The 144179-nt window shown below is 39.4% G+C and overlaps 6 protein-coding genes across 8 annotated transcripts in view; 4 read left to right on the top strand and 2 right to left on the bottom strand.

The window, feature by feature from the left end:
• The first annotated feature begins 569 nt into the window (after nt 1-569).
• Nucleotides 570-33469, top strand: P2RY8 (P2Y receptor family member 8). The gene is made up of 3 exons (XM_041422129.1): nt 570-600; nt 4066-4151; nt 29903-33469. The coding sequence occupies exon 3, from the start codon at nt 29971-29973 to the stop codon at nt 31042-31044; it is 1074 nt and encodes a 357-aa protein (XP_041278063.1). The 5' UTR covers nt 570-600; nt 4066-4151; nt 29903-29970; the 3' UTR covers nt 31045-33469.
• Nucleotides 33470-45643: 12174 nt separating this feature from the next.
• ASMTL (acetylserotonin O-methyltransferase like) lies at nt 45644-71029 on the top strand. Of its 3 annotated transcripts, none has more exons than XM_041422125.1 (13): nt 45644-45782; nt 46775-46906; nt 48631-48678; nt 49316-49380; nt 50366-50427; nt 52481-52589; nt 56367-56793; nt 59725-59887; nt 61635-61819; nt 63524-63653; nt 64746-64889; nt 65391-65513; nt 70693-71029. In XM_041422125.1, the coding sequence occupies exons 1-13, from the start codon at nt 45690-45692 to the stop codon at nt 70905-70907; spliced, it is 1896 nt and encodes a 631-aa protein (XP_041278059.1). In that variant the 5' UTR covers nt 45644-45689; the 3' UTR covers nt 70908-71029. The 3 variants fall into 3 exon arrangements, with proteins under 3 accessions (XP_041278059.1, XP_041278057.1, XP_041278060.1); XM_041422123.1 differs by lacking the exon at nt 70693-71029 and adding an exon at nt 67467-68119; XM_041422126.1 differs by lacking the exons at nt 59725-59887; nt 61635-61819; nt 70693-71029 and adding an exon at nt 67467-68119.
• Nucleotides 71030-74171: 3142 nt separating this feature from the next.
• SLC25A6 (solute carrier family 25 member 6) lies at nt 74172-77891 on the top strand. The gene is made up of 4 exons (XM_041422128.1): nt 74172-74357; nt 75534-76020; nt 76699-76839; nt 77248-77891. The coding sequence occupies exons 1-4, from the start codon at nt 74247-74249 to the stop codon at nt 77403-77405; spliced, it is 897 nt and encodes a 298-aa protein (XP_041278062.1). The 5' UTR covers nt 74172-74246; the 3' UTR covers nt 77406-77891.
• Nucleotides 77892-78584: 693 nt separating this feature from the next.
• On the bottom strand, nt 78585-96045 carry LOC121345333 (granulocyte-macrophage colony-stimulating factor receptor subunit alpha-like). The gene is made up of 12 exons (XM_041422127.1): nt 95883-96045; nt 91373-91470; nt 91065-91201; nt 89999-90119; nt 88717-88846; nt 88458-88633; nt 87447-87586; nt 85745-85777; nt 84734-84863; nt 84016-84109; nt 83276-83357; nt 78585-80552 (listed from the first exon to the last, which is right to left on the bottom strand). Exons 2-12 carry the CDS (start codon nt 91458-91460, stop codon nt 80490-80492), a joined length of 1194 nt encoding a protein of 397 aa, XP_041278061.1. The 5' UTR covers nt 91461-91470; nt 95883-96045; the 3' UTR covers nt 78585-80489.
• A 3127-nt stretch (nt 96046-99172) lies between these two features.
• Nucleotides 99173-119599, bottom strand: LOC121345341 (interleukin-5 receptor subunit alpha-like). Its single transcript, XM_041422137.1, has 13 exons — nt 119472-119599; nt 119204-119379; nt 118346-118485; nt 117715-117753; nt 116821-116962; nt 107815-107944; nt 107548-107723; nt 106063-106202; nt 103177-103215; nt 102064-102193; nt 100726-100822; nt 100143-100224; nt 99173-99350 (listed from the first exon to the last, which is right to left on the bottom strand). The coding sequence occupies exons 1-13, from the start codon at nt 119597-119599 to the stop codon at nt 99276-99278; spliced, it is 1494 nt and encodes a 497-aa protein (XP_041278071.1). The 3' UTR covers nt 99173-99275.
• An 18137-nt stretch (nt 119600-137736) lies between these two features.
• LOC121345351 (interleukin-5 receptor subunit alpha-like) overlaps nt 137737-144179 on the top strand; it is a 13523-nt gene continuing 7080 nt past the window's right edge. The window contains exons 1-7 of the mRNA XM_041422162.1: nt 137737-137839; nt 138175-138329; nt 138464-138611; nt 139163-139271; nt 139364-139551; nt 142015-142151; nt 143651-143795. Coding sequence (XP_041278096.1) covers nt 137737-137839; nt 138175-138329; nt 138464-138611; nt 139163-139271; nt 139364-139551; nt 142015-142151; nt 143651-143795 — 985 coding nt within the window. The remainder of the gene's footprint in view (nt 137840-138174; nt 138330-138463; nt 138612-139162; nt 139272-139363; nt 139552-142014; nt 142152-143650; nt 143796-144179) is intronic.

Here is a 144179-nt window from a genome sequence, read left to right on the forward strand (position 1 = left end):
TACACACAGAGGACTAACTCCTGATGGTCCGGGATGCCTGACTTTCAGCTGGAGACCCTCTGTGTATGAAGGTATCATACACCATATGTATATGAAATGCTTGTCCAGGCTGCAATGGATGCCGCTCCTTCAAACAACCTTGTTTTTTACCTTGCTCTCTTGGGCACCACAACACTGAATTCATGATGAGAATGTTGGTCCACTGCTCTAAACCTCTTCTGTAAATGAGAGTTGGGAGGTCAAGCCATTACTCTAGGTCATTTCTGCATTACATAAGAATCACTCAACAGAAAATTGTACTTGGTCACAGTTATGCAGAAGACATTGCAGTTTTTCTCTTTCGTAGAGGTGATGAGAGTCTTCTCCTCTGGCCACCTGCATATTCTCAGTATGAAACAGAAATCATGTGTAGGGCAAAGCACTCATTACCAAACAGCAGTGGAACAGTACTTGAAAGACTTTGAAGTAAGGAAGGAGTTAATAGTTGCAAAAGAGTCATTTCCTGAGTCCTTTGGTTGGATGAGTAAAAACTTTCAACTATTTCTATTTCTTCTGTGTCATTTAAGAGGCTTTCAAGGTGCACTGTACCTCTCAGACCAGGTAAGGAGTACAGCTTTTCACTTCTTGATTGTTTATTCATAATAGTTTCTCAGAGGAGTCAGACTCAGTCAAGACTGATTTTTCTCCCTCCTCTTATTTACATCTGAAGCGAGAATGAAGTTCATTGCAATTCAAGAAGTACATGTGTATCTTTGTGCCAGATGACTGTGAGCTGTAGAAGTAAAGGAAGAATTGTATGGCTTAATAATAGAGCAAAGATAATTAAGAAATTATGTTGCACATATTTAGAAGTCAGAATTATTTCAGCAAATACTGCAGTAAAAGAGAAAGAAAACTCATCACCAGTTTTAAGGAGTTCACTCTGCAGGAGCCACTAAGAAAATAAGGAGTTCTCAGGTATACAGTTTGCTTTAGTGAGGACAGTAGTAAAAATCATAGTGTGTCTTCAACTCTGATTTTAAAAAGAGGAAGAATGAGCTTCTAATATTGGGGGACAGAAGAAAAATCAAACCCAGATAATCTTGGATCAGTTTTAGTTGTAAATCTGGATCTGATATCTATCTTTAGCTATTGCAGTCTCATCCTGAGACCGCTCTGGCGGTTTGCAACATGCAACAGCCCAACATGCACACAGAAGTGACTCTGGAACAATATCATAAAATTATACAATTTCTTCAGGGTCTTTTGATGCATAAAAGCTGAACTCAGACAGACAGGCACCAGAAGAAAGTCCCACAACACAGTGCACTTTAGCATACGGCATTTATTGCCCCTTAATAGATAAGGAGACAGATTATTTGTGTGAAAACCGTTTTGTTTAATAGTTCAGAAACAAGCATAAAATAGACATCTGTGGGAAGTTATTGTAATAATGTGCTGTCATTGTGTCACCATGCAGAAAGGGAAACTATGTGCCATGCTGATCCCTGAGTAAAATCATACACTGGTATGGCATTTGTGGGTTTTTTTAAGACTCAGGCTTTTTTTGCATTTGCAGGTTTTTAACTCTTTGCTTGTTATCAGTTTTAATGTTTGGATATTGACTCCTTGAATGTTTGGTTTAAACGCTTTCTGGATTTTATACATAGTAGTCAGGAGAACCTAGTTAGGACTTTTAACAGCATTGGTTTGATTCAGACACAAATTTTCCATCCACGCTGGGACTTCATTCCTAAATCATTTCCACTTGTGAAATTGCTGTTAAGAGTAGTGACTGGACCTCTGAAATGAATTTCACGCTCAACAGACCCAATGATCCAGATGAAGTTTTGTCAGTGCATCTACAGATGGGGACTTAATATGAATCTCAGCTGGTGCCAGACTTGTGCCCTGGTTTTTGCAGCTGCCCCATGCAGGCAATCTGATCAAGAACCCCAGTCTTCCCTTGCAAACAGATGTGTCAGTTTAGAAACAATCAGAGAGCATGTCACTGTTCTGCTAGGGAAGAGGTTGTGGCAGGGGTAGAAGCATTTGCATCAGCCTTAGTCTTAGTTTGAACATCAGTGCTAAGCAATTTGCTGTTCCTTATGTGACTGTATGGCCTTAGTTGGTGAATTCTTGCAGCCTGTGCCATAGTTTGCTGAAGGAAAGGTGGCTGAGGTGTGCCTACAGTTCTGCAGTCACATTTCCCAGTTACTGAATAGGCATGGCTCAAGGGAAAGTGCTCAGCAGCTTTGTGTGGGAAGAGCAAACTGAATCCAGGCATCCCCTGTCACCAACCAGCATCTTAACCACTGCTCGTGTATTCACCTTCTGTCTTGCAGCATGGGTTTGGGTTCAACTCAGATGTGCCTGGCTGTACAGATAATTAGACTTTCACTGATGACTGTTAGTGCAGAAAAGGCCAGCTCAGGTGATATAAAATGTTTGCTTTCAGTGCTCTCTTTCAGCATCAATATCTTTGTTTGATGTGGGAAAAGGGTGCACTCCTCTGTTGGGGGGTGCCGTATGTTATGTGCGGTGGTTAGGTGTAAGAGCACTGAAAACAAACAGCAGAAAGGTCATTCATTGTATGGCAACTTGGGTCTGCCACAGTAACTGCTGCGTTGTGGTCAAGCAGCCAGAGGGGAGAAACCCAGACACAACTCAGCCACAACAAATTATTTTGTGGTAGACTCCCCTGTCCTGCTCAAAACTGAAGGCACAGCAAGACTGTGTCACCACACATCTTAAATAAAAGAACAATGGTGTTGTGCACACGTATTGCCACTTACAAACTTCACATTTGCACAGTTTCCAGATAAAAAGTTGTTTTGAAACAGAAGTTCAGGGGAGTTCACTGCTGACAACTAAGGCTTGCAAAGCTTTCAGTTGGATAGAAGATAGAAGGGAGGTTTTCTTCTCAGGCATATTTATTGACACTGGTTCTGTGCTCTTCACAGCATACAAAAGGAGCTTGAAAATGTAGCCCTCCTCTGAAAAGTGACATTACAGAAAAGACATTGCAGTTTGGACCTTTACTGCCTCCAGAATTCCTGGATGAAATGAGCTCTATTTATAGTTAAATGTCTGGGATTGTTGTTTTGGCTTGATTATTCTTACTGCCAGCTCTCAAATGGGAAAGTCAAGCTGGTGTTCCTCTTGGGCTTACTATTTATATACAGGAAACCTGAGAGGGACTCAGCCTGAGAGTTAAGGTTGTTACTTAAAATAGGTTTTAAATGGGTAATATAATCAAATTTTTGTCTAAATTTAGTTGCTAATCAATCAGAAATATCCCACAGGATTAATTTTCTACATCTTTGAATCATGAAATGTCAGTTTGATCCAGTCTCTTTTCATGTATTTTTGATTGGAAACCATCTGTCCTTACAGAAATTTTCCATTGGTAATCTTATTTTTTAGTGTTGATGAATATTTAACTAAAGCTAAATATCAGAGAGAGAAAAATCTGTGTATGCTTCATGCAACAGCTCAATAATTAAATACTGGATTTTAGCTATCATCGATATCCTAACAGAGAGATTCTGCCTTTTTGCACACAGACTGATGAGGGTCAAAGAGTTGTTCAGGCTGGGGCCTTACAGGGATCTGTAAGTTTGGTCATCAAGAGTTGCACATTTTTATCACATTTTCACACTACTGCATGAAGAATTCAGGCTCAGCAGCTGGTGAATTGAAAATCCTTGCTCTCCCAAATGCTGACTATATCTTGAAATAAGCACAGAAATTACACCTTGCTGTAGTCGTGAAGAAGCAGCTAGGGCTGCTTACTGTGAGATACCCTGCACCTGATTCACATCTGCAAAAATGAGAAGGGAGAATAGCAAACCAACAACAAGCATGTTCTCTTTTATTTCTCTTCATCTTCAGATGTCTGCATTCTGAAACATTAGTAGTCCTGCACAGTTATGTTTTACAGCTAGTGAACCATATATTTAAGGCTGTGAAAGAAAATAGGAAATGTTATCAGTGCTTGTCACTGTCACTGTTTGTACTTATCTTTAGATATGCCTTTTTTTTTTTTTTTCTCTTAAAAGATTTCTTGTTTGTTCCTTTCTGCAGATCTTACTCATAGAGGAAATCTGATCTGCTGCAACACGGAAACATCAGCAGTGAGATGGCGAGACAAATTCCTTAGGGAGCTGCTTGTAAGTCTGGTCAACATTTAAGATGAAAAGTTTTGCATTTTCTTTGGCAGGATGTTACATGCAGAGTTTAGCTGTATGAGGCAATTGCTGAGGCAATAAGGGAATATTCAGGAACACAAGCTTTCAGTAGGTGAGTAAGCACAAAGGCAGAAATAATCTTGTTAGGATTTTTTCTTTCTTCCCTGCCCCCCCACCTCCAACTTCTAAAAACATGATTAGTCTCTAAATCATGCCCCATTGGAATCCTGTTCTCCAGAATCCTGGATACACTGAATAGACCCCACTTTAGGGCTACAATATTCAGTTCAGCAGTCAAAAGCTGTGAGAATAAACCTTTTGTACTTTTGTTGCTTCACCTTGAGACAGTCAAGCAGTGCAGGGATCAAAGGGAAATCTCCCTGGAACACAGGCAGTGGTGAGAGATAGGGTAAGAGACTGTGGATAAATAAGCAGTGAAATGGTGAGGATGAGACCAAAAAAAGGAAAACTGGTAGTACAAACTTGGGGTAGATGAGGACAGAGGGTGGGATCTAGAGAGCAGTTAACAGGAGGAAGAGACACTTTGGGTTGCATACTGAGGATGATGAAAGTGGATTTATAGAGGACTTGTAGAACAAGCTGTGATTCTTTCAGGTCTTTCCCCCAAATACTGTGGAGAAACCCCTGAAATATCCAGGTCTCAGAAACATAGAAGTAAGTCTTGGAGGCAGCACAGGTGTGTCTGCACCCTCTAGTGGGCTGCAGAAAATTCATTTACCCAGCAGAAAATTACATTACACAGAATATGCTTTTACCCAGCAGTAACATTCCACTTCGTTTGCTGGGACCAGTCATATCCTGATCTTTATCATATTTCACACACCTGTAGTAACTGTTTTCATCCTCTATAATATGATGGCTGCATCCAAACGTTTTTTTCTGGGATGGTCTTTTGTCTGTCATAACTCCTGAGCTATACAAGAAGTTGATTGTGGCTCAGAGTTGTTTGAGGGTGTGAGACAAAACCGTGCCAGAACTGTAACAGCCCAGCAGTTAAATTTCATGATCTGAGCACTGTTCTGACAGTGTTAAATTTACTAATATTGACATACTTTACATGTAGTAAAATCTCCCTTGTGCAGGTGGTATACTCCTCAGAGTCCTAAGGGGAAATATTACAGAATAATACTTCAGCACAAAAAAAATCAGTGAACAACCTGTTTAGTGGGAGACCATTTCCTGTCTCATTTGCTCAGCTCTCATATACTTGCTGCTGGAGGACATGTGCTGACTGAGATGTAGAACTACAGGAAAAAGCAAAGCAGCTTTGTGATTTTTGTGACTGAGTAATGTTCTGGGAAATATGATTCTGCCACTGATTCTACCTGGAAGTAGATGCTGATAAAAGCTTTTGTGATGCTGAGAAAAGTTCACCTTTTTAAGAAAGGGATACATGTGAAATGCCTGAAATGGAGCTAGGATGGAACTTCAGAGCTTCAGCTCTGAACAGGGAAAATTCTGATGCAGCCTCTGAGTACTGGCAGATTATACCATAGTAGTTGCTTCTTATAACACAAGATAGTAGTATTTAAGATACTTAGAGACAAAAATAAAGAAGATACCCATTAGTAATAATATGAACAAATGGATTTTGACAGGACTGAGAAAGCTGGTCCGGTGCCACCAAGGAGAATGCTTAAAGAATGCCAGTGAAACTCTTTCTTCTTTACAAATACAAGTATTTGCTTTTCAAAAGGTCAAAGAGTAGAAAATAGTGTAACTCCTCCTCTAGAGCATACTCCTACGAGAGAGAGTGTGCACATTCAACTTTGTTCTTTGGAAAGTATTTAAAGGCTTATCCACCTCCTTCCGAGGTAGTGTGCTAGAACTATGGGCTGGGCTGAATTGCACCCAGCCAGTAGAAGCTGGAACAGCAAGCAAAAGAGGACAAAAAAGGTCAGAAGCCTGAAAAACCATTCAGCTGGAAGGCTAAAGACCTTATCTCTAGTCTTGTCTTCAGAGACAGTTTCACAGTAATCACTAGCTAACTCCAGAGGCCCAACTAAAGAGTAGATTCCAGGCCAGGTGCACTTACTTGATGGCTGCCTTTGTCACTAGACTAGAGAATCTCTTGCCCTACTTCATGATGTTTTCATCTTTTCCTGAGTTGTTGCATTGATAACTTTTTAGTGTGTATCACTGATGAAAGATGGGTAGTAACCAGAAGCTTTGTGGCTAAAGCAATCTCCAGCTCAGATAATCTAACTCCCACGGTCAGACTTGGAGGGCAGCTTAAGGCATCTATTCCCTGAAATTAACCACTGAATTATTGTTCAGACAGGGAAGGGAAGTGTTTTTCTTCTATCAACCTTAAAAAATTGTAGCAAATTATATGTATATATGTAGAAAAAGGCAACAGGAAATTTTAATAAAAAGAACTTTGACAAAGCCGTACAAGGCTCAGGTCTCCCTGTAGTTTCCGTGTGAGAGTAACTTCTGTGAGAATTATTATTTGTTCCTCCAATTTTTCATGTTTTTAAGGTTCATCCTCTGTCTGTACTGAATGATCTATGTGTGTGGTATGTGAAGGGTGCTGACTTCACCCTGTTCCTTATAATTTTTCTGACTGTTTCAGATCCCATTCTGAGATGCCTAAGCCTTCATCCTTCCACCCATGTGATGCTTATCTTACAGAGCTTGAAATTCTGTTTCAAATCTGGTTTAAAGGGGTTAAGCTTTCAGAAACAGGCACCAACTCTGAGTTCTTAATTTTCAAATGCATATTAAAAGATATCTGGATCTAACTTGCAGAGTATTGAGTGCTCACAAATCCAAGTATGGTCAATAGAAATGTGGCTTTGAAAGAGTAGCATTTTATTTAATGCCAAATGCTCTTAAAAATTAGGTCCCAGGTAACTCAGGACCTTCATTCCTCACATTCCTCTTTGTAATATGGGGTTAAATAATCTTTCTATAAGAGGAAGCCTGCAAATAAGAAATTTGTAGGTGCTTCTGAAGCACTTTGATGCTGCAACACTGGATGCCATAAAAATGCCCAAGAATTGTTTATTTAGTATTTAGGGCAAGAGTTTGAACCCTGCAGTTTACATAGGGTATAGCATCATTTATTGAACAATCAGGAGAAAAAAGTCTAAATTTTTCAGATGGGGCCTTTGGAAAATTGCTGGGAAGGCATTGGTTCCAATAGAATTCAAGTGGAAAAAGGCAAGCTTGAACATGTCCATTTTCAAGCCTGGGATCTGTAGAGTTTCTTGGCAACTGACTGAGTTCAGTTAGAATAGAGATAGAGAACCTTGGCTGATTTCCTGTCTTCAGCTTGTTGACTTACACCATTGCATTAGTAGGATCACTCAGCTAAAAAGCAACCAGGGGAACCTGCTGATGAAATTCTGGCTCTCAAGATCTTCAGCTGTTTATTTATTCAGGCTGCTAGAACAGTAACCTTCCTGAGATAAATGGGCATTGTGAGTATTTCAACATGGAAGGAAAAGACACGACATTTTCATAAGGAACACCTTCCATTCCTCTCAGTCACATGTCTCTGCAAAGCTGCAGTCTCTGCAAAATCTCAGTTACACAGGGTTTAAACCCTCAGTGCACCAATCAGAGCTCTTTAGAAAGAGGTTAGTCTTTGGAAAGGTTAGTCAAAAAGTTTGCAACCTATGCATGATTGCAGCTAACAGAAGCTGGCTGCTAGCACATGAATGTGAGACTGAGTTAAATAGAAGCAAGATCAAGACCTTAAGCTGGACTAAACCCTGCCTTGCATGTTGCATACAACGTCTCCTTATCAGCCTGATTTGTGACCAAAGTCTGTGTATCCCTGTCACAGAAAATCAGTGGAACCCAGTGTTTCGCATGAAGATGTGCCTTCTTGGTCACCCATTTTTCCCATGGGGCATAAACATGTCTTTAACACCTCTAAGAGGATGAAGAATGAAGTTTCCTGCTACATGTCTGGCTTTTGCAAGCTCAGCAATTCTCACCAGCGCAGATACATAATCTTAAAATCCGGTGTTGGTGAATAAAATAGCCTCACAAACTCATCACTGAGGTTTTTTATGGTAAAATGCATGTTAAATGTTTGACATTTAAAACCATATATACTGGTAAAAATTTTTTTTTGAGCTTTTTAAATGAAATGTTTCCTACCAACAGCTCTTCTCTGAGAAACAGGACGTGGCACAGTTTTGCATGTTATAGTAAGCTGATAGGTTTGCTCAACTCACATGTCTGTTTCTGCTAATGTTTGTGGGTTGAGTACATAATTACCGCCACATGACAGGGGCAGAGATCATAGCCAATATGGATATCAGTAACAAATATGATTGGTCTACCCTGAGCTTGGAGATGTTTATACTGAGTGGGGAGGATTCTCAGCACTTCCCGGTTTTCACTGCTGCAGTATTGCAAAAACCAACTGCAAACTCTCACAGCAGTGCCTGGGAATCACTTTGTTAAATGTGGAGCACCAGCATGTGGAAAGACTATTGCTGTGTCAGTTAGCAGCAGGAGAGCAGAGAGAGAAAGGAATCAATCATATTACAGAAAAATCAGTTCCTTTGGTTGTGCCTGTTTTTCTGACTGCTTCAACTTGTCTTTGGGACTACTGTAGTCATGAGTGTAGAAGGAAAAAGAAGTGGTCAGAATTATTTAGGTCGGAGAAGACCCTCAAGGCCAAGTCCAACCCTTAACCCAGCACTGCCAAGTCTGCCACTAAACCATGTCCTGAAGTGTCATATCTACACATATTTTAAATACCTCCAGGAATGGTGACTCCACCATTTCCCTGGGGAGCCTGTTCCAATGCTTGGCAACCCTTTCTGTGAAAGAATTTTCCTATAATTCAGTCTAAATCTCCCTGGGGTTTACAGGCCAACTTGAGTCCATTTCCTTTTTTCCTATCAGTTGTTACTTGGAAGAAGACACCAACCCCCACGTGACTCCAGCCTCCTTTCAGGTGGTTGTAGAGAGTGAAAGGTCTCCTCTTTTCTTCAGACTCAATATGCCCAGCACCCCCAGCTCTTCTTGTGCTCCAGACTCCATTGTCCTTCTCTGTCCATTCTCCAGCACCTCAATGCCTTGCAGTAAGGGGTCATAAAACTGAAAATCTTTGCCGTCTTCAAAATCACGTGGTCACCTGGAGATTTGGCTTTCTCAAGTCTGAAATAAAAACCTCAGTGTTGCAGCTTGCCATTGCCAACGATTTTGTTGTTCACACTAATGTGCTGCAGGAGCTGTAAATGCTCCCCTGCCCATATCTGCCGCAGCAAAGTAAAAAAGTTCACATCCTCTATGTATCAGCAGCTTAAACACTTCTAGTAAATCCAAAGAAAATAAGTAGGGGTACATTCACAAAGAACCAGCCAGAAATTCAAAGTGTGCTAGGTGTTAGAAATAAAGCCATGCTTATATATTAAAGATATTTTGGTGTCCAGCTATGGGCCCAAGAGAACTGAACGCTAGATTTCACTTCCTTCAATGGAAGATAAAGATATGGTTCATTCATAAACTAAGTCTGTCACATGTTGAGTCAAGCAGGATTTGGTGTAGGATTTGCAGACTGATATTTGTATCCACAAGGAATACTTTGTCTTCAACTCTGAGCTACATTTTTCTTGTTTTGACCCCAGACAGAAAAAAGGGCTAAGTGAAAGGCATTCAGAGCAGTTAGGGTGAGACGGTGACACTGCCCTGCAAGGGGAGATAACACCAACATGTGTGGATCCAGCGGCTCTGGGAACAGTAGAAAACACTGGTCTGTTTTCTTACTGTGACTGACAGTGGAATAATATATAATGAATATTATCCTTCTTGCCATTGCACACATCTACAAACTTCTCCTGAGTTATTATGGCCATTACACACAGAAAACCATACACAGTTGCACTAATCAGGAAAAGGATCTAAAAAACATTAGGTGGAATTATAAATGCCTGAATTCCAGGCTTTCATCCTGCCTATTCAAATTTTTTGAGAAAGAGAGAGAGGAGAAACATAGACTCATGTATATAGGCCTAAGATCCTTTTCAAACAAACCCGGACAGCAGCTGGGCACAGTGGCTCTCTGGGTTTTATTTACATTCTTGCTTTTATGTTAAGGATAAAGTGAACAAATGTGTGATACCTGTTCTGGCTGACAGCTGCCCAGGACATTTCCTTCTGGATTCTCCTGTATTACATCCTTCCCCTACAGGTGAGGATACATGCTCACCCACAGATTCCATTTGTCTGGTAAGAAAGTGTACTGAAATATCAGAGTCTTTCACTTCTAAGTTTCTGTGAATAGCGTTCACTGACTGACTCAGAGAAAGAATTGCCTGGCCCAGCATCTCAGTGCAGGTTCTCTCTGTTACCTCCAGCATGCTCCACTGAGCCCTAGTCCTCACCTTCCATTTCTGCAGCCCAGTGTCACTGTGCCCCTTTACTGTCTTCTGGGAGGGAGACAATAAATTCGGGCTGAGCCTTCTGCATGGACATTATTGTCTCAGTGCTCTCCTCCTCCTCCTCCAGAGAAATGTAGAGACTTGTGGGGGCTTATTTCCTTTTATCAGATCTGAGCCAAAGCTTAAGTCTCTTGATGTGTAGCCATCAAAGGCATTGAAGATAAATAACTCACAGTAGTGCTGGTAAATAAATATCTTGCAGACTGTTACTCACTGCCTTACAGTTTCATGCACAGTGTTAAATGGGATTATATAGAGGCAGAAAGTTAAGCTTGCAGTAATTAAACTTCTAAATAGTTTTGAACATCAAAACTAAATGTTTTATCTGTTTATTTTATATTTATTTTATTCACATATATTTCACTTAGGAAATTAATTAGTCCTAAACCATCCTTAATCTAAATCCTTTCCACAGCAACTCACATTGGTGAGAAATTATGCCATAGATTTTGGCAAGGCCCTACATATAGACAACTGCAAATGACAGCAATTTTTGAATACATCTGCAACATGTCTTATGCATTAATTTTTTTATATGTTAGGGCTACAAATATTGTATTGCTGCTGAATCACTGCTGTTGATCATGATAAATGACAAGAGTGTTTCCCCAGTGGTGAAACAGCCAAATATGGCACAATTTTTTAAAAGCCAACAGAGCACTCTCAGATCAGAAGTAGAGTATGAAAAAGTTCTTTGCAAATCAGTTTGTATTTATCTTTTTGACACTGACAGTCGCAGTGTCCTTTGTGGCAAACCTCACAAAGGGTTTTAATGTGCTTGTTCTGTTTTATATACTTTTGATCCACTTGTTCTCAAATTAAATAACTAGATAGAAAAAAATTGTGCTACCCTACTGAAAGAGTTTGGAAACCAACCTCTTCTCCTTGTTAGAAATAGTCCCTTCACTTCATGTTTCGGTCTGGTGGGTGAGAAAGTTGTGCTTGTTTTTTTGGCTAAAAGTGTAGTGCTTCCAATTCTGAAGTTCTCGTTGCTGTTTCCACTAGTTATGAACACTCACATCCCCAGGAAGAAAAAAAAAAAAAAAAAAAAAAACAAAAAAAAAAAAAAAAAAAAAACCAAAAAAAAAAAAAACCCCACACAAAACAAAAACACCTAGTTTGGGGCTCTTCTGTGTTGTTTATACAACATTTAAAATGTTAACAAGTATTTCTTAACCTTTTTCTTTGCTTAAAAGCACATTGTTTCAACCACTACTTCCTTATTTCTCCTCCCTTCCTCTTAACTCTTTAATAGAGGATCTCTAGGTGTGCTTTTCTTCTTCATTTCCAGTCTATGAATAAGTTGATCTGTGCATCCTTCCAACCAACTGGGATTATGAAAGCCAAGCAAACTTTAGGGTAGCTTTTCATCAGAACAGCAAGATGGAGTTGAAGAGTTGACAACAGTTTGCTAGGAGTGGGGAGAGAGGTGGTGTCAGACTCTGACCTCTGAAAATCTTGTAGTCTTCCCATTCATCCTTCTGACAGTTTTATTTTGATGGCCTGCATCACAGATAGCATCATACTGTCACCACGCTGAAAATTACTTGATCATCTGCTGCTTTCCTCAAACCTTGTCCTTCACAGTGATGTACCCCCATACCCACTGATAGGAGTTAGTCATGCCAGCCAGTCATGACAGGATGTCACAAAAAGCTAGCTGAGGTCTCATGCTGGCACAAGAAGGTGTGTGTGTTGTTCTCCGTGTATGTCCTGTGAGCCTTGTTCTGTTAAAAAAACATTGGGTTGATCTTTGCTCTGAGGCCAGCCGGAGCCTTGTTGTAGCTCCATGAGCACACCTGTTGTTCTCACTGGAGTCTTTTTCTCTGGCCTGGCTTCCTAGGTATTTCCCTGTGTAATTGCCCCCCTTGGCAGGAAAATGTAGTCAGTGTAAGTATGGGATCTTTCTACTGTTCTCCCATTCCAGCTAGGAAGGTGAAATGTGTAAAGGATCTTAGCAAGACATAGAGCAAGTAAATACCAATACCCCTGTAGGCTGAAGCTCATCATAATGAGATCATCCATCTAAACAAGGCAGGAAATCAGGAATCTTTGTTCAACAAGAAACAGCCCTACTTTACCACCTCCTGTCACAGGAGGAAAAGATACATGAACACTCAGCCAGGTGATTTTCAGTGAATGCATCACATCCACCTACCAAACTCATCCTCACACACTTCCACAAGTACCTTATATCTGCCTGGGGGGCATGGTGCTAAAGTGTGGAGTTGAGCCAGGTAGCTTTTCTATGCTGAATGTCTTTCCTAATCTGCTGGGACAGGATATCTGTTCTCAAAGAATTTAACAAGACATTTTAACTCCATGATCTAGAAGACTGATTGAGTGGCAGTACACATTCTGGAAGACCTGCCAGGGTTCTTGAACTAAAGAAAAGCAATTGGCACTTCAATAAAAGCAGAAAAAGCAAGCATTTTTATTTGACTGCCACTGTTTCTTACAATAGAGGATGAAGACCATCCATCCAGTGTGGCACTATGCTCACCAACGGATGATTTAGCTAGGAGCATAAGATATTCTTCTGCAAAAGGGGCATAATCCCAGGAGGCAGAGCAAAGCAAATGTGTATTTATGACTCACATTATATGCCTAGCATCAGGCCTCTGCCTGTTAATATGCCTGACCTACTTGCTGAGATCCACTCCAAGCCTACACTGAAGGAGAAAACTACCATCACAGGTGGAATTTCCAATTTCTGATCTTTATGCTAGCACTGAAAAAGGCTTTAGGGACCTAAGTGCTCTTTTGTTGTCACTAAGTGCTAAAACTCAAGACTGACGTCTTCAGCTGTTCAGCTTTCGCTAAAGGTGCCATTACAAAAATTATGAACCCCAAGCATTAAGTCCTCAGAAGCCATATATCCAAATACCCAGCTCAGGCTGAAGGCCTGAAATCACAGTTGTTGTGTGGGGGGAAGACTGTTCCTTGTGCTGCATCAGTTTGAGAACCCAGTAAACCATAAATTGCCAGAACACTTATTGGAGTACATCCTCTGTGGATGCAAGATGCAGAAAGAAGCAAGATGTCAATGCCATGTGCCCTTTAGTCCTGTGGATACATAGTCTATAGACTGTGGATATTTACCTGGCCTGATTAGAACCAAGCATTCTTGCAGAACTCCATTAATCATAATGTTATTTATCTACAAGTTGTCTTTGCTCCTGCAGCTGAATTTGTTCCAGGTTGCATGGTACCACTGTGATATAAATTCCTGTGATATAAGTGAGAAAAACAAACTCTAGTGTTTGTTTAGTACTTGAGAGGAGAAGGCATTCAAGATGCAGTTCCTATTTCAATATCATTTATATATTTTCTGTGAAGCAACTAATAGAAAATCCTATTGCTTGATGGGGGGGGGGTGGTGTAAATTTAAATCTCCTCACTCTGAAGAGAGAAATAAATTCATATTTCCCACTTCCCCATTGTGTGATATTTTGTGATATTTAGGAAGTGTGACTAGTACTCTTTTTGCTGGTTTGGATACTTCTGGGTTTTATGAGATAAGATGGAGGCAAACATCTCACTGCAGCAGAAATTTCAGGGGTAATACACGGTTGTATCTAGAGATCTCCTTGAAACCCTCCACAAAGGGTATGGAGGGTTTCACACATTTTCTCTGAAGCTTTCTCAGAGACTAAGATGTTTCTGCCTAGCTCGCTTGCTGCTCAGCGTCCTGGTTTTCTGTATTTCATGGTAAAATGCCTAATTGTGAGCTGATGAGGTGGGGGCATCTCAGACCGGACCATGGAAACTCCTTGGCAGGCAGGTGTAAAAACTGTTTCTACAACCGGAGGCAGAGTAGGTGTGGATGGTGGTGCACTGGGCTCTCTCTGTGGGTTTACATTCTGTTTTAACTCCTCTAGATACTTGCTGCTCTTCTGTGTCTCTTTTCTTTTTTTTTGTAATTGAGCAAATCTAACCACAATCTCTTTTTGCACCCAGTTTCTAAAGAAAGTCTTTTGTCTGGTTTTCAGCTGAACTGTTGCTTCAGTAGTAACAAGAATGAGACATCAGAGATCCAGTATACAAAATAATACACTGATTCTGTAATATGAGATATTCAGTCATTTGAGAACCAGAGAATCTTATAGTACCTTACAGTTTGTAGAGATTTTTCCTCTTAGGATATTATTACATTATTATAATTCATGCAAAAAAAAAAAATCCACTACCTCTAAAGAAATACTTATTTTATTTTGATAATTGATTTAGGAAGTCTCATTATATCACCAGTTAAAGTTCAAGGAAGTGCTCCGTTTCAAAAGCCACTTTAAATGTTCTCCTTATAACTCTTGTAGCATGTACAAAACAAGACACTAGTATTCCTTGAGCCATCAGCAGCAAGGTAACTGAATTGTGCAAAAAATATTAGTAATATTAGTATTATTTAAAGAAAACATTATATGAGATGGAAAGTGACTCTTCAGAAGGCATTGAGCCATTGAGAGAGAGCACTGGAATTGAAGATGTTCTGCTTATCATCCTCAAGAACACACCTACAGTCTTATCAACTCTTGCCAATCCAGTCAGCCCTCAGAAGAGACCTGATTCTTAATCATCTACCTCTTGTAATTCCAAGGAGGCATTTTCACAAAGAGACACAAAGAAGTCATTAACATTTTCATCTCCTTATTGACATGGCTCTCTGCAGGAACAATAATGAGGAAGCTCACTGCGAGTGTTGCCATCAGTCCACTTCATCCCAGCACTTTTCAAGTGCTTTTGGAGTGCCAGATCCTTTTACACAGTTCAGTAATGTGGCTCCTGACTCTAATCTAGAAAGTCATATTGCTTTGGATATCATGGCGTTGTGGGGAGGCCACTGACATACTGGTCAAAGTATTGTTGCTACGTTCTCACTGACAGTTTTGGCAGCAGGAGACAAGTTTGCGTTTGCATTTGCTTTTGCAGAAACCTGCAGGGATACTCATCAGGAATGTCACTGATAAGGACTGGTTCCTAAAATATTTGGATGCCTTCTGAGGACTTAAGGCAAAATTAGCATATTTTCCAAATATTGCTTTGCATCAGATGTGTAAACAAATGGGGCAAAAAAAACCCCAGAAAAAAACTAGTATTAATACAAATGGCAATGGCAAGGAGTTGGCATGTGATGCGACCTAAAAATAGGGGACTAATATAAACATTTGTTCAGACTAAAAAGTACTCTGTCTTGTGATTAGAGTGACCATTTCAAAATATTTCCTGTTGTGATTGTATAACCTTTAAAAAGAAAGGATAAGTTTGAGCTGGTGAATGGCTAGGTCTTCTCTTTCTGCTGGTCTGGGTAAAAAAAGGGATTTCTTTTACATTAAAGAAACAGGTAAACAAAACTAAATTACAAGCCTTGAGGGTTTTGTGTAGCTTATTTTACATCATGCTGTAACAGAATGCTCTAAAAACTATCAACCTATGCAGTACAAACACAAGTAACTTTTATATGTAGTTTATAGTACATCTAAGAAGCATCTGTAGAGATGGTGTGGGAGTGAAGGGAGGGCTGAACTGATGAAACTGCTTTTGAAAGTTGTTTTTTTTGTGTGTGCAAATTTTTTTAAAGAATTTTAGAGAATGGAAAGAGGAACCTACTGAGAAGCTAGGCCCAAGTTGTAAAAAAACTTTCCCCACAGCGTGTGGTGAAACATCTTTTATCACTGCACTCTTATCTTTAGTAGGTTGGCACTATGGTTTGCTCACCTGTATGGACAGATGGATGGATGGGGCTAGAAGGGATTCTGAGAATTTATTTTGTTTTTCCAGGCTCTTTTATGAAGAAGTAATGCACAACCTTTATTAAACCACAATCCTCAAGAAAATGAATTTATTTTAAAGCTTAAAACTCCTTTCCTTTTCTTTCTTTCTCTTTCTCTGTATATTTGTATGATGATAAGGCAATGTAAGAAACAGAAACACACAGAGAAGAAGAAAGGAAACTAAAGTTGTTCTCCTGAAAAGTATTGACTTCAGGTTTTTATAAAAGTCTTTCTGAGGTGTTGAAAATAAAAGGACTCAGGTCTGTTTCTTTCAGTTCCCTGAAAAAGCTTCAAAAGATTGGCATTTTCCCTCATTTGCTTGCCAAACCACATTAAACCCTGCCGCAGGCTGTAGTGCTCAGTGGCTGTCACAAGCACGGGTGACTTCATCTCACATGCCCCACCTGGCCTCTCCACCACCGAGCTGATGCCACCCAGAGGTGCTGCCTGGATGCCATGTGCACTTGTGGAAAATGGGCCAAGGTTCCAGGGCATTTCACATGGCTGGGGACAACATGGAGTCTTGGCAGCTCTGTGGGAAAACCCCATGAAGGCTCTGAGCCCCTGAACTTCTCAAGAGCAAGCACGAGCAACGAGTCCCAAAACAGAGCTGGGAACTGAGCAATAGTAAAAAACAGATAACCTCCACTGATATGAGAAAGAGAAGTGAGAAAGTAGTTGGTGCTGATGGTTCTTCACTGTGAGCTGAGGAGCAGGCTGTGCTTTCAAAAGGCCTATCCTGTCTCCACTCCCAGGCAGCTGAGGGTACCCTTGGGGTTTCAGAAGAGAGGGAGGATGGCTGCTGTGATGGCTGGGATCACACCTCAGCCACTGCCAAAGCATCAGGTGTCTGCCAGCGAAGGAGGTTCCAGCAGCAATTCTCTTTCATGAATCTGTGGCACTACAACAGAGTGAAAAAGAGAACCAAAACTTTTTGATAAGGAAGCCCTCATAAGAGTACAGGTTTCAAGACTGTCATTTATTAAAACTTCTCAGTTAAAGAGTTCAAGTTGTAGAAATTTATCTGCAATAGTCTACAGGCCAAAGCTCTTTGGTGTCTCGATTGGGAAGGGCAGACCCCAGGTGAGTTCTCCTGCTGCTGCGGACATTCAGGATGGCAAAGGCCTGAGCCGAATGCTGTTAATCCTCATCTTGTGAGGACCTCCTCACTGGGTCTTGAACAGTTGATTTCCACAAGTAATCACATTTGATGTGCCTGAAGACACACATTGCCAGAGTGTATTTTCCTAGTTTGGTTAGGGGTACTGGAAAGGTTTTGTTATTTCCTTATTGTTTGCTCTCATAGCCCCCAAGCACATCGCTACCATATTTACCATCCTCATTATGTGATTAATAATGCAGTCCTCCAGTCACAGCTTTCAGCCAGTGGAAATTCTGTCTTGTGTAAGGATCCTGAAGTAGCATGACCTATTTTGGCAGGTCTGTATCAGTGTGTGTATCATATGTGCCTTGGCCATATCATTCCCAACAGTCACTTTCTGTCATCAGACTTCTCAGATGCCTAAATTAGGTCAGATTCCCAGCTGAAAACCAGGGCAATCAGCCTCAGCATTTTTACACTTTTCATTTAACTGGTTTTTTATGTATCTGGGTTTTTTTGTGGCTCACTGTTTTATGTGATGTGCTTCACACACTTCACACGTAGCAACTATTTGTCTGGTTCCTTCCTGGACTTTATTAACACCTTTTCCTGTCATTTTTACTAAGACTACAGGGGATTTAATAACATTCCCACCACTAAATATGTGTCATCCTGAGCTATACACTATTCTGTGCCAGCTGGGTCTCTCTAATTTTTAGTTTAAAGGCTATAGCATTAATTTTCAGTAACAGAAAAATTGCCCTATTTTAGTTTAGGTCAAACCATATTTTCTTGATGGCACCATCTGCACCAAACTTTTCCTTTATTCTTAAGTGCATCTATACCATTTTTCTATGTATTTGTTGTCAAGTTATGCACTGAAAGTGCAGGAATGTGGTGATATTTCAGAGCACATCACTTAGAGATCTCTAGAGCTCTTAACAGCCCAAATTTTGTCTCCAAAGATCTATCTCCTAGTGCTCTACTGTTATATGTATCTTATTGAAGCATAACTGTACCAGTCATCAAAATTGCCTTAGAGCAGAGTCTACCTGGGGTGTTTGATTGTGATACAGAACTGGGAGGAGTTTGATGGTGATCCAGAACTGGGAGGAGTGGCTGACACACCATGGTGCTGTGCTGTCAGCCCCACACAAACAAGCTGCAGAACATTTGACTTCTGCCTGTGATTATTTCATGAGTAGCATTCATTATAATAATGTGTCAGCATATATATAACTATACTTAGGGTACTTTCTCCAAGCAAAAAGAGTATGTTAGACAAGGATAGAATCCAATTCTCCTCTTATTTATACATTTCAGTTAATTAAGTGCAGAGAGGACTGAAGAGAAGACCAAACCCTGAATACCATGGCACTTGCAGTCAGGTTCAGCTGAAAAGCTGAACTTTGACTTCCTGTCTCACCTGTACTTGAGGATATTAAGAGGAGTGAAGCAGGTGTGGTTTCATGGGTGCTGTTCCTGTTGGAGCTATTTGTATTAGTGTGGTCACAAAGATATTGGACTAAAGTGAAGCTTTTCTCAGAAATGTTTTTCCCCTTTTTTCCCATTTTGTAATCTCTGCTTGTTGTATGTTACCAGTCATACCTCTAACCGGTATCAGATTGCCAAGCTGAGGAGAAGTCAAGAAAAAAGTGTTAAGTCACAGAAAAGTATTAATTATGTTGGCTCTTTGCTCCTTCTTTCTTTGCATATATGCTGCTGCTTTTAAAACTAGGTCATAACTGCTCCTGTAGTCTGTTTCTGAGGTTCCTGTTACCTGTGCACTGAGCCTTTGGGCAGACGAGCTCTGCACTGTTCAGGCATTTGTGAGTCCATGTTGTGTTCTGTGCTAGCCACAAGAAGCACAGCTGCAGTTACTGGTGCTCAACATAAGCTGTGAGTTTTTGCAGAGAAGCCAGTTTTCAGTTCTTTCCACAAAGTGAACAAAGTGATCTTGCACAAGCCTAAAAACAATGATCTTGCTTCAGCTCCGAGGTGCTGTGCATACAACGCACAGAGCTGCCTCAGACTTCGCTGCAAGCTGCATGAATACCAGACCCACAGGACTGCTCCTGAGAGAAATGCATCCTGGTCATTCCATTGGGCCTCCATAGATGATATGATCATAATTAAAAGGCAGAATCAGCCAGGGTACCCCATAACTGTAGCTTGAATACTATTGAATGGTGATGGCAATTTGTTAAAAAAATTAAGAAACTTTCTCTAGCAGAGAACCACAACCACTTATATGTGACTATATACATGAGCAACTGAATATCACTCTGGAAAATACAGCTCATACATAACTCAGTAGTACAATTCAGGGTTCACATTTTGAGCTGTGACAATAAGCAGTAAAAGAAACTGGGCAAAGGAAATAGTTGTGACAGTGCAAGCTTTCTAATGGAGATGACCTGAAGTGTGCCCCAACCACCAGTCCCTGCAGGCCAAGCTGGAAAGGAAGCATTGCCCAAAGTCCTAGGGAATGAGCTCATGTTTCCCACTGCCTTGGATTGCCTACATTCCTGCCCCCTAGTCCTTTGTCAGCCCAGGCACACCTTTCCTCCTGAAATATATGCAGTAACCTATTTTCAGTGGGTGTGGACAAGAGGTACAGGAGAATGTCTGAATGCAATATCAGTTCCAGTCATACTGAAGTGCATCCAGCAGCCTGTTTTTGTATCAAAGCCTTCCAGTAAGATGTGCATTTTGACAGGAAGCGAAGCTCATTCTTTCTATATATCTATCTCCTCTATCCTTTTGGGAGCAGAGAATAAGATATGCGAGAAGGCTGCACAGTTCACGTCAGTTTAGCTCCCACAGAGCCCCTGGTCTCTTATTTTTCAGTCAAGACTGTTTTCTTTACCACTGATGGGAGAATTACTCCAAACTGACAAGAAAATCAGGAGAACACCCAGTCTGCAGGAGTTCACTGCCAGAAGGTGCAGAAGGCACCTGGGGGGAGAGCAGTGGTCAGTCCATTCCATGGTCTCCCTGTAAGGGCTGAATGATATATGCTGAGCAAGTACTGCAGCAGAAACAGAAGAAGACAAAATAATTTTTATTAAGAAGACAAAATATTTTTATTTTTTTACATGATCCTTATGATCATGTAAAACTGACTGTAGGCTTTGACACACAGGTGAAAGAAGATGGATACAGGTAAAATAATGCATTTGATCCTATTCTGTGCCAATTCATTTTCACACAAAAGCTGACCTGGTCATTTAAAAGTAGCAGCTGAGTGATCCAAGTGTGAAACGGGTCAATTATGTTTTAGTGAACTAGCTCAGATTCTGACAGATTCCAGGCAATTATGGGCCTCCAGGAAATCAGGATCTGAATGAACAGGATGTTTAAAACAGGCTGGAATCAGCTTTAAACACCTGCATTTACTGTGGAAGTGACTGCATATGCAAATACTGCAGTCACTGGAACTCCGCCCAGTACAGTAAACACTTTCCAACTCACCCTAAAATAGATACTTAGATTTCTATGGATGATAAATCCATAGCTGTAGCAAAGACCAGGCAGGAAAGGCCACCTATACCCAAATCCTGCCACTCAGTACTACTGCTGAGGAAAGAGTTCTGCCTATTCATATAGATCTTAATTAATAGGAGGAACAACAATTCATCCTGTGTTTTTACCAGTCACCAGTTGTTATGGATCCAGCACAGGCTTTTTGGGACACATTTATTTATCCGGGGAATAGAAAGATATTTTGAATCTACTGAGACCAATTAGTGGAAGCAGTGGGAAAAGGCCCATCTGAAGGCAGCTTACATGCTCAAACAAGTTATTTGATACACCCCTATAAATATTACTTCCAATTTCTGGCCCCAATATGTTATATAGCTGTTAGAATTACTCTACATTGTTCGCTCAAAACATTTTCCAAATACCACACCAAATTATCCTTTCAGGTACACTTGCAAAACTTCATGCCTGTCCTGTTTATGGGCTCAGTCATAAGCTAAATCGTTTAACAGCTACAGACTGTCATATCCTTAGTGCAAGTATGAAAAAGAACCCATATTCTGAAGTTCTTTTATTTTTTATTTTTTCTTTTTTTTTTTTAATTTTTATCTCTAAAGATAATCGTCAAGAGCACACAGCAACTCTACCTCAATTCCTTTGTGGACTGATTAGGAGAGGAAACACTTGAAGAGAGCTTCACAGAAAAGAGAGGTGAAAAGATAGAAAGTAGAGATTTCAAACAGAATATATATATATATATATATATATATATATATACATGTGCTTTTATGTGTGTATACTTATATATATTTGTTCGCTGCAAAATGCCAGTTGGAGAACACAGATTCAGTTTAAGACCACCAAGTTTCTGAAGACTGAGGGATTCTTTGTTAGGAATCTGTCATATTGTCTACCTCAAATAACTTGTGCCAATAAACTGTTAAATTCTTTTCCTGGAATTTGAGGTCAGAAGGGAAATGGTTGACTACACTTTTTCCTCTGACTCTCTCAACAGCTATGTGAGGCAATTACTTGTAGAGGGAAGTACTTGATGACCAGAAGCCATTGTCTGTCAATCCTGGATACAGACAATATTTAATACTTAAAGTTATAAAGGAAATCAGTTCATGTGTTATTTAAACTTCAACTAGATCAGGCAATTTCATCAAAGTTCTATAATAACATGTGTCTTCATCTTGCCACAAATCAAGGCCAAGGTACCTGCAGGAGGGCCCTCTGGCAGAGGATAACTCCACACTACTCAGGATGTCTGCCAGGGTTAGAGGGAGGTTTACAAGCTGATTTTTCATGGCCCTGCACCATCTGACAAACACTGTGGTCCATTTAAGTGAAGGTTGCTTGCCAGGAATCAGCAGTTGCAGGAACTGCTTGCATGGTTCTTCCCCCCTGTGCAAGATAGCATGGTTTCACCCAGAGGAAAGTTACCTTGTGCTGTTGGGAAATACGAGTGTGCATATGGGCAGTGATCACAGAGGACTCTAGGATGAACTCTTGAGCTGATATGTTGAACTCTTCTGTTGCCTTAGCTTTGCTAATCTTTTTAAAATATCAGTCTTCAAAAAATTAAGCTTATAAAGTCTGCTTATGTAGGAAAGATCAACATACATATAATATTCTAGCTATTAGCCCCTAAATTGGAACCTCTTCAAATCCAGTTTAGGATACTTATTCTTACTGAAATTTAAACCAGCCTACAAAATGTATCAGTAGAGTTACACTACTTGGGTTTCAACTGACCTAAGGTTTTGTGCCCAGCATTTTTATAAGCTGACTTGCACACTGATAAAGAAAACTGCAAACTGAATTATTTTGTAATCTAAGAAGCACTTGAACTGTAAAGTCATACTTCAGATGCTGAGAGCTTTTTGTCAATACTGGTCCACAGACTTACTATTTCCAAGAACGTGACTACTGCAGAAATAAAATCTTTTAAAGTTGTAAAGACCACATTGATGAGTTTCTCTCTGAACTGGTTCATAAACACAGATGACAGTGTCTGTGTTTATGCAAATCTCACCTAAATTAGGGTGAATGTTTCTAACACTAGCAGAGAATCCTGGCCTTGCTGATTTATACTTCAAAAAGGTGAAGGTTCAAGTGAGCTAAAATTCAACTATCAGCAAAACTGCAGAGTCCAGGACAGACACAAGAAATCTGAAAGTAGATATGTACATTTAATTTTACTACTTAGCTAGTTCTGAAGATTTGGTGCAGTATTTGCTTGTGGAGGTTCTTTGACTCTCATCTGTATTTTTTAAATTTCACAGTAACAAATTTTTGTTCAGTCTTGGAAAGTACCTGCTTTTACTCTGTCAGGCTGGAGAACAGAAGCACTCCTTAGTAGGTAGAAATGACAGCATTATTTTTATTCACTTTTGAAAAAAGCAGTTTTTCTCTAGATTGATACAGCTAACAAGCTCTAACAGGGATGCACCCCTCCACTACATGAAAGCTGGTAATGTTTCTATATTTTCTTGCTGAAAAAACTGAGGGGTTTTTACCTCTCAATGTGAAATCCTTGTGGAGAGAAGACACTCTTGTTTTACCTTGTCCCGATGGTTTGAGGTCAGAGCTATAACCACCATGGGGTTTACTTTGACTATGAATACTAAGATAAAGACTGACATTTGTTTCTGAAAGCATTTTTGGTTAATATAATGAGTATAACATATAATTGTAAAATATATACTAGCTTCTGCAGTGAAGGTATACATATGGTTTACTTATGTCCTTTATCGGAGTGATCTTTGGTGAAAAATAAGAAATAAAGAACAGGGTTGGTTTTTTTTTTTTAAAGCTAAATGGCATGGAAGATCAGGAATATCATAGCTAGTTAGATGCTTTCAGTTTTATTTTCTCTGCTCAGTAATACTTGCACACACAAGTGCACAGAGGGTAGAAGTGTCATTTCCCAAATATACTTCTTCTTAAAAGAAGGCAAGCTAAAGCATCAAATAATGCCTTTGTGATAATATAATTACAGGCTTGGCAACAGTTTCTGACCTTTGTAATAATGATACTTGGAACAAAACAATAGGAAAATAAATCCGCTAAAAGAACAAGGAAGCCCAAAGACAAATAAATTTCTTAGAAGACTTAGGTTCACATCTTCACTGGATGAACCAAGCTCTTGGCTTTTAGAGATGTAGAGAAGTAACACTGCAAGCTAAAATTTGCATGAAAGTTTTTTGCAAGGGTGAGAAAGAACCATCAGTACAAAACCTGCCACCCCTTTTGGTAGGCCCACGTTCTGTTTAGGAAACATTCAGACGGAAATGGACACATTTACATTGCGCAGTTTGGTGAACTTGAACATTTGCAGAAGTGTTTCTCTGAATCACATGCTTTAGGAACTGTACTTGAGATGTGTTACAAAAGGACACTTTTTCTTCTTGTTCTTCATACTAAAGCCCCTTACTTTATTTAAATATCAAAGTGTTTGTCACTTTTCCCACAGCTAAAGATTACCGACTCTTGGTTCTTTACCTTCCTGACTCCTTCTTCTCCTCACACTCAGTCTACAATAGAAATTAAGCATTTGTTTTATGGGCCCTTAACTCATCTCAGTGGTAATTCACACAGTCCAGGAGGGGTTGAAAACCCAGCAGGAACACTCCACACTGAGAACCCCCAAGTTGTCTCTAGTTTTATCTACCATTAAGTAGACATAAACTATCGTAACCCTTTAGCTCTTGTTACTGCTTTGTAATCAAACTGAGTAAGTAGAAAATAATGTAAAAATAAAATATATACTAAAAAGCAGTCTGTTCAGAAAAAACAAAATACATTCTTCAGCTACACTTGCATTGACGAAAAACTATTAATAGGGTTTTTCTAAGTGCTTACAATCAAATCTGTGCTTTTACTTTGCTTCATTCTAAAACTATTTGCAATTGAGTTGAAATTGCGTTTCCATTTGTTTTTCCTGTAATCTGAAACATGCCATCCTACATTCTTCACCTAGAAGGATATCTTTCTAAAAGTGTAACAATATCAAAGAATTTATGAAATAAGAACTTTTTTCTCCTATGCAATAGTGCTTTGACAGGTAGTGAACCAAAAATTATGAAACACAATTAGTTTTGAAAGGCTTTCTGCTGTGAGATATATTTTAAGAGTTATTTTTCCATCTCAAATCACAAAGCAAATCTCAATTTTTTTTATAAATCGGCAATTTTCATTTTGACTTCACTCAAGGGCTTTTCAGTTTTTCACAGGTGTGCTTGACACTGACAACAGGAAGATAATACATGTAAGAGAGAAATAACATCAGCTTAATTTAGCAGCTCTCTAAAAATAGAGACATCTTTACTGTTCCTCTTCCACACCAAAGAAGTAACACTTATCTTGTGATTTTTTACTGTTTGATTTTCAGTACTCCCTTTAATGCTTTATTTATCATCTTTTGTCAATAGAAGGGAAAGAAATCCCTATTCCCACCAGAAAAGCATTAAGCAGCTGTCACCTTAGCTTATGGTTGCAGCTTGGATGAAACCATGATGGCACTGAACTTCCAAGTGAGTTTTCTGTGCAGTTTGCCACGAGCCAGTGAGTACATAGTGTAGCAAAAAAAAAATCCTACTTGGATTTAGTGAGCTTAGTGCTTAATATGAGACTAATATAGATCCATCTACTAAATGTTTCAGAAATCAGGCAAGCAGAAAAGCTCAACATAGCTCATTCTCTGTCACAAGCTTCAGAACTGATGTAAATGTCCGTAAGACTGGATCATGTCACTTGAAGAATCCTTATTTAGTTTTTGTTTCAGTATGTCCATTGGTCTGTCATATTTTAAATATAGGTCTCCCAAAGTTAAAGAAAAAACATGTATTTCTAACAGGGAAATATGTGTAACAGAACTATATTTTGAAAAATTATGCATATGAAACCATAGCTCAGGGTGGATGTTTTAAAATCCATGCAAGCTTCACTGATTTGAATTCTGTTGGAAAGCTGAAGTTGGATAGAAAAAACTCATAAAATGTAAGAGTAGTCTAATTTTAAACCTCTAAAGAGGGATTCTTCTCTCTCTTGATGTATTACATTTACAAATTAAACCACAAGAGACAGACAGAGACTGTGGGTGCAGTGGGGGAGGACATAGTTACCCTGAACCAGATGAAAATGTAAACACAGCATTAACTAAACCCCAACAGAGAGAGCAATGGGAGTGGTACATTGTGGTTCCAGCAGCTTAACCTGCTGTTGTATTTTCAGTCGAGCAAGCAGCCAAGCCCCACAGAGTCACTCACTCACCTCCTCCACTAGGCAGGACTGGGGAGAGATTTGAAAAAGTAAAAGGAAGAAAAATTGTGAGTTGAGACAAAGACAATTTAATAAGGAAAACAAAAGCCATACACACAAGCAAAGCAAAACAAGGAATTAATTTGCTGTTTCCCATGGGCTGATAGGTGTTCAGCCATCTCCAGGAAAGCAGAGCCCATCACATGAAAGGGTTACTTGGGAAGACAATCACCATCACTCCAAATGGTCCCCCCTTCCTCCTTCTTCCCTCTACTTTATATACAAGTAATGATGTTACAGGTATGGAATATCCCTTTTGTCAGTTTGGGCTTCCTGTCTGTATGTGTCTCCTCCCAGCCCCTCATGTAGTCCCAAACTCCTTGCCAGCATGGCACTACAAAAAGCAGTGTGGTGGCTCTGTGTAAGCCCTGCATAGCAATAACAAAAATATCTCTCTATTGTCAACTCTGTGTTCAGCACAAATCCAAAAAATAGTCTCATACCAGCCACTGTGAAGAAAATTGGCTCTATTCCAGCCAAACCCCACACACCTGGGCATTTTAAAAGCAAATCATTACAAGTAAGGGTAAATTAGAGCAGGAATTTCTTCTAGTCCAGGCTTTCCTGACAAGGAATTCAGGATTAGTGTCAGGATCTGGCAAAAGGAAAGACGAAATTGGGAGGAGGATTTTCTGTACTCCACATTTCCTCAAGAGGCTATTTGCCCTCACAAATGACATGCAACATCAGTCTTGTGTGCTTTGCATACCTCCTTCCCTGCAGAAGACTCTAAAGAAGCGACCCATCATTCTTCTTCTGCTCATTGTGATGGACATCTTCATTACTGAAAACAGTGTCAAGGAGACCTACCCTTTTTGGAAAGCTCTTGTAGGCACATAATCAGTAAGTCTGGTGTCTTTCAACTCCAATTCACGAGGTGCCTGCATTTGGAGGGACTTATGTTTTACTGACAGTAGCGTTCCACGAATGCATAAAATTCACCTTCAGTCAGGTTGTGAATGCTGACACTCTTTTGCATTCGGCAGCATCTAGGCATGCATTTTTTATTTCCTTCTTATCAAGATGTTCCCTCAGAAAAAACAAGTACAGAAGAAAATACATTTGAGATTAACACAAACCAAAATGTGAGACATATTAGATAGCTTTATGACCAGTGTGATAGATTTAATGGAAATTTTCACCTATATTCCTATGTACCTGTAATTTCTATAGGAATAGCATCTAGGGGCCTGTGACAGCAAATGTCTTTCACTTGCTCAATATTATTAGAGCTCTGTGGTAACTCTGATGTGGATAACAATTTTCTGTTTGTTTTGAGAAGTATAGAGTTGTTGGGCAAAAAGGGATGCTATTTGAGCAGGATTTTTGAGGCAAGAGACTTCATGAATAAACATTTGCTATGCTAAGTCACAGACAGAGGAGTTAAAATAGAGAGCATCAAGACTTTTTTTCCAAGAGTTATGTGACAGTGAGTCCTTTTTCAAGTTAGCCTGAAAAATGAAGAATTAGTTTCATTCTTGATAGAACACCCCTGACAAGAACTAATTGCAACAGATTTGACTCAAAGGACTTTTTGCAGTTGTGCCATCTAATGATCATTTCACTACCTGAAACATGCTTGCTCTGTGTTATGTGCATGATATACGTACATCTCTGATTTCTTTGCAATTCCTATTTTCCTGTTCCTTTATCTAGGATTCCAACAACTCAGCTGGAAGCAACATTAATCAATACAACTTTCTTGATACTGACTCTCACCACTTCTGAATATTTTTTGCTGACATTTGAAGCACTATGTCAAATATATCAGAAAGAAAGAACCTCAATAAGCCCCCACTGAGCTGCTTACTGCTTAGCTGTACTTTTTTCTGGATCTGCACTCAGGTTTTTCTCAGCTGATTATCTCTTTACTGCACTAGCCTCCAGTAGAAACTTCACAATTGCCAGGCCTCAGGAATGATCAATGGTTCAGAAAACAAGTTTTTTCAGTAAAAGCCTCTCTCACAAAGCACAGTTTTTTGTCAGAATGGTTATTTCCAGCTATAGAGTTTGAGGAACTGACCAGTTACACTGCCCATGGCCTATGACCACACAAACTAAAGCTCTTTTTAAACAAGATTTTAGGTTAAGTGACACCAACTGGCACCTATGTTTTTTGATCTAACCTCCTAAGCAGGACTGTCTTGCAACAATATGCTTGGAATAAACCATGCAGGTGATGAGAGTCCACAAGCAGGAGTGTGCCTGAACCCACTCTCTGCCTGTAATTAAACAGTAGAGATGTACCCACAGTTATCGGCTGATTTGGCCTGGCACCTCTTCAGCCCTTATTGTAACTCTTTGCAAAACCTACTGTAGATCTATCCTCTGCCTTTCTGGGCATTTGTTGCCATTTCTTCACTTTTTCAATTTGTACTTTTGTGAAATTGCCTCCCGGTACTTGCAGTTTAACGAAAGCAAGCACACAAATTGAGCTGTAGGTTCTTTCTTGCAGCTGCTGAATGCTACCATGCTGCTTAAAATAAATACACTAAACCACGAGCTATTGCATCTGCCAAGAAAGATCTGTGAAAAGCAGACAGTGAAAGCACGGGTCTGCTTTGCAGACTGCAAAACTGAAAGTAATTTTGCAGAATTACAGATGATGCAAATAAGACAGCTGCAAACAGAACATTTTTAACTAACTTACATTTTGCAGAAACTGAAGCTCAATAGTTGTTTGGTTTGGTTTTTTTTTTCTTGGTAGAAAAGGGTTTCTCCAGCCTGTAAACCAGTCCAAGCAATTGCAATCTGTCCCTAGTTCTCATGTTTCTTTCCTTATATTCTGTTTATATTATAAACACAGCAAGACTCATTGAACACATGTTCTTTTTTCCCTAAGTTGAAAAAAAAAAGAAGAAAAAAAATGAAAATCCAGCCCTTATTTGAAATGGATCACAGTTTAGTTGGGGGCAGGGTGGGGGGAATGTCAGAAGATACTGTACACTACAGAAATCAAGGTTATGACATCTAGAGTAGATACAATGGATTTAGCTTATGGGCAATCTATGGACTAGTGTTCTCACACAGACATCAATAGAATTTCGACTTGTGATATGTGATTTTCTTTATGTTGCAGTAACACAGGAGGTGTGATAATGAATAGACTACAGAGCAATCTGGATAGGAGGGATTGATGGGCCAAGGTCAATGGTGTGAGGTTCAATAAGGCAAAATGCCAGGTCCTGCACTTGGGCCACAAGAACCCCATGCAGCACTACAGGCTTGGGGCAGAGTGGCTGGGAAGCTGCCCAGTGGAAAAGAACCCAGGGGTGCTGGTTAACAACAATCAGTGCTATGATTTAATTGACATGGTGATGTTTGCTCAAAGGTGCTATGATCTTGGATGTCTTTTTCAAGTTTAATGATTCTATGATTCTAAGTATCAGAAAACCATTCACCAGGACAAAGGTAGCTGCTCCAAGATAGGAAGAAGTCAGACTGGAAAAACATTATGATGATTTGGAGGGAGGCAAGACTTTTCAGAAAGTAATTTTAATGGATTGAGTGCATTCAAGGAAAATCTGTCAAACTAAAGAATTTTTTTAGTTGATTAATATATTATTCATGTCCTAAATTTCTGCTTTGACATATTGTTTTCCTCACTTGACATTTCTCCTCTAGGTTTTCAAGCAGTGTGTTCATGATATGATCAATTTGGCTTACAGGGATCAACAACCCACTTGTGAAAAATGGTTAAAAACGAATCCCACCTGGACGCTTTGACACTGGCAATGCTCCAGAATAAAACAGTCTCCATCACTCTCCCAATTGTGTATACGATGGTGGCTCTGGTCAGCATCCCTGGCAACTTGTTCTCCCTTTGGGTGCTCTGTTGGCACATCAAACCCAAAACACCTTCTGTTATCTTCATGATCAACTTAAGCATCACGGACCTTATGCTGGCCAGCTGCTTCCCCTTCCAGATTTCTTATCACCTCCAAAGCAATCACTGGAAATTTGGCGAGACCCTTTGCAGCCTTGTGACAGTGATGTTCTATTCCAACATGTATTCTTCCATACTGACCATGACCTTTATCAGCATGGAGCGGTACATGGGTGTGGTACACCCCTTGAAGTTGACCAAGTGGAGAAGAAAAAGATATGCCTTGGCTGCCTGCATAGCTATGTGGTTTGCCTTGCTACTAGCCTTCTACCCACTAGAAACTACAGACCTGACCTATGAAGTGAAAGAATTAGGGATTATAACCTGTTTCGATGTACTAAAATGGGATATGCTGCCCACCTTTGCAGCTTGGGTAGCCTTTCTCCTCACTTTATTTGTTGTGCTATTTCTGATCCCTTTTGTTGTAACAGTTGGATGCTACATTGGTATCATCAGGAAGCTAATTCAGACATCAAACAGATATGGTAATAAGCAAAAGACTAGATCCATATACCTGGCAACAATTGTCCTTCTGTCCTTCATCACTTGCTTTGCCCCCAATAACTTTATCCTACTTGCACATATGATCAGCCGCCTATTTTACAGCAGCAGTTTGTACCCTGCCTATAAGCTCACCTTGTGCCTCAGTTGCTTCAACAACTGCTTAGATCCCTTCATTTATTATTTTGCATCAAAAGAATTTTACCAGAAATTCATGCAATTGCTTCGCCCTAAGGTACTGGTCAGCGACAGCTTGGAAAACAGAAGGGAAAGTTTATTCTCTGGCAGGACAATGTCAGCCAGATCAATGTCAAGTGGACCTATGGATGGGTTAGAGGGAGTACGGGTCAATTTGCAAAGGCAGGAAAGTGTTTTTTAGCTTTAGATATGCCCAGAAGAAAGACACCTGTGAAACTTATGAGTAGACACAGAAAACATTTCCTTTTGTAAGACCATGCTCAAAATACCTTGCTCCAGGGACAGCACTCAAGCTTAAATTGCATTGCAGGATTCTCTGGTCATGGAAGTGCTAAAAGAACTGAATTTATTCAAGAAGGCATTGAAGCAAATCAAACAGGGTTAGTCTGGAAATAGCCTTGCTGCATAAGACCAAGGGATAGGTTTAGAACAGTTACTCTCAGGTTCAACTATAGTTAACCAAAGACTTGCAATTATCAGTGAATGTGAAATATTACTGTACATGGATTAGAGCATGCACCAAATCTGGTTTGGGAGTAGAGGAGTTGTTTTTTCTAAAGAATGTGCTAAGCTTTGTTTTTGTTTTTTGATTATATTTCCTTCTCTGTTGTTGTATTTTTATAAAAGAATAAAAGTAGCATGGTATTTTACCATTAATACATAATGCACAGCCACTGTGAAATCACAACACTCACCCAACTGCTTTTCAGAGTCAAACCACACTGACACTTGAAAAAATTAGGTTGACTCATATTATTTATTTCAATCTTATACAGCAAAACATCTCATACAATGAAAGGAAAGCTAACAACGTTTGCAAATACAGCTGCATTTCTTGAAGTTATTCATTTCTCAGGACTATGGGGAGCAGTTTATTTAAGGAAACAGACTTTCCCATAATAACCTATTACAGTACCAATGCTGCTCGTATGTGGATAGTATCAACTGGTCATTTTCACCAATGTGTAGGCTACACATAGAAGAACCATCCTCCTCAGCAGAATTTAGCTTTACATAGTGCCTGGGGGGTGACTTTTTCTTCCTTACAGAGATGTGTAGATTATAAACCAGATTTTCTGATGGATAAATGAAAATTCAACCACAGACTGGAGAGTTATTCTGTGCCAGCAGAAACCAGATGAAAACTTTTCCTGATGGCCAGATGTCAGAAACAGACTTTTTCAGGCAGGCAAGAAAGAAGAAAAGAACGATGAAAATAAGGCTTCAGAATGGGAGCTGTACCAAACATCCTGAAAATAAGTTATGGCAGGTGGGTTGAGCAGTCCTGTGTTTGGAGCCTTCCCCTGAAATATCTTTCTACAGCTTGTTTGCATATTCTGTGCCATGTTTAATCCTTCTCACATCTCAACAACTGCCTGCGTGTCTGGAAAGACAACTTCTACAGAACATGCACTGGGGACAGACAAAAGAGAAGTTTTCCTGTGGTATTTACGGCTTTTTACCTACATTTGACCCTCACTGACAGAGGAGAGACACAAACCACCTGAGAAGACCAGACAAGACCCCCCCACAAGCAAGAAGAAAATACACCATATCCTTTTTCTGTGCTTCAACTCCATCCAGCACTGAGGAGAAAGCTGTCTGAAGTGTTGTAGATAGTTGGTTGAGACATCTTATGCTGCACTGATCCCTGAGCTCCTGTGCCTAAGTAATAGGCAACACCCATTTTTCGTTTGGGTGTCTCATGGTCAAAAACCAATTTTCCACCACTAATTACCATTAATTTCTTCACAGTGGAGGGTGGAAAACAGCATGCACAGTGAGATATTTTAATGTCCTTCAGTTTTTGGAGCAGAATAAATGTGAGTGGACCTAGCACTACTGTTTACAAGCCAATATGAACATTCAATGCTTTGTGGCATTTCACAGTGTTAGTTTCAATTGATCTATACATTTTCTGTGTAAAAGACCAATCTTACTGATATGTAGCTCACCTAAACCTCCCACCAATTTACCCTTCACTATTCACTTTCACATGATTCAAGCTTTCTCACTATCACAATTGTTTCATTGTTTTCTGCATTTTGTTGTGGCAGATTTATTTTTTTTTACGTTTATACTGAAATCTCTCTCCTTTTTATTTATTTTTTTTTAACATGGAAATATTTTTACATTGAAAGCTTTACTTCTCCTACATTTAATGCAGAACTTGACTCTGTTTTATCTTGAACATGGTCCTCAAGTGCATAGTCCCTCCTAAAATACGCTGCAAAGTGCCTGAACTATAACTGACACAAACTACAGCCAAAAAGGGCAGAAACCTTGCACTTTGGACACCAACTGCTATATTTTGAAAAATAGTAAATTGCTTCTTTTTCAAGTGAGAAAATATGCTTACAACGGACTAAAAATGTCTTTCCAAACTCATTAAGCTCTTCATAACCCTTCATCTCTCTTCTGAAAATGTTTAAAAAGGAACAGGAAGGATGCCTCATTTGAGTACGCTTCATGCCATTTCACTAACTAGCTTCTAGTTAACTCCTGTTTGGGTCAGTGGGATTGTTCCTTGAGAAAGGAATATAGAAATGGACCCATTTACAGCAATCCTTTGAGTCTGATGGCATATTCTGTGAAGTCTTGGAGAGTCTTTATTAGAGAGGAAGAGAATAAATTATTATTAAAAGAGGCCCATTATACTGTTCTTTGATCCTGGAACTACATCCTTCTGGAGCAGAAGGAATAAGAATAAGGCTTCTACCCTCCTTGATACAGTGAGTGTAAGTTGGCATCCATATACATATATACATATAAATATAGACATATAAATACACATTGCAATTTGTGAACGTTATTGAGAAGTCCATGTCCATATTATGTTCAATTTGGGGAATACAGGCCCTGAGCAACTTGCTTACTTGTAAGCATTATTATGTGATTAATGTAATTTTACTGAAAAGAATGTAAAGGCTTCTGTTTGTTTTCAGGGTTGGGAGGGGGGTTTGTGTTTGGTCTCGTTTTGTAATGACTGTATAGAAATTTAACCTATGAATGTGCTTGAAGTTTTTTTTTGTAATATAATGATATTAATTAAAAAAAAATAAAAAGCACATGATTTAACATTCATTCCTGGGTTTTTACCTGCCATGTGTGAAAAACTTCCAAGCATAGAAGAGGGCAGGGAACCAAGTTATGAAATAAAATTAATCTATTTCTCATTGTTATTGTGGACTTTTTTCAGTTTTTTCAGATTTTTTTTACAGGATAGATATATATATATTAGAAGTTGGCATTGTCATAGACCCTTCACACAAATTTTAAATGTATCAATGCTTTAATGAGACGTTGGCTAACTTGAATCCTTCTCCTTATGCAATAGATGCACTGATACATATATATTTTTTAATTTCTATGCATTTCTGAAGGAGCCTAGCAGTCAGAGCCTGTCCCACCTCTAGCCTGGAGCAGGGCATTGGAGGAAACTGGGAACGGACAGTCAGGATCAGTAGTCATGGAATCACAGAATTATAGAATATATCAACTTGGGAAGGACCCACAAGGATCATCAAGTCAAGCTCGTGGTCCTGCACAGGACCATCTCCAAGAATCTCACTATGTGCCCAGGAGTATTGTCCAAACACTTCTTGAACTTTGTCAGGCTTGTGCTGCGACCATATCCCTGGGGAGCCTGTTCCAGTGCCCAAACACCCTCAGGGTAAAGAATATTTTCCTGATATCCAACCTAAACCTCACCTGACACAACTTCAGGCCAATCCCTTGGGTCCTATTCCTGGTCATCAGAGAGAAGAGGTGAGTGCCTGCCCCTCTGCCTCCCCTCACAAGGAAGTTCTAACTGCTGTGAGGCTTCCCCCCAGTCCTCTTCTCCAGGCAGAACAGACCAAGCGCCCTCAGCTGCTCCCCATGAAGCTTCCCCTCTACACAGTTTACTATCTTTGGGTGTTCTCTAAGAACTTCATGTCTTTCTTATATTGTGGCACCCAGGATGCAAGGTAAGGCCACACCAGCACAGAGAAAAGCAGAACAATCACCTTCCTCAACCAGGTTGTGATGCTGTGCTTTCACAAATGTTCCCTAGACTGACTATGTTCCATTTTGGGTTCATTGTCTCTTTGGCTACATATAAGCTGATACGTGAGAGGGCCAGAGATTATCCTGAAGTCAACTCATCACTTTTTGTCATTTTTTCCAGTGCAAATTGTTTAAAATAACATGAGGTCTACATTGATACCCACTGGGGTGTTATTTCTCTAAGGTGATAGGGTATGTGCTTACCAAAAGACGGGAGGGATAGCACAAATGTTTATGTGTGAAATTCAGTGTTGGTAAGTGTGAAGTAATGCACACAGGGAAACCCAGTAACAGCTTTGTGTATAAAATGATGTGTGTCAGTGACTACAGTGAATCATAATCCGTACGTCCATTCATCAGCTCAGCATCATAGAAATCCACGGTTCACCCATTCTTAGTTTACTCTCTGCACTTCTGGCATCTGGCAAGAAAGGATCAACAAGGACTAGAAAAAAACAAGGTAAGAAAGAGCATATAGTATGCTCTAACAAATTAATTTAAAATCTTAGAAGTTAAATAGCTTGATTGCTCATCTCAGAAAAGAGACAATATAAGACAGGCAGGAAAAAGGCCTTCAAAATCCTCAATGAAGTTGCAAAGGCTGATTTGGATGACTTACAATGCCTTTGCCCAATAACTGGTGAACAACATATTAAGCTAATGATCTTAAAACCAGATCAAGTTCACATATCTTCTTACAGCACACAGTATAATTAGAAAACACTTTGCCAAGAATGTTGTGTATGCACGCAGTACACTGGTCCAGAGAAACTGGAAAATAACATGGAAAAGAAGTCCATTGTAGGTTATTAAACAGACAAACCACCACAGGCCCAGGAAGACCTCAAGGAATAAAACTGCCAAAGCCTGGAGGAGTACTAAGAGGAAGTCATAGTATATGATTGCCCTGTTCTCCCTTCTCTTGAAATGCCAGTGTTTGAGGCAGGACACCATAAACAAGACAGCTCCTTGGCTCCCCTCTGGTCCATCTCACACTTCCAGTTAAGCCCTGCCAGAATCACCTTGGAGCTTGGCCTTTTCTACCCGGCCTGCTGGGGCACTGCCAGGGGGATTCAGCAGGAAATTCAGCCTGCTACCATCTTGGAAGAGGCTATTCCATATTCAGGGGAGCCAGGGGCACAAGCTTGATCATCTGTCATTTAGCCCCTTTTGACAGGTCACAGAGTCACAGGATGGCTGAGGCTGGAAGAGACCTCTGGAGGTCACCATGTCCAATCCCCGTAACCAAGCGATCCCTCATGATCAGGTCAAGACGAACTTGTGTCTTGCCCTTCAACAAATCTCTCCAGGTGCTTGTAACAGTTCATCCATTTTGCTTCAAAACACATAATTATTAATTCCATTTCTGACATACTGTCTCACCTCTGGTCTCATTTTTTCCATCACCTATCTCTCTCAAAGGCTGCTGCTCTTGGAGCTGACCAGCAGCACACCAGCTTGTGCATTTGGGGCAGGGCAATTCACGGTTGCTGTTTTTTTTTTTAACTTCTCAGCAGCCCAGTCTACTCTTTAAAGGTCACAGCTGTATTAGGGAAGAGCACAGTTCTCTGGCATGAATTGTCACCAATACATTAGCAAATACACTCAAGTGTACCTTTTCTGCAAAAAGAAAAGAAAAAAATAAAGGTAACAGAATATTTTTCAATGACCTGACAAGTCATTGAAAAAGCTAATTTAGGATGCTATGACCTGGCAAAGTCCATTAAAGTAATCAGTTTTAGTGGTAAAATTTTTAGATGTATCTAAAGTCACAGTTTTTTTAAGTGCCCCAAATGAAAATTCTAATATAAAATAACTCTTACAAGAATGATTAGGATTTAAGACTTGGTTATTGTTCTTAGTAATTAAATCCATCCTGGGGAAAAAAAAAAAAAAAACCAAACCTGGAATCTTTTATAGGAATAACTGTACTTTCCTCATTTATGCCACAGTTCATAGCCTCAAAAGGAGTTACTGAGAGCAAAATTTAAGTCATACTATTAATTTTGATATATTTGGATTACTTTCATTCTGGATTAAGTTTTTGCAGGTAATTGTTTTCTTCTTGAAAATATAAAGTGTAATTATGTAGTGCATAATAGAGTACAGCATAACGCTTATTTGAAATATCTTTTTTAAAGCTTTCTTTTTTATTTGACAAAAAACCCACAACCCTGCATAACTGAAGTCTGGACAGCCACAGAACTCCTGGTCTTTCATGACTTAGTTGCAGGTCTTCTAGTATTTTTAAGTCTAAAACCAGCTTGAAGTCTAAACAGCTAGAATATGTTATCAAATTAGCAGACTCTCAAGCATCTTTAATTATAAAACACGAAGTTCAGAGCTGCCAGACAGATTATCTTTCTAGCTTTTAGCATAAATAAATACCTCAACTCCCTTCTTGACTATCTTATCTCAGGATGATGTCTTGCAGTCAGACTTTTTCTTCTGCAGAAATTTTCAGCACAGGGACACTGATGGTTCTCTTTCCCCAGTTTCTGCACCACCACCTACATGACCTGGCTCTGGCATGCCCCAGTCTGCAGAAAGAAAAGTGCCATTGTCTTACTGAGAGCTTCCCAGGCTTATTGTCCTTTGGAGCTTTTCCTAGTATGTCCACAATCTTAACTTATGTTGTTGGGTATGGTGAAGTACCAGGAAAATGGAGAAATGTTTTGTTGAATGGCTTAAATCTGAGGAAATCAAAAGGTTTTTCTCCTCTGCTGTGTACCTGAGCAGCTTTATCAAAGGAGAAAGGATAACAGACTTATATGAAGTATAAACAGATTCAAGCTAGAGATGGAAGAAGGGTTAAAGAAGTAACTTCTGTGGCAGCTGGGCAAATACTTTAAGTGTCTGCAGAGAGACACAGGAAGTTAGTTTCTGCAATAGGCTATCTGCAGCTAGAGAATGTCTGTAAATAGTTTTTTTCATAAACAGCCACTTTCATTTTAGAAACATGGTGCCTTTTCAGTATAAAAGCTGGGAGCAGCAGTAAATCTCCAGATCTCTGCTGTAAGGAAAGGTATGTGATTAACAGACAAATAAACAGTATCAAGATACAGAAAACTCACCGAGTGACTCAAACTTCTGGAAATGTGGGCTTGCCAAGCACAAAAGGTGTAACTTACCTGATCAAGTCTTGCCCTAAGCATCTTATTGCTTGGCAGCACTCGTGATGACTGGTGACTGCCTCCTTCATTTCCTAAACAATACCTGCTTTGGTTTTTTATTGCATTCAGACATCCAGATGTCAGTAGATCTCTCTGCAGACAAACACTGGAAAAGAAATATTGGTATCCCACAGCTGTTACCATCTTCTTCTTGACAGCTGTTTTTGAATTTTACCATCTTCATGCTTGTAACAGCAGGTTACAATAATATTCCTGAGGATCCCAGCAAACACTCCAATAGGGTGTAGGTCTTTCTTATCTCCCCAAACTCACATGGCTTCAGAAAATGAAGGAAAATATATAAGCTAATGTATAAATTAAAGTCTCTTCCCATCATTTACCTCTAAAAAGAGTCTGTCCATCTTCTCAATTAGAAATTCTCTATGAAGTGCAATGGCTTTTTCTCCCTCAAAAAGTTTCAACACCACAACACCTCTGACTTGGTTTCCCCAGTTCCTTATTATTGTCAACATGCTGCCATTTTTTCCTTTCCCTATTTCATCTTGCATTCCATAGTATATGCTGAACACATTGGTATGCCACCCCATTTTGCATTTTGATGAGAAATGCAAATTTCTCTGTACACTTTCACATAAAGTGTCCATATGTTTGAGCTTTTTTAAACTCCTAAACAAGTACAAAAATAAGTTAAAATACAACCTTTAGTTTTTCTTCATTTGATTCTTCTGATAAAATTGAGATGATAGAGGACAGAAGTCTGACAGTGTTTATTGCCATATTCAATAAAGGTATTCATTTCATAAGGTAGAATTATTCCTGTTCTTAGAAACATGAAAATTTGCTGAAGAAGCCCTAAGATCTGTAGCAATCATATCTTGGCACTTAGTGTGCTTATGGTGTCTCTTTTCCCCTCTAATCTCAATGCATCTCTTTAAAGATATTGCTAGACATATTGCCATTCACATCAGCACTGACTGTCCCTAAAGGTACACATCCACACACACACATGTGCATCCATTGCTCAGCCTGGAGAAGAGGATGCTGAGGGGAGACCTCATGGCAGTTCAGAGGTCCTCTCGCCTTCCTCATGAGATCAAGAGGAGGGGCAGGCACTGACCTCTTCTCTACGGTTACCAGCGACAGGACCCGAGGGAATGGCCTGAAGCTGTTCTGTTATGTAATCCTTAAAATTAAAACTAGGATTGTGAGCGTTTGGGGTGTGTGGTCTTTAGTTCTTAGAAGTTACAGCATTTTAGATGTACTTGAAAGTTAGGGCTCCTGATCGAATAGGAAAAAGACGGGATGCACTGCCCTCCGGTGGAGATTCACATAATAAATATAAATATTTAAAGTATGTGTAAATATTTTCTGGAAAAGCTGGGATTACGGTGAGCCTATTAATATTCTCTTCTCTGCACTTTGTTTTAAGTTTCCCTAATTTCATGCCGTTGTCTTTGCAGCTATCATTACACTGTAGAAAAAGATGGAAGACTTACTTTCCAGTCTTAGGCAACTCTATATTTGTATCTTACATCATATTTGTGTACATATATTTTTCTAATAAGCACACACACACATAGATAACATGTGCATGCTGCATATACAATATATATATGTATATGCACATTTCTCCCAAAATATTTAATGTACTTTTTAATGTACTTTTCAATGTACTTTTCAAACTTAAATAACACAGAACCGGTGTTTTTTATAGTCTGATACACAGCTTCTTTTTGTCTAGAAGCTATGTAAGTGCTAATTGAAGTGAGACTAGGGCAATGCTGAGATTAGAGGTGGAACCTGCACATGCAGCAAAAACCAGACATATGACTTCAAGAGAGGCTCATGGCTTCAATACAATCCACTGCCTGTCAAACACACAAACACACAGATATCTAGGGATGTTGTCAGCAAACACTTATCCTCCTGTCCCAGAGACTACAGGGTTATTAGATTCTGCTCAGTCTTCCCTTCTGAGGGAAGCTCAGAAGCACAGACAAACAAAGCTGCAGAGCAGAAGTTGCTCTCAGCAGTGGACACTGGCTGTGGCAACAGCTGGGAAAGTCAGCACTGGCACTGTGTGTAACTGTAATGCTGTTTCTATGTCGTCTAAATTGGGATGTGCTTGCAGCACTCTATACTGGAGGATGATATAGCACTTATTTGATATCAGGTAGAAACTAGCAGGAAGGAAGCATTCTTTTCTTTCTTTTATCTTGTGTTGCTGCTGTGGACCTGGCAGCTCATCGTCTTGGACAGCACAGGCACAAAATCTGCCATTCTGTGCTCCTCTTACTAGGACTTCGTTGTCTTCACACTGAAATTTTTTCAAGGCTCTAGGCTTCTCCAATTTACAATTGAAGAAGCCTAGAGCCTCTGTGGAAGAGCCAAAGCAAAGTTAGTTTGAATTCCTAACATTTTTTCTTCAATTATTCTTGGAATGACACTTTTTACACTATTTAAATGTGCTGGCCAAGGATGACTCTTTGGGGCTTGGATAATGATTTCTGTATTGTTAAAAGCTGCTTTGTGATGCATGGCCATGTCCTCCCACTGGGCATTGCTACATCCATGTTTGATATAGCTGCTTTTCTTGTCCCAGGAGATGGGCATGGAGCTGACAGACAAATGGGCTCGTATTCTTCTGGTACTAGTTATACTGCACTGCCTCAGCAGTTGTACAGTTTCTTCCCAAGGTATGATGTCTTTTGATAACTATGCTGTGAAGACAAAGGTCTTCAAATTAAGTATGTGTAAAAACATTTACAGGGACATTATATTTCCTACAGCCTTTATCCTACAGTGTATTTAAATCTTATTTCATCCTGTGGTCTCCACAAAATGTCTCTATATGATTGTAATACTACTCTGCTTCAAATAGAAAGGAAATTCTGGGATATGGTCACCTAGAGACATTGAGATATTACAAGCCTTCCAATCTGGACAGAAGAGGAGGAAGGAACATTTGTACCTGAGCTGACAAATTGATAGGGATTCTTAAAAATGGCCTATGAGATCACAGAGCTAAGCAAAAAGACTGTGAAAGAAATCTAGGCCATCTGCTCTGAAAGCACTCCCTGAGTCTGGAAAAATCTAGAATACCCCTTCATAAACCAAAGATCTAGTGGAACATGTAAAGCAGTCTTAAAATATCAAGGAGATGGAGTGCTGTATGAAGCAGGTAACTCTGCTCAGAAGGCTGCTAGCTAAACACAAACTGTATATAAAAAGACAAAAATAAAACACAGGATGGAGAACATTAAATAACACCATGATTTTAAACAGTTACTTATCATTAGCTGATGAAATAGAATCCATCAGCAAACAACTAAAGATCTTTCCCCCTACAGTAACAGAAACAAGATGTATTAATTAATTCATAAGTTAGGCAGACACATTATACTATGGTAAGGATTTTGGTGGCAGAAAAAGGTTCCTTGAAAAACATAAGTGTGAGCTGTTTGAATTGATGAGGTTACCCTAGAAAAGTCAAGCTGTGCAGGGTTCACTAATTTCCTCACAATGGAAGTGCATTGTTCCCCAAACCGGATGATCCTGTGCTTGCACAGGTGGCTCAGCTAAATTATACATCTGGGTTGAAATACATACACTCATCACAATACACACAAAAGTAGGCACAAGAACTTAATGATCACAGTGTTCTTTACATGCTTGAAGGTGTTACTGTCATGGCCACCAAGTCAATGCATAGACAGAAAAGCAGAGAAGTCCAGAACAAAATATCGAGGTCTCTGCAGTTCAGAGCTTTAACTGCTGTTTTGCTTCTGCTCAAAATACCTTGGATATTTGAAAAAGTCAATAGTTTCATAACCAACCTTGGACAAGCTAATCTTTGACTAGCACAGTCAGCCACGACACAAACTTTTCTGATAACTGCTGGTGTCATTGATCTCCCCCTCGGTCAGCTCGCTGCAGCCTCACACTTGCTGTGCCTGGCTTGTGAGGCCACCGTGGAGCAGCTAACAGCTCACCGCCAAACCTCTCCCCACCGTGGCAGCTTATGTGGTGTGGTTTAGCTTTTCTCACGGGGTTCTTTAGCTTGACATTTGGACCAGCAGAAATAACATATAAACACGGTAAATGAAAATATGTATTTTAACAGGTTTGTGGTTTTGTCTTTTAAATAAAGAAAGTCATTATTTGCCATGTCAGTTTAACAGAATAACAGATTTAGTAATTACCACTCCTTAAAAATAATCATCCAAGAGCCACATCTCACTTTCTTCAAGTAAAAAACTCTTTTGGTGGTCTCTCGTTTTGGGCACTTTCTTAACTTTCATGGAAAATATATAGAAATTCCACATATTTCCCATTTATTTGTTTAAGTTTCAAAACATCTGTTGTGCAAAGCAGAATTCAGTTAAGGGAAACAAATCAGGCTTGTTTTACTCTTCAGTTAACGGGATGCCATACCTAAGAAAAAGGAGTTATGTTGGGTGCATCTCTAAAGGCTCTACAGGTGTCTAGAGACAGATCTGTCTTTGTTCCTCTCTCTCAAAAGAAGCTGCCAGGACCAGGTGTTCTTTCATCTCAAGTCTTTCCTTTATTCATACACACAGATTGGGATGCAGTCACAGCTTCACTGCTCTGTTGCTATGACAGCCAAACTATATTGGAAGACTGAATAAAATGAGGAAAAAAAAATTTGGCCTGTTGTTTTGATATATAAACTTTTGCATTATCATCTTAGTCCTCTGGAGTGTCTGCTTTTAGTTTACTATGCTTGCTTATATTCAGCACAAAGCAAGGCATAGTATAGAAAGACGACTAGATAAGAAATATGTCCCAGATTCTAGGAACACCCATACAATTGCAATTTCCCTTTCTTTGGTTAGTAATGCAGTCACATTTAATATGTACATATATTAGGATTTACATTTATTTTATACTTGCAGGGTGGTAATATTTTTTCCCAGAGGAATAACTCTTTTCTGGTGTGTGCCAGGAAATACAAGCTTCTGTCACTTGATGAGATCCTTGTCCTTTTATTCCATCAAAAATTATACTGGTATCATAAGAAAGATACCATGGCTTTCATTTCTGCAATATCTTTCAGACCTGTCATTTGCAAGGAGCAGTGTCACACTTTACAGCCCTGAAAAAGGAACAGTGAATTTGTCCTGACAAGCGTACACTATTTCTTTTTCACACAAGCCCTATTTTCCTTGCTGACTCTCCAGATATTCCAAGACTATATTCAGTATTATGGATATGCAGAGCACAGCTGCCTATGTTCACAGTTGTACTTAATCTAAGTTTTTAATTTCTGTTTTCAATTCAGCATAATTTCCTTAGATTCTTTGCATTTTGTAATAACTTGAGAAAAAAATGTCTTCAAATTTTCAATTCTGCTCTCAAGTCACCATCATGACTCAAAAAAAAAAAAAAAAAAAAAAATTAAAAATTGAAGTTGAAACCTTAAATCCTGGTACCCAGGATGATATACAACCTGTCAGGTTATGGTGATACATGGCTGATCCCCATGCACCATGACAGGAGCAGGAGGGCCAAGCCTGAGGGGAGCCCCAGCAGCCACATGAGGCCAACAGAGCCCAGCCCCTCCAGGTGAAACAGGAGCCCTGTCCAAGTTGTTCTATTGGGGGTCCACATATACGATAGGTAGGTGGGGGAATGTGTGTGTATACAAAAAAGTTTTTCATCCTGATCTGCCAGAGGGGAACAAAGAGACTCCTGGTGGTGTTTGTGCCTGTGTGAGTTCTTGGTGTCCCTGTCCGTGTTGCTTCGGGTGGTTTTCCGTGTCTCCAAGTACACGTGCCATACAGTGTGTGCATGCCTGCCTGCTGGCAATGGAACTCACGCTCAGCCCTGCACCTGAGGCATGGGGCTGTGGCAGCCTCACCTCCGCTGGGCTGTCAGATTTGGCAATCCTTAACACAAACCATGGAATCACAGAATGGGAAAGGTTGGAAGGCATCATCTGGTCCAATTTTCTTACTCCAGGGCCATTCCAGAGCATGTGTCCAGGTGGTTCTTGAATATCTCCAATGTGGTAAACACCACAATCGCTCTGGGCAGCCTGTCCCAGTGCATGGTCAACCGCACATTAAACTTCTTCCCCATACTTGGGTGAAAATTCCTGAGCATCAGCTTCTGCTTATTGCCTCTTGTCTATTGCTTGGCACCACCAAGAAGAGCCTGGCTCCACCAATGAGACACATGATCCCTGAGACAGGCGTCAAAAGATCCAAATATGCTATGCAAACTGCTGTTTTAATGACTGGACATATTTTTAATGCTAGAGGCTACATGTCACTTTCTTCCAAGCCAACTGAGAAAGCATGCAGTATCACACTATTTGAAAGTAATCTGAGTTTTTATGTTCTTTTTCTACCACTTTTTCTACTTTTTCACTTAAAAGGCCACATAGGGAATATTTAAAGTTTGACAAAAATGCAGCAGGTGATAATGAAAATAGAGTCACAGCATCATAGAATGGTACAGGCTGGAAGGGACCTCAATGATTCTTCTGAATGCCTAACCTAAATTTCCCTCTTTCAGTTTGTACCCATTATGTCCCATCCTATCACTCCACGCCCTTGTGAAAAGTCCCTCTCTGACTTCCCTGTTTTCACCCTTCAGGTGCTAAAAGGTTGGTGTGAGGTCTCCATGAAATCTTCTCCAACAGCCCCAGCTTTCCCAGCCCTCTTCATAGCAAAGGTGTTCCCACTCTGATCAACTTCATGGCCTCCTATGGACTTGCTCCAACACTGTGCCCTTCTTAGGTTAGGGTTCCTTCTGAGCTAAGAAAAAGTGGTAACACCTCTGTTGCAAACACTTCATGCCAGCATTAGGGGAGCAGAAAGGATGGGATGCTAAACACGATGTGTGTCCTGTACCCAGCACTGGTAAGGCCACCTCTCAAGTACTGTATCCAGTTCTGTGCCACTCCATTCAGGAGGGACATAGAGGTGATCGAGTGCATCCAGATAAGGGCAATGGAGATGGTGAAGGGTCTGGAGCACAAGTCCTGTGAGGAGCGACTGAGGGAGCTGGGGTTATTAAGCCTGGGAAAAAAGGACGCTCAGGGGGAACTTTATCACTCTCTGGAACCACCTGAAAGAAGGTTGTAGCGGAGGGGGGGGGGGTCAGCCTCTTCTCCCAGGCAACCAGCAACAGGACAAGGGGAAACAGGCTCAAGCTGTGCCAGGGAAGGTTTAGGTTGGACAGAGGGAAGAATCTCTTCACAGATGGGGTGAGGGATATTGGAATGGAATGCCCAAGGAGGAGGTGGAGTCACTGTCCCTTGAGGTATTTAAGGAAAAGCTGGACCAGTGCTATGGTCTATTGGTGGTGTTCAGCCATAAGCTGGACTCGATCTCCGAGGTCCTTTCCAATCTGACCGATTCTGTTTCAAGGCTGCCGTCAGCTGGTGCGCAGGGGATGACCGCGACAGCTAAAACCCTTCCCTCACGACAGGACAGCTACCGAACCACTTTCCCCACACACGGCCGCCCCGTGCCCCAGGGATTTGGCCCCGAGCTTCTCCTCCGCCCCGGCCCGGCCCGGCTCCGCCCCGCGGCCCCGCCGCCGCATAAAGCCGCCGCCGCCGCCTACCCGCCCCCGACCGGCGCCGAGCAGTGGCTGAGGGCAGCCGGCCGCCGCCATGGTGTTGAACCCGGTGCTGGGGAAGCTGGTCAGCAAGCGGGTGGTGCTGGCCAGCGCCTCGCCGCGCCGGCGGGAGATCCTCACCAACGTGGTGAGTGCGGCCGGCGGCCGCTGGGCTCGCACGGGCCCGGGGCCGGGCGGCGGCGGCCGCAAGCGCCGGCCGGGCCTGCCGGGCCCGCCGGGCCCGACGCCTCCCGGCCCGCCCGCTCCATGAGACCAGCGGGAGGGGAGCGGGGCAATAAAGGAGAGATGTCCTTTCTGAAATGCACTAGTGCAGAGCAAAGGAGGCCGTAACCTGTCATTCAGACCGTTCAGCCCCTGCGGAGGAACGTGTCGGCCTCGCTGGGCGGGCTGCGGAGGCTTTTGAATAGCAATTGAGTATTACCTATTCAACTTGGTGTTACCATTCTTAATAATTCAACTGATATTTCTTCCACATTAGTTCAAGTTAACTTCAAAATACGAATGTGTGCAGAAGCACCGAGGTTCAGTCATGCACTAAGTTATCAGAAACATAGCATGCCTGCTGGGTGTAGTAAATGCACAAGTGTAAGCTGGAGGCAAAAGGTTGGAAGAATAGTTGGGCATTGTTTGCCGAAACCAATCAGAAACTGAATGGTTTTGTTTTCTATTTATCATGTGTGTAAGGTGCAGTAAAGCTCCTGTACGAATATGCACTGCTGTTGCATGAATAAAGTGCTATGGATGGATTCAATAAAAAAAAATCCAGTAGAATAGTCTTGTGTTTATGAAGTGTGTAAGCTTATACTGTTAGTTATTATATGAAAAGAATAATGAAATTTTTGATGTGATTAGGTTCTAATAAATAAGGGCAAAATCAATTATACACATTAATTTCAAAGTTCTGATTATTTTGTTTTAGATTGCGTGTAAAGGATATTTATGCACTAAACACTGATAGAAGCACTGGGGTTTTTTTTCCGTGTGTTTGGGTGGGGGCGGGGGGGGAGATGTGTTAGCCTGTAAAAAAGCAGATGTCAAATTTACTATTTGCTTAATATGCTTTGAGAGCAATGTTTAATAATGAAGTCAGATTGACTGCATCACTTTCCTGTGTTACAGGGCCTGCGGTTTGAGGTGGTTCCATCCTGGTTTAAGGAGACACTAGAAAAGTCATCTTTTACAGCCCCTTATGAGTATGCTGTGGAAACAGCAAAACAGAAAGCTCTTGAAGTAGCAAACAGAATGCATGTAGTAAGTTACTAGCTATTACAGCATTGAGTTTTTTGTCTTTAGGTGGTGCATGTTACTGTGATTTAATTTGCCTGCACTTCTTAAGTAATCCCTGAGTCTTTTTTTCTCCACTGAAGGCTAATGGATGTTTTCCTGTCATTTGTGAAGATGGTGTCTTGAAATTGCCTAATCAAAAGTCTCCTCCCTGCAGTTCAGGCTTTCCACAAACTGAAGCGGCCTGCATCTTTTGTCAGCATCATACCTACTCTTGTGCAGGATATATATTCCACAGTTTCTTTCAACACTTAGGTGTATGGCTAACTTCATTCCACATATTTGTTGATTGTGGAGACAGACTCCACAGAAAAACACTGATGTGATCCCAGTGCTTTGCTGTAGCTTTCACTGAAGGAGTGACAAGAATAGCTCAGAAATTGTGTGTACTGGAGGAAAGCAGAAAAAAATTACTTTTTCTTTGCCTAGAATGTTTTAAAACAGAATTTGTCTATCTAATTTTAAGAAGGGAGAAGTTGATATTATTTCAGATTCTGTTACACAAGGCATCCATTTTGTATCCTAAATTTTATCAAAACTGGTGATGCAACTTACATTCTCAGTGGTGTTTGACTTATGACCTTGGCTGTGATCACTGCTTGAACACATAAGGCTCTTTGCTACCAGAACCTGTTTAAAAGTTGAGTGGATTAAATCTCACAAAATGAACCATAATATTTTCTTAATAATACAGCTCTGAAACAGGGGTGTTTGCTGATCCTATTCTAGCAGCAGAAAAGGCATGTTGAAAACTTTAAATTAACAGTGTTGCCAGATGTCACCATTCTTCAAAGCAAATATTGCATGATCTCCAGTGTAAATCGTTACCCAGTTTTCTGTCAACTACCTTCCAGACAATGGTACAACATAGGAGAATGGATTTTAAACCCAACCTTGCTAAATTACTTTGGGCTTTCATTGCAAAACACTGTGCTGGTGATAATGCTAGTTCAGTGGATTTCAAAATGCTTCTTCATACAGGAGTTAGTAGAACTAATTCTAGACATCATTAAACAATTTTGAGCACAGCAAGTCTTTGTCTAGAATTGCCTCCCTATAAATGTTTTATTATAATAGTCACCATTACAGACAGGTTTCATGTCATGCTGTGATAAATAACAGTGGTATACCTTAAAATATGCAGGTAAATCAAAACTTAGCTGTAAGGACAGATACTGTTTAAAGTCAAGAAAGGTTTACAAGGAATTTTTATATATCACTACCTCTCATATTTTAAAAAAATAGATTGTGTTCCCTTTTAAGAGAAAAACATGAAGTGTAGCTAAAAAAAAGGGATTTATTTTTCAGTAAAACTTTGCTTGGAGAAATGGTCCTCAAGGGCTGTATTCTCTGGCTTCCCAGTACTAGGGACTTCCTTTAAAGGAATTGTTTGCCACCTTGAAGACCAGATTGACTTTTGAGAATGCACTTTATTTCCTGGATGCATTTATTTATCAGTAATGTATTTGGGCAAATTTGTGGCTTGAGAATGGTGTGTTCAAGCCTCACTTTTATGTTGGTATAAATGTTTACTCTTTTGCGAACAGTGCAAAAGGGGAAATACTGTTTTGTTTTCAGGCCAGTGTAGAGCCCTCCTTCTAAACCAGTAAACTGCTATTTTCTCACCTTAGGTCTTAAAAGATTTTGTTCTGTTTGCATCTTCTGACAAATGCCTTCTTTTGCTTTTGCAGAAGCATATGAGAACACCTGATATTGTCATAGGAGCAGACACTATTGTGGTAAGAAGCCTTTCGTGATTTAGCATTATTTTAATTTAAGACAAGTGTAGAAAATATTTGTAGCTTTAGGTTTAAGTTTGAAAACTGCCTTCACTGTGAGGTTATACCTTCATTATGATACATTTTTTTTTCGGTCTGTTGATGTGGCTTTTAGGGTTTTTTTTTCCCAACAAGGTAATTTTTGAAATCTTGAGAGCTAGAAGCCTCGATACTGGTTTTGGGGACACTTAATACTGCCATTTAATAAATATTGCCTTGGATCTTCTAATATGGAATGGAAATTCTGTTCTCAGGTGATTTGTCTGTTGAGAAGTCCAGATCATGTGAACAGTTCTGTGTTGCGCCTTGTAGGAGGAGGTCACTTTGTACCTGACATCTTCACAGAGACAGTGAACTGTTAAGGACAGAAAAAGTTGAATTATCCTTTTGTTTGAGAGGTGCAGCCATTGGAGGATAGAGTAGCACTCCTGTGCTTGACACTAAATTACCTGTTCTACCAAAGTATCTGTACTTCTTGCTCTACTCAATAGAGTCAGGTCTGAAGCCCTGGCTGAAAGCATGATATCAACATAATTTCTGACCTCAATTTTTGAGAAATGAGAAAAAGCAGCATACTCACTCTGTTTTTCTGTTTTAGTCTGTAGATGAGCAGATCCTGGAGAAACCAGCTGATAAGCAAGATGCCTACAGGATGCTATCAAGGTCTGTAGTTTTAAGTAAGATACAAAATTTGAAGATGCAATTTCTCCATCACTTAGATTCTCAAAAGGGTTCCACAGAAGGCATACATGCAAATTTTTGGGGGTTTTGTTTTGTTTATTATAAGTTTAATCTCTTAATTAGGGATATGAAAAGCACTTAAATATTTAACTTTTTAGAACTCCAGGAAAAAGGGCAGACAAGATGATGCATCTTTGCATATATCCAAGGTGTCAAATGAAAATTTTCATGCACTGTTTCACCTTACAATTTTGTGTGGAATCTTGTCGGGGACAGAGCATGTGAGATGCTGCTGATCTCATTCAGAACTATCCTGGCTAATCTTTATGAGATTATTCCTTAAATAGCCTCTTCAAAGATTCACAATCCCTTGCTATTACACATCTGTTGCTTACACAGCAAATAAAGTCCTCAGAGCTAGTTGGCCACAGCGTGGCACTCTGGAGCCGCTGCAAGAGAGAGCCACGGGTAAGGGAATCTGGGCTCTTCCTCTGCTCTCTGGCTTGCCATGGGATCTCTGGGGGCCAGTCTGGATGAAATGAGAACATATGCTCTAGTTCCCTATTACATGTTTAGTCTGAGTTACATCACCTAGCTATTTGTTGCCAGCTTTCAGTGAAACAGTAAAATGGCCCTAACAGTAGGGTTTAATCCAGCTGGCCTTTTCTAATGCATTTGGAATAGTCACTTTTTTGATGTACAGTGAATGAGCTGATACCATGGACTCTCTTATACAAGTGGTATTTTGGAGACTTGAAATTACTTTTGGTAGTGTTTTTTTATGTGGTTATTTTTTTGTTTGTTTTGCCAACATCTTTTCAGTGATACTGAAATAAAATTTGTTTAGGATGCGTGTCAGATCCATTGAGTGATACATTAATGTAATGATCTGCTTCTCAGGCTGTAGCAATATATTAATGTAGAACATTTCATAATTGTTGCTTAATGGACATTTTTTGCCTGGCAGGTTAAATGGGAAAGAGCACAGTGTTTTCACAGGGGTGGCTATTATACACTGCCGCAGTAAAGGTACGCATCATTTTATTACAACTCAATATTTGTTTTAAAAATTACTGTCATGGTAACTTGTACAAGTAAAGAAACAGGATGAAAATGTTTCATATACAGTCTGAATTGGTTTTCTACTCAAGAACTACCTTATCAAAAAATAAATTGAAGACTCCCCGCAAAAGCCAACCTTCTTCCTGTATTCAGTTTTCACACAGAAAGGAAAGCAACAAGACACAATAGACTTCAGAAATACTGTCTCAGAAAGTTATGAGACTAATTGAAAGGCCAGTGTAAGTTGTGGAATATTCTAAATTAAATTCAAGTAAGGTATTACAGACTGTGAGACTGAGCTGAATGTGATCCATATCAACTTCATTCTGTGTTGTGCTTACACCAGTTGAGGATTAATGCCTCAGACTGTTAAGAAGCTGTAGGGAGCAATACACCAATGTTCTTTATCACATCATTTGTAGAGAAAGTGAGTTGTTTTTATGGAAACTGTACCATTAATAAAATTTGAGGAGTGCTTGAAGGGCATTGTTTGATAATTGTGCCAGTAGTCTTTTAGTAGAGCTTTTGCAGACATTTCAATGGGCATAATCTTTCTGTACACAAATTAAGTTTTTAATCTTTTCTGGAATGATTGCTCTTAACTCTTGTAAAATAGAATTAAATTTAGTGATGCAGTACTGCTAATGTGCTAGTACAGCAGAGGGAGAGCTGCTGCAAAAGAAATAAAACATGTTACCACGGGGTTCCTATGAGCATCCCAGCAATGTAAATAACACCTTTAACTGTTTACTCTAGGAAGAAAATTAAGTGCACCCAACTGTAGTAGTGATACTATAACAGCACATCTCATTTGAAGTGTACAAACTTGAACTGAATCACAGTCAGATGAATAACAATATACCTTTAGTCTGCAGATTCCCCAAGAGATGCAACCAATAGAACAGTTTTGTAGAATTACTATAAACTGTATTTACAGTTTATAGTAATTCTACAAAATTAATACATGGAGAGAATGTTTTGGCAAGACTACAGCTTGCAATAAATTCCTACATATGCTTTTTGCAAGGTGATGTTTACTATGCTAGTTTATAATTACAATGTGTTTTTTAACTTGTTAAAGATGAAGTTTTTTATTTTGAGCTGACTAGAATTTGTTATCAATACTGAAAGACCTGGTAATGTCTTCATATGCACAAATGTTATTTTGTTTGGGCTTCACACTATCACCATTAGAAATTGCTTAGCATTCTTCCTTTGAAATGTACTGTAGCTATTTCTTACTCTTCCTCAAGCATTTCCACTACTGCCAGAAATGTGGTAATAGGAGATGCTTGATGTTTATAGAAAAGATTAGAGAGAGCTAATAATCTGCAATGTGCACACTCTTTTCTGCAAGGCTGTTACCTTTTGAACATGTTTCGGAAAAGCCTCTGTCTGCAGTGACAGCAGGGTCACAGTGTACCACATACAGCAGGGTCCATACCCAGGTCTGCAGTACTTTATTGCACCTTCCCTCATCCACTTCCACTACAGAAGTCTGAAATAATATTGTTATCTCTTCAGAGATGATAGGAAGATGACGGCGATGGTTCTTGATGGGACTGCTGGATACCCAAGTCTGAAGTGCAGGTGCAGCTGCACATACCCACTTTTATGGCAGCTACATGTTGAACTCTGATAGGTTGTTAAGAGTTCTTTGACCACACTCATAAAGTTGGAAGGGTGGCTGTAGCCTGCTTTGTGCTCAGTGCTGGATGTGTGTGCCAGAATCCATAAATAGCTTTGTGTAAGCACTGTTAATTTAAGAGTATATTCCACACAGGAAGAGTAGTCTTTTATTCCTGAGACAGGACTGCAGAAGTTTAAAATGCAAATTCATACTGTTTTGGGAAAGTTGAGTCCACTGTCCCTGAAGAACATTATTAGTCATTTCATACATCTGTGCAATATATTTAATTTTTCTCAAGCAAAATTGTCAAATGATTAAGAAATACAGCCTAGATGTTACGCTCTCTAAACTACAATTCCTGTTTCTAGTAAAACCTTTTTCTTTCTGTAGACAGTCAGCTAGAGATGGAAATTACCGATTTCTATGAAGAGACTAAAGTAAAATTTTCTGAGCTGTCTGAAGAGCTCTTATGGGAGTACATTCACAGTGGGGAGCCAATGTAAGTAAGACCCTGATGCCACCACACAACACTTGAGAATAGGACTTAGGGTACATTATTAAGCCAGTGTAAAACATTGTCTTGTGTTCTGTGAAATTTTGTTCTGTTTATGAGAAATGATAGTATGGGTGATGCAAGGGCACTATTCTTTTGTTCTTGTGTAAAGCTGTCATTTCTCCAGTGAAAGTGAACTACCTTTTTAGAACCCTAACTAATTTGAAAAGTGAAGACTTGAAATACTCTGGATTAGGAAAAGCACTTGTGCAATATACAATTATCTTTCTGTTAGCAGAGGCATTCAGGGATCAGGATGCCCAAGAAAATGCATAATTCATTACAAACAGGTGAAAAGAGTTAGTGTTGGATAATCAGGGCATCATGGAACTGCATTGGGAGAAAGCTAGAACTTGGTGTATTTACTTTATCAAATGCACTGCTGTAATGCAAGGAACACCAGCTTAATGCTTACTTATCCTGGGAAAAGTGAAAACACAGTTTATGCATGTTGCTGTGTCAAAATTGTCCTTCAGTTTATGTGTTTCTGCTACACTGGTAATACTGTTAGTGATCTACATAGGCAACATCTGCAAAAACAATATACCAGCCAACAGTTCCATGGAAGAAATAGGATGAGAACAGAAGGCTTGATTACTACTCCTAAGGTGAAGTTCACTAGATTGCTAAAAAAAAAAGAAGAAAAAAAAAAGAGTACTTATTTGGAGACAACCAGGGAAAGGAGTTTGTCTTCCCTTTGTGTTAGCTGGACCTGCCTGAAGGCATAGTTAGCCCTATGGACTGCATATCAGGTGATCTGATGTGAACTTTTGTCCCTGTAGCTTCAATTCTGACCATGTAAGAAATTGTGGTGGTTTTTAAACTCATTTGTGCTATAAAACAATAAAGCCACGTTTTACTGGGGAGAAGAAACCAGTGTAGACTTTGGATATACTTCAATGCTTATGTGTAAATGAGGCATACTCTGTGAACATGTGAGGTTCACAGCTTATTGAATAGACTGATTTTAAATTGGATTATATGGAGAGAATGTTTTGGCAAGACTACAGCTTGCAATAAATTCCTACACATGCTTTTTGGAAGATGATGTTTACTATGCTAGTTAGTATGATGTTTAGATTTAGTGGGCCATAAAGTTGCAGTTTGAAGGAGAAATGACCATGGATTTTTAGGAAGAATGTGAGGTTGAAAATTATTTTGGAATATTCTGAATATTTCCTCTGGAAGCAAATAGCTGTAGCAGTACTTTGCTGCACCAAAACAGCTCATAAGCAGTGCTGGGTTGTTCTGTTCATCCTCCTAAAAAAAGGTGTGTAACATCAAGGGTTTCTCAGGGACCAAAGGTTCAGAGAATGTATTTTATTACTCTGAGGCAGAAGCTAATTGATCTTTGTTTATATAACCCTGTTTATATATCTTCCTATTACGTGTATATAATAGGAAGCACTTGTTCTGACTTTGTAAAGGAACTACTAAACACAGTGTCCTGTAAGTTTTGCAAAATTCAGTAAGAAGCATCTCACAGCACTTTTTTTCTGGTTATTTTTGTTCCCTCCTCCATGTGCACTCATACAGGTTACACAATTCTATGCATACAGGTTTTTCTAAACAAAACGTGACGATTCCTTGTTTTTTTTAAAAAATTTCCATGGCAAAATATTTTTCTGAAATAATACAAGACTTAATAATCACATGGAAAAAAATAAAAGAAAAATTACTGGTTCTGTTGAGTATTAAATTGAGTTCTTTTTCTAGCAAGAGAACAATTGGTATATATATTTAAGTTGATCACTGGTGACAGAGAGTAATACGAGAAATACATAGCTGACATGAAGTATGGGTAAGGAAGGAGCGGAAATTGCTGTCTAAAGGTAGTCCATGATGAGGCTATAAAAACCCTCAAATTTTGGCTTCAGAAAGATGCTTTGCTTTTTGTTTTATTCCTGTTCCTCTTTCTAACCAAGGATTTTCTCCTTGCCAGCACTGCTTCTTTCCTTTTCTTTCTCTGTGTCTGCAGAAAGAAGGCTGTGCCACAGTAATCCTAACTGTTTTGGGCTTGTATAATGAGTAGACTTTGACCCAGCTTTTTATTTTGTAATCTTTCCCTTATGAACAACTTTATCTGTCTCTGCTTACAACTGCTGGCCTGAAAATCCTATGTGGTTTTAGTAGCTGTCCTCTGATGGCAGTGAAACCAAAGGACTCTACTGCAGTCTGGGAAGGAGGTGATGACACCTTCCAGCTCTACAGCTGGAAGCTGTACAGCTTCACACTTTACTGTGAAGGAATAAAATGAAGAATATAAATGTTCTTTTCAGGATCCAATCCTAGAACCTAAAGTGTTGCAAAAAAATAAATATGTAGCCATTTCTATTAATGTTCTTGCTGGGAGTGTGACACTGCTGCTTTTGATGGTTATAATGTTTTTTGCCTACCTGTAAGCATATACCAAAATAACTATAGCTTCATTGAAAAATGAGAAGACATTTTAGTCATTATAATATTCCTAATTTAGTTTATGTAAATCATAAGAATGTTATAAAAGAAGAAATAATTTAAACAATGACAAAGTTATAAGGTAGTGCTTACAATGCAAGATTAAAGGAAAATTCCTATTCCACAATTTATAGCAATTCAGAAAATCCTACTTGCTGTATACTGATTCCTCTGTTTGTTTTAGCATGCTGTTAGAAAGAGAATCCAGAGGTAAGTACTAAAAATAAAGAGCTACTGATCAAATCTTAGATGAAAACATTAGCAGTGATTTTTTTTGTGTAGTAACATTCTTTCTCAAGCAGTTTGTGTAATTCCATACTACCTTAAGTTAATAGATCTGAGACTGACTGACCTTTGGTTTCTAAGCTTGCTGATGTAGGCTTTCAGATTGTGCTGTTATGTAGGAAACATACTTTCAACTGCCTTGTTCCTTGTATGAGAGCAGTAAAATTGTTGGGTCTACTGCAGCTTATCTGACTTGTATATATTTTCATTCCAATCTGTGGAATTTGCATAATTACGCCTAAAGACAAATTGATTTCCAAGCTTAGTTTCTGTGCATGTACATTCCTGTGCCAAATTACCAGTATTACCATGACATCTAAGAGCACAGTGTTGTGAACCACAACTCTATTCTGTCTCAGATGGTTGCACAAGAGATGGATGGATAGGGCTAAACAGAGTAGTGGATCTTACTTGAATAGGTTGCTCTTCTCCAAGAAAGACCTGTCTTCCCAATTCTTGTTTTAGGTATTCCTGTGACTGTGATCTGCAATGTATGCAATCTGCAATCTCTGACTTCAGAACTCAGTTGTTTGTGTTCTAAAAGGTCGTCTTTGTTGAGCTCCTTTGGGATCTAACATTCCTGAAGGTTTTTCAGACTTCTGTGGAATTGGGTGAGGGTCAGTATGCATCAGAGGCAATGTTGCTCTTGGTGACAGTGTTACCTTTTTGGTAACCACAATTTGGTAACCTATGACAACACACTCTGCAGTCACCTGCTGCTTAGGTGACTGTTGCACTTGCACGGTCTGAAGCATCAAGACCTTTGGCTCCTCACCCTTAGTAGAAATACTGATCCTTATATTTATCTTGTAATTTACAAATTGAAGCATTGAGCCTACCTAATAGATTTAATCTGCGTGTAACTTAGGTACACTAGTCTTTATTCCAGCCTCTGCAGTACTGGTGTATCATTAGTATTCTGTGATATCTCTGCTCTTAACCTTAATGAGATCTGTGCTGGTTTTGCTTTCTCTTCCTCAGGGACAAGGCTGGTGGATATGGTATCCAAGCCCTTGGTGGAATGTTAGTTGAGTATGTCCATGGAGACTTCTTGAATGTGGTGGGATTTCCTCTGAATCACTTCTGCAAAAAGCTAGCAGAATTGTACTATCCCCCCTCTAAACATAACATACAACATAAAAAGTATGACTCTATCCCTTCTGTGGACACTTTTGAGAACCTAAGTGATGGAGAAAGTGAATCTTCAAATTTCACAGAGCACAAAGTTGCTAGTAAGTTGGACCACAGTGGGATGCATTCCTCAGGACCTGCTTACACTTCTGAAAAGACTTCTGCTGTCAGAACTGGTTTTACAGTACCTTTGGAAAATCAGAATGGAGTGTCACAGAGCGCATCAAAGCTTCCATCCAAAATTCTAGAGCTGATGGATGGTTTTAGAGCTTCAAAGGTAAGGGAAAAAATAAAACTACTCATAGCATTGTTGTCTGATACATTTGTTTCACTGGACTTCACTATGTAACAGGCATTGTGAAATACTTCAGCTGGGAAAAGAATGTATTACTAATTAGTAAAAAAGGGCCGCAGACGTTCTGGAGAATCTTAAGATAGCTGAAACTTGGTGCAGTGCAAATATTGCTGGGTTTGTCTTTTTGTATTTATTTTTATGTGTTCTATGAAATTTCAGTTACCTATTGGATAATTTTATCCCTTGAGTTGAGAGGGAAAAGAAGTTGCAGATTTTTCTTTTTTTTACTGATCAGAAGAACACAACCAAGCTGGAATTATATACTCTTCAAAAAAAAACCCATTTAATGTGGTTAACTCACCTGACTTAAAACTGTGACAAGAATTGTATGTATTATATTTCCTTTGTAACTTTTAATGCTTTGCATTAGAATTCCGTGGGAGATCTTAATTTTTTATTGCCTCTTCAGAATACTATTTTTTAATAACCTGTTTCAAGTTCTGGATGTGTTTAACTGATAATATCCATGCTGTATCTGATGGAGGCATATACTCACAACAGCTCACAAACAAGGTCACATGCTCTGTGTTTCAGCCAGGTGTGATGAGAAATGCATAGCTGGACTTTTTAAGTACTCCCAGATTTTCTACATAGTTCCAGTGTGGCAAAGACAATAGTGAAGAAGAGGAAGAAGAAATGAACAGTGATCATTGTAATAGATCACTGGTCTCCAAGTTATTTGTGTTTTAGGAAGATACAGGGAAAAAAGTGCTAAAGTGGCAGTGAAATGCAAACTTGGAGCTAAAGATCAGCAGCTTGGAGGTGAATGGAGGGGGGCACACCAGACAGTGAGCAATAGTTTTGCTGAAACAGTGGAGAGTTGTGCTCAGCTCTGAAGGAAGACTGTAGTGTGATCATGTGGTGTGGTTCTGTGGGTGTGCTGCTTTGTAGGCATACAAAGCTGGCCTGAGAGGTTTGGAATGAAGTGGCTTTGAGGGTGCTGCATTTGTGAACTTCTTGTGTACCTATGGGGAGTGACATATTTGAATGGGTGAGATGATGCTTAGCATTTCTTCAATTTAAGTAAAAAATATCGAGAATCATTAGCATGTGGCTGTACATTTCTTACACTGTTTACAGTGATGTGATGCTGAATAGTTTTGTGCAGTTAAAGACAGTGGAGGCTGGAAACAAAAGGAACAACTTTCTCACTACTCTAGTGTAAAGTCATAGTATGAAATACTGAATCACGTGTTGAACTAGTGGGATTTTTTTCCCCACTAAATGGATCTTTGTAAAATTAATGACCAGTAGTGATGTATTGCCATCTGACAAAACTCATCGTGTTTCCATTTGCAGAATAGGTATAAGTACACAAAAGCATTTATTTCCAGAAAAACTCAAGTTTTTTTTCATTTTGATTCTTGGGTGTCACTTCAAGAACTTTATAAAGCAGAGTAAAATCTCCTGCAGGTGAACGTATTGCTGCCTATTTTCCTCTGAACCGCGCTGTTGCAGAACAGGAGGAGATCAGGGTTAAGTACTTACAAGTTAAAAAACTTGGAAGTTTACTGTGTTCCAAATATACATAGTCTGATCTGTACTTAAATCTTTTACATTTTTCTTTAATTCCTTTTTTTTTTTTTTTTTTTTGGAACTGAGAATTACTGAATGGGTTGGTCAGCCAAGTTTTCTGCCTTATCTTCTCACCTTCTTTTTCCTGTTCTAATAGTTTCCAGTTGGTATCAGTCCAAAGACTGGGCAGGTCTCGGAAGCCATCTGGTTGTAAACTGGGTGTAATTGGCTCAGTATTGTGAAAGCCTGAATTATAATAAATCCCAGCTATATGTTCTCACTAGAATAACAAAGATGTTATAAAATAGAATAAAAATATGCGAAGATGATAGAATATAAATACATGCAGTAGCAAAGCTACCTCTCAAAGTTCATCTCTTTTTCTCCCTTTGATTTTTATTAAGCAGAATGTCAAGGCCCTTCTTTTCTTTATTACCTTTCGATTTAAATTTCATTATAGTTGCTTGCAGTTGTAAATAAGTGGGTTCTGTAATTGCTGCACTTGACTCTGCTGTCATGCTCTCCATAAGTTCCTTGGTTTTAGGTGTTTTACCTGCTTCAGAATACAGAAACTATAGAATTGCAAATTAATTTTGAATGGAAAGGTATATATTACCATACCTCATTAACTTTACTCTCTAGTTTGTTTAGCATGTCTTTAAAAAAGTTCAGATAAGGTTTTCAATTTAAGGCAGCCATTGCCCATGAGCTTTTTTCACCATCAAGCACTAGCTGTTCTGTTGTCCCCATTCCATGTGTACACATCCTGTTAAGGGGTGCCTGTAGTACAGTTATCCTATAAAGTTTTACTCTTCTTATTATTAATATTTTTGGGTTTTTTCCTTAATTTTAATAAAATAAAGACTTGCATTTTAGCAATTGAAGCTGTTACACTATCTTAGTCGGGAGTTTTGAGTTCCTTATGCTTTGGGCATATCAAATTTAATTTTTAATAATTATTTAATAGTAATTTTTATTATCAAATTTTGGTATTGGTTCATATGCTTAAGAATGTTCCATTATGTCAAATAGCCATATAGATGGGGAAGTGCTAAATATCTCAATAAGGAAGCGGGTCTTCATACAAAATTTGTAGGCTGCATTCCAGAATACTGTGAGTTCCCTCCTCTCCCAAACACTATTGTTAAAGGTTACTTGGCCAAGATACTGAAACCCTCTGAGAAGGAAGGGAGCAGTTTTTAGGAGGTTTGTTAAATTGTGTTCTGGTAGTATAACAGTAGTTGTGTAAAATAATTCTAGGCAAACAATATAATTCTTCTGTTTTCTGATTGCAGTCTTTTAAACACAGCATGATAACAATTTCTTACCTACACATAGGCTCTGTTTGTAGCCTCTAAGCTGAAGATATTTGATCATCTGAAAGATAAAGGTCCAGTGAAGGCTGTGGATATTGCAAATGATGTTGGAGCCTCTGTATGTGGAACTGAAAGACTCCTTGATGCATGTGCTTCTCTTGGATTACTGGAGAAAACACCACAAGGTGATTAATTTACCCTCCCTGCAACTGTATATGGTACTAAAAGACAGGCAGGACTGGAAGAGATGCTTTTAAGGTCACAGGTTCTGACTTGATACTGTGGGTAACTTGTATTTGGGGCAGAGGGGAATAGGTTCCTTTGCTTTCATTATTAGTAGCTGGGATTGTTTCATGTGGGGGAAGGCTTTATGTAATGAACACATTCAAGTCTCCTTTATGGAAACCTTAGATTGTTTTTGCTCTCTGGACATAATACTGACCAAATTTCTAAGAAAAGGTTGCATGGACATTCCCAGGGAACAGTGTAATAGCTCAGTCACCTGTACTTGAGTCACAACAACCCCATGCAGCACTACAGGCTGGGGGGAAGGTGGCTGGAAAGCTGCCCAGTGGAAAAGGACCTGGTGGTGTTCAAGAGCAGCTGAACATGAGCCAGTGTGTGCCCAGGTGGCCAATGAGCATCCTGGCCAATATCAGCAGTAGTGTGGCCAGCAGGACCAGGGCAGTGACTGTGCCCCTGTGCTCAGCACTAGTGAGGCCACAGCTTGAATCCTGTGTTCAGTTTTGAGGCCCTCATGACAAGAAAGACACTGAGGTGCTGCAGCACGTCCAGAGAAGGGTAATGGAGCTGATGAAGGGTCTGCAGCGTAAGTCTGGTGAGGAGTGGCTGAGGAAGCTGGGGGTGTTAAACCTGAAGCAAAGGAGAGTCAGAAGAGACCTTATTGTTCTCCACAGTTATGTGTGAGGACGTAGCCAGGTGGGAGGTGGTCTCTTTTTAAAAGTAACTAACAGCAGGGTAAGAGGAAACTGCCTCAAGGTATATCAGGGAAGTTTTAGATTGAATATTAGGAAAAATTTATTCCCTGAAAGGATGGCCAAGCATTGGAACAGGCTGCCCAGGGAAGTGGCTGTCTCACCATCCCTGGAGGTATTTTAAAGGTGTGTAGATGTGGTACTTGGGAACCTGGTTAAGTGTTGGACTTAGTGCTGGGTTAAAGGTTGTAGTTGATAACCTTAGAAGGCTTTTCCATTGAAGTGATCTAAATCTGTCTAAAGTGATTGTCAAAATTCCATTTCCTGCTGCATCAGTGCCAACAGTTTTCAGCAGAGGATCAAGCTTTTAATAGGGAAAGTTCTGCAATCTGTCCATCTTGGTGGACAACAACTTAAATTTTAGTGCTCCTAACTGGAGCCGTCCATGAACGTGTATGTAAGTGAGGGAGTCAATATTAGGACTAACTTTTTCAATCAACACTATGTAGTTCTAAGTTTCCATATGTATAATTTACATAGTAAGACTTGAAATGATTAGGTGTGAAGAAAAGAAAATAAAGGAGTCTTTTTAACTCTTGTTAGAGGACAAGACAAAGACATAAAGACAAAGAGAAAGCTTGAATTCAGGGTAGAAGCAGCCATAGTCTAAACAAAAGTACAGTCAATAATGAGGAATTTCTAATACTGTCCCTTGAATATTAGGTATCTAACTGAGGTACTCTGGTTAAAAAAAAAAAAAAATAAAAATCAGTGTATATCTATATCTTCCAGCATCTAAAGTCTTTTTTTGAAGCTAAGTACTTGCTCCTTTAAGGATGACAAGACTTCCAGAATTACTTTTTGTGCAAAATTGTTTGTAATAGATCATAAGATCAGGATTTACTAGTTTTTATGCAGTGAAACATGCCTTCATATTTTCAACAACAGTTGCAAAGTACTGAAACAAAACTGGTTAAAACTGTGTTCATCCCGTAAGGTTACAGTAATACAGACTCAGCAAATACCTACCTGACCTCAGATGGCAAATACTCACTTCATGGCTACATTATCCATTCTAATGACCACCTTTGGCCTCTCTTCACAAACTTGGAGTCTGCTGTCAAAGAAGGGAGCAGGCAGAATCATCGAGCCTTTGGAAAGAAAGCAGATGATCTATTTAAGGTAATATAAACTCTTACTAGTATCAAAACCAGCTGTGAGGAGCCCAGAACTGATCTAGGGACAAATGGAGACAGAGCTGTCTGAAGAAAGTTTTGTCAGCCTCAGAAATGGTAGAAACACAATGCAATTCATTGGTCCCAGGTTTCTGTTCCCTTCAACTTTAGGCTGTGAAGTAGTGGAGCGATCACAGAATATATTGGGAAATTTAAGTGCTGACAGAAATTCTCCAGATGAAGTGTTGCCCATCCCAGTGGGACACTCTCAGAACAATCTCTGTGACTGCTTAATTTACATTTGTGTCCCTTTTATAACACCAGATAATACCTTACCACACATGCACTCCTTCCATATTGGATGCCAGTCAGTTCATAGTGATGTGCGTCCAGTTTAGGCTGTGCTGTGTGGTCAAAGCTGGTTTGTGTTGGTGCAGTGGAGAAGGGATCTAATCTCCTTTATGAAGTTTTGTAGTTTTGTATAAGCTTCAAGCTGATATCTATTACTGATAAAATTGTAATCCTTCTACCATCTGTTTCAATCTGTGGTATTCCTTTCCTAATGCTATCCCAAGTCAATGTGATCAGACTGAGAATCACTTGGAGGTGTAACTAGCCTAACTTGTCAACTACCCATCTGGTGAAGCAGGTTGAGAGGCATAAATATTTGTGCCTGTGTAAGCAGAGAGCTGGTAGTGTGAGCAGGAGAATGTCTTTGACAGCACTGCTGGCTTAAACTGTACTTCAGACTACCTTCTGAGGTCCTTAATTTGTATTAAACTTCAAGATGGTGATGAAGGCAGTCTCCTGAAGGAGATGTCTACATCCCTCATGTATAGCCAATAAGGACTTCTGGAGACTTAAAAGCTCTACTAGCTTCATTTTAGTACTTAAATAACTGGAGGGCAAAAAACTCCATTGGAAATCATTCAAAGTGTCTTAAAGGGAGTTCAGATACTTTGCTTTAGGATAGCTGTTGCAGTATATGTCTACATTTATATACAATTAAGTGGTTTAATTAACCACTGGAGCTCATCCTTTATTAAACATCTGGCTTATTAACTTTGCTTGGGTGATGCTTGTGTCCAGTTTGGACCTGGGTACAGGATGTGTACAGGATGATGTGCTTGAGGAGAATCTGTGGGCTGCCTATGGCACTATGCACACCACAGCCTGGAGATACTTCCACTTCGTGGTTGTTGCAAAGCCAGCCATAACTGGTGAAATCTGTATAAAGGTGAAAGGTAAAGGGATTTGTGTGTATGTGTCCTTGAAAAGGTAAAGGCATGACATTCTGCTACTGATTGCTCACTTGTTCCCTAATCAAAAAAAACCAGAACGATCTTTAATGTTTCTGATTTATGGTATGGTCCAATTAGCTAGTTATTTTTCTGTCATGGGAAAACAAATGTTTGAGTGAAATGAATGCAATTTGTGAGGATATCAAGAAGGAGCACTAGAATTTTTCTTTCATTCTCCTAAATCTGTCCTTTCAAGATGTCTGTGTGATCAGAATTCTTGAGGGGATGCAAAAATCTGCTTATCACTGCGGCAAAGGATTTGGATGAACAAACAGTCAGTGGCACTTTTAATGGACCTTTTCATTTTGGGAATTCTGATGTTCACCATGTTCACCTACTGCCTTGGTTGTACGTACTTTTAATTAACTATGAAAATAAACTTTAATTACACTGCTTTTCCCCCTTTTTAGGACTATTATCACAGCCAGGAGGTAAAGCAACGTTTTATGGCTGCCATGCACAGCATTGCTCACCTGACAGCAAGAGATGTGGCTACAGCGTTTGATCTTTCACGGTTTAAATCTGCTTGTGATTTAGGAGGTATTGCTTGTAGTTGAACTTGTATACAAATTTAAGAGAAAAGCTTGATTTCAGTTCCACATTTTGTTACTTAAAAGACATTTTCACTAGAACTGCAGTAATAGTATTTACTGTTGTTTTTCTGATACTGCAATGTCAGGATAAAAGAACAGTGCAGCTAATTGAAAGCAGAGTTACCTAAATGGTATTAGAATAGCTTAAAGATAAGTGAATGTTTGTCTCAATCAGTTACACAATTCAAGGCTGAAAATAAGATAGTGGCTCAGGTGATACAGCATTGTGCTGGGAGTGCTATTTTCAGCAGTGTTGCTGCTCTCCTTAGGCACATCCAAGATCTTCAAAAGTAATGCAAGTAGTGAATCACCACTACTGGGGTGTCAAACACTGCACTGCTAAAACAAGAGTTCTGATTCTTTTCTGATGGTTTTGTTTTTATGTATTGTTGTAGTTATTAATATCAAATATGTCCATCAAAATGTTGAAGACCAATGATATACCTGAAGAAACTCTGCTTTTTAGCATTCTTTTTTTTAAAGGAAATTCTGTGTTTAGAGCTGCAGAGGGGAAGTGTTATTATATAGGGAAAGATCCACTGAAGGAAGAATACTTCATTTAGTGCTTGAAGAGGTGGACAGCATCTCGGAGGAATTAACCCAATACTAGTGCAACCATTGCCACTTGTGCAGAGGCTCCAGAACTTGATCATCTTTACTATGCTGGGGAGTGTTTGTCAAATTTGATGTGTCAGTGCTTTGTATATGCTAAACAGTTAGAGGTGTTCTTCTTCAACAAATAGAAGTATATGCTTTTTCATTTACATTTTGATACTCCCCAGAAAAACCCTGAGGTACTGATATCAAAGGTCACATTTGCAGTTCTGTGTCAGTAAGGAGTCATGCCTGCATTCCATAAGCTTTAAAACCTTGCTCTATCAACCAGGGAATCTTGTTGCCTGTGTTCATTGCTGAGCTGTCTACCTCTGGTTCTGGTTGGATGTCTCTATTTCACAGTGTTACATACAGTCTTGTCTTTAAAAATGTCTGCAAAGTCTGGGAGAAAATACTTGAATTGATTTCTTTAAACTCTTAACAGGTTGCACGGGAGCTCTGGCTCATGAATTAGTACAAGTATACCCAAATCTCAAGGTCACAGTATTTGACCTTCCAGAAGTCATTGAGAACACCTCTTACTTTCAGCCTTCAGGACAGCACACTGCTCCAGTGACATTTGTGTCAGGTAAATGTAGCACATGATGATTCTTCTGGTTTCTGTTATCCTTGAGCACAAACAGGCTCTTTTGCTGCTGCTCTAACCCCAAACATAGCTTAGTACAAGGCAATTATAGGTTCACCCATGCTAAATGGGGACATAATACTTTTCAAGACTGTGGGGATAAAAAATGGTTGGAGAATGTGGCTAAATAGGTATGAATTAGTCATTTTTTGAATACCACTGGAAGCAGAGGCTGCATGTGCTTGTCTGAGGTATTTTATTTCTAGACAAGATCAAAATGGCGAGTACAAAGAACTTTGTCTCCTTCCTTGCTTTATGTTTGCTCTCCATTTTTTTGTTAGACAATTCTTGCCTATGATCTGGTCTTAACTACACTTATCTGCAAATCAGGGCATACCTGTACCTGTTCATTCTTGTTACTTTTGTACTCTGCTGAAGTGCCTTGTTCTTGCAGTAAGTACTCTGTGGTTTCTCTAGGAATGTACTAACTCTGTTTTCCAACAGGTGACTTCTTCAAGGATAATCTTCCAGAAGCAGATCTTTACATCCTTTCACGTGTTCTTCATGACTGGCCTGATGAAAAGATACATGTGCTGTTAAGTAAGATATCAGCTGTTTGCAGACCAGGTATGTTTTTTTCCATCTTGTGAACTTAAAGGTGCATGTTAATGTACCTTTAATAAGCACTGACTAATGCTTTTCTAGAATGAACTTACTATATTTTTTGTTCAGTCATAGTAGCCTTTCCTTGAATGTGTGGGCTTGCATTATAATAATACCTACTAAGAAAAAGAAGGAAACAAAACTGCAAATAAAACTATATATAATAAGCTTTTACTACAGTTGCAGGCTTCACATACAGTTGTATCATATCCACAGTCTCTGTCATGTCCAGTCTTTCTTACTAAGCCCTGTATCATCAATTAAGTAAGCATGTGCTTATTTCTATACATAAAATTCGCCTAACTAAAGTTCCTTTGGGTAAATCAAGAAGCAGCAGTTTGTTTTGCTGTTGTTTTGCTATCTCAGTAGTGTCCAGAATATGGTAAACTGGCTAAAGTTCAGTACTACTTTATGCACACATACCCTAAGAAATATGCAACATCTTTGACTTTCTACTACATTTGAATCGTAGAATCATCGGATTCTCTCAAGTTGTAAGTGACCCATAAGGTCATCAAATTGAACTCCTTGCTTCTCGAAGGCTTAACTAAAACTAGTTCATATGACTAAGAATGTCATCCAGATGGTCCTTGAACTCCAGCAGGTTTGGTGCTGTGACCACTTCCCTGGGTAGCCTGTTCCAGTGCGTACCACAGATCAGGGGACCTCAGCTGCACCTCATGAATCTTGGCCTCATGGCCCTTAACCATCTTGGTCACATACACTGAGGCACCCAAAATTACACACCAAATCAAACAATATGCTGGGTTCAAAGGGACCCATCAGGATCCTCAAGTCTAACTTCTAGCCCTATGCAGGATTACCCAAGGGTCACACCATGTGCCTGAGAACATTGTCTGAACACCCCTTGAACTCAAGACAGTCTTGGTGCTGTGATCACTTCCCTGGGGAGCCTGTCCAAGTGCCCAGCCATCCTCCGGGTGAAAAGCCTTTTCCTGATACCCAAACTAAACCTCCCCTGACCCAGATTCATGCTGTTTCCTTGAGTCATGTCACTGGTCACAAGAGTGAAAAGATCAGTACTTGCCCTCCATTACCCCTCGTGAGGATGTTGAGGACCACAAAAAGGTCTTCCATCTATCTCTTCCAGGCTGAACAAAGCAAGTGACCTCAGCTTCTCCTTATAAGGCTTTCCCTTTAGACCCTTCTCCATCTTTGTGCCCTCCTTTGAATGGTTTCTAATAGTCTGATTTTTATTTTTTTTTTAATATTATGCTGCCCAAAACTGGACACAATACTCAAGGCAAGGCTGTAGCAGCACAGAGTAGAGTGAGACAGTCACCTGTTTAGTGATCACCCGACTAAATCACAGAATTTACTGATCCTGTGCTTAGATGCACCGCAGAACATGGTTGTCCCTTTAGACTGCCAAGGCACACTGCTGACTCGTATTCAGGCAGTATTAAAGATCAGAGAAGACAAAAAGCAGAAAAGCCTGACCACTAAGATCATCTGATGCCTTAATGCGAGTGTAGGTCTGACATTTGTTTCAGAGGAGAGGATGCAAAATAAGACCTAGCCTATAAACTATAATCCTGATTATAAATAATGAAAGAAAATTTTGGGTGACTGTCTTAATCTTACGCAAAGTTTGGGTTATGACAGATGCTTACAGGAGTTGTTCGGTTCAAATGAAAGCAAGGCTGAGTTTAAGAGCATAGGCAGGAAGTGATCTGAACTTCTGCAGACAGTGCTCTAAACTCTCCCTTCTTTTTAACAATTAAATGGTTGCTTCCAGGAAGAGAGGACTGAAAGTAAACTTCTTTTACTGATTTCCACTAAGACCATTAAAAAAATCAACCTGAGGGGATTCTGTAATTGTCTCTGAAAAAGCAGTTTAAAGTTGAAGCTAAAAATACTTACACAGAACCACTTTTGGTTGTTTTGGAAATGCAGGAAGTGCCTTGCTAGTGGCAGAAACTGTGCTTGATGAACAGAAGATGCACCCTTCTGTGGCTGTGCTACAATCCCTCAGTATGACTGAAGGCAAGCAGAGAAGCAGCTCAGAATATAAACAGCTACTGGAGAAATACGGATTCACAGATGTACAAATTAAGATCACAGGAAACTTATTAGATGCTGTTCTGTGCTTCAAGAAGAATCTGTCACTGTAGTGGGCCCAGAAACAATCTGGGATGCTGAATTTTCACCCCTTGTGCAATATACCCATCATCAACCAGCTCATATTGGCAGTTGAGGATCATTCTGGCCCTTTGTCTGAAGCATAGTTGTTGCAGGCCTTGGATACAAGTCGGAGTGCAGCTTCTGCCAGAGTGAATTCTGTGCATTTTAAAAAGCATCTGGGGCAGGCTGACATTCCTGCATGTGAAATACCTTAATGTCCAATTCTTCTGCATACTGTATTAAACTTAGACTGGGCATAGCTGTGTATAGCATGTCAGGTTAAAAATGCAAGTACTGCTTGTACTGAGCTACATTAATACCTTAGTTTTCTTGGACCATAAAACTAAAGAGAATTTCTCCTCTGTAGTGTGTTCAGTGGTTACTACTAATTTTTATCAGAAATTAAAAATTAATATTGTACCATCTGCCTGAATTTGGGGATGATAGTCCTCTTTTTCACTGCTGTGTGGGACTTTACTCCAAAACATCTCATATATAGTCTTTTAAAGCACTTCTTCTACAAGCAAAAGTGAAAACAGAACAAACCTCAAACATGTTCCTACAACAGCTGTAGTGTCACAGTTGAAATTTCAGCAGCCTCTGGCCCTCAGCCACAGTATGTACCTGCACAGGCTGCAGCTGAGAGCTGTTCATATTGCTTATTGTCACTTCTGGGGTTTTCTGAATATGGTTGAATGGCCATATATGCTTTCTGTCTCATTAATTGAGATGAGTTTTAGGATTTATGTATAAAACTTTGTATGAAAATGAAAAAAATAAAAGTTTCTTCATGCTTCAGTCTTTAATTGGAGAAGTGCATGCTGTATCCAGTCTCTTCAAGAAATTTTTCGCTAATGTCACCTCTCCTAATGTTTATTTCTTTCCCGATACTTCATTGATATTTATTTTTTCTTTTTAAGGTGTAATGGAAGCCTCTCTGGAAATTAGAGTTACACTTCCAAACTAGCTTTCTTTCTACCAGTTGTGTGGTTTTTGCCTGTCACTTGTACAGCAGTAGTCCCAGTAAGCCAGTGTGCAAGAGGCTGTGCCAATACTGAATCGCCAACCTCAGCAAATTAGAGAGGGTTGGTGAGGAAGGTTAAGAGTTGCATCTGCCCGGATGTTAGTTAATCAGGAGTTACTCTGCTCCTTGACCAATGGGTAAAGAAAAAGTGCCACAGTGGCTCAACTCATTAGGAGAAACAGGCTTCCTACAGAGCATTTCAGGTGTACAAAATCAGGGAAGTGTCAAACTTTACCACATTGGGGTTTTTAATTCTTAGCAGAAGGTTTCTGTTAATGGTATTTTGACTGATCTCATCTGTACAGACATTTAAAATAGATGAGGCTGAATATTCAACAAATTAATAAATTTAAAATGTTTATTTCTGTTAATGGAATTTTGACTGATCTCATCTGTACAGATGAGGCTGAATTTAAAATAGATGAGGCTGAATATTCAACAAATTAATAAATTTAAAATGTTTCTTTTCCACATTGACATGAAGCTTGCTCTTAGCTTAACAGCTTTGTATGTTGAGAGAGACTCACCCTGTCAATCAGATGTGTCTCATAGTTACTCATGAAGTTCATAATGCTGTTCCTTAAGCTGCTCTAAGCTGCTTGAGTCAGAAACAGACAAATCCTAAAGCTGGCACACCTGTAACTGTCACAGACTTTAAAACTGTGCCCCTAAGAACTGTGTCTCTGACTGTAAAATTTTAATAGAATGTGTTTGGCTACCACCCAGCCTTCATTTACTCTGTGATTAATGCACAACACTAAGCACTAGGCCCTTGGGCATGGTGTCTGTGGTCATATACCACAGCTTTGCACTCTCAGGATAATTAAGTGTTGGAGCAGATGGTCCAGGGAGGTTGTGGAATCTCTGTCCTTGGAGGCTTCTATGTGTGAAGCCAGTCCTGAAAAAAGCTGAGCTGATTGGAGAGCTGCCCTGCTCTGAGTGGGAGGCTGGACTAGAGATCTCCTGTGGTCTGTTTCAGGCTCAGGTGCTCTGCAATCATGTGATGCAGCCCAGTCATCTGAGGAATTATAAGCTCATTTTACTAATATACAAATTAAGTTTTTCACTTGCTCTGAATAACTTTTGCTGACTGGTAGAAGTAGTGGGTTTAATAGTCTAACACTGAAAAGATTCTAAGCAATATGCATAACTGAGGAAAATATTCCTGACATGAAGAATGAGGGGAATTAAGTTTTAAAACATTTTGATGATTATTGAATATCTGAGCTGTACAAGTTGGAATGGCTCTGAGAAGATTGTCTTAAAGGTCAGAAAGGTATGAATGTTATGCTGCACTTCATAATAAAATCACTCTGAACTGCTGCTATTTTGATCTGAGTTGGTGTCAGGCCAAAAGGCAAGTATGTATCACAATGCTTTTGTCAGTAGCCCTCTCTTGGCTTCCCTTTCCCCTCACAGGTCTGAGTATGGAGAAGAAGACTGTAAATCAGATCATTTAAGTTCTGCTTTCATCCTTAGGTCAGTCCCACCACAAAGAATTTGGGTCCTACAGAAATAACATACAGAATGTATTGAACAGAAACATTCTGTTTCTGAAGGCTTCTCTGCTTCTGTAATGCTTGCCATCCACTCTTCTCTCTGTTTGGCATCATTTCAATATGAATGTGAAGCAGCAATATATCCCAAAGAGATGCAACTCTATTGCTATCTTACTGTTTTCTATAGTCCTCATGCCAAGTCTACAGAAGTCATCCCCTTTTCCCCTGAAAACAGAGATGTGATTTGACTTGTGAGTGTTTGATCAGTCCATAATGGGAAAGGGAATTTCCTGCGGTTTGTGAGAGGAGTGGATTATTCATTTAATAGTGGATTAGTCATTTAATAGGAAAGCAAATCCATAAATGATAAAGCAAATCACCCAGGTCTTGTAGTTTGCACCCCTCTATACGGCAGCAGAAATTTTCTTGCCTGATAACGGATTAGAACTGTTGCATGTGTTTGTTTTTAAATTAGGCTGTGCAATTTTGCTGGCTGAAATGGTGTTGGATGATGAGAAGAAGAACAGAAGCAAAGCTCTGCTGCAGTCTTTGAACATGCTTGTGCAGACAGAGGGAAAGGAGAGAAGTGGCTCTGAATATCAAGCTTTGCTGGAACAACATGGATTCACAAATGTCAAAATCAGAATAACAGGAAATTTGTTAGATGTCATTCTCTGTGTTAAGACCTAGAAAAAAATGCACTAAGCAGTAGTCTGGATGTCTTATACTTGTGTTTGATGTTTTGTAATTATCCAAATACATTCTCAAATTCCCAACAATACCATAAGCAAGAAATGTAACAAGAAATGCCAGCGTTGTGGTATTGCTTTTAAAAAGGGAGAAAGATTAATTACATTTATTTTAGACTTCAATAGAATGATGCAGGATATTGTGTGGCTGCAAAACACGTGTGGGACACAAATGGTGTCATCAGCCCTTCACTGCTGAAAAGTCACTTTCTTCATAGTTGGTGCAATTAGTAGAGTTTTTAGACCAGCACACATTGCTTTTCCCCTGTTCCAGGAGGTTAATGCTGGTATCATTTTAATGCTCCATCGCCATCCATTTTAATATCATTTTATGTCACACCCTCTACTGTAAATAAACACCTTCTAATCAAGTCTGGAAACTGCTACTGCAATGGTGTAAGGTTGGAAACAAGAACTGGAGCAGCAGCTTCCTGAGAGAGTCAAGACAGACTGCTCTGCTTTGAGAGAGGCTTCCAAAAAAAAGGCAGTTATATAAAAGCACAAGTTTCCTCTGTGATTGTAATTTGATATTAAATGTGAGGGCACTGAGTTTGTTTCAAGAACATCATCCTACAGCTTTTTTAGCCCTACTTAATTTGTGAGCTGTTATAAAAGTAGATAGCAGAATATGAGATAATGAGGAAAAAAAAGGTGAAGAAACAGAAGAAAAAGCATGGTGATGTATAAAAAGGATTCCCCCAGTCATATGCAGGTGAGCTCCGAAGCTGAACAGAACATGACAACTACAGACTGAACAAGTTCCCCATTACAAGTTATGTGCCTTTTACCTTCATTTTTCACACTGATAATACTCGAGAGTCTTAGAATATGAAGTTCTTTTTAAATCAATATAAAAGTTTATGGTGAACAAAATCTGTCTTGCAGACAAGGTATTGTGCTAAGAGCGTATTAACATTCAGTTATGAGCTTTTTTAAAAGGAAAAATTACCACACTGTGTGTGCCTCCCTGAATGAATGTACCACAGCATTGCATAAATTATGTTCAGAATATGGTCTTCTAACACCCTCTGTGCATAACCCTCTGTGAGCACAGGAGTCACTTCAGTCAATCTATTGTGCTTCAGAAGAGCACACAGTTTACTTTTGATCTTCTGGTGTGCAAAAAGAAAGTATATGACATGTCTTGTGTGAGAACAGAGACAAAGACTATTCCTGGCACCTTTTCTTCTCACAACATGCCCTCTGGAGAGACATGCTCTCATTTTGAAATCCTGCAAAGTACATACACGTATAGGCAGTGGTTACTGGCACCTCAGCTGCTGCAACTTTGTGGTTCACCAGTCATCTCTTTAAAAGAAAGGTTTGGCCTTATTTACTTTGGTTGGAAACACCCATAAAAGTGAAAGCAGGTGATGTGAACTAATGTCCTCCAGCTAGAACAATTTCAACACATTTTAGAAAGAATAGGTATATTTTCAGACAGAAGTTTGAAAGGTCCAAAATATCAATTTCAGCATACAGTAAAATTAACAAAGTTACTGGTGGAAACCAGGCCTGTCTTGGTAGGGCCTGAGTCCCTGCCATGATTGCTTGCTCTGACAGCCTGCAGAGGAGGTTTTCACAGCATCTAACTTCAGTGCCCATACAAGAAGCTGGAACCACCCTGTCCTATTGTCCCACAGGAAACTGCAGCTAAGACCTTTGGTATTCCATTGTTTTGGATCAGTTCAGTGACATACAGAAAAGCCCCATGATGTGACCCTTGGCACTGGCTAAGGAGTGCTAAGGAGGAGGTGGGAACAGAACTTGAGAACAAGGATATGCCATGGATCAGCATTACCCAGAGGGTGGTGAGTGTGGAGAAAAACTGACAGTGCCTGGACAGTGCCTGAAATCTGCACCCCTCCACCTCCACAGCTGCTGCTGCCCCACGGGGACCCCCTGCAGAAAGCTGTGCCTCCCTCCTAGACTGGCTTCCAGCAGTTGCTGCAGAAAGAGTCTCCCAGTTCACTTGCTTGTGCTGCTCATTGACTACTGCCTGGGCCCACAGACCCAAACCCCAAAGCCAGTGCTCCAGCAGCTCACACTCAGCTTCACAGAATCAGAATCACAGAATCAGTTATGTAGGATAAGAAATCTCAGATCATCAGTACAAAACTGACCCAAAACCAGGTCAGCAGATCGTGGCACCAAGTGCCACATCTACTCTTTCCTTAGAGACACCAAGGGACTTTGACTACCCCACTTCCCTGGACAGTCCATTCCAATGTCTCACCCCCCCTTCTGTGAAAAAATTCCTCCTAACGTTCAACCTAACCCTCCCCTGGCACAGCTTAAGGTTGTTTCCTCTTCTCCTGTTGCTGGTTGCCTGGGAGAAGAGGCCAACTCTCACCTGGCTACAGCCTCCTTTTGGGTGGTTCTAGAGAGCAATAAGGACACCCCTGAGCCTCCTTTTCTCCAGGCTGACCAGCTCCAGCTCCCTCAGTCACTTCCACAGGACTTGTACTTCAGAGCCTTCACCAGCTTCATTCCCCTTATCTGGATCCACTCCAACCCCTCAATGTCTTTCCTGGATTAAAGGGCCCAGAACTGGGCACAGTACTCGAGGAGTGGCGTCACCAGTGCCGAGTGCAGGGGCAGGATTACTGCCCTGGTCCTCTTATCCAGGATACCATTGACTTTCCAGGCCACCTGGGCGCACGCTGGCTCATTTTCCGACGCTGTCACCAGCACCCCCGTCCCTTTTACGCGGGGCGGTTTTCCAGCCAGTCTGACACCAGTCTGTAGCGCTGCACGGGGCTGTAGTCACCCAAGTGCATTTGGCATTTGGTCTTGTGGAACCTCATACAAGTAGCGCCCACCGATCCAGCCCGTCCAGATCCCTCTACAGAGCCTGCGTGCCGGGCGGTACGGGCACCCGCCGGGCTGTGCAGGCTGCTGCGGGCGCTACTGGCTGTGTCAGGCAGCGATCGCGGAGAGCGCTTGGGAAGGCGACCGAAGTGGGGACAATGGTGTGAGCAGCGGGCGCACCCACAGCTGCCCCGCGGGGGCCGGCCCGGGGCGGTGGCGGTGGCGGGGCCGGGCCGGCCCGGGTGACGCGGCGCTGCGACACTGGCGCCGCAGCGGGGCGGAGGGCGAGGGGAGGGGCGGGGGCGGGGCCCATTCCTCCCAAGCCCCGCCCCCACTGCGAGCTGACCAATGGGGCAGGGGGGCGTGGCCGGCGCGGCCCGGCATTAAGCCCATGCGCGGGGGCGCTCCCGCCCTTTCGGCTTGAGCGGCAGCAGCGTTTCCCTCCCGGCGGCTCCGGCGCGGCGCGAACATGGCGGACCAGGCCATCTCCTTCCTCAAGGACTTTCTGGCGGGCGGCGTCGCCGCCGCCATCAGCAAGACTGCGGTGGCGCCCATCGAGCGGGTCAAGCTCTTGCTCCAGGTCAGCGGTGCGGGCGACAACGGGTAGCGCGGGCGGCGCCCGTCTCTGCTCCCGCGGGCGCGAGGCCGGGCGAGGACAGAGGGACGGGCGGGGGCGGGAGCCGCGGCCAGCACGGGACAAAGGGCGCGAGCGAGGCGGCGGCGGCTGGCGGGAAGGTCACGTGAACGGCGGCGGGGAAGCCGAAGCCGGTTCCGCCATGCGGGGCGGGGAGGGGAGGGAGGGCCGGGCCGAGCGGGGCGGCCGCCGCTGGTGTCACTTCCTGCCGCCCCCGCTCCCGGCGCCGAGGGCACGGCAGGGAGGGGAGGGCGGCCGCTCTCCGCCGCCATCTTTGCGGCCTTCACGTGATGCGCGCCCGGGCCGCGATTGGGCCGCGGGCGGGGCGGAGTCGGGGCGCGGCCGGCGCGCGCGGCCCGGCGTGACCCGGCGGCGCCCCAAGGTGACTCGAGTGACCTTCGCTGCGGCCCGGCCCCGGCCGCGGGGCTGCGGAGCCGCCCTCGCCCCCAGGCCCTGCCCCTTTGGCTGGCTGCTCTGTCGGCCTGACGCGGCTCTCTCAGGCGATTCCCACCGCAGGCCTGTCTTTGTCAGTAATGGCTCTCACCTTTATGTATGCCCGATGTATTTGTCGTGGTGTATTTGTTTTATACTTGCCCTTGTACCTCCCAGAATCAGTTGGGTAAAGACCTCAGAGAGATCATAAAGTCCAACCTAATGCCACGTAGTCTAATTTAAAGTAGACTGTGGCACTAAGTGCCATGTCTAGTCTTTAACACCTCTAGGGATGGTTGCTTCACCAGTCCTAAGCAGTCCATTCCAAAGTCTAACCACTTTTTGTCCGAAGAAATTCCTCCCCTAGTTCCCTCTAAATGTTCCTTGGCACAGCTTGACGTTGTGTTCTCTTGTCCTGTTACTAATTGCCTGGGAGAAGAGGCTGGCCCCCATCTTGCTACAGTCTCCCTTCAGGAAGTTGTAGAGGAATTGCTCACAGTTTTCTGTTCTTGTTTTGCCATGTCCTGATTTCTGAAAAAGCTTGGAGGCAATTTTAACTCTTTTTCTTTATGATACCAACAATGGCCACTCAGAATTAACAACTTTCTTTTGTAGTAGAAGCAGGTTTAAGCCTAGCTGCAGCATAGACCTGTCAAGGCAAGTGATCAATATTTGTATTTTTATTTGCAGGTGCAACATGCGAGTAAACAGATCGCTGCTGATAAGCAGTACAAGGGCATCATCGATTGTGTTGTGCGTATTCCAAAAGAACAAGGAGTGCTGTCTTTCTGGCGAGGAAACTTGGCAAATGTCATCAGATACTTCCCAACTCAAGCGCTTAATTTTGCCTTCAAGGATAAGTATAAGCAGGTGTTTTTGGGAGGTGTAGACAAGCACACTCAGTTCTGGAGGTATTTTGCTGGTAACCTGGCATCTGGTGGTGCAGCTGGAGCCACTTCCCTCTGCTTTGTCTACCCCTTGGATTTTGCAAGAACCCGTTTGGCTGCTGATGTTGGAAAAGCTGGCGCAGACAGAGAATTCTCTGGTCTCGGGGACTGTCTAGTGAAAATCACCAAGTCTGATGGTGTGCGTGGCCTGTACCAAGGGTTCAATGTCTCTGTCCAAGGCATCATCATCTATAGAGCTGCCTACTTTGGGATCTATGATACAGCAAAAGGTAATATATCAGAGGGGATCTGAAAAACCTAGTTTTAGAATTGTATTGTCTGGTTCTGGATATGTGAAGGTGAAGGGGGATGTCAGTGCTACGTCTGTGACAGTGCTGTATACAAGGAGAAACGTGTTAATGGCAGCAGCCTTGCCTGCAAGTACTGGTTTTGTACTTCAAGCAGTTGCTCTTAATGCCAGGAGAGTATGTTGGTGACCAGACACAATTAGAAAAATTTCTTTTCTGTTCGGTGCATACTGAAGTTACACTGGGCCAGTCCAAGTGTGTTAAGCAGAATGGGATTGAGCAGTGATTTTGCAAAGTAATTTTTGAGTTTGACGTCAGGGGAAATAAGCCGTTGATGCTAGTTTGTAATGTAGTGTTATCCCCAGGGACAGTGACTTAAATTTAGTGATGTTTCTTTACTAAAAGCATAGTGAAGTCTTTTCATGCCAGGCTAAAAAGAATGCTTAAATTGTAATTCACTGTGATTACTGAGAAGAAAATCGTCTAAATATGTCTTCAGTATGTGTAAAGTTTGTGAAATGTTATGCTGCAATTTTGTTTAGAGTATGGGTCTACAGTGTTTCATACTAGTTCCTGTAGTAGAATAGCTGTCATGCAGTCAGTGAGCCAGAGGAGGGTGTGCAAGGTAAAAAGCTAATTGCCATTTTTGTTTTACTGCAGGCATGCTCCCAGATCCCAGAAACACTCACATTGTTATCAGCTGGATGATCGCCCAGACAGTGACTGCTGTGGCTGGCGTGGTCTCCTATCCTTTCGACACAGTGCGGCGTAGGATGATGATGCAGTCAGGACGCAAAGGAGGTAGGCCGTAAATCCACAGAGCTGTTCGTGCTGTTGAAACAGCATTAACAAGATGGAGTTCTTTTTTACTAATAGCCATCCTCAGAATTACAGTTCATTGTTCCATAAATCTGGTTTATTATATTGTACTCAAATGAGGAAATGCAGTAAGGCTCAACCTGAGATTGTCAGGATGTGTACTGAGAACTTTTCCTTATGGAACGTGACATGGAAAAAATGGACTGCTTGTTTGCATTGTTAGATTAAACAAAGATTAAAAAGGAGGCATAATATTTTTAGTAAGTATTGTGTTAGATTTTGAAATTGTGGTTTGGGACATCACAAAGCAGTTAGGTGAAACAGGGCAGTTGTTAAAATCATTTGAAATGAAACGGGAATTAAGAATAACTGTTTGCTCTTTTCTTGCAGCTGATATCATGTACTCTGGAACAATTGACTGCTGGCGGAAGATTGCAAGGGATGAAGGAGGAAAGGCCTTCTTCAAGGGTGCATGGTCTAATGTTCTCAGAGGCATGGGGGGTGCTTTTGTGCTTGTGCTGTACGATGAATTCAAGAAAGTAATTTAAACAGCCTAAATAGAATTGGAAATCAAGTTGAGCAGATCATGTAGAATAACCACCATTATGGACCATTGACCTTCAAGAAATTCCTGTGAGTCTTATTTATCGGAGCCAGATGATACTTCTAGATGGGGCTAGAAACTGACATAGAGGACTGATCCACTTCTCTGTAACATGCATGAAAACACTGAATCTGGCAATTCAGTGTGAGTTTTTCTTTACAGCAGTAAGGAATGAGTGGCATTGGTTCTGGGTCCAAAGTTGTTAGGTCCAATTGAGGCAGGAAAAAAAACATTTGCCTGTGGATCAGTCTTCAGTTTCAAGTCCTATCTTATAGGACCATAAAATTGTATTTGAAAGCATTTGCTAACAAATCATGTTTTTTTCCACTTGTACTGAAGCACTATGTACCATTTTGCACAGCTGAACATCTAGCAACTTTGTTCTTAAATTGGGGCATTCTGCTGTAAAACAATAAACATACTTACTCGGTCTGTGTTGAAATTATTACATAAAAGCTTTGGAAAAGCCTCTTGTATTTGAAAACTTGTTTCAGGTAATGGGTCCTCTGATACCTTTACACAAATAAGCTTTTTAAAAAAATAAATGTGACATCTTTAGGAGGAGGGGTGGGGAAGCATGGGTTGTACTAATAGAAACCACTCCCGTTCTTTGTGCCTGATAGTGTATGATGGGCTGCTGCAAGTGGCTTTTTGCATGATTCTTAGAGATTGATTTATAACTTCTGTCATGATTTAAAATTATGGGGTGGGGTTCAGCTGTAGTGCTAGGAAAACCCAAAGTACCAAGGACTGTTAAAAAGTCATGCTCTTGCCCTTGGTAAAACAGCCTAAAATAAATAATTTTTTGTCAAATCGGTATGGAAAGCATCATGGCATTCATGCAAAAACCCAGGAACCCAGTAAATGCCTTCAACTTCTGAGTGTCCTATGTATTGTATTGTTGCTGCTGGTTGGAAATGTTGATGGTGCCATTTAGGATACTGTTTGGCCTTATCTGTAGCAGTGGGCAGTAGCTCTGGAAGGTTGAATTTAATCTGAAATGAATTGCAGTCTAATGGGTGAAGTTGAAGGGTTGTGGGGGAGGGAATGTGTGCTTCTTTGTAGCTGTAAAACAATAGATCAAAGTATGTCAGCCTTCAGTATTAACTGATTAATGTTTAGGGATGGTCAGAAGACCAGATTGAGTCATTTCTCATAACTGCTCTTTGAGATAATGTAATAATATTTGAGATAATGTGCCGTTCTTCATATGTATATAATCTTTTGTACTTTGTAACCTGCAAAGACATGGAGGGACCAGTAGAGGAAAACAAGGTGTTAATCTTCATGTTTTAAGAGCTCTCCCTATATCTTGAGAAAGGAAAATTATGTCATTGTATGACTCATTGAAGGCTGACTGAGCTGTCTTGAGTTCTTCTGTGTGCCTTCTGAGATTGCTATTCCAGATGAAGTATTTAAATTACCTGCTTGGCTTTGGCTGGTTATTACCTTCCTCTTGAGTGTACTTTACCTTTTTCCTTTCACTGTTGCACAAGCACTGCTTTCAACATCTTTCTGTGAATGTAAGGACATCACACAGCTACTTTGTACACAGGCTGCTGGCAAACTTCATGTACCTGCTGCAAGTGGTTCTTACATCCTGTGCGGCAGTAGCAGCTCCCTGTCGTGCAGGCAGGTCATTTGGTGTTAACCCTGCCAGTCAGTGTGCTGGGGAGCAGGGGAAGCCATTCTTTCTACATAAACATATTAATCAGGTTTCTTTCTGTATCAGTGCCTTGCAAGGGTAGAGATAATGGTGGGATACCTCCCTGTGAGAGAGCTTAATCTTTGTGGGAAAAACCAAATGTTACTTCAGCAGCCCCTGACAGGGACAGGGCTTTTACACCCAATCTCCCCTTCAGAACAAGGTTTAACCAAAAGAAATAGGAAAAGAAGCAAATCCTCCCAAATTTACCCTAAACCAGGACAAAGAGTTTAAGTCGAACTGCAATTTCCCTGTGCTGTACATTCAATATGAACTAATTTGTGGTGTTCAGGTTTGTTTTTTTTTTAATATATGGCTTCCCTTAGTCATGCAGCAGCAATTTCCAATGTGTGATGCAGTTTAGGGATGTAAGAGGCAAACAATAAATGAGACTTTTAAAAAAAAACATTTGTTCTCTGTCTTATTGAAACACTGAATTTCATTCATTTTGAGAAGTATGAACAGGAAACTAGCATTTGTAAAAGAAAATACTGGCATCTAAAGCCTATATTATTTTTTAAAAGCATTGGAAATAGCATTTGCACCCTTTGAAGGGAGAAACAAATACAGTTGTGAGGAATTTTTGCATTTAATATCTAGCTATTAAATACTAGATTTTATTTCATTTCTCACAATTATTGGATTTTTTTGAAGGCTTTCAATGCTATTTGTGTTACTTAAGCGCATACTAAAACTGCACAGGATCATCGTGTTGCAGAGGTCTCTTTACAATTGCAATACTGAGCTCATGAAATGGCTGACTGAGACCAGTATTAATAATTATATTTTCTGTTCTTGTCTTGCATAAAGTTAATTGTACATATTGGGATAGCTTGGTGATACTGGTTGGAAGATCAAAGACCAAATTTAAACACATTCTAAATATCTGGTTTGTGCTTTAGAAAATAACTGGGCATATAAAAATTACAGTAAAATTGCTGTGGCATTATGCAGCAAGGCTGTCAGCCTACAGGAAATCATAATGGAAGAAGCTTCATGGCAATGATGACAGGAAATAACAGTTTTATTCTGGTTAAGAGGGCTTGTCTGACGTTGTGAAGAACCTCTCAGCAAGGTTTAGGCACTTCTTCAGAGTAGATACTTGCAGAAAAGCTTAATTGCCAGGCGTTGTGGGTTTGAACAAGGGGAAAAGAACAAATTTCAGTGATTTTTCTCCCTTTTTTTCATCTCCATTTAAGTGGGTTTTATGGGGACAAACAGTTCTGTAGGTGATTGTGTCCTTTTATAGGCTGGTTTGAAGTACTTGTCAGCAGATCCATAATTTTCGTGTTGGGGAGTCAGGTGTGTTTTTGGAATGTTGGATCATTCTTCAATTGTAGTTATTTTCTCAGCATGACTTTTTGTTGGTAGATTTACATACTCTGTCTAAAGGGAAAGAAAATGCTGTATCATGCAGTAAGCTACAAGTTCATACCATTCTGAACATTAGTTTCAGCAGTACCAAAGGCATCTTAGTCTTTTAATAGGTAATAAATGATTGCAAGGCAGGAGAAAACAGTTTAAGGACATTTAATGAATGTATTAGTATGACTGAGCAGTACTAACTGTTAGCAGGAGGAAGAATAGAAGCTGGTTTAGATGCTGGACAGCCTTAGCTGAGACAACAGAAGGAATTTATTCAGTTACTATTGGCTGGATTTTCCATATGTAGGCATTGGCTAGGCATGTAGATAAAATATTTTGGTTGCTATCAAACATTTTTACATTGGCTAACCTGGAGTTCTTGGAGAGTGCCTGCTGCTAAGTAAGATTGTAGTCCTCAGAGCACTTGGAGTTTAAAGTTTCGAGGGAAGATAAATAATTGAAAAAAAAAAAAAGAGCTAATACTGGTGGGGAAAACAGGTTAAAAAACAAGCTTACTGTCATACTGAGGGTATGCTGCGGAACATTAAACCATGGTGTTCTAGAGACTTCTAGGAAAGCTGAAGAATGAGTAAAGCACTGCAGGGCTTTGTGGTCATGGTGTTTTGGGCTACTTTACTGTTCTCCAAGGAAAATGCGCAAAGAGTGTCTTACAAAAGTTCCTTGGAATATATTTAACTCCAGGCAAGAGGCAACAAAACTCGGTAATGGTGAGGAAAGCATATGGGGAGAATGACTAGAAAATCATTGGTCTGTAGTAAGATGAGTAAAATAAAATGGATTAGAGGAGTGCAATTTGTCTGACGCACTGAATGATTTGGTTGGTAGGATCTTAAAGCAAATAAAATTGGCAGTTCTTTAACGTGAGTGTTTTAAGGATGCAGTGCAGAAAGTAAGGTTTTTTTGATCATGAGCTTTTCCAGCGATCTCAGGAAAAGCATTATGTAATCAGAGAAAAGAATTAGAAAATGTGAAAGGTTGTTGAGTAAACAGAGGGAAAATGAGAAAATGCAAGCTTTAAAAAGGTGTGATTAGCAAAGGATATTGCAGGTTTCAAAACAGCTCAAAAATCCATTAGCATGAAATGTCAGGGAGAGTGTTTGGTATTCAGTGGAGAGCTTTTGAAAATGTACTTTTTGTACTGTGTTATTTTAATAACTGAAGAATTACAACATTCAATCAGTGTTAAAGGTAGTGAGTTTGGAGAGAAGAGGTAAAATAAAATTAGGTTTTAAGAGCAGATCAAACTGTTTAAGCATGTCAAAATCATATGAATTATCTTCACAGCTGTGGTTGGTAGGCGTGAGGTAACATGAGGGCTTCATTTAACTCTGGCAAACTGCTGCTGCTGCATTGCTCCCTGCACAGAAGTTCCTGTGCCACAGTTGGGACCTCATCCACAAAGGCCTCTGGGTTGTAGTGGAGTGGTTTGAGTGTGTTTGGTACTGTATATGCACAGGAATTTGGAAGCCACTCAAGTTCAGGAGAAGCAAGCAATCAGTATGCAATTTTCTAAAAACTGCTTGTTACTTTCCTAGCTATTATTATTTAATATGATGGGCTGTATACTGCTGCTACTCAGTAGCCTTAGCTCTGGCAGCCTGGTAGGAAGTGAGAAACCATGTATTTATGACTTAAGGTGTATGAGGAAACCTACCTAAGTCACACTCCTACCTGCTTTCTGTGAAAGCCAAAGGTGGTAGGACCAAACACAGTCAGGACAGCAAGCTGGTATATAGTTATGAAAACTAGAGAGTTTTAGTATTCAGAGATTTGGGGATTCTTTGTAAATGATTGAAGGAAAATTTATGTGTCACTTTAGGAATCCTCATTGAACGTGTGGTGTTGCCCACTGAATTTTAGGCAATTAATGACTAACCTGACTTACTGATTTCAAGTATGTCTTTGCTTTAGCCAGCTGAGGGAAAGCGTCCCTTCACTGTGCAGTCACCATACAAACCACTGCTCAAATGGATGGATTTGGGAAGCATGAATGGTTTGAAGCCTGGTTGTCGTGATGTGTGCAGACAGACAGAAGAGTTACTTGCTGTTGACAGTGTGCAGGTGTGTAAGATACTGTAAACAGGAAAGGAATAAGGGTAAAAAGTAATGGATTTTAAGTGTGTTAAACCAAGCTATTAAAAAGGCTTTTTAAAAGCTAGGCTAAATAAACACACAGAATAGGCTGCACAGGGCTGCTACAGGATACTGGTCAAATACAATTTCAACAAAACACTGAAATTGCAAATCCTGTGTTGATGCAAGAGGAAGGTTAGTTTCACTGTTAAGTCTTTCCAGCCCTGTTGATTTGCACTAAGTGTGGCAGGATTTTTATATGGGTATGGGTCAGGCTTGTGAAATATATATCCACCTTATATTATGACCATTGATGTCTGAAAATGTTAATGGAATACATCCTCACTTTGGTTCTTTTTAAAGTATGAACAGCAACCTTGCAAAGCTGGTACACACAGAAATTAAAGTAAATTTAAACTCAGTAAAAGTGTAAATTCTGGTCTTAAAATATGTCTACGAATACCTCCAGGACAATCTTTTGTTTTAGTACTGGCATAGAGCATTTCAGGTTTCAAAGCAGAATAGCTTGTGTGATAGAAATTAGTTTTGGACCAAATGTTAACACTTATTTTTATAAGTCAGTTCTTCTAGTCTTTGGCCTGTTGTGGTTTGTAGTTAACAAATTTGACTGAATTGAAAAGAAATCATACCTGGATATCTTCATCAGTTAATGCATTGAATTTGTCTCTTGGCTGTGGTATGGGAGGAAATAGGTTCTTGAAACTGCAGTACCTTTGGGTAGAAAATGGGATTGCAGAGAATTTGAAAATGCTGCTAATATAACTTACACAAACATTTTGTGCTGTAACTTAAGGACATTTTTTACTTTCAAGATTGAATATCTATTGCTCTACAAATTAAATGAGAAATAAAATATTTTCAGTGGGGTAACTGGTGGGTAAGTATTATTACACTTAGCACACTTATTACACTTAACTTTGGGTTATTAAAATTTATTTTGTGACTAGAATCACAGTAAATAAGTGATTAGTAAATTACTTTGAATAAATCACATGACATAACTTTCACCACTGAGTGAGAAGTTTTCTCAAAACAACAATATGTTAATTTGGATTCCCTCTTATCTGGTACTGTATGCAGCCAATAGCTTCAAAGCTACCTGGATGTTAAATGCTTAAAAGTAAGAACAAAAAAGCTTTTGTAGAAGCTGGTAGAATCTATCAGTTAATAACTTCAACATCCTTTCCCCCTTTTCCACTTAGTGATTTTGCATGCCAAAGGGCCCTCCACAGCAATCCTGGTGGTAATATTCTTGACATTGATAATCAGATTATTTTAATTTGCAGGTAGGAAAGTGGGAGGTTGGAGGAATGTGTTTCATATGGATAATACTCTGTCAGTAGTGTCTACAGAAAAGAGGTTGACTTACCTTTTGAAAAGACAATACAGTAGAAGCGTAATTGAGATTGTTCCAAGTGCAATCAGAAATAAAATAACAAAAATAAAGTAATCTTTCCCTTGACCTGAAACAGCCGAGAGAGAAATATTTTAGAATGGTAAAAAGCTGCCTTTGTGACTGTATGATGCAATGAATGTGAATTTCATTACATTTCTTGAATGTTCTAAAGGACTTCAGCTTGACGTCATTATAGAATTTTGTCCAAAAATGCAGATCGACTTGATACATTTTAAACATTTTCAAATATTTAAAATTTAGAGAAGCAAGATTTGGAGAATTTTTTTAAAAAAATTCTGGAAAAAGAGAAGAATAAACAGACTTACAGAACAATTAATAGAGCAAAATTAGTGTAAAGTGTGAAAAGAAAGATGGAGGAGGAAGGGGATGATATCCATGTAAAAACTTAAGAGAACAGAGAAGCAGCCTCATCACAGCCGACCAAAGACAAGGGTGGGTCTGTCTCAGACTGTTTCTGTAGCCCTGGCTCTGAGTAACTGCTGCCTTCACAATCCCAGCTAATCAAAGGCTCTGCTGCCAGAGTATTGGAGCTACTCCTCCACATTAATATAATCCCCCCGGTTCTTCTGTAATTGGGTAAAAATTAGGGTTTTATTCATTTCTGTGACTGTGAGGAAGAAAGGGAAGCAAACAAGGTAATACTGAAAAAAAAAAAAAATCATGGTCTTACCAAACTCAATGGGTTCACTCCATTCCCCCCAGTTTGAGCTTACAAGACAGTTTTTTCCACGTGCTCTGATTTTCAGAGTGTATCTTTTTTTCTCATTGTAATTTTGGAATTCATATCTGTCATTCCTTACCTAAAAGGAAAGTGATCAAGCTCTGCTTTTCACCTCATAGGTAACTATTAACAAAGTTTGTGAGTAAATTTTCTGGTACAGTTGCTAAAAAAAATTATTTGTATGTTTGGGTTTTTTTAGGTATGTACTATCTTGCAGCAAAACTGGTTTTTGAAGGCAAAAATATTTTTAAGTTTATTTTTTCTTTGATTTCTTTTATTATGCTTTATGGACACTTTTTTTTTTTTTTTTTTTTTTTTTTTTTTTTTTTTTATTTTTTAATGGGCCCTAAAAAAATCTGAAAGACACAAAGCAGAAATTGGAGAAGTACCCTGTATACTCACCTTGCAACCTTCATGGGGATTAAACAGGTATGGATGGTGTCTGTCATTGATTTAGTGTTCTTGAGATAATACGATAACAGATATGTAATAGTTGGCATCATGATACTTTATACAAAGTCTGGAATCTGTCAAGCCCTTCCAAGGCTTACAAGACCACTCATTTGTCAAGGGAAGACTGACAGTATTTATTAAATTCCCCAGGTTTTGAAGATTGCTGTACTCCCTTTGCCTAGCTGTCCTGAGCTAACAGTGGTATTATTCCAATGAGAAAGAGTGTTTCAGATTTTTCCTCTGTCAGGAACAAAATCTATTTGTGCAATAGATGGAATGTATGAAGTTTTGTGAAATGCATGGAAAATTTTGCCTATGCCATCCAAAAGGGGTATATCAAGTTTACATTTAAAGATATCACAGGAACATATTTTTCTGAATTCTCATTGGTGCATTGATACAAAACCTGTAGTTCTATAAGCAAGTGTATTTTCTGTGATGGTATTTATATGCTTAAGTAGGCAAAAGCACAAATTGTATGTGACAAATTTTGACAAGAATACTTACACGAGGAAGCTTTTTCTCTTCTTTGGGCTCATCCTGCAAAACAAAGACAAATCTTAATTTTTATTATTTTCTTATCAATCAAATATTTCTCTATATTGTTCTCATTTTCCTGCTTTTGAAGATCATATGTTATTTTAAACTGAAAAATCAATTGGATAGTATTATCCAGTAATGTCCCAGAATAACAGCACTTTATTCAGAGTTTTGTCTTCCTACATTTTCTTTTAGAGAAGGAAGGAAACATTATTTATCAGTAGATGTGAGAAGCTGCATTTGCCACTAAGGGTATTTTTATGCATACTATGCATTCTCATCCATATCCATATTACACAAGCAATCACATCATCCTACAAACACAGCAGATCTGGAAGATGCAATCTCACAATAGTTTGTGAAAATTGATGTGAATAGCAAATTTACCCTCCTTCCAGTCAAAGTCTCTGTTAGACTTATCCATGCTCAGGGGCTTTCTGTGAAGAGCTGCTTACACAGCCTATAAAATCAAAATTTAATTGACTGGAATCAAACACTGACCTGGATCAAAGAACCTGAAAATTATGAAGAAAAGGATAGGTTCAAAAATGAGTGAACAAATTCAACAGCAGTGACTTTTAGCAATGATCTCAGAAAGGATTGAAAAGCTGAGGTCCTGGAAACATCTATCACATGTAATATCAGGATAGCCAGCATTATGGAAAAGTCAGAAAGGTATAACTGGAAGGAATGTCTCATTACAGAAAATGCACCCACAGTGTGTTTTTTACTATAAAGCAGACTATGTCCCCAACACTCATTGTCAGCTGAGTGCTTTCAGCTTAGGACATGATGGAAGTCATCAGCCTGTGCTGGGAATGAGCAGGGTGTAAAAGAGTTGCTTGAACAGATGTGTAGTGCTGCTTTAGCTCTCTTACCTTCGTTGGCCCCTCCTGAAAGGTTCTAGCTGCCCTCTCCATGTCAGTACTGCTGGTACCTTCAGCACCTCAAGGGCTGTGAGGCACCTACTGCTCCACAGCAGGGAGCCCTGATGTGCACTGACCCTTAGGAGATATTTGTGCTCCTGTGCAGACACTACATTAAGGTAGTGTCAGTCTAGGAGATGAATTTCCTACCCAAATGTAGAAATCTACACTGAACCCCACCCATTCTGACTGTGGTGCAGGAAACAAGACTTAACGTGTATTTTTTTCAAATAAATGTTTTCACAATACTGCTATATTGTGATCTATATCTTTATGTAGAACTTTGTAAGCATTTCGCACTAGATATTATTGTCAAATTATACCAACCAGCTGGAAAGCTACATTGCTGCAATTGTTCCTTGTACCAATAGATACTAAGGTAGATACTATTAATGCATGAAAGATACACAATCCAGATATTCCAATCAGCTTGCAAGGCACTGGTCTCATTTTTAATAAACAACATTTAATGATGTGTTGCTTTATTGCAGTTGTATATTTATGTTTAACCCTTAGCTGATCTTTCCTGTAATGGTCTTGTGGCTGAGCAATTGCTACCATGGTGAGCCTCTGAGCTGCAGAAGTTCATGACAGGTGGGATATGAAACCACAAAAACTGTTACAGGAGGACACTACAGCTTATGAGAGAAAAATTAACAAATAAAGAAATCAGAAATGTACATATTATAGATTTTCATGAGCATAGGTACTGTGCCAAACACAAACCAAGAAATTGTTTTTACCTTATTTTGTATGCTAATTTCATACTGAAAACACTTTGTATTTTCAACATGACTTGTAAGGGGTGGATGCCATGTAATTATGCAGCCTGTTGGATCTCTGGTACAATGGGCAGTGACATTTAATGGAGCAGTGAGTATTTCTGGGGAAAAAATGGAATAATTAATATAGGCATAGTCAGTAAACAGCTACAATTCATGCCTTCACAGCAAAATGCATGTGAAGGTGAGGCAGCTGATGTACAACTGTGTGCTGCTGGTGCTAACTGAAGTTATCTGGCAAAGAGCAATAAAATACCTAACCAAAACTTGAGAATATATCACTGAAGTTTTTGGACATCTGAAGTAAATGAAGTTCATGTAAAGAAAAGGTATGAAAGATTTTGTGTAATTCAGCAGTGAAATCAGCAGAGTGCCATTTTCTTCTACATCTGTTTTCCAACCTCACATTGACAGTGCTAGTTTCCATAGGAAAAAGGAAGGAAGTTTTTGTATATGTAGTATTATTCATGATGCATTCGAGACATCTGCATTGGAGTGCCTATAATATAGCTGACTCAGTGAGACCTGATTTCTCTTGGGGCTTAAACACCTAACTCACAGAGGTACCCACATACTTAACTAACACAGTACTAATTTGGAAACTGAGCCCAAACTCTGGTTTTAGGACATGTAGCTCTTGTGGCTCTCAGGTGTGAAATTAAGGCATGGTAAAATAGGCCCTTAAGAAAGGTGGCCTTGAAAAATCTAACCATTGTGTTTCATTACTTGGAATCCATGACTATATCCACACCTCTTGTCTTAGCAGTTTTTTTCAGGCTGCCTCTGCCTCTGCTTGTTTTGGTCAAGTTTTGGAGCTGTATTCTGCCAGCTGTTGGAAGCAAAGAATGCCCTGCAGTGCAGGGTGCTGCAACAGCTACAGACTTTGGTTTTTTTAATATGCTTTTCAGAGAAAAAAATCCCCACTTCCTTATTTAATAAAACATTAATAAAATAAAATATTAAATTACTTACCAATTTCATACAGGTCAATGTACTCATCATAGAACTGGATCAGAGAGTCTTTGCTAGACCCATTCACCAGGAAGTAAGCTTTTTCAATCCCTATGCTCACGTTTTGGAAGATACATCCCACATTTCTGTAATTTTCATCTTTAATGTAAAGCTCACATTCCATCTGATTGTCCTCTCTGCATACAGCAAAATATTTCAGTTAAACATGGGCACTGTGATGTGTTGAATGAGAATTCAGACTTCCCTGTCTCAAGTTTACCTTGATTTCTGCCAGTAGAGAAAATACTGTGTGTCTGCTGGAGCATCCCTTCCTGCCTGCCAAGTGCAGTTCATGAGGAAGATGTTATAAAGCACACAGGAGAAGTTTTCAATGGCTGACCCCTTCATGCCTGCAAACACAGGAATATCCATGATGAGGAAAATCATGTCAGTGAAGCATTCCACAAGTAAAGGAAGGCACATTGCCTTTTAATACCGTCCATGCTGCTACAAAGATAAGTATTTCTCCTTTTCCGATTAATGCCCAAGAAACCACTCCTGACAGGTTTACACAGAGGATTAAAAAAGCAGAGACTTTATTTTTAAGGTTGGACTTTTTCCTGCTCTCCAATCAAGCAGGCTCCTCCTTAGATCTTTCTACCTTCATGTGGGTGACAGCGACTAGTTCTTTTGCTTTTCTGGATCACATTGAAATGGGAACCTCGTTTCTTTGCAAGGTCCCTCATGGTTGGGCTGTGCAGGCATGCTCAGCCTCTTCCTCTCTTCTTCAACCATTTTTCTGCTTCTTACTGTGCTATGTCCTAAATTCAGTGAATGCATGGAGGTTTCCTCTGCTACTGACTCCAGCCCTCTCCGGTGCCCAATAAACAGAGCAACCTTGTGGAAGAACAGGGGAATCCCCTGGGGAAGCTTCACACCTGGAAGGTAATGCCAGCAGGGGAGATGCAACAAAGTTTTGTGTATTCTGGTTTATATTTTGAGGGTCACCATGAATGTTTCTGCTGGCAAGTCTACAGGAGGAGAAGAGCACCGTGCATTTCTCTGCTCAGACATAAGAAATCTGCTAATCCATCGCCTCTGTCATATCTGAAATACCCCAGTTACACACAGCTGCTGCACCCCTGGTGGCTGGGGAATTTTAATGGAGAACTCTGAGCTGAGAAGGAAGGGAAAAATGGGTATCAACAAACTCCCCAACGGCCCAGTAGAAAAGCATTCAATAAATAAGTACTAACATCTTAATTTGTGACAGCCAGAAGAGTTATTTGTATCCACCTTTAAACTACTGTAAATTATTAGTATTTTTGAGACTTAGTATAAAGGAAAATAATCCAATTATGAATACAGTTGTTGTAATACATCTCTTGCAGAATGATGGAGACATTTATTACAGAGCAAATAATTTTAACAGATCTGAAAATAAAAAGCTTTTAATAGAAAATATAGCAGTTACCTATTGTGTAAGTAACAGTTTTCTAGGGCAATGTTTACCTTTAAAAGATTACAAATGCATAAAACCTCAGCCAGATCAAATACTTTACCTCCAGGAAGAAAGCTGCATTGTTTTGAGATGTTTGTGTTTGGCACTTCAATGATAAAGGTTACCCCTTTGTGCATAGGCATGTGTAGCTCCACTGGAAAGCTGCATAGTGGACTATCCACCTGAAAAGAGAACCTGATATTTTATTTCTCTGCTTTTGCTCTTCTGATTTTAGATGAGGCTGGCTATGGAAGTGCAACTCAGGAATGCAATTCCATGTATATGTATGTTTTTGGTTCAAAAAATATCTCTCTCCTTTAGCACTCAAGGGTGATACAAAATGGAACTGAGGAATCAAAAACATAACTACATAAAAAGCTTTGCAACTCAGGAGTTGGATGCTAGACTAATGTGCCACTATTTTAGGAGACTAATAGTAGCCCAACGGCACAAGAGAAGATGGCAAATACATAAGGGAGCCACAAAGGAGTTTAACCAAAGGATTAAGCAAAAGTCCTCAGCTGATCTGCCCAGGGGGTAAAAAGTGTCTATGGTGTTATACACATAAATGTCAATAAAGATGTGATCTATTTTGTACTGTGTATTTCTAGGGCACCTGTTTTGCTAGGCTAAACAAGCCATCTCTATTTGTCGAGCTTCCTATTTTCCTCTTTGGATAATGTGGGTTTATAGCATAGCCTGTGCTACAGACATGGTTTACTGGGAAACAAGTGAAGAACTTGAGATAACCATAATCCATGGCAGTGTTTCTGGCGTTTTTATTTGTGGGGGGTCTCTTGCTATGTCTCTTTAAAGTCTCACTTAATCTCACAGCCCCCCTTTTTTTAGCAGCTACATCCCTACTCATGACTCAACATAGCTGCAGTTCAGGCTATCACTTTCTTTCTACTTTGGTGTCAGAATTTCAATTCTTTAGTAAGCATTGGGTGCTCATCTCACAGTAAATGCACCCTGGCATTGCTGATGATTTTCCACAGCCCCTAAGAGATCAAGCTGTGGGCTGCAAAAAGCCACATGTCAGATGTTATCTGCGACATTCATTTTTTTCAAGGTAAGTGAAGCTGATAAAAGGTACAATTGTTTATCTCAATGAATAGCAAGTTTACCTCTGTGTCCATATATTCCATGTCTCTGTCCATGATGATACATTTGTACTCAGAGAAATTCCTGCTGGTCTCCCAGGACAGTTCAATTTTTCTCCAGTCCACATTCACATTTGTAATAGGTGATTCCTGTGCATCTGCTGAAAATGTAGCAGCATAAGTTCAGTAAGGATATGCTATTGCTTTTGTTGAATACAGAGGATAGTATCTGTCAGGTTTAAGACAGCAATTGCCAGTTTCAGTGCAAGCATCTCTGATAAATGAAGAGTTAAACCTTGTTTCTCAGATTATATTTGCAAAAACATACTTACACTCCATACACTGGATATCAGCATGCAAGGGATGAAATAGCATCATATACCACAAAATCATACAAATGAGTCCAAGAGTATCAAACATATTTCCTTCTCTGGAAAGAGATAATTAAACCTTCAGTAAGAAAAAGGAAAATATTTTTTAAAATTAAAGGAAAATAATGTTGAAGAGTATTTTGGTTTTGCAAAACTTAATTTTTAAAAAATATTCTTTAGAAAAGCCAATCAGAGGATATGCTTCAGGCACCTCTTCTTTGAACTGAATAGCCATGATACTGCCTAAAACAACGTAGCTTGAGATAAAGAAGCCACAGACTCTTATGATGATAAACACACACACTGTATTCAGTGCAGGACCATGACTAGAATTACTTTTTCCCACATATCTATCCTAACTGTACCATCAGAGAGTCAGGCTTTCTTGCTTTCTGATCCTGTGAACACCACAATGCTTTGTACTAGCAGCTAGAATGGTGTTGATAACCCACCAGTGTTTTGGCCGCTGCTGAGCAGTGCTGGCACAGCGTCAGGGCTGTCTCTCCAGCCCCATCCCACCAACTCTGCAGAGGCCAGTGGGACGGGCATGAGCCAGAGGCTGGGAGGGAACACGGCCAGGACAGCTAACCCCAACTGATAGAGGTAGCCCATATCATACGGCAGCATATTCAGCAATAAAACCAGGGTGATGGAAGGATGAGGCATTTCTTGTCCAGACGTTTGACACTTCCAAAGCAGCTGCTATGTGTACTGCAGCCCCCTGTCTCAGGGAGTGGCTGAATATTGTCTGCTGAGGGGAAGTAGAGAATAAGGAAGAGGGGGAGTGAGAGAGCAGCTTGGTAGGCAGCTGGTGGCCAGCCAAGGTCAGGGCACCACAGTATTTCTTCCTGTTTGCTGTCACAAATGTGTCTCCACTTTCAAACTACATAACTCTCACTGTTCTTAGCGGTTTGCATCCATACAGAAGAGTCTCCTTCAAATTTTTCTTGATTCAGTGTCAGAAACCAAGGAGTCAAATGAGTTCCAGATCACTGTAGGCAATTTAAATTACTAAGGAAGTGTGAGCACCTGCAAAGGACAACTCCACATTCATTCATGTTGTATGGAGGGCTGAGCAAAGCTAGTCAAACACTGGCAACAGGTCTTGTCAAACATTTCTCATCTTATGTACAATTTTCTTTTTCTCCAAGGAGGTGAAAACTCTTTAGAAAAAATTTCTCTATTTCCAGCATTTTTTTTTCCCTACATAAAGAAGCAATGAAGCAACTCTGGTTAAATTTTTTTCTGCTTTAGCATTGTCTAGCAGTGCAACTTCATAGCAGCAATTTTCTTGATTACAGATAATACTAAAGATAATTCTAAAACGGAATTAAATTCATACAAACTCAGGAAAAAAGAGAAACGTGGTAATATTTTATTACTAGTCAGCCCTTCTGTATTAATTTTTATGGTCATCTCAGAATGCTGATTTCAAACTGACTCCACTTGTGGCGAGAGCAAAAACCCACCCTTCTGTTCCGAGTAAGTCATTCTGTAATCTTGAATATTTTCAGAAGGCATGTCACATTTCCTGGAAATTGGCTTGATGTGACATTTCCATCATGGTCCCCAGGATTCAAGCTGGGCCAGGACACCACCCTGGGGTTGCAACAGAGACAGACTCTTCACTGCATCCTGCTTATCTCTTGCAGCATCCATATTTGTAAATCACCATACTACAGTAAGGATGTGGCCAAGGCTGCTGGGAAGTGATACTGAAGAATCTCAAGTACAAACAGTATGGAGGACTGGCCACTGAATTCTCTATGAGATATTGTCTCAATAGTTATTTCCACTTTCCCATGGTCTCAGGGACCCCCCCAGTAATGCACACGAGAACCTTGAGACCTGTTGTCCTTCTAGTTAGCCTCTTAATCATGTTTTCTTTGTTTTTGGTCTCTTCTGTTCAGTCACTCAACACTTCCCCCTTCCTTTCCTCATGTTCCTTTTCTAGGCATTTGTTTTCCTATTCTTTGGCAACTGTCTGCTCACCTTTCCTTTATTTTCTTTTTTTTTCCATTTTTCTTGAGATCTCCCTCACTCTGTTCTGATTACTCCTGTTCTCTCAAAATCTCCCTCAGGTTTCCTACACATGACTGCAGCCCCATGCTGCAAGAGCCCTTCATGCTTTTTCATGGAAATGCTCATCTGGGACACTGCCATAGGAATCATCCACAGCCCTGTCTGCTTAGAGAAGTGTTTGCTGGCATCATTGTCTCCACTCTCTGGACATTTCATTGGACATGCAGTGGGAATAGCAGGGCCTGTAAGCATTCCCTTTCCTCATAGAAATTACCATCCCAGCTGAATGACCCAGGTTCTTTGTTTTTTCTCTGCCCGCAGGCAGCAGGGGAGGATGTAGGAGCTGTGGTGAGCCCTGAGCCATTCAGCTGAGCAATCCAGACCTTCTGTCCAGTGGCCAAACAAGTGGCTCCAGCATCATATTTTTAGGAGTTTTCTGTCTTCAGGACCTCTACCCTCTCCCAGACTCATCTTCTTCAGAGAGGTGTGGTCCCTCTGGTCTGAAGTCACCTCAGTATTGAAGGTGCCAGGAAGAACACTTGTGTCAAAATGGTTGTGGGTGTTATTTGGAGGATCAGACCAGAAGAACCATACATATTCTGCTGTAAGCAGTATTTCCTCATATTTCATCAAAATACAATTTATTGGGATGAAAATGCCCAAACTGGATTTTTTTTTCTGCCTTTCTTCTTTCCTCTTTCTCCCCTGGCCAGCCTCAGAAGTGTGTGTCTATCCTGCTACACAAGGAAGAGCCCCAGGGGGTACTCAAGCACCTGTTTTCCAGAAACCTCAACTCTTAGCTCACTCCCTAGCTCTCTCCAGGGCAGTTTGTTATAAGCCCAGTCTATCCACCTCATCAATGTGTCAGAAGTAAAATACTGTCAGGTAGCCTGTAGTGGTTTCTACAGAAAGCATGCACTAAATACTGACTTAAGCACTGTCAATTCTTACCCTTTTAGTGTATTGTCTTTGCTCTTAGGTTGCGAGTGCAGGATGGTACCAGAAAGTATCACCTGAGACCAGTCACTTATTTGCTTCAGTGTCTCCGGGAAAATTACTCCTGCCCTTGACACACTTCCAGAAATGAAACTTTGTATTTTTCTTATAGGGTCACATGAGGATAAACTGACACTTATACATTGCTGAGATATGGAGAATATCATACCCTGGCTAAGCCTTCCTGGAAGCATTGAAATAGGAATAGAAACCTTACAATGCATACCAAGCAATGAAATATTATTATCAAATTGCTGCCTAAATACAACTATTTCAGTTTTTAGATCAGTATTCTGCTTCCGGTAGCTGATACAAAACTGGGAGGAGTGGGTGCCATGCAACTATTTTTGTTTCAGAGGGACCTGGAGAAGCTGGAGAAATGGGATGACAAGAACCTTTTGGAATTCAGCAAAGGAAGGTGCTGAGTCCTCTGCTTGGGGAGGCACAACCAGCAGAGGCTGAGATCCACCTGGAAAGCAAAGAGCACAGGCTGACCACGGGCCAGCCTTTCCAGAACAGAAGATCAAAAGCACCCTGGGCTGCATGAGGCAGAGTGCTGCCAGCAGGTCAAGGGGGGTGTTCCTGAAGTGCCAGGTCTTGTTCTGGGATCCCCAGAAGAAGAAAGATAGGGTGCTGCTGGAGGGAATCCAGCAAAAGGGCTCTGACACATGAGAAGAGGCTGAGAAATCTGGGGTTATTCATCCTGGAGAGATGAAGACCCAGCAGCTGTGGGGAATGAGAAAGAGCCAGGCTCTGCTCAGTGGTGACAACTGACTGGACAAGAAGCAATGGGCAAAAACTGAAACAATGGAAACTCAATTTAAACACAAGAAAACACCTTTTACTGTGAGGTAGTCACAGTAAAACTACTACTTCAACTGCTTGAACAGGTTTTCCAGGAAAGCTTTGAAGTCTCCAGTGTTGGAGATACTGACTGGACAAAGCCCTGAGAAACCTGCTGTAGCTGCCCCTGCTCTAAGCAAGGCTTGGGATAGGACAATTTCCAGAAGTGCCTTCCAGCCTCAATCCTCCCATGATTTTGTGATCTGCTTTTCCCCCCAAGAAATAGAAATCTACATATTTCTGGTTAATTCATAGAAAGGGTACAGAAAATAGCATTTCTTTCAGTTATTGAAAAATAGATATCACAGACAAAAAAAGTCAAATAGTGCAATAGATATCACAGACATTTCATAGTCTTCCTTGGATCTTGCAGAAATCTTTAAAAATTTTGTATTTACACATTTCTACTTTTAATCAAACAGGTAAAAGAATCCTCAAAATATTCTCTAGAATTCCTTAAACTCAAAGGACACTAATCCATATTTTGTACATGTGAAAATATGACTGTACCTAACCCTGGAACCTGTACTTAATCCCTGGAAAATATTTGTATCCTGCAAAAAATCTTCTGCGGCACAAAAATATCAACACACAACACAGAGAGACGTACCTCCTCTTGGAAAACTCTCCTCTTTTACCTTGTTTGGTTTAGGTTTGCAGCAACAAGGACGCTTTAACGTGTAGTAGTATTCACATGCAGAAATCTGAAAATGTTTTGCTCTGCCAGTTAGCTTTGTTTTACTGCATAACAGTATTAAGTAACAAATGCTGCAAGTTAGAAAGCTGCTTACTTTATCATTTCCCTTACTGCTTTTGAGCTTCCTTAAGTTTCCTGATTGGCAGATGTTAACAACTTCACGTGAAGAGATCATGCAAATAACTCTTCCTTCCTGTTATGTCAGATGAACTAAGCATTAATGTCACAATATGCAAACACGTTACCCAAAAATACATAAGTACTCAGGAGGGTCACTGTATATCAACATGCTCATAGAAATACCACCTCTGTAAATAATCAGATTTTCATAAATAATATGTTCTGGAAATAACAGCAGTGTTGTGTGACTAGTCCATGTTTAAAGTGACTGCCTGCCTGCACATGCTCAGGTTCTCTTTCTAGGCAGATCAGTCCTTAGCAGGTATATACAAACAGCCAAGAAATTTCTGTATTGCAAATTTGCAGGCAAAGAAATACCAAGGAAAATACCAGACTCAAATTTCTGAACTTTCTCACTGCCAACTATGGGCTGGTTTAGTTTGGTTCATCTTAGGCTGCAATATCATGTTAGGTGAAAAAGTGTCTGACTGCAGAAATTAAATTTCCAAAGCATTTACTGAATAACATAATGTTGCATTCGCAAAAATCTTTGCAGCCATGAGAGGATAATCCAATTTATTTGCTTTAACTTTCAGCAACTTCAGATGTGGCTCTGACTGTTAGTCACTTCCCCATTTGTTTTGCATGACATCTGACATGCAGTTATATAATCTGCAAGTAATGGATGGTTTTTTTATTATTATTGCTTGGATGCTTTTAGCAAACAGGAGTTAATTTAACCCCTGCCTTCCACTCCCAACAGTGGCACAATAGCAGGAACGTGAAGAATTCCCCAGCCTTCTAAGGAGTGAGGGAAGATCCGTAGTAGTCAGTCTGCTAAAGGAAGAACTGTTCTTAACCCGGCTATAATTGAACCAAAATTGTAGGGCAGGTTTGATTGTTTGTTTGTTTTCCTAGTGTATGTGCCCAGATCCACCAACAGCAAACTAGAGACTTCAAATATTAAACCTCTTTGCCTTTCAGTTCTCATTGCTCATCTTGCCCACCTTTACCTAGTGATTCCCACTAAAAGGACATGTTAACATTATTTTCCTTTTCAAATCCTTGAGTGAAAAAACTAGGTAAGTGAAATGAGTAACAGTTTAGTCACAGCATGTGTGAGGCAGAGCTCAGCTGCAGAATTTTGTCTAGATAACCACATACTGACATTGGCTTGGTCTTTGTCAGCTTTTCAGTACCTTGGGAGCAAGACATGAGTGTTTCAAATCTTCTACTCACTAAAGGACTTAATTTACTTATTTTATGTAGCCTAAAAGACACATGTCCAGTACATGTGTAGTCCCAGTTCAGTGTGATCTGAAATTGTTTATTCATCAAATGTGCTCTGCATGGGTGCCACCACCCACCTCAGTGACCACTGCCACCTTGACCTTCCATGTCACACATATTTGTGATGCAAGGTGTGTGTCAGGGTGCCTGATTAATTTTGATGAGGGATTTGCATGCTGCTGTGATGGCATGTCTGGGGAGGTTCTAGGTGATGTGAAGGTGGTATTACAGTATCACCTGACCTTCAGGCTGCCCAAACAGTGGTTGAATTAGTTTTAACTGATCCATTTGTAAGCCATATGAGGAGTGGCTCACCATCCCTGGAAGTGTTCAAGAAATGACTGTATGTGGCACTGAGTTGCATGGCTTTGTTGAAAAGGTGGTGGTGCCAGGTCAAGGGTTGGACTCCATGATCTTGGAGGTATTTTTCAACCTTGATCATTCTGTGATTCAATGATTTTACATTGTATCCTGGACTACTTCATCAGGGTTCTGTCTGTAACACCTTTCCTGTATCAGTTGAATATGTTATCCCTCTCCAGGAGAAAACAGAAAACAAAGGAACAGTTTGTTTAAGTTCTACTTAACAAGACCCCCATGCCATCTCTTGAGTGTCTCGATACTGTCTTTATTATATTTTACTCTTCCTCGGGTTGAGCCACTGAATGGTTGTTCACAACTCATGGCTAGGTTTTGGTGGACTGGAGCCAAACTATGCCTCACTCTGGCAATTTTGCCCAAGAGGAGAGTTACTGTGCAAGGTTATGTAAACCAGTCTGTTAGAACCTCACCAGCCTTTTAGCAAGTTATTGTGAGCATTTCCACTCTGACCACTGCTGCATACTGGGAAAAATACAAAGATGGTTTACAAGTGTGTCCAGCATGAATTCAGCCTCTTTTAGAAATTTGATTTTTGTTCTGACCTGCTGCAAAAATCTTCCCAGGTGAGTCTTTGACCAAAAGGTAATCATTAACTGTGTCAAAGGCAATAGGTGTGCCAAGAGCTGTTTGTGTTCAGCCACGGTATAAACTGCAGAAAGTACAGCAGTGGAAGGCGCCCCAGCATTGGAACATGTCCAGGAACAACTGTTCCCAGCATTAGTTCAGCCAGGATTTACAAGTAATGTCCTGAACAGCTCCTGGACATAGTCCAGAGGTTAGCTCAGGCCAGGGCTAATTTCTAAAGGTAGTTTGCATGTGTCCGCTTTATTTAGGGGTTTAAGAAAGTGTGTCTGGACTTTTATATGTGAATTGGCGCCTGTGCAAGAAAATAGTCCCAGGAATGTTTAGTCTAATAATAAAACATCTAGTACCATTATAAAATTAGTCTAATAATCAAATAGTGATGTTCAAATGTCTAGTGTAAAAATCTGAGCGAATCTCATTTTTCTAGTTGCCCATGTGTACTTGAAGAGCTCCAAAGAAACTTCTAGTATGAGATGACCCATTTTTGGCAGTAGAACAGTGAAATTCAGGCATCAGAATTTTAAAAAAATTATTAAACTCAATAAATTAATAATTAATCTTTTTAATATGAAATAGAAAGACAGTTATTTTTCCTTAAGATTAAAGCGTAACTAAAACTTCTTGAATAAAATATTCCAATCATATTTACAAAATAGAAGATATCCAATAAGGACAACTTAACCAAACAGTTAAAATTAGCTAAAAATAAAAGCAAATACAATGGCATTTAAAAAGATTGCATATGAGGTATCATTCTCTCTTGGCTCCAACATGCTTTTATGTGAGAAAAAGAAGAAAGTAAAGAAATTAAAGAAAGTAAAGAAAGTAAAGAAAGTAAAGAAAGTAAAGAAAGTAAAGAAAGTAAAGACTTTCCACAGGGATACACAGTTTTCTGAGAAATGCACTTTCAGACTCCTTCATTTTTCTTGCTTATCTCACAATGTCAGCAACTAATACTATCTCTTCATTTTCAGATGTTATTGACTGTATTTTGCTCTCCATCAGCTGAAAGGAAAATAAAAACTTCCATCAGTTTTATACATAATGTTTGATCAGCCTCTACTAATGCACAATTCTGAGAGTATTTCACCTACTTTTGCTGCGTGTGACCACCACAGTCTGTCCTGTTTCCTTACAAAATTCTATTTTGAACTGTTTTCTGTGTCACCTTCTTTTCTTTCCTGCGTGTGTAACTTGCTAGTGGGTAAGTAGGCAAGGTGTGCACCTGGAGGGATTCAGGCTTGGGGGGGGGGACGACCTGGGGGGGCACAGGGCTCAGACACTGGGGTCAGGTGTGAGGAACTTTATGGTGGTTGTAGATGAAGAGAGCAAGGAGATGTGCTAATCTCACTGGCAAATTCAGCCCTGCTTGGCTGGGGAGTAGCAGGAGGACTGTGATGTCTAGAGCCCTATTTTAGAGACTGCTGCTGGTGTTGATGAGGTGCTGGTAGAAGCAGTTGTGCTGGTTTTGTTTCTGACTGTCTCACTCTGTTGTGTCATTGTCCATGTCCTCGTGTTGGGACAGTGAACAGCCCTTCCTGCTGCCTGGATCTACCAATGGGAGCATCAGCCTGAGCACCTGTGAGACTGGAATGGGAGAAACCCCGTGGTTCTGGAAGAGCACTGCATTTGACTTCCCTTAAAAAATTCTCCTGCTGATTTTCTTTTCTTTTTCTTCAGAATATGGCAAAGAGAAGAATAATCCTCAGTAATAAGTTACTTATAATTTAAAATTTCAGCCAGTAGAGTCTTGTATTTATTTCACACATTTAATATAAAAATAGAAAGAGAGCATACCTCTGGATTTGTATCAGCCAGTGTAAAAAAAGCAGGTTTTGGTCCTGGGATCTGTGGAAATGCTGTCTTCCAACAGCCAGTCCTGGAAATCAAAATGTATTGAATAAAAAATTAAAATTGAATAACCATAATGTGACAGCACCATTGCATCCTTGAACCAGCTCTTATCTTCTTCTCCACTCTTAGAAGTAAACTGAAAAATATACATAATCTCAACACAGAATGAACATATATCAGGAAAACATTAATAATTTAGAAGGTAATAGATTAATTTTTGATTGAAGATTTACTAGTAGTAAATTTCCTTCTTTGACAGAGAAAGAAATTTCTCCTGCTACGTCACTACAAACAGTGAAAAGTGGGGGTAAAAGTTTTAACAAGTTGAGAGAGCTGTATCTTCTCTAAATTACTGTACATTTCTATGCAAAATGCATCATACAGGAGAATGTTTCTTTCCATTTCTGTTTCACTTATGGTGTTTATTTTACCTATCCTACAGAGACACCTCCACCTTATTTGTTTAAAAACTTTAGGTGTTACACACACACAGAGAAAATAAAATAAATGCATAAATTAAGTTTACCTCTTGCAGAAAAAAAATGTGATGATTGCCATCAAGGGTGTTGCAACTGCTACCCCAAGTAAAATCCATAATGAAGAAGATATAATTTCCTCATTTCCTGGAAGCGGAACATTCATAAATTAGAAGTAGTAGTAGTAGTAGTAGTAGTCGTTGTAGTTGTAGTAGTAGTAGTAGTAGTCGTAGTAGTCATATGAGGAATAGTTACAGAACATGGAACAGTTTGGATTGGAAGTGATCTTTAGAGATCATCTAATTCCAGCCACTCCGCCATAGTCAGGGATGCCTTCCACTAAAGCAGATTGCTTAGAGCCCCAGCCTGGCTTGGAGCACTTTCAGGGATGGGGCAACCACAACCTATCTGGGTAACCAGTGCCTCATCACCCTCAAAGGACAAATTTCTTCCTAAAATCTAACCTAAATTTACACTCTTTCAGTTTCAAGTCATTCCCCCTTGAACTATAACTACATGTCCTTGCACAAAGTCCCTCTCCAGCTCTCTTGTAGCCCCTTTAGGTACTAGATGAGTGCAACAGGGTATCTCTGGAGTGTTCTCTTTTCCAGGTAGAAAAACCCAAGCTTTCTCAGACTGTGAGAGGTGCTCCAGCCCTCTGATCCTTCTCGTGACCCTCCTCTGGACTTGCTCCAGCAAGTCAGTATCCCTCCTGTGCTGGGGATCCCAGAGCTGGATGCAGCACTGAATGTGGGGTCTCACCAGAGCAGAGGGGCAGAATCCCCTCCCTGGCCCTGCTGCCCACGCTGCTTTGGATGCAGCCCAGGACACGTTTGGCTCCCTGAGCTGTGAGTGCCCATGGCTGGGTCATGTCCAGCCTCTCAGCCACCAGCAACCCCAAGTCCTTCTCAGCAAAGCTCCTGTCAATTCCTTCATCCCCCAGACTGTATCAGCAGCTGACCTGACCCGACCCAGGTGCAGCACCTTGAACTCAGTCTTGTTGAACTTCATGCTGTGTCAAATATCTGCTGTGGTGACTGACTGTGCTGAATGTCTGAAAGGTTTCACTCGGTATAAAGATGAATTCTTTCATTTATCACTTTAGCAGAAATGTCTGATGGGAAGAATTAACATTGATCCTGTTTGTCCACCCCCTGGAGTAAGCAGGAGCTCACTACAGCTGCAAAGGTATAATTTTTAATGTTATTTCCAGTGTTAGAAAGTTAAGAAATCGATTAAGTCTCTTCCCACTCTTCTCTGTAGTGTGATGTGAAACAAAACATTTGCCAATCTTTTTTATGTGTGTGTGTGTGTCCATAGGTGTGTGACAATGTGTGAGGCAGACAGGACATCCCTGTCTGTAGCCCAGGGCATGGGTTTGTTCTTACCAAACTCAACAGGTGCACTCCATTCCCCCCAGGTTGGGTTCACAAAGCAGGCACTGCCAGCTGCTCTCATTTTCAAGACGTATTTCTTTCTTGTGTTTGATCTTAGAAATATGTTACTATTTCCCCCTTCCTAAAAAACACCCAAAAAAATGAGTTGCTTTTCTTTGTTCCTTGCCTGTGTTGACAATATGCATGTGCTGTTCACCAGTGAAACTTTTAAGAGGCTGTGAAAGCATTGCTTATTAAAGAAGTCTGCTTTAATAGAGAAAAAAATCATTATTATTATTTATATAATATATACACAAATATGTATCTCAAAAATAACCTGACACTCATGTAACTTTTTACATTTAGAAGCATTTCATCTTTTACACTATAAAAGTATAACCTGTGATTTCTTATTATATGGTTTGATTTATTGATAACTTCCCTAAGCACATAGAGAGGTAGAAAAACTATTTAACACTCATTTTAGTACTGCTAGAACTGAGTGATTTGAGGAAAAAGGTGTCTGTGCACCAAACTCAGTCTCTGCACTATGAATTTTCAGAAAAAGCATAACTTTCCAGCCAAACCTGTAAAATAAGTAGATGACTGCAATACTCAGTGTTACCAGAATTTAATGTAATACCCTTTCTATTGGTGGTTTTTGCATAGAGGTGGGATATGCAAGCTGCACTGGTTAAAAGGAGGTGCAGCATGCCTGGATGACAGCCTCCAACCAAAAGGACTTTTGTGGTCTATGTTTTTCATAAACAGAATTGAATTCCTAGGAGATACTTTATCTTTTCTCTGTAGTCAGTGATGTGTAAGTTCAAAGTCTGTTCCAAGTATTTGAGAAGGAGAGTGAACAATATAAGGAAAAATTGGAGATTTTTCAAAATACTTGTAGAAAAGCAATAAAGTTCTGCCCCTGAATGTATGGTAAATTACATAAGTAAACATGCCATGATGATTCAGCAGTTTGTTGCATTCATGAAATTCATAAATAAGGTTCCCATAAAGCACAGGACACTGAGCACATACTGGTTTAAAGGTATTTGCATACAAATACTTTTCACAGCTGACAATGAAATGAACATGTATTGCAGATTAATAAACAAACAGACTCACTTGTATGGAAGTATATATGGGTTTTCCTTTAGGATTATCCTGTAAATTGAATGAAAAAGAAAAGTAATTGACTTTATTTTTATCATTCCTTGTTTTATGTTTCAATAATAATTAATTTTTATCTCGTATTCCATTTTTCTGCATTCTCAAACTAGTGATTTGTATAACACTTAGTATCTAATAACTAATTAATCTACAATGCCAAGTTTATATAGTAATTAATTCTGCTATGGAAAGATATTTGTTTTGCTTGTCATCACAGTTGAGATATAAATTTTATTTCAGTTTGAAACACAAAGCAAACCAGACCTAAATGAAAATTATAAACTTATACACACTAGAAAAAAAGAAAAAAAGAAAGAAATAATCTGTGAAATAAAATTTTTCATTTACATCTAATGTTTTAATATTACAATAAATGTCACTGTATGTAATTGCAAATATTATGTAAATAATATTTTGTTTTCTTTTAGATGAAAATATTTGCCACTAGCATGGACTGACAGATATTTTAGGTTGCCCCCCACTATATTTTTGATAGATAGAATAAAATTTGTTCATCTTATTTGGATAGCCATAATAACTACCACATAATGTACTGGCCACACACAACTGATGACTGCAGAATATATCCCCTCCATTAGACAACTAGTGAGGTATTTTTGTAATTATTTTGCAATACACCATTTTAGAACAAAACTCAATTAATCCAGACTTATTTTTTCAAATAACTGCATGCCTGCTCATGTGGCATCTGAACAGGAGGCTGTTCAGCCTGGAGAAGAAAAGGCACTTGGGAGAGCTTCCAGCACATTCCAGCACCTAAAGGGTCTGACAAGAAGGATGGAGAGGGATTTTTCACAAGGGTATGTGCTGATAGCACATGGGGGGATGGCTTTAAGATGAAGGAGGGTAGGTTTAGATTAGACGTTAGGAAGAAATTCATTACTGCGCTGGTGGTGAGGCACCGGGACAGACTGTCCAGAGAAGCGGTGGATGTGTCTGGAAGGGTTCAAGGACAGGCTGGATGGGACTCTGGGTAACTTGTCTAGTGAAAGATGTTCCTGCCATGGCAGGGGGATTGAATTAGATGGCCTATGAGGTCACTTCCAACCCAAACCATTCTAAGATTTTATAAAGCAAGCTGCTGTCCAGGACACCTTCTAGTATCTGCAGTCAAGCTAAATTATGCACAGGGATCAATCTAGGAGAAATATCTGGCCAATGAACCCCATGTTCTTTATTGATGCAGGAGCAACCTGAAAGTTTTCAGTGAAGTGATTACAGAGCACTGGGGGAGATGGTGAAGGGCAGGAAGTCCAGATGGTGTCTCCTCAGGCCTTCCAGTGAGAGGGAAAGGCTTGAGAAGAACTGCAGTCATCCAGCAGGTCAACACCTGACTGAATAACTGCTGCCACAGGCAGGGCTTCGTCTTCTATGACCTTGGGATCCTTTCTGAGAAAGAGGGGCTACTGGGAAGGAATGGGATACGTCTCACCAAGGAGGATGATTGCATCCCTGCAAACAGGTTTGGACAACTGGGCCTTCTGCTGTGTATAAAGGAGTGCCTTGTGTGCACAGAGCTCTGTCTTGGGATAAATAATGAACCAGTAAGAGAACTTGTGCGTAGGCATGACAGGACAGACCAGCAGAGTTGTCAGTGATATAGCAATACATTTGGCAGAAGATATTTTTATGGATAAATATTCCAAAGATATGATTATAGCTGCATCTGATAAGTGTCAAAGGAGCCTACACTGCTCAATTGCTGGAATAATTGTTGTACCTTGACATAATTAGCTTGGTGAAAACTGCTAATGATGATGAAAAAATAACTAGAAATTTCAGACAAAGTATGAATTGAGTATTCTTTATAAAATGAATATTACATATATTAAAAGTTATTAAAAAGTAGGTATTGCATTACTGCAATAGATTTTATTCCAATGTCAGACAGAGTTTTCAATAATGTTTCTTTGTTACAACAGCCAAGAGATTCAGAAAAGTAATGCTGCTTCACGGCAGTTAGCTGGGCTTTGCAAAAAGCCTCGTCTGTGAAATAGTAAACCCAACCCAGACTAAGAAATTCCAAACTCCAGAATGCCTTCAATCAGTCACTGAGTAGGTGGCCAAATCTGGTTGTAGCTCGGGAAGATATTTCCTTTGCAGTCTTTGTCTGCCACCCTGTGGCCCTTTGGTGCAGCTCTGCCGCAGTGGAGCACAGCAATCCCATTCCTTCCCTGTTGCTGCCAAATGACTTGTAAAAGGTTACCCACCACTAACCTGTCCTTAATCACGCTGCCTTTCTGCTTTCTCTCACATTTATTTTCCTTTTGTTTATAATTTTATATCTTCAACTTTTGGACCAACAGGTGTGATGCTTATATCTGAGTAAGCATTTAATACATGGATAAATAATTCATTTCTATTAATTCAATTGTTAAGTGAATGCCCATTTCTATTTTCACTTTTAAAGCCCAGCTATGGCCTTCCACAGAGATCCAGTTTCCACTGGAAATACTCCCAATCCAGGACAACTCCAACAAATTTCAGTGAAAAAACTACTTTTTCTAAGCACTGTCAGAGAAAAAGATGTGTTGTATTTGAATCTTGATTTACCATGCTTCTTCTCTGGGACTGTCCCAGACATCTAGTGTATCTCCAGCAGTGTCTTACTCAAGAAGGCAGGGATTAAAAAAAAATAAAAATGGGGCAGTATGACAGAGCAGGATTTGTTATGGGCTGGAAAAATGCAGTCACAAAGGAATAAGGAGCTATGTATGGGGAAGGCTGCGCCATAGAAGAGAGGCTTATTTATTTTTCACTCGTGTATTGGTAATTGCAAATATATGAATTAATGTTAAGTGTAAATGAAGACATTCTTACCTTATACTTTATGCTAATTTCATATTTAAAACACATGTCCTTGTTAGAATGACTTATTTGGGGTCGTTGCCATTGAATTATGCAATAATTTTTAATTTCATCACAGTTGACTGTGATATTTGATGGAGGCATGAGCTTTTCTGAAATGATATAACCAAGAATTCATATAATTAAAATCACTTGATCTCTTTTTTATTTGATGAAAGAGAGTGAAATTGCAAGTAACACCTCTATGAAGAAAGACACCTGTTTTTCTTAGGACCTATTAGAAATAGTTTAAAGACCAAAGTTTTCTAAATCATGTACACAGGATCACAGAACAAAAGAAAAGGGACTAAGACAGGAAACATGATATAGGCACATACAAAGAAAAAATCCCCTCCATTTATTTTTCTAGAGGAGTAAGTTAAAAGATTGTCTTCTTTTTAAGAGAATTTATTACTGTGGATGAACTAGCTGTTGCTATCCCTGAAGTAAGAAATTAATTTTTTTTTTCTCTAAGCCCCCTCATGATGCTTCTGCGGCATGAAGGTTTTGCTTTCAATCTGTTGTGAACTATGCAGCTTATTCCCTCCTTGCAAAAGAAATAGACATACAAAATTCACACAAGACACTAAATTTTTAATAGTCTAGCCAACCTCTTCATGTGTTGCCCCCCACTTCATAGATGTAAGCAAAAGTATGAGGACCTTTATATTTTGATCATTGCCAATGACTTGATTATTGGAACAGCAGAAGACAGTCACTTATGGCAGAAAGGGTGACAAAAGGCTGATAGAGGAAAGTTTAGTACCAGCTAGAATACTACTTTACATCAGTCTTTAGGGACAGGACTGACCTGTTTGTGATGGGCTACTTGGTCAAAGAACAATCTTGTTTTATCTGCCATGAGTGACATTACAGCTCAGTTTCTTCTTATAGAACAAAACCTTTTCTGTTCAATCTTTTAGCACAATACCAGAAGCAGTGTGATATTTCCAGTGAGACTTTACTGTAGTAACAGAAAATGCACAGGATGCTTTCAAGTACAACACCACATGCCTAAGGTATGTTGTCCATGTCTTAATTCATTTACTACAGGGTATGGTGTCCTGTATGTCATCCCCACTGGCAAAGAAAAGCAGAAATTAGTGCTCAGATAAACTCCTAAAAAGTCTCCTCTGCCTTCTCTTGAGACGTTTTTGGCCACCACTGAAAGGGCAGCAGGAGAAAGTAGTTTTTAAAGTCTTGTGGACCTTGCTTGAGAAAAACCTAAAACTCATAAGGGTAGATTGCTACAGAATCTGAGACAGAATGCAGCTGTGGAGCTTTCCTGTTTAATTCCCCTCTTTGTCTTTTGCTTGAGGAATAGGTTTTCTTGAAGAAGCCGCAGTCTCTTACTCTCAACTCTAGGTGAGACAGGATACATAGTTCCTCCTCAGGGATAAATGCCCTACTATTTTCATACAATAACTGAAATAAAGCTAAAATAAATTAGCTACTTACCAATTTTATACAGATCAATGTACTCATCATAGAACTGGATCAGAGAGTCTTTGCTAGACCCATTCACCAGGAAGTAAGCTTTTTCAATCCCTATGCTCACGTTTTGGAAGATACATCCCACATTTCTGTAATTTTCATCTTTAATGTAAAGCTCACATTCCATCTGATTGTCCTCTCTGCATACAGCAAAATATTTCAGTTAAACATGGGCACTGTGATGTGTTGAATGAGAATTCAGACTTCCCTGTCTCAAGCAGACCTACTTACCTTGATTTCTGCCAGTAGAGAAAATACTGTGTGTCTGCTGGAGCATCCCTTCCTGCCTGCCAAGTGCAGTTCATGAGGAAGATGTTATAAAGCACACAGGAGAAGTTTTCAATGGCTGACCCCTTCATGCCTGCAAACATAGGAATATCCATGATGAGGAAAAATCATATGACTCCTCCAAGCTGGAGGATCATGGCACACACTTAGGTATGTTAGACTCCAAGTGGTTATTGCTTGGTTTAGGAATGACTTATTTAAATTTTTTTTGCTAACACTGAAAGACATTTGCCCTGATATATTCAGTGAAGAATTTCTTTATGGATAAATCCCCCAAAGTTGTGATTATAGCTGCAACAAAACAATTTGTGTAGAAAAAAAAAGCTGGTGATGTCAGGAGCACTGCATAGACGTTATAGACATACATCGGATGGCTGCTATTTTAAGGTCTAAATATTGTTTTTCTGCCTGCTGTGTATAAAGTTAAGGATGAGTAGATGTAAGGCAGTGAGTAAATAGCTGCGAGGAAAAATATCAAAATAGGTCACAGTAATATCCATCAACTCAAGTTACCCAGTGCTGAATGTGATAAGTTTGCTGAGGGTGTTAGCTCACGTGTTTTCAAGGATGTAGATCAGACAGAAGGAAGAAAACCTTTACTGTGTGGGCAGTGAGGCAATGGAACAGGTTGCCCAGAGAAGCTTGGATGCACCATCCTTGGAAGTATTCGAGGCTGTTTTTGTTGGGGCATTGAGCAACCAGGTGTACTTCAGGGAATACCTCCCTGAAGGAGTTTGAACTAAGTGACCTTCAAGGTCCTTTCCAACCCAAATAATTTTGTAAATATGATTCTATAACAGAGGAACACTCACTTCTAAAAATTCAGTATCAAACCCAGTAAAAAAACCAAAATTGTGTCCAGGATCTTTCTTAGCATGCAGCAGGTACTTTATTTGTAAAAAAACCTTCATTCAACTTAGTACCATATATTCCTCTGACAACTTTTTAAGTTTTGTCCCAGACATTCAGACACCCCTCCAGTCTAGAGACTCAGTAAATACCTCAGCAAACAAAACAGCTGGAAAGAAAAAGATGGACCTACCTTTTATTTCAAAATGTCTTTACCTTGTTTATTTTTCTGTTATAATCTTCAGGTTCAGAGGAGATGAAAAAACTGTATTTTAAAAGACTGTATATCTATAAATAGGGCTGTCTCCCTTGCTGCTTGTGTTTTGGGGAACCATCTTAGTGTCGGAAGTGTTGCAAAATAAATGTTCATCACTTCCCCCCTGATTCATAGCAAATTTTGTAATTGCCCAACTCAGGATTTCTTATAACGTGAACAAGAAGTTAGCTGGTTAAATTTCCCCTTTTGTTGCACCAGAGTATGGTGGTTTGGTACTCCAGAATGTGCTTAAATTTGCTTTTACAGGTATTTCTCTCTAGCTCTAAACAATACTGTCAAGTACAAAACATCTCTCCATAAAAACCACCTCTGGGGGATGGAAGGTGGGGGTTCTCCATGGTCCTTACCATCAGGGTGAGGCCTGGCAGTCCCAGCTGGCACCTCCAGCCCAGACCAGGGCAGCTGTGGACCCAGGGCAGCCCCAGCCCTGACCACCAAGCATGTCCAGGCAGGGCATGGCTCTGGGAACCTGGAGAATGGCTCTGCTGTGGTACCAATGGGCAGGGGCTGATGGGTCTGGGGGCTGATGTGGGGTCCTGGGCTCTGGGCATGATGGGGAAAGCTCCAGGGACAGGGCAGGGATAACCAGGTCTGCGGGGGTTCCCAGGGAAGTGACTATGTAAACTGTAAATGTTCTTTAAGCAGATGGGAACAGGGGATTTCAAATCTTGTATATGATGTCTTCAGATAAGATATATCACTACTAGAAAGTGTCATGTGTGTTTGTCCTCATTTCATTTCTCCCGATGTGAAAATAGCCAAACTACAAACTGCCACTAAAACAGAAAAAAATTGCAGGTAGTAAGCATCCAACTATAAACAGTGGCTCCAGGCCCTGCTGTTGAGCATTTATTACCTTTTTGGGTTACAGCCGTGCATTTTCTAAAGAAGAGAGTTATTATAAACAGTATAAAACATCAAAAGCTCCTTTGAACCATTAAAGGCTTTGTTTCACAGAAGGCAATGTAATTTGTTTAATATGGAGATTTAAAATACCTGTAAAGTAATTTCATTTCTTCACATTGAAATTGAAGCATCACTAGAAAATATGACATTCTTCAAACATCAAGATATGTTAACATTTCCCTCTTAAAAACACGCAGATCCTTTCTGCTTGGAGTTAAAAACTTGTAGGAAAGAGTACAGTCCATGTACTTCTCTAACACTCCCCTTTCTTGGCTACTATACATGGAAAAATTCACCTGTTGCTCAACAGTTTTCCAGGGCAGTCCAGAAATTGCCTTTATCAAAATGCCAAGGACATTCCAATCCTAAAGTTTCTTTATTCTTTATTGGAATGATTTAACCATATCAGCAGTAGTTCTTACATACCAGCTATTCACAGATGACTGGGATAAAATTATGTCCAAGAGTGGAAGCCAAGGGTAGCTCAGTGCTGTCTTTCCTTGGAGACAAAGAGGGCTAACCTTCTAGAGATCCAGAAATGCCCAGGCTCATGAGTATTTCTTCTTTCTGGATTCTGGCTAGAGTGTGAGATTATTGACTGATGAGCTAGAAGTGGGCAGTCATTTTCTGGGTTCATTATCGCATGTTGACTGTAAATATTAGTCATACCGAGTTGTTTCTGAGGCCAGCCAACACCGCAAAGAGGATATCTGACATGCTTTCTTCTCCTCAACAAGTGTGGTTTAAAGTGAACAGGTGTAGTGAAGCAAGTCTACTCATCATATTGGAAATTTTTTAACTGCAAAATTATTTTCTACCAAAAAAAACCCCAAAAAACAACAAAACCAAACAAAAAAAAAAAAAAAAAAAAAAAAAAAAAAAAAAAACCCTCAAAAAAAACAAACTCCAAAAAAACCCCCCAAAAAACCCCAGCCTTACTACCTCACTTCTGCTCACATGCAGTACTAAAAGCACAGAGCAAGGCATGAAAAAAGAATTGATGCATTAAGTGGCACTCTATGGTTGTGTTCACGCATTTAATCACATCTGTTAGTAACTCAGTGTTAACTAAGGAGATGAACAACTCACTTTGAGCATCCAGACCTTCAAAAACTCCAGTCATCTGTAGAATCAAGAACCATGAGAGAATTGACAGAGCTTTGCCTGGTCTTTTGTGGTTTCAGAGGGAAAGACCTAAAGCAATGTTGGCTCTATAGGGACCAATTCATGGGCACTCACTCTCTTCATATGCTAGTACAGAATAAAAATGTGGCAAAGTTTTTCTGAAGCATATCTAAGAGACAAAGGGTGGGAATGACAAGCATGTATGTATTGATGGATATTCTACCAAAAAGCAGATTTAGTCAAATAAGTGGCTCATTTTGGTGAGAATCACTATGGCTGCTCCTATCACATTATAGATGTCAACAGACAAAGTAAATGAAAGCTTGGACATCAGGTCTGAGCCCATTACAGTTGTTCAGAGAAAAAAGAAGTCCATTTTCAGAAGGTTCCCTGTACTTCCAGATTAAATAAATTCCAAACATAACCATGTACTTTTTTTTTTTTCTTTTTTGAAAACTGACTGTGCTGTAAAGAGAGAAGAAAGGACTTCTGATCTCAAAAAATGCAAAACCCCACAGTTTATTGTGTCTTCATCTTTGGAAGAAAGCACTCAATTTTGTGGTGGTAATACACTGCATTTCATGGAGAAAGGGAGTGACGAATACCCATGTAATAAAATCAGAGCTGTAAGAAATGTCATGGAGAGTCAAATGGGACTCTGGAAAATTAAGGAAGTCAGAATTTTTGTTTGCCTGTTTTTCCATGCTCTCACTCTGCAGATCTCTTGAGCCTGCAGAGAAGGCAGTAGGGAAGCAGTGTGTTTTTGTCTCAGATTATGTATCTCTGAAACACAGTGAGGAAGAGTGGAGTTTGAGGTTTTGATTTGGCTACTTTGTCTTTAAACTGGAATTACTGCAGCAGAACAATCCAAACAACCCAGAAGGACAGTGGTGTTTTTGCAGAAAAGGGAACTGTTCTACCCAGGGGATTTTTTTCTTGTCTGTATTTAAGCAAACTCCTTACCTAAGGCTTTCAAAAATGCAAACAAATTAAACATATTTTAAAAATTCCCAGGCAAAGAGGGTGCTACTAAGGGTGCGACCAAAGTCTGTCAAAGACAACTTGAGTGGCCTTGATATCACCCATGAATTGGAAGCAAAATGAGAAGAAGAGAAAGACAAAAAAGAATAAAGGAGAGAAGAGAAACCTGGGCAGAGACACTAGGGCTGTTTAGAGACTTTTGGCTCTACAGGGAGCGAAGTCGTTGCAGAAAGAGTATCAAACCAAATGTTTCTCAAAACTCACAAAAGCTTGAAGAATAATTTATGGCTCCAACAAAACCAGCAGTGTTCTCAAGAGCTGTCTGGTGTTTCGCTGTACTGGTGTGTTGCAGCTTTTGCGTAATATCACAAAAATGCAAATGATAGACAAGACCATTAATTTTTTCCTTGCAGCAAGAGCTTTCTAGTTTTTAGCACAGAAGAGAGAAATAGCCATAGGAGACCAGTATCAAAGACTTCTTTCTGTGTGAGCATCCAAGGCGCTTAGTTAAAAGATTCTAAAGCCTGACCATCCTTTCCCACTGATTTTGGCGTCTTTGCCCAGGGATGGTAAAGTGATACCTTAGTCCCGCAACTACTACCACTGCCACTGTTTCATGGCTTATAGTTTTCTTGCTAATGTGCTGGTAGTGAACAAGTTTTCTTAATGACTTTTCTGTCTCAGCAGCTTTCACAGTGAAAGCAGTGGGGATGTAAGGGGTGCACCAATGGCCATGATCAACTCTGTGTGAAGCAAGATGGAGAGGATCCAGTAGACTGTATCTGTATAATTGTCCTTAGGTTACAGTGAGTGTTTGCTTTAGTTTTCCCACTTAATGCAGGTTTTTTATCTTTTGGCAATTTTAACTTAAGTAGGAAGATCCTTCTCTGATTCTGTTTTAAAAAGATATTAAAAATAAATTTTTATGGAAAGCTCATTTAGAAATTTACTTCCAAAGATGATCTCTTGACAGTAACCCAGTCTAGTGGAGTTTTATCACTGAGAGGACTTTATTTTCCATGATAGCTATTCCATTTCAGCTACTTGAGATGACTTTAACCATCTTGAGACTTGATGGAATTATAGAATCATAGAATACCCTGAGTAGGAAATGACCCACAAAAGTCATTGAGTTCAACTCTTGGCCCTGCTCAGGAGAGCCCCAAGAGTCACACCATGTGCCTGAGAGTGTTTTCCAAATGCTTCTTAAACTCTGTCAGGCTGGTGCTGTCACCACTTCCCTGGGGAACCTGTTCCAGTGCCTAAACACTTTCTGGGTGAGGAACATTTTCCTGATACCCAACATAAGTCTCTCTTGACACAGCTTCAGGCCATTCCCTGGGTCCTGTCACTGGTCATCAAAGAGAAGACATCAGTGCCTGCTGTTCCACTTTCCCTCACAAGGAAATTGTAACTGCAATGAGGTCTCCCCTCAGTCTGCTCCAGGCTGAGCAGACCAAATGGCCTCAGCCATTCCTCATACAGCTTCTCCTCAAGGCCTCTCATCATCTCTGTAGACCTTCTTTGGACCCCCTCTAATGGCTTTATATCTTTATTATGTTGTGGCCCCCAGCACTCGAGGTGAGGCCACCCCAGAGCAGAGCAGAGCAGAGCAGGACAATCCCCTCCCTTGCCCAGCTGGCTATGCCATGTCTGATATAGCCCAGAACAAGGCTGGCCCTCCTGGCTGCCAGGGCAGGACTGACTCATATTCAATTTCATGCAAATGGAAGGTCAAAATATGTGATTAGCACCCAAACTGAGGGCTTTCTCTCACACCTCCTTATTAGTTGGAGGATTCAGGCTGCTATGCTTCTGTTTCTTCCAAGTGTTATAAAAACACACAACTTGCCTGTACCACAATTAGCAAGTGACAGGCTTCTGCTGGAGAGTTCAAATGCTCAATTTCCGACATTTCCCACTCAATACATATACATATGTACATCTGCTACCTGTTAGCAATAATATATTAAGTAATTTTTTCATCTAACAGAGATAGGAAGGGATGAATAAAGGGAGGCAACAAATAGACTTATGGGAAGATGGCATCCAGAGCTCTTGAATAATACTCACTTTGTATGAGCAAGTGATCTTTCTTAAGAGGTTTGATCTTGGATGGTCTTCATACAGTGAGCTTTCATACAGATGTCAAATTTCATTCCTGAAATCTACAATCTCCGTATGGCTGCGCCTTTTTTGATACACTGAACCAATGGAGATCCTGAATAAACCCCTTAAGTTTAGTTGTTCTTACTTATTCTTTTGCATGTAGTTGAAAACAGTAAAACAGCTTCCAAAGCAATACTGAAATATTTTTTTCTGAAATACTGCAGTATTCATCATAATAAAAACCAGAAATAGTCCAAACTGTTCATAGAAAATGCAACCAAATACAAGGAGGCTTTTAGAAATAAGATCTTGGGGAATTCTCTTTACAGCCAATGCTCTTCTCCCTCCTTCCAGGAGAGAATATGAAAAACCTCTTAATTTTTGCCAATGAGGTATATGACCTTGAAGAAAATCAAGTTGCTCATTTCACTTGCATTCCATCACTTCTTCAATATCTGTTATTTCTTCAGTTTCTTTTTCTTTTAATAGATTCATATATTCTGTCTATTAAAGAAAGAATATAACATTTTGTTAGTGCTTCATGCTAGAGATTAGTCATATGGTCATGATTTATGAATCTGCTGTCATTCAAATTTGTTATTTATTGTATAAAGCCTGTAGGAGGACTCTGTCAATTAGAAGACCGAGGTAGACATGTCTAGATGATCACTCCACATAGCTCCCAAAGAGGAGCAAAAACTTTTCAAGTAAAAAGCTGGGAAAATAATCTTTTAAAACATAGAAAAGTTAACATGATCAAGGAAGAAAAAATAAAAGTATTTATAAAGGCTCACTCTATAAAGATTCAGCATATCTCTGCAGACAAATTTTGTCTTCCAGACTTGCCTGAAGCCAACCTAAAGACTTTGCAAATTGCAGCAAACTACAACATGCTCTACAGAAGGGCAGTTCCTGCAGTGTCTGTCTGTCTGTTCCTTCTCACGAGTCATTCCAGCATTCCACATAAGTTAGCACCTCTGCTAACATTCTGCTCTACTTTCCTGCTTACCGTATTGTAGAAACTTCTACCTCCTTTAGCATCATTGCCAACTACTAGCATACTAAAACTACTGAACATTTCTTTGTCCCTTCTCTCCCTGCCTGATTCTGTATTATTATTGTGCTGAGTAACTTATGCTCAGCATTATTTTAGTGATAGCATATGGCTTATAGGGAGAGCAGGGTGAAACTGCATTTTCTGCAATGCTCCACGTAGACAGATGACAATTATTTCATAATGGAAAAGGTAAAACAGACCTGTTATTTGTGTGTGGACTTTCTCTGTCCATAGCCCAAGAACGAGAAAAAGAAAGAAATTTGATTCTTACTTGTGTGCATCTTTCTGACAGTTAGGTCATACCTTTGAGACTAAATTTTTAAATTTCAGGCAAATGGAAAGAAAGCATACCTGGAAGTCCATTGGAGAGGGCTCACGGAATGGGTCTCTTGGCTGTGGTACTGTAGCAGATGTTTTTTTCAAATAAGCCCTTCTACAGTGACAAAAAGGTTTGGTGCAGAAAAGACAGTTTGCAAACACATGAACACTTACTATATAACAATGCTCCTGATGTACTATTTTATTTCTCTAAGACATAAGCAGTATTCTTCTAATTCAAAAGTAGCTAAAAATTACATAGGCTGAATACAATGTTATAATTTTGTTGGTCAGAATTTAGATGACAGTTATTTGTTTTATAACTTCCTAAGACCTTATAAGAAGTTGGTTTTTTTAAGTATGTAAAAAGAAAATGTTGTCAAAACATGGAAAAATTTCATGTACCACCTGTCTACATTGCAGGGTCTGATGGTAGGAAAGAGGTACTGATATAAGGTATTAATATTAATATTGGCCAGTATTGGAAAACATTGTGTTATATTAATCAAGTGCATAAGAAAGTTGGGAATCAGAAGTATAGAGCATACTTGAGGAACATCCAGCAGATGATTCCTAGTATAGCTCAGTGTCAATTTTCTCCCCCCCTCGTCTCCTTTAAAAAGAAGCCAGAAATTTTCTGTTGGGGGAAGTGTTATTTTAACTATAGAATAAAAATTTTGCACAAGAAATAAGGCTTACACTGTCATGCAAAGGAGAAGTGTGAGACCTGCTGCCAGGCTTGGTATGAGAAATAGCATATCTGATGAAGTAGATGTAAGCTGTTGTGTTCCTGAAAATCAAGCAATCATCAAAGTGTTGGTTAGCATCACAGGACACAAATGATTACACAGCTATGTGCATTGCATCAGAGTGTCAAACACTGTATGAAGGGATGAAATCTTTAGCGCAGCACCTCTTTGCCCTGTGGCATGCAAAAAAATAGAACTACTGAACAGTACATGGGCTGTCCACAGGAACTTGAAACCTGAGGAACTGAGCCCTACAGAATATTTAAATATCCAAGGTGGCAGACAGTAACAGTAGGAAAAAGGAGATTATAAATCAGGAGCAAGAGAGAAGAAGTAAAACAGCTGGCAATAGACTTCAAAAAGGTCGGCTTCATTCATTATCCCTGTGCAAGAAGCACTGTCTCCCAAAAATGATTGGAGAACCCCCCAATAATAAGAGACACAGCCATTCTTCGACTCTCTTTGTCCTAGCAAATTAATGTGCAATTATTAATGTGGTTCCATCTGTAAGCATGACGGAAAAATAAGGCAGACAGGTAATAACTGTACAAGGTCAAGGAAGAGATTTTTATTCTTACCAAACTCCACAGGAATACTCCACTCTCCCCAGTTTGGGCTTACTAAACAAAAGCCTGCATCTGTTGCTCTGATTTTGACGCTGTACCTTTTTTCTGAGCTGAAGCTTTCATATAGGTAGGAGTTATTTTCAATTATTGCTGCCTAAATGCAAAATAAGTAGAGTGAGAATTTTTGCATTATTTTAATATAATTATGATAGAATTTTATATTTTACATTTATATAATCTTTCTAAGAACAGACTAGAGTGAAATAATTAGAAAACTATCCCTTAGTTAGATTGTTTCATCTTAGTTCCTCTTGTTGGAATATTTTTATTATTGGGTAATATGAAGATGAAATTTGCTATATGTCTGGCTCCTATTTGCTATATTGTCTGGCACCTTAGACTCTGCTAAGCAATGGGACTTAAAGGAAAAAATTCTTTAAAGATCTGGCACTTTGTTACAGTGGATATTTTCAGAATCAGAGTAGAGGTCGATAGCCAGATTTTTTTTCTTCCATCTTTATATTGGCCTAATCTTAGAGGTAATATTTTCTGGCCTCTTACATCTCAATCCTTTCCAGAGAGTATTAAAAAAGAAAAAAATCCCCACATTGTGTTACACAGAATCATGATCCATAGTTTTACATATATATGAATCTGTTACGAAGTAAAAAAGAATGTAAAATGGAAGATTTTGTGAAGTCATGTCAATGTTTACATGTGCAGGTGTTTTTGTACCAAGTTTTATAAACAACAGTTTAAAACTTCAGATTTAGAAAACTTATCAAAAATAAGGCATGTGCAGTACATTGAAACAGGTAGTGTGAAACCAAACCAATTTATTTGGAGGACATTCTGATATAGACAAAATTTCAATATAGCATAAATCTTAGATTAATACAGACTTACTGTTTGAGATGTAGTTTTGGTGTTTTTCTCAGCATCAGCCTAACAGCAAGAGAAAAGTTTAATTTTTAGAATTATTCTTTTGTTACTATATGATAAATGGTCTTCTCTCATGGATGTTTGATTTTCAGGAAGGAAAAGTGTATGTAATATTTTAAATGCCTTCTTTTAAAGAAGGCATTTAAACTGTGAAATTTAAGGTGTTCTTCCACTAAGTGGCTTTTCCTCTCCACTGATGCTCTGAAATATTGCACCATTTAAATTTGGTTGCAGAATTGAGCATCAAAGCACAAAACAAAAGAAAAAGAAGGCTCAGGCTGACAAAAATCTTTATATTTTAATTGTTAAAACAAAGTATCTAAAATTTATAAATCAACTCGGAAAATGTTTTTTCCATTGTTTATTTGTCTTAAACATTTAATTTAGCTAAGTTATGTCTCCTTTTTTTTTAAATTTTTCACTGTTGGAACAACAATAAGCTCACAAATATTTTGAACTTTATTTTTGAAAGATACAGTATTACTTTCCATATTCATTCAAGCTTTCAAAAGGAGGGGATGAGAACGGGTTGTATGGTGTTATGTGTGGAAATAGAGACAAACAAAATGCTGTTAAATGTCATAATTATTCTTACCTTGTTTTCTATGACAATTTCATATTTGAAACAACTCTTTTTTTTCACATGACTTGTACGAGGTGGTTGCCACCAAATACTGCATCTGTGAGAAGCTTCTGTGCAGTTCACTGTGACATTTAATGGAGGGGTGAGTTTTTCTACAATAACATAGCCAGAAATACTATTGATTAGTAATAGCTCTCTTCACTCTGCCATTTTAAAAATATAGATAGGTGTTCAAGCAACTGATCTAAAAAGATGCAACTTTAGTAGAATTTCTATATTGTCCCCATGTTCTGAAGCAGGACCCCCTGATTCAACATTTCACTTGAGGAGCCTGGAGCATCAGCTGCAACAGTAAGGAAAACTAAAAAACATAAGACATGTATTACATTTTACTGAATTCAGCATATGATTTCTGCAGGTTTGGTTTTATTTCTTGGATTTAAGTATTTTTGTATTCAAATTAAACAGATTTTTTTTATTAACATTCTTGCATTTAAAAAATGGGAGTTTTTGCTCACAGCATTAAGGTAACTGGTTCTTTTCATTATGTGGGTGAACAGCAGTATGAGATAATAAGACCAAGATCTAGATAGTCCCACTCAAGACTTAGCTAGTTAATTATAAAAATGACACCTTTCTCTCAAAGAATAAATATTTAACTGAAGTATTCAAAATATTCTGACCTATGATTCCGGATTGTTTCTGTATTCATTAGTTTTTATCCATTCTTGTACTTTAGGGCTGAGAAAAAGTGAAAAAACTCCGAAGGTATTCTGGGGAGAAATATTTTTTAAATGCATGCTTTTTCCCAGGATGAAATCTTCATTCTTTTAGCATATAACTGGAAATTAAATCAACAAAAATGATTACCAATTTTGTATAGCAGTATCTTCTTCTCATATGACTGAATGCTTTGTCCACTTCTGGATCCATTTACCAGGAAATAAGCATTGTTATTTTCTATTGTCACATTTTGAAATTGACATCCTATGTGTCTTCCATAGATATCTTTGATGTAATTTTGGCATTCTGTGACATCTTCTTTCCTTTACATGAAATATTGTATCAATAAAACATTGACAATGTCGTATGTTCAACCACAAATCAAAATTCCCAGTATTCAAGCAGACCTACTTACTTCCAGGACCTCCAGTACAGGAAATATTGGGTGTCTTCTGTAGCAGTCCTGCCCACATGCCAGGTGCAGTTCATGAAGGAAACATTAAAAATGACACAAGCAAAATTTTCAATGGCTGTCCCATTCATGCCTGCAAAAACAGAAATAATACCCCTTGTCCACTCCGAATAAAGACTGAATAACTGTTCAAATAATTCAGGTCTTTGCAAGTTTTTTTAGCAATTTTTTAGCTACCTTTAACTTTTCAACCTAACTCTGAAGATGCTGTTAGGTGTGAGGTGGAGTTTGTCTTACTTAAACCTACCAAAAAGCTGTACAGATGCTCATAAGGGAACCAGTAATTCTATATTGCCTTAACACTGCCTGGAAAATAAACCCAGCTACTTTAGACGAGTTTATTCAATCCATTCTAGGACAAGATGAATAAGGACTTTACCATATTTACTTTTTCCCATTCACTGAAAATATAGCTCAGAGGAATTTCTCTAATTCTGAGCTATCCACCTCTGTCAGCTAAATCCAAGAGGAGTCATTCCTTTCCGTTCTTACCTCATCTGAAATTCACATGTAATTACTAAACAAAAATACTGCCACTATTATTTTCTCAACTGAAAATTTATTATTGAAAATGTCTTTTTCTCCTCATTCTTATACCTATGCAAGTATCATGTGCTGCTTCTCTTCAGGAAAACAGTTGCAGGAGAACAGTACTATTTTCCTCAGAGACATTTCAAACTTCCTTCCACATCTCAAATAGTTCCTCTGCAGATTATTGATGAAAATCTTTAGGAAAATCAAAGTATTTCTGTGAAAATTGGCTACTGCTAGACTCTGTGCTACAGCACAAATTTTTTCTCAGAGAAGCCTGAACCCTTCCACAGGGGGTAGTTGTGTTAGGAATTCAAAAGCCGAAATGCTGCTGCAGTGTCCAGTCTCATCTACGTTGATTCTAGAGGTGATTAGATGAGAATAAAAACTGTCCAGTAACCTGCTCATATGAGTAACACAAAGCCATATATTTTATCATATTTTCATCCCACTATCATTTTTATAGCCAATGAAAAGGAAGGTTTGTAACTGAAAAAAAAAAAAAAAAAACAAAACCCCAAATCTTATACTTTGTTTTAATATGACTATTTTTTTCGTTAAGGGAAAGTCTGTTTTGAATATAGTACATTAAACTAGACCTCTGAGATTAATTTCCCAGCTTTGCTCCTGAAAGATTTTGAAAGACATTATTGTCAGTTGGAAAATATGAAATTGAATTACTGTTTCCATGTTGGGTGTGCTATGAGGATGTGCTACGTTGGATGTGTTAACATTATGTCTGCGTTCCTGCAGGATTTTCAGGGAATTGTGTATATGAAATCTTCTAAAGTATTAAAATCATGAAAGAGAAAAGACACTGACATTCTACTGGTGCCTAAATGCAGAACTTCTAAAGGAGTTCACTCCATTTAGTAATTTTGCTCTATGGATGCAAAGACCTAAAATCCAAAAATTTCCAATTTGACAAGAGACTAACACAGGCTCTCTAATTCTGTAATTCAGGTTTAACCTAACAAACAAAATACTGCTATGTGGATGAGACCAGTACCACTGGAAACTGGAAATTTTAAAATATAATTATACTATTATTTTCAGATTGTAGAAAAAATACGCCATCAAAATATTGGCTAAGACATTCATCAGAGGAAAGCAGGCATTTGCCATCAGGTAGTGTCTATCCAACCCTCACAGTTATTTTTACATTAAGACTAGCAGAAATGACAAAACTCAATATTTCCTTCCTAGCTTCTTTGGAGTAAAATAAAGGAGAAACAGAAAAGAAAATAGAAAAGAAAACCAGACAATATTAAACCTACCTTGTCCTTGAGATCTGTTTCCCTGTGATGCTTACAGGAATGGAGAACCAGAAGGACAGAAACTATGACTTTGCCTTGGTGTATTTTTGCATGTTTTGACAATGTGATTTCATTGACTCATTTCCCTTATCCTTACTTCCGTTAAACCATGGGGAGAAGCAGGGTCCCTCCCGGCCTTGGGACAAAGGTCGGAATAGAGGGACACCCTCTTCATTACTTCATTCACATAATTTTCAGTCTTTTCTGTCACACATTTTTCATATAAATGTTTGTACAGGGCACGACGACCTGAAGGATAGGTGAACATGGGTCTTCCTTCTGGCTTGGGTGAAGGCCAATTATCATTGCTTCAATCCATTCCACTGTTTTCTGCTTATTGCTTAGGGATACTGCCATGTACAAGAGTATCAGCCCACTGCTCTGGCCTGCAGAAGAGCTGCTCCCAGCTTTGCACTAGCCAGCTTCGTTCCCTGTAGGTGGGTAAAATACCATGTCACCAGTCTCGACAGCCTTCCTGCTTTGTGTCCACATTTTTCTGGGTTGGGTAAATTCAATGCACAGATCAGGAAAGTTTCTGTATGTATGAAATGTCCTGAGTGTACCAAACCAACAGTATGTCACTTGTCTGTGCTGGTGTCCTGGAACTGAGAAGCACAGGACCTGCCTTTTCATATACCCCATAGTACAGTCTGAGTACAGAGCCCTCTGTCCTTCTTCATCTTTAATATTTTTAACAGAAAAATGAAGTCATTAAAGTAGACAACAACATTTAAATCTCATTATTTATAGTGGTCACTGGGTGTACTACTCTTTGGTGTTATATCTCACTGGAATAGTGGTAAATTATACAAAATCTGTCCTCCTTCGTTTGTCTGTGTGTTGTACATCTTAATTCCCATCAGTCTTTGTTCTTGCTGTTATACTGGGCAGAGAAGGAATAGGTAGGGGATGGTTCTTGAGATATTTCCTCTTCTTTAGGTCTCAATTCCTCAATTTTATTCATAGAGTAAACAGCAAGACACTATCATGTACCCTGCTATGACATTTCATTTTAGGACCTGCAGAAGTAAGGACTTCTGATTGCTGCTCTGTAGAGGAATTGAAAGAGGTCTGCTTGAGGACCATGATAATGCCGAGACTTTTGTAACTACTCAGTTTCTGTAATTCTTGAAACTGGACCCTGTTCTGTTCTCAGAACAGAATTATTCTTGGAACCCTGAGTCCCAGTACTAGAGAAGTTGGGTGATGGTGTAACTGCTACAGGGAATGAGGTTACCAGGAGCTGAGCTGGAATAAAAGACTTAATTTATTTTCAAGTAATTTTTCTTAATACATTTTTTAATATAGATTGGAAAAGGTGGAATCTTCAATATTCATACACAGTAAACAGCATTCTATCAGCTTCAGTGTAGGCATTTTAATTAATTGTATGGAATGTAAAACTTCATGGTTATGCCCAAAATCACCTCTGCAGAGGATTTGGGGTACTACACAAACATCCCAGTCTTGTCAGTTAGAGTTTCATAGCAGTGTTTGACCTAGACATGGATGACTTCACTAAGCCAGGCAACCTGATGATGAAGTTCTCCTTAGCTGCTATGCAGTCTGAAGGATGATTTGATTTGATTTGATTTGATTTGATTTGATTTGATTTGATTTGCTTAATGAAAGGGAGGGGAGTTGCATGCCAGAGTAGTCTAATGGCATCCTTTTCAAGACCAGCACATATTACCACAGAATTTTTGGGTCAATCTGTATTTTTTTTAAAACCAGAATAAGTGTACAAGTGTACAACTTTTATACGAATAGTTTTGTAGCCTTTAATTTAAAACATAAGAATTCTACAATTTTCATTTAGTCTTCTTCATAGATAATGCCAAGTGTGAACATTGCAGTTATAGTAATGAAGAGGTTAATAATCAAAACAGAATCTTTGCTTCATTTCTGATTTCTTTGCTCTGGTTTAATCTATTTTAAACTAGTCACCTTTTATGTGAGGTATGTAGAAACAGGAAGGAAAGTGTAAGCAGAAGTTTGGTAGATATATATTTGTCTGTAAGAGGACCAAAGAGCACCAAACACAGCAGGTCTCAGTACAGGGCTATCACTGTAGGTACACTTGGCAGTCCTGTTCTGGATATTACAATACCTGAAAGCTGAATTAAATCTTGGGTTCTCACTGTGTGGGGACGATGCATCCAGATATTTGTTTTAGTTTACAAGTATTAGTTTTCCTCCTTATTTCCTTTACTTTCTTGATTTAGTTTGTTTGTACCTGATCCTAGGCTACCATCATGTGGCCACTTTGAGAATCTTCCCAAGTAACAGAAACAAAGGCTGATTACTCACTGAGCCTGGAAAGCAGCAAGGCACTCCCTGCACACAAGATGAAGGCCACTTGGAGATTTCTGAGGGCATAATTTTCCTTCTTGGTGGTACTCGGTCATCCCTTATTTAGACATTCTCTTCTTTGGTTCGTGTCTGTTTTATTCTGCTTTTATTCTCCCCCCTACAAATACTGAAAAAACACACCTTATTTCAGAAGGAAAATTTTTCTGTAAGTAGCAGCCTTGGGTCTAAAACATGTTTCTACCCACACATTTCAAACTCAGTTTCAAATCACCCCCATGTAAATCCCTTCTGTAAGTCCTCTGATATTGTCCCCCTCAACAGCCTTGCCTCTAGGATGGAGAGACTTCAGTTTGACAGATGGATGGTTAGATCTGGATGGGCTGGATGGGTTCATCCAAAGACTTATAGTCAGTGCCTCAATGTCCAAGTGGAAACCAGTAACAAGTGATGTCCCACAAAGGTCCATGCCTGGTTGAGCACCATATTACCTCTTCAGCAGTTCCACAGGCAGTGGGGTCAAGGGCACCCTTCAGTGAGTTTGTGGATGGCACCAGGCTGAGTGGTGCCGTTGTTGCATTAGAGGGAGGGGATGTCATCCAGAGGGAGGCTTGAGGCCTGGCAGCTTGAAGCCTGGAGGAGCGGGCTCATGTAAACTTCATGGAATTAACAAGGTCCTCGTCTCAGGTTTGGACAATCCCCAACATCTGTGAGCAAGTTGCTCCAAGAAGCTGTGGATGCTCCCTCATTGGAAGTTTTCAAGATCAGGTTGGGTGCAGAGTTGGACTAGACAATGTTTGAATATCCCGTCTAATCAAAACCAGTCTTAGATTTTGGTACTTTATAAAATGTGATTGCAGTAAACACTCTCCAAAGCTCATGCATCTGAGCTAATATTTCAGACTGTGACTCAGATATGGAAACATCTGTTTCTATATATTTGCAGTTGTCAGGGTAGGAACAGAGATCTCTAGGTCACACAAGGCTATACTGTGAAGGAAAACTTTGCACCAAGTAAAGGTACTTATAGTAGACTCATTTTTATTCATGCAATGATAGAAATAGTAATTGAACAGTAGTTTGAAAGAAACTACAGGGTTGATATATTCATTGCAGAACTAAACTGGTTTATTTGTTATCAGGCAATAATCCACACTGGAGTTGGAGTCTACCACAATTTGAAACCTAAATCCAGCTTCCAGCCAAAGTGGATATTTATTGTGGTGTTAACATTTCACCTTAGGCTTTCTCTTGATGTACAACAAATTGTTTAAAAAGTGGAAAATTGGAAATAGTTTTGATAAAGACACTGGGGCAGAACAGCATTTTCCTTACTTGATAAGGATAGTTTAACAGAGTAACATCTTACTCTTATCAAGGACAGTAGAACAGAAAAACACAGCCTTGAAGAAATAGATAAAGGATGTAACTTAGGCAGACAGAAATCATGCAAAATGCAAGCAGGATGCCAGCTCAGCTCTGCAAGGCTGACAGAGCAGTAGTTATGCAAAACAATGATATTGTGCTTACTCAAATGCAGGGATTGAGGAACAGCCACCTAAAAAGGACACTAGGAATTGAAGATAGCCCAAAGAACAGCCTAAAGGCTTCCCATAAGGGGTGTGATTATGTAAAATAAAATCAAGGAGGTGGGGATAGCTAATGAATATGTAATCAGTACAATCTCTGTCCATCTGATGCTCAGAACATTTGATTAGAGGAAATATCCTCGCAGTGACCAGCATGCTGCAATAAAAATTCCTGTTTTCTACTACTCAAAACTGTACTGGAAGGTTTCTATCCAGCCAATTTCTGTATCAGAATAAATAAAGGTTTTGAGCTACTAATATCATTAGTTCCTAGTCCTAGATTTTATTTTAGTATTTTATTTTATTTTAATATTAAGTATTTTTTTTTCCAGAATTAAAGCTCCGTATAGTGGATGTATGGACTTCAAAGCAGCAGACTTCAAAGATGGGATTAATTTCTAAAGTGTAGATTAAAACTGCATATTGTATTCACCTATAATTTAGTTACGAGATTCTGTGCTAATTTTAAACTCTGTGAACAGAAATGGATTCTTTCTGGGTGAAAATGAACAGGGGGAGAAGGGTGCTGTTTTATCAGAGTGTTTTAATTTTAATTGAATTTATTGAATTAATTGAATTTCAATTTATTTTAATTGAAAATAATGATAGCTGAATTTGATTTGTGTAGATAAAAATATCTTGACAGAAAAGATTGAAAATTCTTTATTACAGAATTCCTTTGCCTTTCAAGTTACAGTGACATTTACCTGATTATTCCTAGAAAGATGATATGCATCAGTCTAAAATTGTGGTTCTACAGCACATAGGTACTTGAATTTTTTTCTCACTCCATATTGAACTCTTTCTCGTAGGGAATTTTGCTAAAGTCACTTCCAGTCTAGGCTACTCTGAGTTTTGTGTGAGAAAATATTAAGGAAGTAAATCAATTACGTGCTTTCTCTGCCATTCTGTATTTCGTAGAAGACTTGGGCTTATCATGTTCTAGTAGTGATGCTCTGCATTTGAGCTGTTTTTGTTCTTAGATGCACCTCATTCATTGATTCATCGTTGAAGTTTGTGAGATACATTATCCAAGCAAATTCTGCTTTTCTTTTTTTCCTAAGTCTTTTAAACAACTATTTTCCCTGCATTTTTTAATTTGTTCTAATTTTTCCTGTGAGATTTTTAGAAAAGATACAGTGCTCTTAAAACCCTAAATATTGAATAGCTCTTAGTGTGCTTTCCACCCATATTGAGGGCAGTCACTCTATTAAAGTATCTCAGTTTTTAGCTGTAAAGGAAGCAGAAAAGATCCTTGACTGCAGTCCATCTTTGCTACATTGGCACATGCTTTTCAAGTTTAGCAGCCTTATTTACTGACCTGTTGACCACAATTTTTCCTGATTTGGCTAATCCTTTTGTTCAAAGGACATGTACAAAACTCAGCCATATAATCATAGGTCTGATCTAATGGGAGATAATCAATGTTAGTATTTCACCCAGCAGAAAGGATGGCTCTAAGAGAAAAACACCTCTTTAGAAAGTTCTCCTGAAGGTATTGGTAAACCTACCTGAGACAAGGCAATGGCTTTAAACTGAAAGATGGTAGACTTAGATGGATAAGTTTGAAGAAATTCTTTCCTGAGGGAGTGGTGAATCACTGTAATATGTTGTCCTTAGAGGTTGTGGACTCACCACCCCTGGAAGTGTTCAAGGCTGGTTCTGTTGGAATTTGAAGAAGCCTGGTCTAGGGGAAGATGTCCCTGCCCATGGTGGGGGGAGGAATGAGATGATCTTTGAGGGCCCTTCCTACCCAAACCATTCTATGATTCTGTGTTTCCTCAGAAACAAAACTTTGTTAAACTAAGAAGCAATGGTTTAAAAGGAAGATAAATGTTTAGCCGCACACACTTGCCAGATAAAAATTAAGTGGAAGTGGCTAAATTAGTGTGACTCAACCTAGTGCAGGGAACAGTTTAAAAGAGTGATGACCATCCTGAATCAGCAGGGGAAACGTGCGAACTCTGATATCAATAGAGCTGGTGGTAGTGCTTGCATGATAAAGTGCACTGGTAAGGGCAGGGGGGAAAAAAAGTAACGTCTGTGACTGAAAAGGCAGAGATCTGACTGATTTACCAGTTGGTTGATCTGATTGCACACAAGGAGGTGAGTAAGTTGATCTATGGGAAAAGGGAAGTAACATTGGACAGAATGCCAAAAAGGATTTGAAAATGTTAAGGCAAGCTTGATCCATAGTGGGTTTGAGAAATCATCTCAGAATGAAGAGTATGTCTTATCGGGACTGCCCAGAACTCTAAATGGGGAATTATATAAGCTTCACAGTTGAAGTAGCATCATAGAGGGCTGCATCCTCTCATCTTCTCCATCAGAAAAGCATGTGTCCTTCTTGGGGCACTGAAAACCATGGATGGACTGAAACTGCTGTGAACCTCTGCCAAAGGTAAGTCCTAACAACATTCCTTTTTAGAATGTCAGCACAATTCACTCCCTTCTCTCAAGGTTCCAGAGGCAGGAGCCCTCCCTCATTTCTCTGTGCTGGAGCAGCCTTTCTCTGTCTGACAGATCTAAACCCAGCTTCTCCCCCACCCTCATTGCTTTTTATCAATCCTCAAGCAAAAAATTATATTTTAGTCAGAAAAGTCAAGTTCCCTCCACTGGGATACTGAAAAATAACTCTCACTCTGCACTCTCAAGTTATTTTGAGGCACAGGTGCAGATTTCAGATGGCTCTCATTACAAATCTTTCTAAAATTTAAAACAAAACATACTTATTAATGATGTAATATTTTAGGACTTTATCAAAATATTTCCTGGCTATTTTTTATTTTACTGATGACAAACAACAGCATCTGTAGATAGGTCAATCTTTTGGGTGAGAATATAGTTGTTTCAAATCTCACAGCTGTTACAATCCAACTCAGGGAGATTAGAGTGAAATGACATTGACTGATAGGTGAACATAAATAGAAATAATAGAAATAAATATAAATAGGCAGGGTTTATTCTTTCTCTTGGTTGCAATGGCAAGCAGGTTTTACGTTATTATCCATAGTAATATAAAAGCATAAAAATAACACTTAAGAAAATGTATATGGGCAAAGAGAGAAAGGATAAGAGTAGAAAGATATCACCACCCATGGACCCCAAAACCAGACTTGATTGTTGCAATTTTGATATCCCTCATGCCCGTTGTTCAAAGTGATGGTCACAGTCTTGATCCATTGGGGATGGTGGAAACCCAAAAACCACAAAGCTCAGCGCATCAATATATGCTCAGGCTCAGTGAGAATGCTGAGACACCACCCATGGGGCAGAGAGTCTTCCACTGTCTGAGGCAAGACTGTGGATCAGGAGGCAGTAAGAGGTCTTCGGTGGTTTATGACACCTTATAAGACATTTCAGCTGCCTCTGTCTCACCTTAGTTGAGCCAATTATGGCCCATCAGATGGGATAAATATCTTCAGGCCACATCTGAATGCCCCAGTACCTGGGAGGGAGTTTTCACTGAGTCCTTTGTGTAAGGGAGGACACATGACATGGTAAAAGCACTATCTCACCTCACATCATCTGCTTCTTACAGGCCTCTTCCCTTACCTGGCTCAAACCCCAGCTTGTAGCCTCTGGGGGTGGTCGTGCACCCTCTCTGCACCAGGATGATTACCTTGGGCATGGTCAAGGTAGTCAAAGCACCTGAAGCTTTTGCAAATGACCTGTTGTTTTGAGTCATCAACAATTTTAACATTCCAGTCTCTCAAAACTGCCTTTCACTGGGCTTTCTTTCTCAGTGTATTGGCCTGAGCAGAGGCTGAGACAACACAAGACCTCTGTCGTGCTTGGTGCCCCATGTGTGGAGATGTGAGCTCTGACTCCATGTTTCAGAAGCTGGTTTATTATATTATTATATATATTGTATTAAAATAATACATTAAACTATACTAAAAGAACAGACAGAAAAAAATTCATCAGAAAGCTAGAAAGAACAAGAATAAAATGAATAACAAAGACTTGTGACTCCTCTAGAGTCTGAGCCAGCTGCATCTGTGATTGGCCCTTAATTAGAAACAGCTAACATCCACCAATCACAGATGCACCTGTTGCATTCCACAGCAGCAGATAGTTAATGTTTACATTTCTTTCCTGAAGCTCTTCAGCTTCCCAAGAGGGAAAAATATTAACAAAAGATTTTTCATAAAATATCATAACTACAGACCTCAATGGAAGAATTTGTATTAATGAGCTCCAGGTTAGCAATAAGCACAATTATCAATGTTGACCAATAATTAATATTGATGAGCAGAGTGCCTAGAAATGTGTCTTTCTCTAATACAGAATGAATTTCTGAATATCTTTGGGTGAAGTGACCAAGAGAAATTATTTTCTTATATGGTTCAGTTGTGAAGAAGCTGACATATTTTGAAACTGAGCAAAAGCTGTTCCACAAACAAGTAGTTTATTTACTTTCACTTGGCAGATGGATGGACATTTTCCCTCTGCCTGCCTCTGATGAATTTTATATCACCAGACTGTTTGGCTGAGAGTCCATTTTCTTTCAACTGAGTGTTAAATGTTGAACAAAGTGTTCACTGTTGTGCTCTTGGGCAGACAGAATTTGGTTGGGAGGAGTGTTACAAGGGTAAGAAAATTTTTCCTAGAATGATGGCTATAGCAGGTGGATAGACTTTTTTTATCGCCATGTTTGGTTCTATAATGAACATTGACGTATTTGTCTTCATTGAGAATGTCATCTGCTCATAAATGTTGTCATCTTTGGTTAGGCCACAAGCACCTTATATGAGCACTAGAAGATGTTTTATTTAATATCAGGAATCTAGACAGGAAGCAGATTTTTAGTAACTACTTGTAAATCAATAGGTGTTTTGCCAGTGCCTGTCCTAGTTCTTGATGGTGGCATTATTAGGAAAATTAGGATCCAAAGCTTAAAATTGTTGTAGGGAGTGTTTTTTGAATACCTGAAATGTTTTCTGCATACTAACAAGGGACAAAAATAGAATTAATAATTCTGAAGGACATTCTTATATTAATTGTATAGAAGCAACATGGAGATAATTTAACAATAATTCATGAAAGGAGTAGAATGGAGAAAATTGTTCTTGTTTTAAAGGTTTTATCCTAACAGGGGGAGCAGACATTAACTATTCTGCTGTCAGTACCTGGATATCTGATTAGGAATAGTTGCACAAATTAATAATCAGGTGATGATTTATATATTCTGAAGGGTGTAGGAATTTTCTATGTATTAGGCTATGTTTCACCAGTTCCCTTGAAATAATACAGAAGGATATCTTTCTAGAAATATTGAGGATTCATAGCTATTTTTTTAATGATAAAGGATAAATCATTCTTTCAAGCCTTATTCTCTTAGACTGCTTGTAGTCACAACTATTGTGATGCATCAGTAGTCTGACCATCATCCCAGAGGAAATTTGTGTGCGTAATGAGGCATCAGCTTCTGACCAGTGTTAGGAGGTTTTTTTTTATGTAGTTCATTAAATTTAAAATGGAAATGAAAGAATAGTAGCAATTAGCTATTTCAGATATAGCTGGTGTGATTTCGAAAACCTGTATAATCTCTCTGTGCTTCAGTTCCTCATCCAGGAAAGATTAGAGATCTGTTTTAATGCATTCATGCCCTCCTCCATCTCTCCCATTAAATGCAGTGGATATCCTAAGGCAGGTGTTAAATGGGTCTGATCTAGTCTAATAGTTTTGTACTCACAACACTAACAGCACTGTTCTCATTGTTGAAATCTTTCACTGATTCCTCTTGATTAGCCAAGGCCAAACATGGCTATATATTGCACTCCTTTATAGGACTCTTTCTCACCCTGATGGAACACCACCATACCCTACAGTGTATGGAACAGAGGCATTGTCTCTAAGGCTGACTTTCACTGTCAACAGCTGGCTATTTCTTGCAGCTGATAATTTTCAGAAAATAAAGAGATGTCTCCTCCAGGAGATCTCTTCTCAAGCCTGGCACTGGTGTATGAACATACACATAGTTTGACAAGCATTACAAAATAATCCATGACAAAAGAAACGTTACATTTTGAGACTGCAGATGCAGAGCAGAAGGCTGCATGACAACTGCCATCCCTATTATATGAAACACAAACATGAGATCAGATTTAAAACAGAACTAACAGACCCAGATGGTGGAAATTTAGTCACTGCAGTAGAAAACTGTGATTTCAAAATTCCCTTCTTTTAATAAGCAAGTATCACTTTCAGGACACTCCCTCTATCTTACTGCTATCCTTCAAGCCCTCCTCACTATTCCTTTGTGTGAAATGTGTTACTAACAGCCCAAATTTCTGAAACTTCATTTTCACTTCAATACAAAGCAAAAGATGAGCTTTTCCCCTCTTCCTCCCTTGCTGTAAACAGAGGTGGAACTCAAGAGCACCCCAAATATCCCCAGCATGTGATTGCAAGCACTAGCTGTGTTGACAGAACAAACTAGACTGCAGGGACTGTGAGAAGGGAAAGACCTTGTCCTTTAGTCACAAGCATGGGACTTCACTGGCCCCACACAGGGCTCAGAGGACCAAGACAGAAAGGGCTGTCAAGTACTAAACACTGCAGTCATTCCTTTCCACAGGCACCTAAACCCTGCTGAAGTAACTGCAGAGTGCACTGGCTTTAGGGATATTTTTAATTACAAGACTTGCTGTTTTGATCAGCCCAAATCCACACGTGGTTCCAATGCATCGCTTTGATGGACTGAAACTCTAACACAACTCAGTGTGAGAGCCTATTAAGGATGGAAAAAAAAAGTGTTAAATTCCTACCATTCCTACTTTCCTGAATAAATCAACAACATATGAAGATTTGAAAAATAAAATAAAAATCTTTAATTTTTTAAAATTTTAAGAGAGCTCCAGAAAATGTGTGTAAGGTAATTAACTTCTTTTCTCTGAAGTCAGTAATGGCAGTGAGTTATGGTGTAAGAGAAGAGGAAGAAACCTACTGCAATTGTGGAGGTGCTACCATTAATTCAAAGTACAAACCATGCCTTAACCAGACAAAATTTTCATGTTTTTCTAATAAACAGAAGGCACAAGGTGAAATGAAGTTTTCTACATTTAAAAATTTGAGTCCTGGACTTTTGGTCAGGTTTGCCACTATTACCATTGGATTTGAAATTCCAAGTCACACTCTTCTCACTTAAATAAGACATACTTCTAAATATAGTCAGAGTTCTCCAGAAGCATTTACCTTCCTTTATCTTAGTTCATCATTAGAAAAATGTGGGTTTTGTACATCCCCACCATAAGATCATGTCTGATTAACACCAGAACAAGCAAGCAATTGGCTTCAAGCATTTGAGGTAAAGTTGATTTAGCCTTACTTTGAATTGAACTATCTAGCTTTAACAAGAAAATGAAAAAACACATGGACCTAAACATATCCTCTTCTAATCTAAGATCAAGAGTAACTTATTGCACCCATGTATCAGGAAAATCTAGATATAAGTCAGTCAGAGTAATCACTGTCAAAAATATTTTATTTAAAGAAAGAGGCACCCAAAAGACAAAGCAGCTGTTTTTAAGACTTTACTATTAACAAGCAAAACATGTCATTGATCTTCTCTATAACATTTCTATAGTTAGATTTTTTTGTTTATTTGTTTATTTGTTTGTGTTTTCTTTGAAACATGTATTTTTAACACACATACTGAAAGGATAAAACTGTTTCCATACATAACTGTAACAGCCTCTACCTGAGATGAGAGTGAAGATCTTTAGGTTTTTAGCACTTCACTGAATAAGTCTCAAAGGTGTTTTATGGGATTCTTCCTTTTTCAACATTTCTCTGCTCTGTGTCCAGTACCCAAAGATGGGGAAAAGCAAAGAAGGGCTAGTTTCTATGCTCTGGAAAAGACCACACCAGCTAGCAAATGATAAAAACTATATTACTTGATCTCTCAGCCCTTTATAGAAGGGATTGTGAAATATTTTGTCTAAATTTGGCATTTTTTGAAAAGGCAATAAATAATGCAGTCTTGACACCTTAAGTTCATTTTTGCACCAAAACCTGGGGTCAGACCCTTAGTGAATAAACTTTTTAATGTGAACAATGAGTCATATCTGTTCTAAGTCACATTTGTTCCAACAAAAACAAAAAAACCCAAAAAAAACCCCAAAAAAACCAACCAAACAAAAAAACACCAAAAAACCACTACAATTTTTATCCATTATTGCCCCTCCAAATCCAGCTTAACATGGAAAGCTGGAATGCAAAATATCAGTGTGTCTGGACAAAGTTGTTGATTTCAAGCCCACTTATTATCAAGTCAGTCAACTCCGCCCAGAATGACATTTGTAAGTTGTCACTGTGTCTCGCAATTGCATTTGTGATAACTGGAAATTAACTTTATAAAGTAAGCCAGTTAAAAAGACAATTTCAGAGACTAGGCTGAGCAAGCCTTCAGATAAGAAGAGTTAAACAGACAGTTCTACCTATTCAAGATGCAAGATTTATTTGTTCTTTTTCCTTATTAGTTCTGTGACTTTTTTTTTTTTTTTTTTTTGTCTAATTTGATGCACACTGAAAGATGCATATTAGCCACTAAAAACCAGCAGAACAATGGCAAGCAGGGTAGGATCTTTCTGGGATTTTAATTTCATAAGTCACACTTGAACTTGTGTGACTTAATTTCTTCTTTAATCTGACTTCTTCTTAAAATATAAAAGCTTATTAAAATGCATAAAAAGTTTTGAAACCTTTCTCTTCCATATACAAAAAGGGGAAAATAGTAACAGCTCTGACTTCTGAGTTAGTGATGCAGAGATGTGTCTCCTTAGAGGTCCAAAGACCTTGGGTGAGGTTCCAGGCAGTGTTTGTTTTATTCAGTGTTTCAGCCCCTCAGTAGGAAGTGGCCCTTGCAATGGGCTTTTCTGAGGGAGTGCCTTGCAAAAAGGGAAGTCTCTTGAATCAATTTCTCATTGTAGTCCTACATCAAGACACTCTCCAGTGCTGATCTGTCCCCCTTCTCAGGCCAAACGATGCAGAGGTGCCCAGGGTTTAATAAGCATTAAGATCAAGGTAAGTTTTGAAAAAAAGAATGTAAATGGTACTCCTCTTTTGACTCTTCAGCTACTAAGAGATTTAAACTTCATTTGACCTATATTGCTCATTTAATAATTTATTGATCAATTTCTACATTTTCTGCTATTAAATATGGGTTTGGGTTGGGGAGTGTTGAAAAGTATGACCTGACAACCTTAAATGAAGTCTAAGTTTTAGGTAGTCTTAATCAGACAAACAGTCCCAGTGATTTCCTTTACTTAAGACTGTGCATTAGAACAATGAATAAAAGATTTCACTGTTTAATGGTTGCATTTACTTTCCAAATTTGGCATAATGTAATTTTCAAGACCACCTCAAATTGTCTTTTTTGACAATTTTACTATTTATTGAAAAAAATTTATATAAAAGCTATTTCTTAAAAAGAAAAACTTTTGCATTTAGGATGATATAATAATCAGCCCCAGAAACTTTTCAAAAATAACTTTATTCAAACACGTATAATGCAGATTTAAAATTAAATAGTTTAATAGTCTGCCACTTGAATTAACAGCTTTTAAGTTTTATGAAGCTAGTTTAGCTATTTTCATTTTTCTTTCTCTGTCTACTTCCCAAATTAACCAGGTGGGTTTTGTACAAACAACATCTGCAGCTGCAGTGGTGGATGAGCTGGCAGCTCCTGTCAGTTCTATTCCCTTTCTTTCACTCCAGCAATGAACTACTGTAAACCAGACATAGCTGGGCACCAACCAACAGGTATCAGCTGTAGTTGAAGCTCGGAAATGAAAGAGATGGGACAAATTAAAAAAAAAAAAAGTGGAAAATATGTGCAGTATTTTTGAAAGCCCCATTTTTGACAGGACACAGCTTGGATAGAATTTGGGGGTTTTTGTTTGTTGTTTTGCATTATTGTTATTTTTTATATGATTTAGATCGTTGAGATAATTTCTTTCTCACTAGATTAACTGGACTGTCTGCAAGTATATTTGGCCAGTGTGCATTTTTTCAGAGACAAAAGAGCCAGAGAATCTTATTAGAAAAAAAATTGTCAGGCAATGAGTTTTATTTTGCACATCATGGACTGAATTTCAGCACCAAATGCTAACTCAGACCTCTTTGTAGCACAGGATGAGGAACACAAAGTCCTGTCTGCATACGTCTGAGAAGAAATGTTCTGTCTTTCAACTCATCTATGCTGGCATAAATAAAAATATGTATTCTTTGACAAGTTGTGAATCAAAAGCTTTTTATGTATAGACAGGTTTTGTTCCCTCCCGGTCACTTTGGGTGTAATTATGCTGCAGTGCTTTCACTTTACTGTTTTTTATGGACTAATCAATTGTATATAAACATAAGAAATACCCTGTGGGGTCAGCCCAGCTGTCCTTCTGCTGTTCTGCCTGCAGCAGTGAGAACAGGAGATGTTACTCAGAAATAATCCCCAACTCTGCCCACCTCCTGCAGCCCATTCCCTAAGTATTCCCACAACACCTACAGCTGCTGAATTAGGGATGAGAGCTTGTGCATGCACCTCTAATAGTTTTTATGGTAGCTTTCCATGTACCTGCTTTCCATGCTTTTGCCTGCTCCTATTTGCAGCCTGCTCACACTGTCCAGCATCCCGGCGTCGGTGGGAGAAGGTGCACGTGCTCACTGCACACTGAGTGGAGAAGTGCCCCTCAGTCCTGCACAAAAGGTACTCCTAGCAGCAACTCACCTTGGGGAAACAGCACTGCTCTCACCTGAAATGCCTTTCTTCGACTCAGTTTGGTTGGCTTTTTTCTGAGCTTGTTCAGACTTGCTTTAAAAGACTTCTTTGTCTGCCCCTGTGTGTCCAACTATAAATGCATTAATATTGCTGCACAAATTATGTCAATTTTTGTTTCTAACACCAAAAGACGTTGCTACTGTAAGATTTATTTTGTTCCTTTTCCTGTTCCACATCCCCTTTTGACTTGTTTTTTCAAAAAATTCATGTTAATATTAGCCACAGGTATCTTAACTTGCTTAGTGTTTTCCATCCTCATTTTTCCATTTCTGCTTATTTAAACAAAGTACTTACGTGTTCCTAGGACTGTTTTTGATTGCTGCATTCCATGGAGAGAGATGAGCCACTATGTGTTGAATAGTAAACCATCAAAATTTCTTTGTTTTTATTTTATACTTTTCCTGACTTTTTCCTCTTGCCACACACCATACTGTTCTAGGAGCACAGCAATAATGGCACAGCTCACCCCTTCCCTCTCCAGACAATTAGAACTGTCTTCTTACCAGGGCACATCAAGCAGGAGAATTTACTCTTTTTTTGGCTGGCCATGTGCATAGTGTGATTTGCACACTGTAGCTGCTGCTGGTGCTACAGCTGAGATAACTCCAGAATGAACAGCATGGGGAAACCTCTGCCTTACAGCTTTCTGCTATGATTTTTTCACAGCATGTCATAAACAAAGGCAGCATTTGTTGAGTGGCCTCTTTTTCACTGCATTGTGATAAAACAGCATTATAAATTAATCTGTATATGTATGTAATTTTAGGTGTATGTGTATTTCTTTTCTCCAGGAAACCTCATTGTAGATTTTTCTGATGTGCTGAACATGCACACGTTTTCCTCTACATGAGCAGTGCCACTTATTAGCCAATGTATTGTGACCCTTTTGATATGGCTCCAGGTGCTGATCCCTGGATACACTATGTCTGAGAATTTAAAAGTGAAAACAATCACAGCCAAGATAAATCAGTTAGTGAAAGTCTCTGAACATGGAGGCATATAAACACAGAAGATATCAAATATTGTTTTACATTAAAGCAACCTCTGAATGAGACTCTTCAGAGAAATAACAATGTTGTCTTGCTAAAACCAACTTTGACCAATCTGAATCTCTTTGCTCACTGTATTCCAAATTTAGCAAACACCTGAAATTCTCTTGCTGATACTTTTTCAAATGGCAGGATTCATCTCTTAAGGTTCATATCCTCCTAAACCAGGTCACAGTCTAGAAATGACAGTTCTCTATGGTCACAAGAGGCCAGATAACACATACAAGTAGAGCTACTGGGCTTAAGTCTTGTCATGGTTATGTCAGGTGGGAACTGCCTAAGCACTTGCAGTGTCAGTGGTGTCATATCTGTGCTGTTGGCTTGCAACCAAAGCTGTGCTGTCACTCAGAGCCAGTGCTCTGTGGCACATGTTCTCTCTGGCCCTGGCACCCAGTCAAAGAGTGGGCTTGAATACAAACATCCTGGCAACAGCAGGGACCAGTCAACAAGACCTGTCAAATAGATGTCATTTCATATTTACCTTTTGTACTTTAGACACCTTTTAAGCATCTAGGTGACTGTTTCCTAATATTTCACAGATGCAAAATGAAAACATCATGTTCTAACATTTTCAACCAAACTTGGAAGTAAAGAGTCTCAGTTTCCTCAGACCTGCAGCCCAAAACATTTGCTATGGCACGCGTTGCAGTCATTCCTGTCCTGCTGATATTAAACTTTTTCCAACATAAGACATTGTTTTCCACAATCCTGGCAACTGGAAAAGAAGACATAAAGGGTAAGTACGCTATTAACAGTTCATCCTGTGCTAACCTTCCCAGATGTCTAATCTGAACTTGTCAAGGCACTTTCTACAGCTCAGAGAGAGAAACAGAGACCTGCAGTAGGACAGGTGTCCAAGACAGGCCAAAGTGTCAATGAATTTTGAGAGCTGCAAAGAGCAGCATGATTCCCATCGCTGAAAGTCATATTCAACAAAGCTCAGAAATTCCTCCTCCATGCATGAACAGAGGTCATGGTGGAGCTACTGGGCATGCAAGCCTTGCTGAGAGACAATTCCTTAGTGTACACAGTGGAGGATCCTCTCTCTATGTAATATCATTGTAATTGCAGATGCACTTAGGCTACGTAATGTTTTGTGGGCCACCAAGGATGATTCAAGAGTTATTTTGTCCTGGAACAATAACCTGACAAACGAAGAAACCAAGAAATACACTGTGAAGTATATTTTGAGTTATAAGTTCTTCAATACCACTAAGGAAAAGAAAGTAAGTTCTTCAGAGGTTGCACATAGTGTAAAGTAAAATAATATATTGCATTATTCAGTAGATGAGTTTGCACAGTTTCTCTTTCAATACTTAGGACTGTCTGCCTTCATGGAATTTCTTCTTCCTCTTCTTAGGAAAGACTGCAGGAGAAGGAAAAGATAATACGTCTTCAATTACACTCTGGTTTTAATGCTAAAGTTAAGACACAACTTTTTGTAAAAGAAACAGAAGACACAATTGAGGAGAGTGACTGGACAGAACTTACTTACAAGGCACCTCCAGGTCAGCTATTTCCTGCTTGTTGTTAGGACTTTCAAGCACTTATGATAATCTCCTGTCTTACTTGGAGAATTTCTGAAATCTCATTATTATCTTCTGCTACTTTTTTTTTTGTACAGATATGGTAAGAATATGGTTCATAATACCTTGAGATATTGCAGAATTATTTCCTTTATTAGATATCTTCAGATTCAGAAAACTCCAGCTCTGCTGAGCAAGATGTCAGTATGACCCAAACACTCTTTTCATTTTCCCTAGCAACTCATGTATCATAAAGATTGCCTTCTGTATCCCATTATTTCAGCAATTCTTAAATGATCAGAGATTTTAATTTATTTTTAAGTGGGTTAGTAAGGTTTTGATGTTAGTAGCTGATAAGCTTCCCAGTCTTCACTGTCTAAAAAACAAAAATATCTATTTTTTCTCATATAGTACTTTTTCATGCTTCTAGAAATAAGCCAGTATAATGGGTTTGTAAAGGCAACCATCAGGTTGTTATTCAGAAATCAATTTACAGTGAACATGACTTTCTTTTTACCATTTCTTTGTTGCAGTTTACATTCAGAATCTTTCGTGCATCATATATAACATTTCTTTTTTCAATTGCACCTGGCACATCAAAGCAGAAGCTCCTGAAGATATCCAGATCTTTTTCTCATACAAGTAAGGATGTTTTGCAAAATAAGTATGAAACCATGATTTTGAACTAAGTCTTTGAATTTAAAAAAAATAAAAAAAATATTTCCTTCTCACAGACATGTAGGAAAGGTTTTTGCATGCCAGCAATATATAAAAAATGCAAGGAAGAAAAATATTGGATGCTATATGAAACAAATGCATTTCCAACCATCAAGGAAAATAAATTTAAATATAACTGTGAGGAATCTGACAAATAGTTCAAGAGGACCATCTTATTACAAATCTTTCACACCTCAGACAGTAGGTAAATATTGTCTATTATTCTATATTATTAAAAGTTTGTTTATTGGTTACTTCATGAAAAGCAAAAAAGGAAATAAGCATGACAAAATCATAATATTAATTCTAACTATTTTGCCATTCATCTTAGTGTGAATTTGCACAAAGATGAAACAAAATGGATTAGGCCAGAAGTATTTTTAATTTTTTTTCCTGATTTAATAACATTGTTTATCTATAATTTTAATTTAAAAAATATAGGCTAATGTGAGGAAACAATATTTATAAGCATTGCACCCTTGTTTCTCCATTTTTTTCTTTTCTATCCTTTTTTATAGTGCTGAGCAAATGTGATTAAGAAAAAGAACATAAATAGTCACAAGTCTCGTTTGTAACCTGAATTTAAGAATATGAATGTTCTCAAACATTAGTAGCATTTTTATTTATGTTTTAAGTTAGAAATAACTAGGCAGTTATTTTTAATTATTGAGAGTTTTGAATGATCATATAAAATTACTTTTCCTAACTTCCCTGGTAAGTTTGAATTAATCTCATGGGTAAGAAATTCACCTGAAATTTAGCAAAGATTGCAAATTTAAATGCCTTTTAAGTCTTTAACATGTTGATCGTCTTCCAGACCTGTAACCAGGGAATTAGTCATAGCTCAAGGGATTGCAAAAATATAATTCAAAACTCTAAATATTTATTCTGAGTTAGATTTCATCTAACCTTTTCTAAGACATTAGAGTTGTTTGCTTACCTAAATCTTTACACTGAAATCAGAGCCAGCTATAATCTGACATATGACAGAAGGATGAGATGAAATTGCTGCCTATTCTTGACATCCTTACAGAAGGGAGAATGGTCTGGCAACCGTCTTTTAGAGACTAAACATAAACCCCCTGCTTCTTCCTCTTCTCATGGCTCATGTCTCTTCAGGGCCCGTGGTGTGCCCCCACCCTCAAAGGCTGCTAGAGCAAGCACAGCAGCTGCATGGACCCGTCGTGCTGACACTCACCCTCGCTGCCTCTCTCTGGCTTTTCTCATATTGCAGACCTGTCACCCCCAGACCTCACTGACCCTGTCCGCAGAAACTTGCCATGCACTTCTGCCTCTGCTGGGAGGGATTTTTCAGAAAAGTCCAACTGGAGTTCCTCCTTTCACAGAAATGCAGCAGCAGCTGAGAAGGACTGAGGAGGCCTGAGTACTGAGCACACACTCAGGAGCAGTGCTCTAACACTTGCCATGCTAAAAAATAACTATATAGATTTTATTATATTAATCCAAGGCTGAAATCCTGGGAACCCAAACGTCCCTTATTTCCAATACTGTACTTCCTCCAGAGCAAGTGCTTGCTTGCTCCTCTACAGGAGAGAGAGAGATATTTCTTAAGTGTCTGCAGAAATCTTCCTGTGTTGAATCAGAGAAATTCTCTGGGCAACAGGTTGTTCTGAGAAATTGTGGATGCCCCATCCCTGGAAGTGTTCAAGGATAGGTTCAATGGAGGTTTGAGCAACCTGCTCTAGTGAGAGGCGGCCCTGCCCTGGGCAGGGGATTTGGAGCTAGATGGTCCTTAAGGTCCATTCCCAAACCCTTCTAAGATTCTATGAAGAATTTCTAAGTGCCCCTTCTGTAACCCCTCTGTGAGAGATTAAATTCCATTTTTTTAAAGTAATAATACCAGTACTGTGGGTAGAAAAAACCCATGTATCCTACATGACATGGAGCCAATAGCAGACTCAAGGTCTCCTCAACACCAACACTGGCTCCGGAGAAGGCCTTCTTCTCCTTCCCACTCTTTCTGCCTTTCCTAGAAAGATATGTGAAAAACCCCAACTACATCCCTTTGTTTTGAGGCACTTACTGAGCAGCAACTTCAAAGAAAATGTGTCACTCACTAGACTGTCTTCTTTGGGTGGGGCAAATTCTGAAACACTTATTAAGTTGTTTGTCCTACAGCCAGTTCTTATAAGCCCTAGAAAAACACTTAATACACCCAAGGATAGCTCAGCTACACTTTGGGGGCATAAAATAAGCAGGATGGCTTCTGCGGTGGTGTTAGAAACAAAAAAGGTTTAATAAAGGCAAAATAACAAACAGAAAAACTCGAGCCAGGTACAGAGGTCTGCCCCTGGTAGAAACACTTCACACAAAAGCCCCTCTTCTCCTTTGTTCTGTTCTTTTCTACTTGATTGATCAGGTGGGACTTTTTGGCTTCTATCCAATTAGGTGTTCTCTGGTGTTTGGTGAAGTCCCTGAGGCCCTATGAGGTGGCTTTCCACCTAACAGTTGAGAGAAGCTTCTGGGCTTCTTTCCTTTTTTGGGGGACAAAGGTTAGTTTTTGCCACTCTGTCATTAGGAGGCGCATTCCTACAAACACTCAGCTGTGTATTTTAAGAACTGATGTACTTTCATTTGTTTTACATCTGTTTAAATAGGAGAAAGAGCATGAGGTACAGAAGGTCTCTCTGTGCTCTTTATTTTTCAGAGAAGCTGAACCCACCAATCAACGTCTCAGTTTTGACTGAAAACACAAGTATTAAAATTCACTGGAAACCTCCACCTACTATTGGTTCAGCAAAGAAAAAGTGTTTTTTGTACCAAGTGAAAATAACAGATCACAAGGTAATCAGTTTCCCTGGTAGTACACTTAGTCTATACGACATAACTTCCACAAAAACAAGGCATACTTCGAATGAAAAAGAATTTAATCTCAAACAAACTTTAAAGAAATCCCATTGTCTTTAATGAATAATCCAACATGTCTTTCTAATAAAAATGAAAAATCAGTACATTTTATAAAATCTTTCAGAGTCAGGCTTGCATTGAAGTGAATTTGAAGTTTTTGTCTTCTATATTAAATTTGAATTGTACATTATTATCACATAGATCGTATTGACCTTTTTTTTACAGAAAAAGAAGTATCATCAGAAAGCTAGGAACGGTTGTCAAGTACCATGGAAAACAAGATTAGAATTTGAAATTCTGGTTAAGTCTGAAATCAACAAGGCAAAACTCAGTAATAAGGAAAATCCTATGATTAGGAAATACAGGTCAAATATGTCAACACAAAATAAGGAATTAAAATATAGGAGTCATCACAGAAGAAAGAAGGTTGTGGACTGCATTGAACCACAGACTGAGTCAATCATTCTGTGTTAGGCAAAGGTCAAATGTTATTCTAGTGTATATGACCAGCATGTCACATGTAAGATGCAGGTTGTGACTAAGTTGCCCATCTAGATGCTGAGTTTCGCCTGAAGTTTCATATTGTGCTTTGGGTACCACAAAATATTAATAGACACCAGAACTAGAAAAGCTTTAAAGGGAAGAGAAAGAAGTGACATGGTGCACAGAGTCAAATCCACACCACATCAGTCAGTATGAAGAGAACAGATCATACTTTCCTAACACCAGAGAAGCAAAGATTCCATGCTTCTCCATGTATGAGATTCATACTTTCTACTTCTTTGCAGCCTTTTAGCATCACTTTTAACTTCTACAAGCAAGAACTTTCTCTCTTTCTTGTTACCTCTAAAATTTTTTTAACACTGTTTATTTATAGAAGTTTGCTTCAGTATTTAAAAATTATTAGGGATTATTTAAAGATCCCTCTGCTTTAAATTCCACCATTTCATGTTTGGACTTGATCTTTTGAAGTGATGTGCTTTTTTTTCATAGGGACAATTAAAGATGTTTCAGGATAGCCACAAAAACAGTGGATATTCTTCAGCTGAAAGATGAATTTCATTCTAACAAAGAAGCAAGTGTAGCACACTACCCACACCAAAATCTTGAAACTTGCAGTTCCATAGTTACTGTGTTCATCCTATATGTAGTGTGATAAAAAATGAAAGGGGAATCAGTGTTTTCAAATTCCTAATGTCCTGCCATAAATGATACCGCCTTGCATCTTATCAGTTCCAGTCTCTCTTCATGTTCAGTTCTGAGTTTTAACACACATCAGATGAGAGTTAAATTGTATCTAGACATAAGAACTAGTTCTGAAAATCTCTTCCTACTAGTTAGAGATGTAAATAGTGGTATTTGACATCCCTAGTTTATATCTGTTTGAACTGCAATGCAAAATATTTTAAAGTAATCCCCTAAACCTCTCTTGATAGATTGCAAATGTCACTGCAGAGAACTATAAGTATCCATTTCATAAGCCAGCAAAAAGATGTACAGCACAAGTGAGGGTAAAGAAAGAGATTTGCATAGCAAACAAGATCTGGAGTGAATGGAGTGAACCAGTAATTATTTATGATGGTAAGTTATGTACTTACTACTCATAACTGTTTTCATGGTTTATGTTATTACCATTCCCTGTCTTTACTTCATTATTGCCTCTGTTCTTCTCCAGGCTGGTATTGGGGCATAACTGTACCTAGGGGTCCATGGCACACACCAGGCTCAGGCGGCTCTGCTGTAAGGAGAGTCCTTAGTCTGAGTTCTACTTCTGTGGTCTTTACAGAACTGCTGTCCTGAGTTAAGTTACACCCGACTCTCGACAGCCTTTAGGAAATAATAATGGACAGCAGCTGACTAGGTCCTAACCCCATCATCCCTCCACCCTGTTGCCTTGCCCTGCAAAGGATAGCCCACACATCTCTAAAAATACTTTCAACTGGCGTTAGTAAGCCAAGAAATCCA

Source organism: Onychostruthus taczanowskii, unplaced genomic scaffold (genome assembly GCF_017590055.1).
Source record: "Onychostruthus taczanowskii isolate IOZ18803 unplaced genomic scaffold, ASM1759005v1 scaffold71, whole genome shotgun sequence".
Lineage (NCBI taxonomy): Eukaryota > Metazoa > Chordata > Aves > Passeriformes > Passeridae > Onychostruthus > Onychostruthus taczanowskii.

Coding starts and splice junctions, on each gene's coding strand:
- P2RY8 (XM_041422129.1), top strand. CDS start 29,971: ATGGTTAAAAACGAATCCCACCTGGACGCTTTGACACTGGCAATGCTC.
- ASMTL (XM_041422123.1), top strand. CDS start 45,690: ATGGTGTTGAACCCGGTGCTGGGGAAGCTGGTCAGCAAGCGGGTGGTG. Junction 45,783..46,774: donor GGGAGATCCTCACCAACGTG/GTGAGTGCGGCC, acceptor CCTGTGTTACAG/GGCCTGCGGTTTGAGGTGGT. Junction 50,428..52,480: donor TATACACTGCCGCAGTAAAG/GTACGCATCATT, acceptor TTCTTTCTGTAG/ACAGTCAGCTAGAGATGGAA.
- SLC25A6 (XM_041422128.1), top strand. CDS start 74,247: ATGGCGGACCAGGCCATCTCCTTCCTCAAGGACTTTCTGGCGGGCGGC. Junction 74,358..75,533: donor GGGTCAAGCTCTTGCTCCAG/GTCAGCGGTGCG, acceptor TTTTATTTGCAG/GTGCAACATGCGAGTAAACA. Junction 76,840..77,247: donor GCAGTCAGGACGCAAAGGAG/GTAGGCCGTAAA, acceptor CTTTTCTTGCAG/CTGATATCATGTACTCTGGA.
- LOC121345333 (XM_041422127.1), bottom strand. CDS start 91,460: ATGTTTGATACTCTTGGACTCATTTGTATGATTTTGTGGTATATGATG. Junction 88,634..88,716: donor CTCTACTGGCAGAAATCAAG/GTAAACTTGAGA, acceptor TGCTGTATGCAG/AGAGGACAATCAGATGGAAT. Junction 83,358..84,015: donor CTGTATTGTCTTTTCAAAAG/GTAAGTCAACCT, acceptor TTCTACCCAAAG/GTACTGCAGTTTCAAGAACC.
- LOC121345341 (XM_041422137.1), bottom strand. CDS start 119,599: ATGAATGGGACAGCCATTGAAAATTTTGCTTGTGTCATTTTTAATGTT. Junction 119,380..119,471: donor CTGTACTGGAGGTCCTGGAA/GTAAGTAGGTCT, acceptor TTTCATGTAAAG/GAAAGAAGATGTCACAGAAT. Junction 103,216..106,062: donor AAATTAGCATAAAGTATAAG/GTAAGAATGTCT, acceptor TTCAATTTACAG/GATAATCCTAAAGGAAAACC.